Here is a 144179-nt window from a genome sequence, read left to right as displayed (position 1 = left end):
TTGCCTATTACATAGCTAGGGTTACAGTGTGTGTGTGTGTGTGTGTGTGTGGGGGGGGGGTGTCGTAGTCCTCTGATAACTGCAAGAGTTTGACTCCCTACTCACATCTGTATTGCTGTGCGCCTCACCAGATGGCATAAAGTACCATTTTTATGATGGTCTTTGGTCTGACCTAACTGCAAGTAGAACTCGCGATCTTCTGGTTCAGAGATGGACACACTAACCACTAGGCCAACTTGCAGTAGTTTCCGTAATGACATACTTTAATCCTGATCTATAAGTATAATTTTAGTTGGAATATCCAATTTTATCCAGGGAATATCCAGGGAAGCCATGGCCTAGAGAGACCATGGTTAGAGAAGCAGCTATGGGATGAAAAGGTCACTGGTTCAATTCCCTAGACCAACAGGAAAAATGTGTGCCTGGGGGGAGTGAATGAACAGCACTTTTCCCTCTCTCTACATCCATGGCTGAGGTGCCCTTGAACAAGGCACCTAACCCTGGGTGCTGCAGCGCAGTTGCTCGCTGCTCTGGATATGTGTGTTCACGACTCACTTGTGTGTGCGATCACTGCTTCTGGTGGGTTAAACATAGAGAAAGAATTTCACTGTGCTCCAATGTACATGTGACAAGTAAAGGCTTAAAATAATAAAAAAAAAATCCAATATAATCACCTTAAAATTAATCTATTTTCCAAAGTTTGTTTTATAACAATGTAATAGTTTTTTCAGTGTTTAATGCACATATATTTGTACTCAGAGTTTTCAAATCAGTAAAACGTTCCAGTTACTAAGCCAAAGTTTGCTGTGGTCATTGATGCTATTACTAATAAAGTTAATATACACTCACCATCCACTTTATGAGAAACACCCGTACACCTGCAGTTATCTAATCAGCCAATCCTATGGCAGCAGCACAATTAATAGAATCATGAAGAGAGTAGTGGCGAACTGTTATTATTAGAGCTGGGACTTCAGCTCAGCCAAAACTTAGCCAGACACCAAAAAAGCAACAGAGCAAAGGATTTTACAAGGGATTAGCGGCAGGGTCCTAGGTAGCTCTGTTGTGTGTCATTGTCAATGTTGATTTGAAAAGTAACTAAGTAAATTACATAGGGAAATGAATAGTTAAGTGAAAAATACTGTAGCAAGTGTGTGTGGAAGAAGAGTCTGGAGACAGAAATCTTAGTTTCTCAGTCATTAGCCTGTGCTACTTGCTCTCGATAGCACTGGCTTGACTGCTTGATTAGCATTTGCTAACACTACTGATGAACGCTACACCGGCTGGAAGGTGACTTCACTGCTGCATTGACTCACGGTTAAGCTCGTGTTGGCCTTCAAGCAGGCCTAGAGCGATAAAATTTTGGTCCTTCCCACTACAAATCAAAATCTGATGGGTTAATTCATCTGTCACTTCCTACATAAATATACAGTCATGGCCTTCTGTCCCAGCAATGACGTGTCTACTTTAGAGCCGCTTACTCACTAACCAGTGAGTAAGCGGCTCTAAATTCTTCTCAGTCAAGAGACAACAAACAAACAAAAAATCTCATTGGGTAACTATTTTAATGCTTTCAGGACAGTAACCCTTTCATTTCTGAAGCAAATTTGATAGAAAATGAGGGCGAATTAGAAGAGAATAATGATAATGAAATTATGAAAGAAATATAACATTTGAAATGCTGATATGTTTGGGCCTTCTCTGAAGGCCTAGAAGGCCCTGACGGTCCCCCTCTGGAAAATACAGGTCAACAGCTTGAGTTAATGTTCACATCAAAGATCAGAATAGGGGGAAAAGCGTGATTTCTGTAACTTTCACTGTATCAGGGTTGTTGGCGCCAGATGGGTTGGTTCGAGTATTTCAGAAACTGCTGATCTGGGAATTTCACACTCAACTGTCTCTAAAGTTTACACAGAATGGTGTGAAAAATAATAACCATTGAGTGAGTCACAGTTCTGTGGGTGGAAACACCTTGTTGATAAGAGCGGTATCATGAAACATTAACATCTCATAACATCGTAACATTTTCCATTTCAGATAAAAAAAAAAATTACACAATTTCAGGACCAGTACCTAATGTACACTACCGTTCAAAAGTTTGGGGTCACCCAGACAATTTTGTGGTTTCCATGAAAAGTCACACTTTTATTTCCCACCATAAGTTGTAAAATGAATAGAAAATCTAGTCAAAACATTTTTCTGGCCATTTTGAGCATTTAATCGACCCCACAAATGTGATGCTCCAGAAACTCAATCTGCTCAAAGGAAGGTCAGTTTTATAGCTTCTCTAAAGAGCTCAACTGTTTTCAGCTGTGCTAACATGATTGTACAAGGGTTTTCTAATCCTCCATTAGCCTTCTGAGGCAATGAGCAAACACATTGTACCATTAGAACACTGGAGTGAGAGTTGCTGGAAATGGGCCTCTATACACCTATGGAGATATTGCACCAAAAACCAGCAGCTAGAATAGTCATTTACCACATTAGCAATGTATAGAGTGGATTTCTGATTAGTTTAAAGTGATCTTCATTGAAAAGAACAGTGCTTTTCTTTCAAAAATAAGGACATTTCAAAGTGACCCCAAACTTTTGAACGGTAGTGTATGTTCTGAAACTGGTCTGCAAACTTAAGAAACAAATCAGTAGAGCTGGGTGATATCACCATATAATATTGAGATTGTGATAAATAATCTCAAAATGCACTTTTCTAAGATATTACAATAGTTTTCAAACACTTTAATGATTTAAAAATCAAACAATTACAACATGATTCGAAACAGCTAATTTGATGTGAAAGTACATTGTTCTAGATTTTCACATTTTTCTCCTTGTCAGTGTTAATTCATTTTTATGGATATTCGTAAATCATTTAATGAAAAAAAAAATGCAGTGTGACTATGTACCTTAGTATCATGATGCATAGTGTACCATAGTAATTTTTTCCAGCATTGCAATATGGTATTTTAGTCATATCACCAATCAGTGGTGGAAATGATGCTGAAGCTGGCTTCTTCTTGGAAATTTCCAGTACACCTTAAGACACTACTCAAGTGACAACATGTAGCTATTTACTGATTAGCAAAGCAATTCCTCCTTTGCTAAGGTTTTCTGAGAAAAGATTACAGCAGTAGCATTTTTAGATTCTGCTCAGTAAAAGTCTTCCTTCTAAACCCTGTGAAAATGTCTCGAGACAATTATAAGGTCTAATAAACCACAGAACACAGCATTTATAAGAATTCTCATTAGCATTCAGCTGTTATACCTACAGTGGTGCTTGAAAGTTTGTGAATCCTTTAGAATTTTCTATATTTCTGCATAAATGTGACCTAAAATATCATCGGATTTTCACACAAGTCCTAAAAGTAGATAAAGAGAACCCAGTTAAACAAATGAGACAAGAATATTATACTTGGTCATTTATTTATTGAGGAAAATGATCCAATATTACATATCTGTGAGTGGCAAAAGTATGTGAACCTCTAGGGTTAGCAGTTAATTTGAAGGTGAAATTAGAGTCAGGTGTTTCCAATCAATGGGATGACAATCAGGTGTGAGTGGGCACCCTGTTTTACAACCCCGATTCCAAAAAAGTTGGGACAAAGTACAAATTGTAAATAAAAACGGAATGCAATGATGTGGAAGTTTCAAAATTCCATATCAGAATAGAACATAGATGACATATCAAATATTTAAACTGAGAAAATGTATCATTTAAAGAGAAAAATTAGGTGATTTTAAATTTCATGACAACAACACATCTCAAAAAAGTTGGGACAAGGCCATGTTTACCACTGTGAGACATCCCCTTTCCTCTTTACAACAGTCTGTAAACGTCTGGGGACTGAGGAGACAAGTTGCTCAAGTTTAGGGATAGGAATGTTAACCCATTCTTGTCTAATGTAGGATTCGAGTTGCTCAACTGTCTTCGGTCTTTTTAGTCGTATCTTCCGTTTTATGATGCGCCAAATGTTTTCTATGGGTGAAAGATCTGGACTGCAGGCTGGCCAGTTCAGTACCCGGACCCTTCTTCTACGCAGCCATGATGCTGTAATTGATGCAGTATGTGGTTTGGCATTGTCATGTTGGAAAATGCAAGGTCTTCCCTGAAAGAGACATCGTCTGGATGGGAGCATATGTTGCTCTAGAACCTGGATATACCTTTCAGCATTGATGGTGTCTTTCCAGATGTGTAAGCTGCCCATGCCACACGCACTAATGCAACCCCATACCATCAGAGATGCAGGCTTCTGAACTGAGCGCTGAGAACAACTTGGGTCGTCCTTCTCCTCTTTAGTCCGAATGACACGGCGTCCCTGATTTCCATAAAGAACTTCAAATTTTGATTCGTCTGACCACAGAACAGTTTCCCACTTTGCCACAGTCCATTTTAAATGAGCCTTGGCCCAGAGAAGACGTCTGCGCTTCTGGATCATGTTTAGATACGGCTTCTTCTTTGAACTATAGAGTTTTAGCTGGCAACGGCGGATGGCACGGTGAATTGTGTTCACAGATAATGTTCTCTGGAAATATTCCTGAGCCCATTTTGTGATTTCCAATACAGAAGCATGCCTGTATGTGATGCAGTGCCGTCTAAGGGCCCGAAGATCACGGGCACCCAGTATGGTTTTCCGGCCTTGACCCTTACGCACAGAGATTCTTCCAGATTCTCTGAATCTTTTGATGATATTATGCACTGTAGATGATGATATGTTCAAACTCTTTGCAATTTTACACTGTCGAACTCCTTTCTGATATTGCTCCACTATTTGTCGGCGCAGAATTAGGGGGATTGGTGATCCTCTTCCCATCTTTACTTCTGAGAGCCGCTGCCACTCCAAGATGCTCTTTTTATACCCAGTAATGTTAATGACCTATTGCCAATTGACCTAATGAGTTGCAATTTGGTCCTCCAGCTGTTCCTTTTTTGTACCTTTAACTTTTCCAGCCTCTTATTCCCCCTGTCCCAACTTTTTTAAGATGTGTTACTGTCATGAAATTTCAAATGAGCCAATATTTGGCATGAAATTTCAAAATGTCTCACTTTCGACATTTGATATGTTGTCTATGTTCTATTGTGAATACAATATCAGTTTTTGAGATTTGTAAATTATTGCATTCTGTTTTTATTTACAATTTGTACTTTGTCCCAACTTTTTTGGAATCAGGGTTGTATTTAAAGAACAGGGATCTATCAAAGTCTGATCTTCACAACACATGCTTGTGGAAGTGTATCATGGCATGAACAAAGGAGAACCTAGAACCTCAGAAAAAGCGTTGTTGAAGCTCATCAGGCTGGAAAAGGTTACAAAACCATCTCTAAAGAGTTTGGACTCTGCCAATCCACAGTCAGACAGATTGCGTACAAATGGAGGAAATTCAAGACCATTGTTACCCTCCCCAGGAGTGGTCGACTAACAAAAATCACTCCAAGAGCAAGGCATGTAATAGTTGGCGAGGTCACAAAGGACCCCATGGTAACGTCTAAGCAATTGAAGGCCTCTCTCACATTGGCTAATGTTCATGAGTCCACCATCAGGAGAACACTGAACAACAATGGTGTGCATGGCAGGGTTGCAAGGAGAAAGCCACTGCTCTCCAAAAAGAACATTGCTGCTCGTCTGCAGTTTGCTAAAGATCATGTGGACAAGCCAGAAGGTTATTGGAAAAATGTTTTGTGGATGGATGAGACCAAAATAGAACTTTTTGGTTTCAATGAGAAGCGTTATGTTTGGAGAAAGGAAAACACTGCATTCCAGCATAAGAACCTTATCCCATCTGTGAAACATGGTGGTGGTAGTATCATGGTTTGGACCTGTTTTGCTGCATCTGGGCCAGGACGGCTTGCCATCATTGATGGAACAATGAATTCTGAATTATACCAGCCAATTCTAAAGGAAAATGTCAGGACATCTGTCCATGAACTGAATCTCAAGAGAAGGTGGATCATGCGGCAAGACGACGACCCTAAGCACACAAGGCGTTCTACCAAAGAATGGTTAAAGAAGAATAAAGTTAATGTTTTGGAATGGTCAAGTCAAAGTCCTGACCTTAATCCAATTGAGATGTTGTGGAAGGACCTGAAGCGAGCAGTTCATGTGAGGAAACCCACCAACATCCCAGAGTTGACGCTGTTCTGTACGGAGGAATGGGCTAAAATTCCTCCAAGCCGGTGTGCAGGGCTGATCAACAGTTACCAGAAACATTTAGTTGCAGTTATTGCTGCACAAGGGGGTCACACCAGATACTGAAAGCAAAGGTTCATATACTTTTGCCACTCACAGATATGTAATATTGGATCATTTTACTCAATAAATAAATGACCAAGTATAATATTTTTGTCTCATTTATTTAACCGGGTTCTCTTTATCTACTTTTAGGACTTGTGTGAAAATCTGATGATGTTTTAGGTCATATTTATGCAGAAATATAGAAAATTCTAAAGGGTTCACAAACTTTCAAGCACCACTGTACATACAGCAGATATAAAAAGTGTACACACCCCATTAAAATGATAGGTTTTTCTGATGTAAAAAAAATGAGACTGCGAGAAATAATTTAAAAACTTTTCCCACCTTTAATGTGACCTATATTGTAACCTGTACAATTCAGTTGAAAAACAAACAAATCTGTTAGGGGATAAACATAAAAAACGTACAACAAGCTGGTTGCATAAGTGTGCACACTCTTTAATACTTTGTTGAAGCACCTTTTAATTTAATTACAGCATTCAGTCTTTTTGGGTTCACACCTGCCATCAATTAAAATGACTCTGATTAACCCCAAATAAAGTTCAGCTGTCCTATAGGATTTTCCTGACATTTACTCAGTTGCATCCTCCAGCAAAAGCCAGCGTTCACAGAGAGCTTACAAAGCATCAAAGGGATCTCATTGTTGAAAGGTATCAGTCAGGAGAAGGGGACAAAAAAAATTTCCACGGCATTAGATATACCATGGAGCACAGTGAAGACAGTCATCAAGATGTGGAGAAAATATGGGACAACAGTGACATTACTGAGAACTGGATGTCCCTCTAAAAGGGCAATTCCATGTAAATGTCAACCTCACCATGCAAAAATAAAGCAACGTAATACATCAAAACCACTCCCAGAGATATCACCTAGGCCTGTATTTTACAGATGTGAATAAGTTGAACCAGTTTGTAACCAACCTAATATGTCACTGTCAGTCTTTCTTTCTTATAATGTAAAACCCAAGCTAAAATCAACTTTGATCATGTACAATTCTATATTATTGCCACAAGCCACAGAAATGTATGCTAAAATCCACAAAACAGCAAAAAAATAGCCATCCTAAATATTATTTAAGAACTTTGATAGTTTTAGCTGATATTTAGAGAGTTTTTCAAAGGGTTATGGTGGTTAAATTGCTGATTTTCTAAACATATGCCATGTCTATTTCAGACGCGTCACATCCATAATGGAATTTCGTCACATCCATAACGCTGACTTTTCCTTCCGAAACTCTGCATGAAATACAAAATATTTTAAACAAAGATTTTTTAATATTCACCTTGGACCCCTCTATCAAATGGATATCTCCATTTCGACATTAGGTTTACAATTTCACAGAGTTTGATAAAAATGTACAGTCACCCAAGAAAAGTGATACTTTTTCTGTCACATCCATAACGCATCTTTTATTGGCATTTTCTGGCATGCCCTAGATGTACTATGGGAATTGTTCTTGTTCTATCACTTCTCCAGTATGGTACAGCCTTAAAATATGCAACACCTGTTTAAATACTGGGAGACAATAAAACATGCACTGGGTCATTTGTTGCCATTTTGAGTTCAAGTGTCACGTCCATAACGCTGGAATTGCTCAAAATTGATGAAAAGACAAGACGAAAACTGGTCAGGGAGGCTGCCAAGAGGCCTACAGCAACACTGAAGGAGCTGCAGGAATTTCTGCCAAGTACTGGTTGTGTACTACATGTGACAACAATCTCCTATATTCTCCATATGTCTGGACTATGGGGTAGGGTCACAAGATGGAAGCCTTTAATTACAAAGAAAAACATCCAGGCCCGGCTAAATTTTGCAAAAAAAAAAAAAACCAAACCAAACCAAAGAAACAAACAAACAAACAAACAAAACCCATACACACATCAACTCTCCCAAAAGCATGTGGGAAAATGTGTTATGGTCTGATGAAACCAAGGTTGAACCTTTTGGCCACAATTCCAAAAGGTATGTTTGGTGCAGAAACAACACTGCGCATCACCAAAAGAACACTATACCCATGGTGAAGCATGGTGGTGGCAGCATCATGTTTTGGGGTTGTTTTTCTTCAGCTGGATCAGGGGCTTTAGTCAAGGTGGAGGGAATTATGAACAGTTCTAAATACCAGTCAATTTTGGCCCAAAACCTTCAGGTGTCTGCTAGAAAGCTGAAGAGGAAGAGGAATTTCATCTTTCAGCACGACAATGACCCCAAGCATACATCGAAATCAACAAAAGAATGGCTTCACCAGAAGAAAATGAAAGTTTTGGAACGGCCCAGCCACAGCCCAGACCTAAATCCAATTGAAAATCTGTGGGGTGACCTGAAGAGGGCTGTGCACAAGAGACTCCCTCGCAATCTGACAGATTTGGAGCGCTTTTGCAAGGAAGAGTGGGCAAATATTGCCAAGTCGAGATGTGGCAGGCTGATAGACTCCGACCCAAAAACACTGAATGCTGTAATTAAATCAAAAGGTGCTTCAACAAAGTATTAGTTTAAGGGTGTGCACACTTATGCAACCAGCTTATTGTACGTTTGCTTTTTATGTTTTTCCCCCTAACAATTTTGTTTTTCAATTGAATTGTACAGGTTATTGGTCAGCGGCACGGTGGTGTAGTGGTTAGCGCTGTCGCCTCACAGCAAGAAGGTCGAGGTTCGAGCCCCGTGGCCAGTGAGGCCTTTCTGTGCGGAGTTTGCATGTTCTCCCTGTGTCCGCGTGGGTTTCCTCCGGGTGCTCCGGTTTCCCCCACAGTCCAAAGACATGCAGGTTAGGTTAACTGGTGACTCTAAATTGAGCGTAGGTGTGAATGTGAGTGTGAATGGTTGTCTGTGTCTATGTGTCAGCCCTGTGATGACCTGGCGACTTGTCCAGGGTGTACCCCGCCTTTCGCCCGTAGTCAGCTGGGATAGGCTCCAGCTTGCCTGCGACCCTGTAGAAGGATAAAGCGGCTAGAGATAATGAGATGAGATGAGATGAGGTTATTGGTCACGTTAAAGGTGGGAAAAGTTTTGAAATTATCGTGGTCTCATTTTTTTTATACATCAGAAAAACCTATCACTTTAACGGGGTGTGTACACTGTACTTGTATCCACTGTATATCTATACACAGCATTAGTGAATACTGAAGAGAGACGATTGTCCTTACTGTTTATTTCATATGACTGACCAACTCTGACAAGAAGTCATTAAATCAACATCCCACCACTTTTAAAACAATTATAACAAATACTACAGCATGCATAACATGTTGTTCTAATATTTCTTAGAATTCATGCTTTAAATCCTGTGGGTTTTTTTTTTCCATAATTTGTCAGATTTAAGACTGTATAATTATATTATACAGTTATAATTGCCATGTCCAGAGGACAGAATTCAGATCTGTGATAGTATATTACTCATAAAATACTGTTTTTGATTTTCCTAAATAGCATTTAATTTCATTTCAAATAAGTATAAAGTTCATGCACACTACCATTTTGTGCAAGGCATGAAGTGACTGCTTCTACTGTAGGCTACTTATCAGTAAATATCGCCATCTACCGGCGAGTTATGGTATCGCTTGAATAGTTTTTGAAGATGAACCAAATAAAACCCATTTGAAAAAGATTTAAAGAAAAATAAGAAATCTGATTCAGTGACATAAGATATGATGCTTGACACGAGTGATTGATTAAAAATAATAAAAACAAACAAAATAATAAACTTAACATCAACGCAGAGTGACTTTGCACTTACAGTGTCTTGCAAAAGTATTCATCCCCCTTGGTCTTTGTCCTGTTTTGTCACATTATAAGCTGGAATTAAAATGGATTTTTACCATTTGATTTACACAACATCCCTACAACTTTAAAGGTGAAAACTGTTGTTTTATTGTGACACAAACAATAATTAAGATGAAAAACAAAACCCAGGACTCTGGAGTGTGCATAAGTATTCACCCCCTTTTCATATGAAACCCCTAAATAAGAGCTGGTCCAACCAATTCACTTCATAAGTCAAATAATTAGTTGATTAAGATCCACCTGTGTGCAATCAAAGTGTCACATGATCTGTCACATGGTGTCTGGATAAAGCAACCTGTTCTGGAAGGACCCTGACTCTGAAACAGTCAGGATACAAAAACAAACATTTTGGAGAGAATTCTGCAACATATCGGAAGTATGGGTCATGATAAGAAGAATGGGAGGGATTCGAGGGTAATATGAGTTACCAGTATTAAACAATGGAGATAAAGTGGCAATAAATAATTCAGAAAAGGCTGAACTCTTAGTCCAGACATTCAGGAGACTACATAGCTCAGAAAATCTCACCAAGGAGGCTGAGCTAAACAGAAGTAAAGTTTTAGAAGGTTATTCAACATCAGACCACAGGCTGTACTGGTCAGCAGCAACTCCTCCAGCACCATCACATTGAACACGGGGGCCCCCAAGGATGTGTGCTGAGCCCCCTTCTCTTCACTCTGCTGACCCATAACTGCACACCAACATCCAGCTCCAACCTCTTCATTAAGTTTGCGGATGACACGACTGTGGTGGGTCTCATCATCAATGGCGATGAGATAATCTACAGGAGTGAGGTGAGCCACTTGGCTATGCGGTGCAAGGACAACAGTCTCCGCCTGAACGTGGAGAAGATGAAAGAGATTGTTGTGGACTTCAGGAGAGCGCACACCCAGCATGCTCCACTAACTATCGACGGTGCTGCAGTGGAGAGGGTGAGCAGCACCAAGTTTCTGGGTGTGCACATCTCTGAAGACCTGTCCTGGAGCAACAACACCACATCACTGGCCAAAAAAGCCCAACAGCGTCTGTACTTCCTCCGCAAACTGAGGAGAGCAAGAGCCCCGGCCCCCATCATGCACACATTCTACAGAGGCACCATTGAGAACATCCTGACCAGCTGCATCACCGTGTGGTATGGCGCCTGCACCGTGTCCTGCTGCAAGACTCTTCAGCGCATCGTGAGAGCAGCTGAGAGGATCATTGGTGTCTCTCTCCCTTCTCTTATGGATATCTATAACTCCCGCCTCACCCGCAAAGCCATCAGGATTGCAGGTGACCCCACCCACCCATCTCACAGCCTCTTCAGCCTGTTGCCGTCGGGGAGGAGACTGCGGAGTCTCCGGGCCAAAACCAGAAGGCTCAAGGACAGTTTCTTTCACCAGGCGGTCAGGAGGCTCAACTCCCTCCCTGTTCTGCCCCTCCTCCCCCCTCTGCCCCCTGCCACAGATTCTGCCCATACACCCCCTGCCCCCCTTCAGCATCTGATGTCATGTCACCCTCACAGCCCCCCCCCAACACACACACACACACACACACACACACACACACACATACTCTCAACCTTCATTCGCACACTGAACTCAGGAACTCAGGGACTGCACATTTCACTTTACCTCGCTCATTTGCACTATTCTGCACTACCTCACCTTAACAGCTATTAGTTTATTGTTTATACTGCTTATTTCATGTTTACCTGCTATACCTCAAGTGCCCTTGACTGTTATTTTATGTCCTTTTGCTCCAATTTATATGTGTATATATATATATATATATATATATATATATATATATATATATATATATATATATATATATATATATACCTGTGAGTGTTTAGTCTATGTCTATTTCTTATCTAGAGTGTTTATATTGTTTATATTGTTTATTTCAGTTATTCTATTTTTATTGATTGCATTGCGTGTTTGCAGCATGGGTCAGAGAGGACTGAAATTTCATTTGTGCTGTATGTCGAGCATGTATAGCATATTTGACAATAAAGTTGACTTGACTTGACTGGAGGATAAAGCAGGCTAATATTAAGCATAAACAAGTCCTGACTTCAACCATGGCTGTCACTACCATTGAGGACACCGAGGTCATGTCCTCTGTATTTTTTTCAGAAATTTCAAATTGGTCTATGCTGAATTCGAGCAGTGATCAATGTAAAATGCAGCATCCATATCCACATGTCATCTGTATTTCCCCCCAATAAAATTCACGTTCGTCTAATGTCATCTGAAATCTCTCAGCCTCTATCTCTATCATTGCCGTGTCTAACGCAGCGTCACGCGACGTAGCCTATACTAGTGTCGGCCGGGGAAGTTGGGTTTTGGATAAAACAGGCAGGGTGTAGTCTACGCTCTATCACATACAGTTAGGTCCATAAATATTTGGACAGAGACAACATTTTTCTAATTTTGGTTCTGTACATTACCACAATGAATTTTGAACAAAACAATTCAGATGCAGTTGAAGTTCAGACTTCAACTGCCAGGCCTTTACTGCAGCGGTTTTCAGTTGCTGTTTGTTTGTGGGCCTTTCTGTCTGAAGTTTAGTCTTTAACAAGTCAAATGCATGCTCAATTGGGTTGAGATCAGGTGACTGACTTGGCCATTCAAGAATATTCCACTTCTTTGCTTTTATAAACTCCTGGGTTGCTTTGGCTTTATGTTTTGGGTCATTGTCCATCTGTATTATGAAACGCCGACCAATCAGTTTGGCTGCATTTGGCTGGATTTGAGCACACAGTATGTCTCTGAATACCTCAGAATTCATCCGGCTGTTTCTGTCCTGTGTCACATCATCAATAAACACTAGTGACCCAGTGCCACTGGCAGCCATGCATGCCCAAGCCATCACACTGCCTCCGCCGTGTTTTACAGATGATGTGGTATGCTTTGGATCATGAACTGTACCACACCTTCGCCATACTTTTTTCTTTCCATCATTCTGGTAGAGGTTGATCTTGGTTTCATCTGTCCAAAGAATGTTCTTCCAGAACTGTGCTGGCTTTTTTAGATGTTTTTTAGCAAAGTCCAATCTAGCCTTTTTATTCTTGAGGCTTATGAGTGGCTTGCACCGTGCAGTGAACCCTCTGTATTTACTTTCATACAGTCTTCTCTTTATGGTAGATTTAGATATTGATATGCCTACCTCCTGGAGAGTGTTGTTCACTTGGTTGGCTGTTGTGAAGGGGTTTCTCTTCACCATGGAAATTATTCTGCAATCATCCACCACTGTTGTCTTCTGTGGGCGTCCAGGTCTTTTTGCATTGATGAGTTCACCTGTGCTTTCTTTCTCAGGATGTACCAAACTGTAGATTTTGCCACTCCTAATATTGTAGCAATTTCTCGGATGGGTTTTTTCTGTTTTTGCAGCTTAAGGATGGCTTGTTTCACCTGCATGGAGAGCTCCTTTGACCGCATGTTTTCTTCACAGCAAAATATTCCAAATGCAAGCACCACACCTCAAATCAACTCCAGGCCTTTTATCTGCTTAATTGAGAATGACATAACGAAGGAATTGCCCACACCTGCCCATGAAATAGCCTTTGAGTCAATTGTCCAATTACTTTTGGTCCCTTTAAAAACAGTGTGGCACATGTTAAGGAGCTGAAACTCCTAAACCCTTCATCCAATTTTAACGTGGATACCCTCAAATGAAAGCTGAAAGTCTGGACTTTATGTCCATGTCCATTATATAACTATAACCTGAATATGTTTCAGTAAACAGGTAAAAAAACAAACTTTATGTCAGTGTCCAAATATATATGGACCTAACTGTATGTCTACCTAACCTAACGTAGGCTAATAGTCACATCGCATTATAGAGCTTTACCCGAGTGCAAAATGAAAAAGTTGCAACAAACTAAATTAAGGTTTGGACAGCCAACAGAAGAGCAGGGAAAGAGAAGGAGGGAAGGTGAGAAAATATTGTCAATGCAGTGGCAGACCGTTCAGTGGTGTCATGCTAACTTTCCAAGGGGAAACGTTTCATTGTCATTGCCTATTACATTTTAGTTAGCATTTCGAGAAACATTCAAAACTACGTTGTCACAGGCAGCCCTGTGCAGGGCTGACTAAATGGGCTTGTTCGAGTTGGCTGGCTCACTAAGTGGATGGATGGGACGTTTTTGTTGGGCTGTAAGCAAAGCAACATCAGCATCAGTAACTTTTGCCCAATGAAAAAACTCCCACCCAGCTAAGTCGAACAAGCCCGTTTAGTCAGCCCTGCGCAGGGATGCCTGCTCATCTATGAATTTACCCTGAACTAGCATAGCCTGCTACCGTGTTTTCCCGTCTACTGATGGCCTCGTTGTGAGTGAAGTAGACTGCTAATCATATGCCCCTATTCAGGACAGGCTCTTCAAATGCAGATGTAGATAATCTTACCTCATCCATCATATCCATATCACGTCCTATTGAGATATGCTGCATGTCCAAAGCATTCAAAATGCTTCACAAAGAAAATAATAATGATAATGAAAAGTGTCCCCCTCAATACTTTTTTTGCATGTTGTCATTGATCAAGGTAAATCAATAGTATTTTATTTAACTTCTTTTGTCAATCAGTTTGAAAAGTTTGGTTAGCAGTGAGTGGTGGTCAATTGATGTGATAGAGGTTGTTTTCTTAGGCATGGCCCTAACATATAAATTATTGTGAAATTATATGAATGAAATATGCATCAGTTATTAAGACTTGTTGTTTTAAAATTCAACAGAGGAGACAGGAGAGAGAGATAATAATCAGGCAGTTGAAGAGAGAGCGTTAGGAGATGAAGAGAGGGAAATAACAGGTGAAGAAGTCCAAATGAATGTGTGTCAGGATGCAATACAGTCAGAAGGTCCAAGTGCATGCTTCTCAGCCTCTGATCCTGCAAACTATAAAGGTAAAGGTCACTACACAGATGAGGAGAAGAACAACATTCTTCAGGGTAGATGGAGTAGGGACCAGTATATATACCCTCAAAGTCAATTTGGGAAAAGGCTTCTGAGATATAGTGGGGAGTGGGAAAAAAATACCCCTGGCTTCGGTACTCTCCATCTGAGGATGCAGCATATTGTTGTGTGTGCATACTGTTCAATAAACAGAAAGGGACAAATATGACATTTCAAATAGAAGGATTCAGGGACTGGAAGAATGCCATCGGTGAAAAACGGGGAATAATATCAAACCATGGAAACACTCCTGGACACATGACGGCTTCGGCTCTTGCTGAAAATTTCCTGTCTGTGTCAAAAGGACAAATGAAAGACATACATTCAGTGATCAGCAAGACATATTCTGACAAAGTTGAGACAAATCGTAAGATTTTGTTGTCAATACTTGATGTGGTGATCAATCTAGGGCAAGAAATGTTGCATTCCATGGCAACTGGAAAGGTGGCAGCGAAGATGGCAATTTCAACCATTTCGTTCAATGGAAATCTCATTTTGATAATGTACTAAGCCAACACCTGGAGACTGCAGCTGGAAATGCAAAGTACTTGTCACCAGCTATTCAAAATGAGATGATTTCATGCTGTGGTGATGAAATCCGAGATGCTATTGTTCAAAGAATTCAGAAATCAAAGTATTTCACAGTATTGGCTGATGAGACATCTGACATTAGTGGGATGGAGCAGTTGTCAATCTGCATTCATTATGTATCTGATGATTTTCAGATAAACGAGGATTTTCTTGGATTCTGTCCACTTCTTAAGCAGGATTCTGCATCCATCACACAAGCCATCATTGAACAGTTACAGAAATGGGGGCTTCATGTCTCTTTTTCTGTAGGGCCAAGGGTACGATGGTGCCAGCAACATGAGTGGAAGGCTGAATGGAGTTCAGAAGAAGATCAAAGAGCTTCAACCACGAGCCCTTTATACTCATTGTTGTAGCCATGCCTTGAATCTTGTCATGGTCCATGGATGTACAGATGTCCCAATAGTGAGGAACACTATGATCTTAATTGAGAAGGTGGCTGTTTTCTTCTCAGCAGGCACCAAGAAACACAAGCTGCAGGACAACGTTTTGCAAGAACAGGGAAGTGATGGACCCAGAGGAATTCCACTGATGTCTGAAACTAGATGGGGTCCAGGATAAAAACAGTGAGTGCCTTTATATCAAAGCTTGGGCCAACTCACAGTGCACTGCAAGACATTGAAAGTGACTGCACTCATGACTCCGAAAAAGCCAGCAGGTTGCGTAACTCAATTGAATCCTTTGACACAATCATCACATCGGTTGTAACACAAAATGTTCTGGGATATATATGGCCACTGACCATAAAACTGCAGTCACCAAGTGTAGACCTTTTAAGTGCCTACAAAGAAGGAAGACAAGTGGCAGAAGTCATTGAGAGCCTTCGCAGTGAAGAAAGATTCAGCAAAATTTATCAACAAGCAGTGCAGCTGGCAAACACCATTGATGTTATCCCTGTGAAAAAAAGAATAGTTGTGAAACAGAAACACAGGGGCAATGCACCTGCCCAATCAATTGCAGAGCATTACAGGTTGAATTTATTCATTCCCTTCATTGATCATGTAACAAACGAATTGAGAACCCGGTTTGCAGAGTCCACTGACCCTGCCCTGCTTGCAGCCTTCTTAGTGCCTACAGCTTTGCCACAGCTCAGTGGGGAGAGAGAGGACAGTCTATTGTCATGGTATAAAGAGGACTTGCCTTATCCTGACACTGCAGAGCAGGAAATACACAGATGGAAGCATCAGTTCCAGAATTATACTGGGCTTCTCCCTGCTACTGCAAGGGAAACATTGCAGAGTGGATTTTTATCCAAACATTCAGCGCATGCTTTTGCTGTTCTTGACATTACCAGTCACCACTTGCTCATGTGAAAGGTCTTTTTTGGCATTACATCAACTCAAAACCTGGCTTCGTTCTACCATGGGTGATGAAAGGTTATCTGGTCTGGCTGTCATGCATGTCCACCAAAACATCGAAATCAATCCCCAGCAAGTGCTCCAAAGATGGGATGCCTCTGGCCACAGAAGACTAGTGACTTGTTTTGATAAAAGGTGAGACTTAATGTAATCTAAAGATATTAACTATTATGACGTGTTGCATGTACTACGGTTGGTGCTGTATTAATGGGAGGAATGGAGGGAAATGCTAATGTATTAATTGTTTGCCTATTCATTGTGTTATTACAGTTAATGGTGTGAACACTCCATTTCAGAGGATGGATGGATCGCCACCATTCCAGAAGAGTCCAAGCTAGACTGATGCCTTTGCATTACAGCCCAGAGTGAATGTCTCTCTCCACACACATAACTCTCTCTCTCTTTCTCACTCACTCACTCACTCACTCACTCACTCACTCACTCACTCACTCACTCACTCACAGACACACAAATAATACACTCTCACACATCCTCTCTAATACATAGTCTTCACACAGAACTAAGGCTACGTTCACACTGCAGGCTGAAGTGACTCAAATCCGATCTTTTCGCCCATATGTGACCTGTATCCGATCTTTTATTGACAATATGAACGACACAGATCCGATTTTTTCAAATCCGACCCAGGTCGTTTGGATATGTGGTCCTAATTCCGATTCCTATCCGCTCTTTTCATATGCGACTTCAGTCTGAACTGCCAGGTCGCATTCATCCGACTTACATGTCATCAACAAGCCACAAACGTCACTATTCTGCGCTGAAGTAGGCGGCGGGTCTCTCAAAAAAAGTTACAACAACATGGCGCATGACATCAATGCGAGGGACGCTTCGGGCTGTGAAGGTTCTGAATCTTCTCAATGGAAGGACGCAGAGGTTAGGGAGCTGATTTCCATTTGGGGGGATGCAGCTATTCAAGCTAGATTGGATGGGTCATACCGCAACCAGGCGGTTTTACTTCCGTAAACACTGGCCATGCTCACTGCGTGTGACGTCGTCGTATCCTGCAATGCGCATGCGGAACACTTTTAGGTCGCTTTTCGTTCATACTGAGGATCACATACAAGTCGCATATATTTGTTAATGTGAACGACCTCACAAAAAAATCGGATTTCACAAAAAAATCGGAATTGAGCATTAAGCCTTGCAGTGTGAACGTAGAGTAATAGTCCTACATTCTAATGTAATTTAAGATAATGAAATGTAAATAATGCCAATACTTCAGGTAGCTGAGCAATACACTCAGTTCAGTTCAGTTTTGACTTTTATGTCAGACAAAACTCCACAGTTATGATGGCACAGTTTTAGAATTGTTGAAGTAAATGTGTTGTGAGCCAAACTTACATTACAGGCAATGGTGAGAACACTCTGTTTCAGAGAATGCATGCAAATGGATCTCAATTCAAGACAGCCAGATAGACTGATGCCTTTACATTACTGCTCAGAATGTCTCTACACATACAGACACCCACAAATAACACACAAACTCTCTCACACACACACACACACACACACACACACACACACACACACACACTATTATTATAAGGTGTAATACTAAAGCTTACAATTCAGCAGTTCACACCCTTTCTGTCATGTGTATGCTGCAATGTAAATAATGCCAATACTTTAGGTAACTGGTACTTTAGGTATGTATACTCAGTTCAAGAGTTCACTACCTTTCTACTTTTATGTCAGATAAAACACCACAGTTATGGTGCCACAGTTTTAGAATTGTTAAAATAAATGTGTCCACCACCAAATCTATCCTTGGTTTGATATTTATTTATTTATTTATTTATTTAAGTTGTGCCGGTGGTGGTGGGGCTTCGGTGCTGTCAGCCATGTTTGACCTCGGTATTTGAAAAATCCTGGCTACGGCCCTGACTTCAACCCTATTGAAAATATATGGACCGTGCTTATAAGTTGAGTCCATGCCAAGAAAAAAAACAACAAATTTAATTGAACTTTACCAATTCTACCATGGCCTTTCTGCGTGGAGTTTGCATGTTCTTCCCATGTCTGTGTGGGTTTCCTCTGGGTGCTCTGGTTTCCCCCACAGTCCAAAGACATGCAGGTTAGGTTAATTGGTGGCTTTAAATTGACCGTAGGTGTGAGTGTGAATGATTGTTTGTCTCTGTGTGTCAGCCCTGCGATGTCCAGAGTGTACCCCTCCTCTCGCCCATAGTCAGCTGAGATAGGTTCCAGCTTGCCTGCGACCCTGTAGAACAGGATAAGCGGCTACAGATGATGGATGGATGGAATTCTACCATGAAGAGTTGTGAAACATCCAACCAGAGTTCTGCCAGAAGCTTTTTCATGGTAAACAAAAACGTTTGGTCAAGATGAATCTTGCGAAGAGACATTTTACTTAAATATTAGGTGTGCTGTTTGTATATTTTTGACCCTGCATGTATAATTTTGACCCTGTGTTGATTCCAGAAAACCCAAAGAAAATTAAAACTTGTGCACCAAATATTAGAGTTTTTTTTTTTAATTAAAGATGTAAGCTGGCCATTCTGCCACAGAAAAATAACAGTTCAAAGAAATTACTGAAAGCCCAAATATTGCCATGACATTCATTTCACTGTATGTAAACTTCTGACCACAACTGTATGTTATAAAATATTCACAACTATGCCAGATAACACACTGGAAAAAGTATTAAAACTATTTAACAAGATCTGGGATTCTGGTCAACTTCCAACAGCATGGAAACATGCAACAATAGTGCCTGTTCTAAAACCAGGGAAAGACTCCTCTGACCCTTCTAGTTATAGACCACTTGCCTTAACATCACAATTATGCAAAACCATGGAATGGATAATCACGGTAAGATGAAATCACTTTTTCAAAATCAGTGGTTTCTTTTCTCCATATCGGCGTGGATTCCATAAGGGCCGTAATACGATGGACTCAGTATTATGTTTAGAGTCTGATAGTAGAAAAGCACGGACTAAATTAGGGAGGTAATAGTCGCGGTATTTTTTTTTTGATAGAGAAAGCCTATGATGTGCTTTGTAAAAAGGTATTTATGAATTAAATTATTTGGGAATAGGTGGCAGGGCATATAATTGGATTCTGGATTTTTTTATTTGATAGAAAGATATGGGTAAGGGTAGGTGCGGAATATTCCAATGTATATACAGTCGAGAATGGAACTCCACAAGGTAGTGTGTTTAGCCCATTTTTATTAAACATTATGATCAATGATATCTTCTCAACAGTTGAACAAGGTATAGGTAAATCTCTCTATGCAGATGATGGGGCCTTATGGATCAGAGGCCGCAATATACAGTATCATACGTCAAAACAAAAATGCAAGCCGTAATAAATGGGGATTTAGATAATCAGTTTCCAAAACACAAGTAATATGTTTTACAAGAAGGCATAAAATCACACCTATTTATATAAAATTATATGATCATCCTCTTGAGCAAGTCAAGGCAGTAAGATTTTTAGGAGTTTGGTTTGATAAAAAGCTAACATGGAAGATTCACTTGGATAAGGTCAAAAATAAATGTAAAAAGATACTCAATATTCTCCGGTGTTTGGCAGGACAAACTTGGGGAGCAAGCAGACAGTCCTTAAAAAAAAAAACATATACTGGGCACTTATGAGATGTGTTTGATTATGGATGTCTAGCTTATGTCTGCAGCAGAATCAAACATTAAAATATTAGCTGTACTACAAGCTCAGGCTTTGAGAATTTGCATCCCCAGTGTCTTCACTGCAGGTGGAAATGGGGGAAGTGCCATTAAGGATCAGAAGGCTACAACTGATGATGGCATACTGGGTCAATCTTCAGGGGCATTATGACAACCATCCTGCTAAAAGTATTCCAAAAGATTGTTGGGAATGTCATGAATCTAATTTCCAAAGTTTTGGCTGGATACGTGATGCTAAAGCAGAGAGTATTGGTCTACATCAGCTACAGTACTACCCAACAGTCCCAGTATCACCAGTCCTACCATGGTTATTCCCAATACCAGTTGTAGATTTAAATATGGGGTGGCACGGTGGTGTAGTGGTTAGTGCTGTCGCCTCACAGCAAGAAGGTCCGGGTTCGAGCCCCGTGGCTGGCGAGGGCCTTTCTGTGCGGAGTTTGCATGTTCTCCCCGTGTCTGCATGGGTTTCCTCCGGGTGCTCCAGTTTCCCTCACAGTCCAAAGACATGCAGGTTAGGTTAACTGGTGACTCTAAATTAACCGTAGGTGTGAATGAGAGTGTGAATGGTTGTCTGTGTCTATGTGTCAGCCCTGTGATGACCTGGCGACTTGTCCAGGGTGTACCCCGCCTTTCGCCCATAGTCAGCTGGGATAGGCTCCAACTTGCCTGCGACCCTGTAGAAGGATAAAGCGGCTAGAGATAATGAGATGAGATGAGATGAAATAAGAAAGATTCTTTAATTTCCATCAGTGAGAGATATTGTACAAAATTATTTGGATTTTTCCAAATAATATAAATAGGTGTCATTACAAGGTGAATGTGGGATAAATATTGCAACTATGATGATCCAAAAGCTGAAGGCCAAAGTTTGAAGACTGATATAAAGACAAAGCCATGACATATATGATATTTGATATTTATTTTACATTTAGAAAGGGAGATACAAACATTAAAACTGATCCTTTTGATTTTTGACAGTTAACCCTGCAGCCATGTATGACTATTTCAGCTACCTGTGATGATAAAAATAAAATCTGTGAAATGTAACACACTAAATGTCTTCTTTGGTACAGCAGATGTCATAATGCCATGTTGTTCTGTGATTTAAAGGAAGAATGCTTTGCCTTTTTAAATACAGACTCGAAGACCAGTTACTGAATTCTCAGCCATTTAGTTCTTCACTAAGAATTTCCAAAGGATGTAGCAATGGATCTGTGATGAGTAGGCTGATGAAGTGTTAATTGGGGGGAGAGGAGGAACCCACACTGACACCCACACCACCTCTTTCTGTTGAATGTGAAAAGGTCAGGTTAGTGACACATTTAGAAAAAAACAGCAACATGAAACTAGGTTAGCGCTCAGTCAAGATGATGTAAGGAGACGTGTGGTTTTAAAAGAGGGGTTTTGGTATTAGTCACAGGTTGCTTTCCAGGAACATGGAACCCATCAGTGTGCAAAAGCCCTACTTTTTCAATATGAGGGCACTGAAATTATCATGTTATATTGTTCCTAGAATGAATGACAAACCGACTGTATACTGTACATAACGCAAGATTAAAATGTGTCCTTGCTCCAGCTTGAGGTTTATTTTATACACTAGCAATTTCAACACCAGATAGGCTGAGTGAATTAAATTGTCAGTTGACATCCCCCCTATCCCACTCTGTCCGTCCCTCTGAGTTACATGTCAAACCTGAGATCGAGATGCTGACCTCTTCTGCTCCTCGGACCTGCCTGAGCCATCCTGATGCCCTACGTCTGGTTGGAGTCTCATCATGTCGCTCCTATGGAGGACGGCCCCATATGGACAGTCAAAAGTCACACTTGGAAGATGCTCTGGACACTTACAGTAATGCTTTTATGGCTGAGGACTACAGTTAACTTGCTAACTTTCGGACTGCAGTTGTTATGAACAGTTTTGCCTTCAAGTTTCCATCAATGAACAGCTGATAACTTCAACAGAACAGACTTCATATTAAAACTATAATGAATTTCCTGGTTACACGGTTATACTTTAGGACTCCGTAAGACACAATTGTACAACCCCGATTCCAAAAAAGTTGGGACAAAGTACAAATTGTAAATAAAAACAAAATGCAATAATTTACAAATCTCAAAAACTGATATTGTATTCACAATAGAACATAGACAACATATCAAATGTCGAAAGTGAGACATTTTGAAATTTCATGCCAAATATTGGCTCATTTGAAATTTCATGACAGCAATACATCTCAAAAAAGTTGGGACAGGGGCAATAAGAGGCTGGAAAAGTTAAAGGTACAAAAAAGGAACAGCTGGAGGACCAAATTGCAACTCATTAGGTCAATTGGCAATAGGTCATTAACATGACTGGGTATAAAAAGAGCATCTTGGAGTGGCAGCGGCTCTCAGAAGTAAAGATGGGAAGAGGATCACCAATCCCCCTAATTCTGCGCCGACAAATAGTCGAGCAATATCAGAAAGGAGTTCGACAGTGTAAAATTGCAGAGTTTGAACATATCATCATCTACAGTGCATAATATCATCAAAAGATTCAGAGAATCTGGAAGAATCTCTGTGCGTAAGGGTCAAGGCCGGAAAACCATACTTGGTGCCCGTGATCTTCGGGCCCTTAGACGGCACTGCATCACATACAGGCATGTTTCTGTATTGGAAATCACAAAATGGGCTCAGGAATATTTCCAGAGAACATTATCTGTGAACACAATTCACCGTGCCATCCGCCGTTGCCAGCTAAAACTCTATAGTTCAAAGAAGAAGCCATATCTAAACATGATCCAGAAGCGCAGACGTCTTCTCTGGGCCAAGGCTCATTTAAAATGGACTGTGGCAAAGTGGAAAACTGTTCTGTGGTCAGACAAATCAAAATTTGAAGTTCTTTATGGAAATCAGGGACGCCGTGTCATTTGGACTAAAGAGGAGAAGGACGACCCAAGTTGTTATCAGCGCTCAGTTCAGAAGCCTGCATCTCTGATGGTATGGGGTTGCATTAGTGCGTGTGGCATGGGCAGCTTACACATCTGGAAAGACACCATCAATGCTGAAAGGTATATCCAGGTTCTAGAGCAACATATGCTCCCATCCAGACGACGTCTCTTTCAGGGAAGACCTTGCATTTTCCAACATGACAATGCCAAACCACATACTGCATCAATTACAGCATCATGGCTGCGTAGAAGAAGGGTCCGGGTACTGAACTGGCCAGCCTGCAGTCCAGATCTTTCACCCATAGAAAACATTTGGCGCATCATAAAACGGAAGATACGACAAAAAAAGACCTAAGACAGCTGAGCAACTAGAATCCTACAGTAGACAAGAATGAGTTAACATTCCTATCCCTAAACTTGAGCAACTTGTCTCCTCAGTCCCCAGACATTTACAGACTGTTGTAAAGAGAAAAGGGGATGTCTCACAGTGGTAAACATGGCCTTGTCCCAACTTTTTTGAGATGTGTTGTTATCATGAAATTTAAAATCACCTAATTTTTCTCTTTAAATGATACATTTTCTCAGTTTAAACATTTGATATGTCATCTATGTTCTATTCTGATATGGAATTTTGAAACTTCCACATCATTGCATTCCGTTTTTATTTACAATTTGTACTTTGTCCCAACTTTTTTGGAATCGGGGTTGTAAAACAGGGTGCCCACTCACACCTGATTGTCATCCCATTGATTGAAAACACCTGACTCTAATTTCACCTTCAAATTAACTGCTAACCCTAGAGGTTCACATACTTTTGCCACTCACAGATATGTAATATTGGCTCATTTTCCTCAATAAATAAATGACCAAGTATAATATTGTTGTCTCATTTGTTTAACTGGGTTCTCTTTATCTACTTTTAGGACTTGTGTGAAAATCTGATGTTTTAGGTCATATTTATGCAGAAATATAGAAAATTCTAAAGGATTCACAAACTTTCAAGCATCTATGTTCTCTTCTGAATAAAATATGGAATTTTGAAACTTCCACATCATTGCATTCCGTTTTTATTTACAATTTGTACTTTGTCCCAACTTTTTTGGAATCGGGGTTGTAGAAGTGAGTTATTTATAATCATGTTATCTGTTATCACCCAAATGAGGATGGGTTCCCTTTTGAGTCTAGTTCCTCTCGAGGTTTCTTCCTCATATCATCTCAGGGAGTTTTTCCTGCCATCATCACCACAGGCGTGCTCATCAGTGATAAATTAGGGATAAAATTAGCTCATGTTTAAAGTCTTTAATTTTCTGTAAAGCTGCTTTGCGACAATGTGTATTGTTAAAAGCACTATAGAAATAAACTCAACCTGACATTTAAGAATTTCAGAGATTTGAGTTTCATTTCAATCAGTGAACACATTCCCACAATCAATGGTTTTGCACACAAACACATTTTGCCTTAGCGATTTTATTCAGACAAGCTTCCTAGGCAAACCTACACATGTAATTTAACTTAAATTGTTTAAGCTAAATTATTTAAGCTAAATTCTCTTTAAAAAAAATTAAAGCAAGCAAGCAAAAGGGGAGGGGGTTCCAGAAGTATCCAAAATGTCAAGAATAAAAAAAATACACTTATTAATACAGCGTTAAGAGTTTTTCTAAGCATCCTCATTGAAAAGGATGGTTTACGTTTAAAACTTCAAAATGTAATTTTCCAGAAAAGGCATTCAGACAACTTTATAGCATTGTACACAGAATGGTGTTTTGTAAATTCCACTTAATACAAGTTTACATCTGATAAACCAAGCTGGATTTTCTTTGCTTTTTCGTGTCATCCTCAAGCTACAGTGTTAAACCATTAAATAATTAATCAAACCATATTATTGAAGCAATTTGAACAATTTTACTGAATGATGAAGGCTAAGACAAAGGAAACAAAATGTAAACCGTTCTGGAAATGTTGTTCGAAACAGTATTGGAGGTTTAACTGATCAATAACGAATGCCAAATTTATCATGTCTGAAGCTCCACATACAGTGTGGAAAGTAAAGTAGCTGTCTCCAAGCTCATCTAAAATTGACAGGGTTTCAGAAAACACTGAATAAATCCCAGAACGTGTGTCCATCAGTATTGAGAATTCCTTGACACAATACAAAACCAGTAGTTGCTGAGCCACTAGCAATCAGGTCTCTGTGTGTGCTTTATGGTTGCTGCGTCTGGCGTGGACAGATGCTCGAGCTCATATCTCCCGTCCTGATCTGCAGGCCGAACCTGACTGGACTGCTTCTTTTGCTCCAAGATCTGCTGCATCTGGTGTGCAGCGTAGTCCGGCTTGGTGGTGAGGGGGCACTGTGGCACCTCGATACCTAGGATGTCTGGCACCATGTAAGGTCTGAGCCATCCCACCAGTGGGGTTGTGCCTGGGGTATAGTGAGTCTCATGGTGGTAGAACAGGAGTCCATCTACCTGGAGGCGGGAGTCAAAGGCATAGTGAATGTTATGTGCTCATAGTGAATAAGGACCGTGAACATAAGTGCAGTGAATATTACGCAAGAGTTGTGAATAAGCATAGTGACTATTGCACAAGTGTCCTGAAAATTATGCAAATGGAGTGAATTAGCATCGTGAATATTGCACTAGTGTCATGAATAAGCATAGTGAATACTGCACAAGTACAGTGAATAAACAGTGAATATGATGCAAGTGTCATGAATAAGCATAGTGAATACTGCACAAGTATAGTGAATAAGCATAATGAATATTGTGCTAGTGTCATGAATAAGCATAGTGAATACTGCAGATGAGTAGCATGCTATAGATGCACAATGGTGTAACAGGGAAAAAAATAAATTCAGGTTTTGATTTTATGTACTGAAATAACTATTAGGCACAATTTTTACAATATCTATATAAAATTAGTTGTTTTTACCCATTTAAACCTCGAAATCAGAATTTTAATGATTACCCATAATGCATTGTTTATCGCGCTAAAACAAGCAAAACGTCATAAGACAGTGGAAATACTACCTTTACGTGGCGTCTTTCTCGATCGCACGTGGCTAGAAGCGTACCTCCTAGAACATTCCTGGGTGGTCACGGACTGTCACATAGCCTAGTTTGGTTGTGAAACACGCTAGGATGGAATATTTTCGTGAGTTTAGTGGCAAACTTTTGCGCCGCAATTTCTCTATTCTCGAAATTTGTAACCTGAAACCCTACAAGAAATGTTTCATAATGTTTGGGATTTTGAAAAATGCTTCTAGCAAGTTTATTTCGCTGTATTTTTCCGTGAAACTTGGCATAAAATCATCCTTAAGTGATGAGCGTGACATTGTTATTTTGGTATGGGTCACGGAGTTAGTTGGAAGCGGGAGAAATGAAAGTTTCTCAACTACAGCAGCACTTCTCACCATAGATGGCTGGCGTGTTTCACAGCGTTTGGGATTTACTAAATTGACAATCTCTAGATCTACTGAAGCTACGAGGATATAAAGCACCAGGATTCAAATGCCGCTTTTCCACTACCAACGCAGCCGAGTTGGGCTGAGCCGTGCCGTGCTGAGTTGGGCTGAGTCGAGCTGAGCGGGGCTGTTGGAGTTGCATTTCGACTACAACCGCGCTGAACCGTGCTGGCTGGAAGTGGGTGGACACATTGGGTGGAGTTAGCGAAAGTGGGTGGACGTCATGTGATGTCGTTAGGCGGTGCAAACAGTGACATCAGTGACCTTTTAAGCGGTAGTCTCATGACCCGGATAGTAAACAAACATGGAGGACATGGAGTCGTTAGTGTTGCTGGTCTTGGTGCTGTGGCTTGTTGTCACCAACAACGCCAACAGATACTGGCAAGAGCGTATAGATGAGGCGAGGCGCATAAGGCTTCAGAAATTCTCGTAATTCTTCTTCCGGGTTTACAGTGTTTACAGATCCCAGCGCGCTCGCGGGGCGTGTGTGGGCATGTGAGGACACTCCTCCTCACCAATCAGTGCACAGGGGAGTGTCTGCTCACGCCCCCAACCTCACTCAGCTCGGTTTGGCTCGCTTCAGCCCCACTCCAAAACCGTGCGAGTTTTGGGTGCTGAGTAGGGCTGAAGCGAGCTGAGTCGTGCTGCTCTGAGGTAGTCGAAACGCGAGCCGTGTCGGGCTGAAGTGAGCTGAAAAAGGGCCATAATTTACTGGGTGAGAAGTATTATATATATTTTTTGAAAGGTTTATTCGCGCTACAAGTCCATGAAAGTTGGAATTGTTCGTGAAGGGGTTAGTTAGATTTTGGTAGCGTGACGCACACAACAAGCAAAAGAAAAAACAAATTTTCTTCCGAATTTCCTTGCTTTATCAAAATTATTTTTTGATACATTAAAAGACTGTTTATAATATTTAAGTGATTTTTTATTATAGAGAATATTTGATCAAAACTTTCAAAACAGCATTCAAAGTGATTTTTCACGGGTGTAAATGTTACGCGTGACGTCCACAATTACGTTAAATTTTAAGAACTAAAATTCTGTTAAAAATTCTAGATTTGTGCTATCATTCTGGGGTTTTGCTGAATAATACTTTAGGGAGTTCTCTTACAATGCTGAAAATTCAATGAGTTTTGGTGAAATTCTAGAAAAGTTATTTACATTTTAACGCGCCCGATAGCGATTGTGCTCACACAGCGTGCTACTCATATGCACAAGTACAGTGAATAAACAGTGAATATTATGCAAGTGTAGTGAAAATTACGCAAGTGTCATGAATAAGCATAATGAATACTGCCCAAGTATAGTGAATAAGCATAATGAATATTGCGCTAGTGTCATGAATAAGCATAGCGAATACTGCCCAAGTATAGTGAATAAGCATAATGAATATTGCGCTAGTGTCATGAATAAGCATAGCGAATACTGCCCAAGTATAGTGAATAAGCATAATGAATATTGCGCTAGTGTCATGAATAAGCATAGCGAATACTGCACAAGTATAGTGAATAAACAGTGAATATTATGCAAGTGTAGTGAAAAAACAGTGAATATTATGCAAGTGTAGTGAAAAAACATTGTGAATTTTTCATAAGTGTAGTGAAAATTAGGTAAGCGTATCGAGTATTGCGTAAATGTAGTGAATATCATGCAAGCATAGTACACTGTATGGAAGCACTATCTGTTAGGGTGCTTTAGCATATCCAGAGTTTCGTCTGTTTGAGCCCTCATGCATTTCCCCCCAGTGCGGTTTATTTAGCAGGTGTGAACACATTAACCTCACATCCGCTGCGGACCTAACACGATCTGTCTGAGGTGCTCCCAGTCCAGTTCTAATCGAAACCCAGTGTTTGACTGCAGTGAGAAAGTGAGTCGATCCTGAATCAACCCAGCTGCAGGAAGTGAACCAAACATGCCATGCATTTTGGGTTGCACACCATATTTTTTTTTGTAGATGTGAACTACTAAACTGAAAATCACAAGGTACAGCTAAGGTACAGCTGAGCCAGAGCTGGGGACAGAGCTGAAGTGCTCCATGTGCTCTGGACCGACAAACAAAGGGAGAAAATGCTGGAAGCAATACATAAAACATTTTGAACTACTTATTTATATAATTCTCCAATCATGTACTTCGTGAAGAGTCAGTGCTCCCTGTGCTCGAGTGATCATTGGGATTTCTGTGCACTCCTGGGAAAATGTTGCTTACTTTTTCCTGTCGCCATACTTCTGACCAATTAATGAAAAAAGGTCTTACATGTTCAGCCTTTCAGGTTCCTTTTGGGAATTTTTAAGTTATTTTCAGTGTTAACCCAAGCCAAACAAATCAAAAGTATCAGCTTTGCTCTGATTCACTTCACACTCTGCAAACTGACTCATGAAAGTGCTCTTTATTATACTTCTACAATATCAGGCATTTATCAAGCACCTTTTCTGTTCTTATGATGGCTAGAGTTTATACAGTGCTTTATGCACACTAAAATGGATCTCAAAACAGTAGGTCTTATGGCTCATCAGCCACATCAACCGATTGTTTCCATCACTGTTTACGGCACCTTCTCTGTATCGACCTCTGAATATGTGCAATTTCTATTCTTTTTTTTTTTAGTGAAGCCAAGAAGCCTTTGTCACACGTCCACTCAAGCACAGACAAACACACAGTGAAATTTAACCTCTGCATTTAACCCATCTGAAGCAGTGAACACACACACGAGCAATAGACACACATAACCAGAGCAGTTGGCAGCTAGGGCCGAACGATTTTAAGAAAAAAATGAATTGCGATTTTTCTGGAAGATATTGCGATTTCGATTTCAACCACGATTTTTTTTCTTTAAATCGAGTTTCAGTGCAAATTAATTAATACAATGAATTCCATAAAGCTAATGCAAGAATGAAAACTGAGGTCAACAGATTTCAAATGTAGGCCTGTTTATTAACATAGAGTGCCTGAGGAACAAGTTATAATAACTTAAAATAAAAAGAGAGCCATCTTTCTTAAGTAAACTTTTGCTTCTTTTACTTTCCCATCTACAACATATCAGACATAAAAAAGGTTGATCAATGGCTCAGCAGCATCAAAATATTGCACTTTTGTAAAAGAATGTACATAAGCATTATAAATTATAACTAGAGCCAACAATTCCCCTGTGGGAAATACTGTAAGAGTGATGCAGTGCGCGCAGCAGTCGCTATTGCAGGAGCTGCACTGTACTGTGTGAATGTGTGACTTGCCATGATCCTAAAAGCCTGTGTCTCTCTGAGAGGGAGCAGCCCCTCCCTCCTGTGTGTGTGTGTGTGTGTGTGTGTGTGTGTGTGTGTGTGTGTGTGTGTGTGTGAGAGAGCGAGCAGCCCCTCCCCCACCCGCGCGCTGCGAGCAGAGACACAGAGAGGCTGTGACACAGAGTGGTAGCTGACACAGAGTGTTTTTACACCATGCTGGGGCAATACACAGAGCATACATGTGTGAAATTATTGACGAAACAAAACATGGGTCAGTTTAGGAGCACTGAGAAAAAACGCGGCTTTGACGATCCCAAAATCGTGTTGTCTGAGATCGCGATTTTCGGTCGAAAACGATAGATCGTTCAGCCCTATGGAGCACTTGCATGTGACGTCACAGCCAATCCAGATTGTGACAGACGCCATCTTGTCAGTCAAATGCCATATTTCCGCCTTCTACTTCTACTTCTGGTTCTATTTCTGCTTTTACTTCTACCTTTTCTTCTGGAAAACCCTACTATATACAATTCTACTACAACGGCTGCGGCTACAAGCTCTCCCTACCTGTGCACGTTTTTTATGTTTTTTGTGTGTATTTTTGCGTGTTGTTCGTCTGTACCAGACTTCAATATCCACTACAACCGTATGGACTTACTGGACATTGGTTTCCAGCAGAAAATGACGGTTTGTAGCGATTTCCATCGCATGCACAACATTCCGGACGAGATAGCGAGACCAGCGGGGTCTCCGTGGATTGTTATCAGAAGCAAAGCGAAGGAGGCGGCGTCGGGAGCGGAAGCAAAAGCGAGGCTGCAGAGCCGGCCTGTTGACTAAGCTCAGAAAACAGCCACTCAAACCTCCACTGCTAAGCCTCTACCTCTCCAACGCCAGATCCATGGTAAACAAGACGGACGATTTGGAATTACCTTATTCTATAATCGGCTGGTCAGTGCTATACTCAATTCTTAAGTGACTTACCCGTCCAATGAGGATTCTTGTTTACAAGATGCCACATCTGAGTCGCTGACAAATCCTGAATTTCTGTAAAGATAACTGTCCAGAGATTTATAGGCACGCAGTGCTTCACCACTGAACAGCGAGGGAAAGTTGATGAGGTAATTATACACGTCCGGGTATTCCGCTGGCAGTTCAAAATCCGGTCGTGAAAACTCCATCCGGTAAGCCATAAGAGTCACTAATCTGTAGATCGTTTATTTTAGACATATATCTAGTTATCTGTTCATTAGAAAAATGAGCCGTGTAGTCCGTCGGTTGAAATTGATCCATTCTGTACACGAGTGCAGCAGTATTCAGCGGTGTTTTTTACCGACAAGATGGCGGCTGTGTACTTTCCGGTCACGTGACTGCAAGATCTCTATTGGCAGCTATGCTACAGTGCCCAGGGAATAGTTGGGGTTAGGTGCCTTGCTCAAGGGCACTTCAGCCCAACCTCAGGCCATGGCTGCCCCATGTTAATCTAACCTGCATGTCTTTGGACCGTGGGGGGAAACCAGAGCACCCGGAGGAAACCCACGCAGACACGGGGAGAACATACAAACCCCACACAGAAAGGCCCCTGTCGGCTGCTGGGCTCAAACCCAGAACCTTCTTGCTCTGAGGTGACGTTGCCAACCACTACACCACCAGACTTTCCATATAATCCACTCTGGAAACCCCACCAGAGAAACAAGTTGTTTTTCAAAACAGTTCAATTACATGCATGAATAAAACATTCCAATGCTCTTACGCTGAAGCTGTAGTCGTGTGCCAGGGCCTTTTGAATGGACTCTGTTGTGCAGCTGATGCTGTTCAGACTCACAAAACGGAACTGCAAACAAATGTGGGGGAACAAGATAGCCAGTACGTTAGATAATAACCTACTGTTAAACCTTTAGCCTTTCGTACGAATAAGGAACTCACAGGGTTTCGTCTGCAAATCTCTGAAAGTCCTTCCACTTCTTTAACCTTCGACTGCAACCAGTAAAACCGGAACTCCGTCTGTTATTAAAAATTTCAATACAGTTCACTTATACCGTACTTGGTTGCCAAGTATGCGTGTTGTCTAAACAATTCAGTAAAAGAACACCCATTTGCAAACATCAGGATGTAAAAAGCAACGACAGCACTGAAATCATGATTAAACTCAAAGAATAAATGGACTCACTGTACAGTTGTAGACAGGATGCCCCCTCCAGCACATCACATCCAGGATGTAGTACGTCCTATCCACTTCACTGTAAATGCAGTCTAGGATGGTGTAGTCTGTAGGAATTCATAAAACAAACCTAATTCCCAAAAGACAGTTGCAGTTGGCGTTTTTAAAATACGTTAAATAAGTTCAGGCCGGTATTACAAACCTTTCCCGATGGCCGAGTTGTGTCTGTTCCCTCCTGGTAGCAAAGAAGGGAAACGATTCATGCAGTATCCACCTTTAGTATATGATGATGTAGAGCCCTATTATGCAAAATTAATTTAATCAATCAATATGTTAAACAATGAGAATTTCAATAGTATTTCAAGTGATTTGCAGGGCTCCTAAGCTCGGGTTACTGTTTCTGCACGTTCATTAGGGTGCATCAGTTGCCCTCACTTTCATAAAATCTGATGCATTTTTGTTTGGGTGTTCCTTTTCACCAATAAAGACATCCTGTAAAATTTTTTTGACCATATTCAAAAGTCTAATGGTGGCACCATGAGGTTCATTTTTTGCCAAAAAACGCTTATTTTATGTTTTCGCGTAAGGTTTGAATCACAATGTTGGACTCCATTTATTGATTCCTTGTGAGCCAGAGATCATGTTAAGAACCTTTGCAAGGGATTGAGAAGCATTAATGTGATTCATAATACATTTGTATTGTTTAAAAGTAGTTGAACAATGATTCAATGAACAGCTAAAACTCAAACTGGGCTTGATAATGTATTTAGAATATGTACTAAAAATGTGGATCTAAGATATTTGGTATACTCTATAACGGACCTGGGCATTTTCCGGCCCGCATCCGGCCCTTTGGTTCATTCTGACCGGCCCGCGTAAGGTTAATTAGAAATTACAAAATAAACGTATTTTCTAATTTTACCCCATGAATGGACTGAATGTGCACTGCTTTTATTTTGAAGTTGTGTTCAACAAAAACGCAATGCGCGCGACATGAACATGACATGAAATCCCACGAAACCTAATCCAGCGATAACTACTTCCGTAATTTGTCCAGACCAACCACAAACTTGTACATCATCCTTCAAACGGTCCAGCCAATCACATAGTGTGACGTCACCAGCAGGCGCCGGAGCCCGAGCCGATCTGTAGCTCTGATTCCTACACCGAATCGACTGATGATCATCCGTCAGCTGTGCTTCGCATCTCCACCTCAGACATTTAACCTGACTCTGATGCACTCGTTAAAGACCAACAGAGACGAGATTTCTCTCACTGAACAAATAAAAAACACCAAATGAGGTGATTAGACTACAAATGTGGGCATCATTATTATAATATGATGCATCTTGCTTGATATTTGGAGTAGAAAGACAATATTGTGATGTCTTTATTGTGTTTTGGGCTGAATGTGACTGAAAAAAATGGTACAAACGTTCACATTTTGTTAACCATTGTTTTGGGAAATTTGATTGAATAAATGACGTTTTTTGTAAGGCAACCTCGTTTCTTCCATACTCTTACCAGTCTTAGCAGCTTGTAAAAACAATGTTATTTATTGCTTTATATAAAGAAATACAATTAATATTATGCAGAATTTAGTTCAGCCTTTTGGTCCGACCCTCCACAAAATTTTCTGTTTCTCATGTGGCCCCATGGAAAAAATAATTGCCCACCCCTGCTCTATAAGGTGCCATAATGTTTCATGAAAAGTGATTGAAATTGTGTCATAAAATAGCAGCTTTTTCCATAACTTTGAGCTCCTGGTGCCACCATTAAACTTTTGAATTTTGTCAAAATATTTCACCCAGTGGGCAGCACGGTGGTGTAGTGGTTAGCGCTGTCGCCTCACAGCAAGAAGGTCTGGGTTCGAGCCCTGTGGCCGGCGAGGGCCTTTCTGTGCGGAGTTTGCATGTTCTCCCCGTGTCCGCGTGGGTTTCCTCCGGGTGCTCCGGTTTCCCCCACAGTCCAAAGACATGCAGGTTAGGTTAACTGGTGACTCTAAATTGAGCGTAGGTGTGAATGTGAGTGTGAATGGTTGTCTGTGTCTATGTGTCAGCCCTGTGATGACCTGGTGACTTGTCCAGGGTGTACCCCGCCTTTCGCCCGTAGTCAGCTGGGATAGGCTCCAGCTTGCCTGCGACCCTGGAGAACAGGATAAAGCGGCTAGAGATAATGAGATGAGATTGCACCCAGTGTGTTTTCTTACCAAAAGGAACATAAAAACAAAAATGCATCATGATTGGAGGAACTTTTCATTTTTAGGGGGCAACTGATGCACCCTAATGTTCATGTGGGTTTCCTTTGGACTCTTTGGTTTCCTCACACCATCTGCAGGAGTAGTGAAGATAAATTGGCCTTAGGTGTGAATGAGTGCATGAATGTGTGTGGGAATAATGCCCAGTGATTGGCTGCTGTCCCATTTTCAGGCCAGAGAGTGGCTCCGGATCTAAAAGTCATTAATTACCAACATAAAACACTACTAATGTGCCTTCTTGTAGTATTCAAAGCCTTCTTAAAGTCATACACATTTACTTCCAACATAAATCAGCCATCATCGTCTTCTCCCTTGTCCAGCACTGTTGCCAGGTCCATGCGTCATATTAATTGGAGCATAGTTTTACGCCAGATGCCCTTCCTGCCACAACCCACCCAATTCCAGGCTTAGGAAATATTCACACCTAGGCCACCTGCATGTCTTTGGACTGTGGGGGAAACCGGAGCACCCGGGGGAAACCCACTCAGACACAGGGAACACTGTTCTAGTCAAGTCCCCTCATCACCCAGTTTATTCCCCCCCACCGACACACACCTCATTCAAGCCATAACTTTAAACTCATGTTTGAATCTATCACATTATAACGCAATACCAAATTATCATGTTACAACATGAAATATTTCACGTAAGAACATGAAAATATATTGTTAAACTTTTTACATTATTCCGCGACACTGATTTTTAACTTTTTTCTGGTGTGACAGCAATACGCTTCTGTAATCGTAACAATGCCATGGCAAATGCATACTGTAATCAAAGTTAAAGGCAGTCCAACAAAATATTAGTGTGTGACTTGTATTTATTTATTTTTTTGGGCAGGGCAATGGTAACTAAAACAGGGCATTTTTAAAACACATTAAAAACCGTGTAAATGTTAATACGGTGAAGTTTACGCTGAGAAGGTAACATGTTAAACAAAAAGGGCTGGGGAGAGAATAACTCTTTATAAATGCTACAACTAAAGCGATACCTGGAACTAACTTCTTTTGTAGATGCTCAACATTAAAAGCAACCATAATTGGACAAGTGTGCCGTTACTAGAAAATCCCACCAACCCGTCTTTGATTGCGTTATTATAACAGCTCGTGTTTTATTTCTCATACTACCATCTAATTAAAATGAGTTATCTACTTCAAAACGTATTCATATCCTTCTCAATGTTTTAAAAAAAAAAATTAAAGAGGTGTATTAACATTCAGCGACAGCCCTCGAACCAATTTCATGAGGCCCTTATAACACAAATTCATGTCCGAGTTCAATTTCCTGTTCGACACGGCATTTAAATTCTGCTTGCATGGAGAAATTAAAAATCAATATTTCCTCATGAATAAAAGAGCAAGTGGAATGGTGGCCATTATGAATATTACATCACATCACGAGGCTTCTTTGCCTTTATGAAAAACAAAAAGACGACTTCTTTTTCCCTGAGGTTTGAGGCAGTTAGTGAGGAAAATGAAAAAGCCAATCATGACATTTTTATACATCAGTAATTAAAAAAAAACAGATACAATATGTTCATATAGGAGAGTGATTAGTCCAAACCTTGGATGCAACGATGAGCGAGCGCTTCCCCACAGGACAGACCACCAGCAGCCAATCGGTGCCAAGATCCACAGGGACGTCCACCAGCCACTCTGACAACATCAGCTGTACAGAGAGTTTAAAGTTTAAAACACAGCCCTGAACTAATGCTCCACAGGACCAGTCTGTGGTGCGGGTCTGCAATATTTCAACATTTTAATTATCAGCCGGTATGATATGAGCTGTAGGAGTATTTATTTAAAAAAAAAAAAAAAAAGGCCAAGATGAGGCATTATGAGTTAGCAGAGAGTATTTCTATCACATTCAGAAACAGGGAGGCAAATGTGAGAACCGAGATAATTTCTTCCACTATTAATGTCTTACCATACACTAAGCTTAAATGCTATAATTATATTATTGTCCCTACATGATATTACGTTGCTGTGATATCCAGTGTTGTTTATCGCAGATTATACAGTGTCCAAAAGTCCAGAACCAATTACTGAAGTTCAGCAAATATATCCATTCAAACACACTACCGTTCAAAAGTTTGGGGTCACCCAGACAATTTTGTGTTTTCCATGAAAAGTCACACTTTTATTTCCCACCATAAGTTGTAAAATGAATAGAAAATATAGTCAAGACCTTTTTCTGGCCATTTTGAGCATTTAATCGACCCCACAAATGTGATGCTCCAGAAACTCAATCTGCTCAAAGGAAGGTCAGTTTTATAGCTTCTCTAAAGAGCTCAACTGTTTTCAGCGGTGCTAACATGATTGTACAAGGGTTTTCTAATCATCCATTAGCCTTCTGAGGCAATGAGCAAACACATTGTACCATTAGAACACTGGAGTGAGAGTTGCTGGAAATGGGCCTCTATACACCTATGGAGATATTGCACCAAAAACCACACATTTGCAGCTAGAATCGCCATTTACCACATTAGCAATGTATAGAGTGCATTTCTGATTAGTTTAAAGTGATCTTCATTGAAAAGAACAGTGCTTTTCTTTCAAAAATAAGGACATTTCAAAGTGACCCCAAACTTTTGAACGGTAGTGTACGTTGAGAAAAACCCAAAATGAGAAAAACAAGCATGCTCCGAGAGCACAATATCCCCCGCTGGCAACTAGGCCATAACTCTGGTAAAATGCTACAGAACTGAACGAAACTGCAATCTGCGTATCACCAACATATAACAAAGAATCCTGTCAAGTTTCGTGAAATCCCTCCAAAAATTGTGAGGGGAGTTGATTTCCCTTCCTGGGATGGACGGACATCGCCAGGACATGATCCCCCTTCGGGCCTTTAGGCCAGCGGGGGGATAAAAATTGTGAGGGGAGTTGATTTCAGAAAGCAAGCACACCTTGATGAAACTGCCAAAGTACAAGTTTGTTAATAATCAAGGGCATAACTCTGGGAAAATTTGCCCAAATTAAATGAAATTTCAATATGCGTATAACTGTCATATAACAAAGCCTTTTGCCAAGTTTGGTGAAATTCCTCCACAAATTGCGAGAAGAGTTGAATTCAGAAGAACCTACACCCTCATGAAATTGCCAAAGTTATTTAAATCAAGGGTCAAAACTCTGGTAAAATTTTCACAAATGAAATGAAATCGCAATATGCGTATTACTGTCTTATAACAAGGCCTTTCGCCAAGCTTCGAGAAATTCGTCCAAAACTTGTGAGAGGAGTTGATGTCAGAAGGAAAAAACACACTCATGAAATTGTAAAAAAGCACAAGGTTGTTAATCAAGGGCTGTAAACTCTGGTAAAATGCAACTGAATTGAACAAAACAATAACCATACTACCGACATATAATAATGCCTTTGGCCAAGTTTCGTGAAATTCCTTCAAAAATCGTGAGAGGAGTTGATTTCAGAAGGTGAGCACCCTTCCTGAGACGGACGGACGGACGGACATCGCCACGACATAATCCCCCTTCGGGTCTTTCAGCCAGCGGGGGATAAAAATGATAAAGTAGCTGAGAAAGTGCATAGAGTGGTTTGGGTAAATCTGCGTAGATTTTTTGAACTCTCCAATATCAACAAACATGTCCTGAAAGCCCTGCCCCCTTTTCCCATCTCCTGTGTTCTCACTTTCTGTCACGGTAAACAGAGAATGTTTATTAACATGCAATAAAAACCTATCAGTGCATATTCAACTTAGCCAACATTAGACAAGTCTATTTATTTAACATCAGTTTGATTTTTTTTTAAATTAAAGATTTTTTTAAAAAATTAAGATTTTGACTAAAAAGGTTAAGCAGATCTACAATAAAGTGTCAGATCTAAATCTAACACTTTACAAACCGTGTAAATGCTGATAATTAGGAAGTGAGTCAATTTTGTTAAATTTTTTTTTTCCCACCGAACAGAGAAAATGTTGACCATGTGAACATTAGACAACCAATTTCAAAAAAAAAAAAAAAAAATTACGTCAAAATGTTCAGTTATGTTTTAATTTTTTATTTTCACTATTTACGGAGCATTCCAGTAGAATCACTTAAACACTCACCATCCAGCTGAGTTTTCCCTGAATGAATGCCTGTTAATATTATTCCTCCCTCTCCTCCTATCCTTAAACATGAAATGGCAGAAATGCTCCTTTTCCTGTCTTTTTAGGCTATCGCTTCTGGACGATTAAATCGTTTATTGTGATATTGATGATTTTTCAGTTTTAAAATATCACACAAGCATACCGTATGCTATTTGACCTAACAGATAGTCTACATGTTCATGCCGTTATAACCTGGTTGGCGTAGTGCTTTGGCAGCTTTTTGCGTTGCTCAACCTCCATCCCTTCTTCTTCTTCCGTCTCATCCTGCTGCTGGCTTTTCTGTTTCTCCTTCTCTTCATCACTGTCGGTCCCTGTCCAGTCCCCCTCTGCCAAACGGCGGGCATGATTCACATAGTTCAGTCTTTTTCTACCAAAAAAAAAAATAAATAAAATAATAAATTCTTTAGGAACAGCATTTCCTCACAAGCTGAAACTGCATTATGCAAATACGTTAAAACTCAACCAAGAATGCGTTCGTTTCAGACATAATGAACAGCACATAGTAAATTTAAAGAGTATATCTTTTCGAAATGTATAAACAGCTGTGTTTGTGCTATGAACTAAAAATCATGAGGGAAAGTTATAGGAAAAGAATTAACAGCATAATCAGCTAATATTCTATCCACATTCACGGGATATGAGCAATTATGCACTCTGATTGGCTACTCGACTACTAAATTATCAGCTCATAGACCGTGAGTAGGGAAAAACAAAATGGCGGAGCGTGTTGCTGAACTAACTGAGGACCCCAAAAAAAGAAAAGTATTTTATGGTGAAAGTGTATCTTTTATTTTTCAAGAATTACTATTAAAGTATTTTTCACAAATTACTGATAATACCGATACAGATGTTTTGTATAGTGTTTATCAAATTTGCAAAAAATAAAAATGCTCCATTTCTCAAAATCCAGTGAACATGAATATAACGAAACAAACAAACCTCGTTGTACATGGCTTATAACCACCTTGAAGTGCTCACGTACGACTTGATTTCGTGGAACAACTTATTTCATTTATTTTTATCCAGTATAGTTATATTCAATGTTGAGGAATGCCTTTACCATGTTATACCAGCTATAAGCAGCCGTTCACTCACCAGCCTCTTTTTTCCTGTCTCTTCAATAAGATAAAACACAGCGCGTCAGGTTGTAAGAAACGTAAAGTGCAAACCTCTCTGTCCTGAAGACTTTCCCGTTGTAAAATGTCAATACTGGAGACCTCTTCCATAAATGTTTCATAAGCTTACACACCTCCTTGCAGAAAACTTCACCACATCAATGATACATTTTCATTTGGTAAATAGCACGTGGTGCATCTGTCAGAAACATCCCTGGGAATTAGCTGCTAGTCTACAGAAACAGAATGAGGGCACTGAAAAATAAGCCTGTGATTTGCTTTGCAGTGACTCTACTGTCAGAGCTGCTGTTATAGAAAACACCTTCCGAACAATTAGAACTCATCTCATTATCTCTAGCCGCTTTATCCTTCTACAGGGTCGCAGGCAAGCTGGAGCCTATCCCAGCTGACTACGGGCGAAAGGCGGGGTACACCCCGGACAAGTCGCCAGGTCATCACAGGGCTGACACAGACAACCATTCACACTCACATTCACACCTACGCTCAATTTAGAGTCACCAGTTAGCCTAACCTGCATGTCTTTGGACTGTGGGGGAAACTGGAGCACCCGGAGGAAACCCACACGGACACGGGGAGAACATGCAAACTCCACACAGAAAGGCCCTCGCCGGCCACGGGGCTCGAACCCAGACCTTCTTGCTGTGAGGCGACAGCGCTAACCACTACACCACCGTGCCGCCCACACAATTAGAACTATTATGTTCATATCTAGGTACACACACACACACTAAAAAGAAGCAACACTGGGCCTCTTTGTTTAATCTTTAATCTTTGTTGCATGTAAATGTTTGTGCAAGTCAAAGAAAACTAAAAATTGTTCCACCAGTGTCAAAAAAAGTTTCACGAACACTGATTTTCTTCGTACTTGCATGTGTATGTTGATCACCTGTAAAATGCACAGCTTGTTCCTGACACAGCTCATTTGCATTTAGTGACACCCACAAAATTCCATAAAAGGACAGAGCTGGGAGCACAAAATGATCACAGTAACGTGGACCTACTTCGATGCTAATAATAATAATCCATCAGATGAAGCTTTTGTTTACAGTTTATGCCATTTATTTTGTTATAATCGAGTGATTAGTTTGTCAATTTATGGGTTTGTGTGGAGTCTTTTTAAAAAAAAAAAATCTTTAATGGAAACAAAAATAAATCTGGTTTTCACAAAATATTCTCAATGATGCTTTTAGTGCTAGTGAACTAGCATGAGGATGCATTTTCAACAATAGGGGTGTTCACACGGCACATATTTGCATCGATGCTGCACCGATGTATTTTGTTGCGATATATCTTACACCGGTGTAAATTTTGTGGAGCGTTTACACGTCACAAACCTGCTTACTAGAGAGAAGCGTGTTAGCACCGGTGCAGCCCCACTTGCGTTCACACGGCAGTTTTTGCGACCGTGCTATACGACAGTAATAATGCGGAAATGAAATATGCGCATGCGTGAAAATGTACTTCCTTTTCCTGGTCGTCATGGCATCACCAAGCGCCGGGAAAACAACGTGGATAAAGACACCAGTGTTGCCAGAAACTGCTGATGTTTTCCAGCCCAAAATAATATGTTCAAATGCGCCAAAATGCACTTAAAACCACCCAATCTGGCAACACTGGAACACATGCAGTTCTGTTGTTGATATTCGCCATTTTGGAAGCGGAAAATACCAGGATGCAAATTATGCAATGCCCGTATGTAATCAACTCTCCTCACGCGTAGCGAGTCTACCCCTGTAGCGTTCAGACGTCCCATTTTATAATCTGTGCTGCCCCGCAAACTAGCATTTACTCCGGAGTAAATTTCTTAAACCACCTCCCGAGCAGGATTAGATTTGTACCGGTTTAAGCAGCTTTCAGGGGCTACACCGGTATAACTTTGTACCGTGTAAGCGCTCTACCGGGGCAGCCCCGTTGCTACACTGGAGTAAAAGTTGCCGTGTGAACACCCCTAGAGACTCCAAAGCTCTTCAATAAGTTGCTCTGAATACAGGTGTCTGCTAAATGCTGTAAACGTCTCATCTCATTATCTCTAGCTGCTTTATCCTGTTCTACAGGGTCGCAGGCAAGCTGGAGCCTATCCCAGCTGACTACGGGTGAAAGGCGGGGTACACCCTGGACAAGTCGCCAGGTCATCACAGGGCTGACACAGACAACCATTCACACTCACACTCACACCTACGGTCAATTTAGAGTCACCAGTTAACCTAACCTGCATGTCTTTGGACTGTGGGGGAAACCGGAGCACCCGGAGGAAACCCACGCGGACACGGGGAGAACATGCAAACTCCACACAGAAAGGCCCTCGCCGGCCACGGGGCTCGAACCCGGACCTTCTTGCTGTGAGGCGACAGCGCTAACCACTACACCACCGTGCTGCCCTGCTGTAAACGTAACCGAAGCAATTTAATCTTGACAGTGCATTTCAGATATAAAAAGTACAGTACAATCCCAAATCAGAAAAAGCTGGGATGGTACGTTGAAACTGAAAATGATTTGTAAATAATCTTTGACCTGTATCGCACTCAAAACAATACAACAGCACATTATTTGATGTTTTAACTTAGGAGTTTAACTGTTTTTTTCAAAATAAACACATTTTAATTTTGATTCTTGTAACGTTTCAAAAATCGTTGGGATGGTGAAGCATTTATCACTTTGTAATGTTGCCATTCCTTCTCACAACATTTCAAAGATGTTTAGGGACTGAAGACACCAAGGGAAGAAGATTTTCAGGTGTTATTTTGTCCCATTTTTCCTACAAACCAACCATAAGGTGTGCAACAGTACAGGGTCATCGTATTTTAGTGTTTCAAAATTCTCCACACATTCTCTATTGGGGACAGAGGGGACAGGCACTCTCTTCTTCCATAGTCATGCCTTTGTAATGTGTGTAGAATGTGGTTTTGCATTGCCTTGTTGAACTCTCCCTGGAAAAGCGGTCGCCCTTAAAGGCCAATTTATGCGGACAACGCAGTCCTCGCAGATGGTGTCGCAGATGGCGTCTGCGAAGCCCCCCCCCCCCCCCCTTCGCAGACACTCTGCGCACCTCCCAAAAATTGTTACCACCGCAGACAGCCTCGCAGACAGCGTCGCAGACAAGAGGGCTCTGATTGGTCCACTCTACATCCGCTGTACACGCACTTCCGCTTCCCTACTTTCCCGGTTTGTTTTGTTTTCACGACCGCCATTTTTAAAAACACGAGCAAAGATGGAGCAGCACGAAGAGCGGTTGATCGAGGAAGTGAGGAAGTACGTACATCTATATGACTCCAGTTCTAGTTATTATAAGTAACTGGAGGATAAACACTCCACTAACCACACCCACCAACTACTCCTAGCGATTTCGCGACTTCGCGCCCCCTTGCGTTGTGGCGGTGAATAACATCGCGCACGCCTATTACTCCCCGCTCAACGATAAATTACAACTGTTTGCGAAAAGCTATCTGCGAAAGCCTTGTCGCAAGAGCATGCAGAGGCCTTAAGGCTGCATATGTTGCTCCAAAATCTCAGTGTACTTTTCTGCATTAATGCTCCATCACAGAAGTACAAAGTTACCTTTACCAAGGGCACTGACACAACCCATACCATGACAGACCCTGACTTTTGGACTTGTTGCTGGTAACAGTCTGGATGGTGCTTCTTGTCTTTGGTCTGGAGCACATGGCATCCATTTATTAGTTTTTTTTTGGGGGGGCTGGACTACTGATTTGTCGGACCATAAAACACGTTTCCACTATGTGATGGTCCATCCCAGATGCCTTGGAGTCCAGAGAAATAAATGATGCTTCGTGACAGTTAACATAAGGCTTCCTTTCTGCACAGTAAAGTTTTAACTGGCATTTGTGGATGTAACTCTACTGCCATGCTTGACAAAGCATTTGCCAAATTAATCCCAAGCCCATGTGGTTATATCAGCTATAGATGAATGTCGGTTCTTGACGCAGTGCTATCTGAGGGATCAGAGATCACGGGTGTTCAGCTTAGGCTTCAGCCCTTGCCCTTTACACACTTAAATTCCTCGAGTTGTTTAATGATATTATGCACCGTAAAGTGAAATATCCAAATCCCTTCCTATCTGTCTTGAAGGAAAACTGTTAACATTTCAATAATTTTCCTCTTGCATTTGTGAATAAACTGGAGAGCCTCAGTCCATCTTTGCTCCTCAAACACTAGGCCTTTCCTGGATACTGATTTTGTTCCAAATCATGATTACAGATCACCTGTTTTAAAATCACATTAATTGTTTTACCTCATTATGAGCCATAATTGGCTCAATCCCAACTTTTTTAAAAAAATTTTGCAAATCTAAGAAGGGATGTATATTAACAAATGAAACGAAGGTGACCAGGCACCCATCTTCGACCGCTTATCCAGATCTGGGTCGCGGGGATAGCAGCCTAAGCAGAGCAGCCCAGACTTCCCTCTCTCCAGCCACCTCCACCAGCTCTTCCGGGGGAAAACCGAGGCATTCCCAGGCCAGCCGAGAGATGTAATCTCTCCAGTGTGTCCTGGGTCTGCCCCGGGGTCTCCTCCCCATGGGGCATGCCCAGAAAACCTCCCTTGGGAGGCATCCAGGGGGCATCCTAACAAGGTGCCCAAACCACCTCAACTGACTCCTTTTGATGTGGAGGAGCAGTGGTTCTACTCTGAGTCTCTCCCAAATGACCAAGCTTCTCACCTTGTCTCTCTAAGGGACAGCCCAGCCACCCTGCGGAGAAAATTCATTTCTACTGCTTGTATCTGCGATCTCATTCTTTCGGTCACAACCCATAGCTCGTGACCATAGGTGAGAGTGGGAACGTAGACAGACTTTTGGCTCATCTCTCCATTTACCACAACAGACCAGTTTAGCATCCGCATCACTGCTGACGCTGCCCCAATCCGTCTGTCCAACTCCTGCTCCCCCTTACCCTCACTTGTGAACAAGACCCTGAGATACTTAAACGACTCCACTTTAGGTAGCAACTCCCCCATGACCAGGAGTAGGCACTCCACCCATTTCCAGCTGAGCGCCATGGCCACGGACTTGGAGGTGCTGATCCTCATCTCAGCCACTTCGCACTTGGCTGCAAACTGTCCCAGCGCATGCTGTAAGTCACAGATTGATGAAGCCAACAGGACCACATCATCCGCAAAAAGCAGAGACATGATTCTGCTGCCACCAAACTGGACACCCTCTGCCCCTTGGCTGTGCCTAGAAGTTCTGTCCAAAAAAAGTTATGAACAGAACAGGTGACAAAGGGCAGCCCTGGCAGAGTCCAACATGTGCCAGGAACGAGTCCAACTTACTGCTGGCAACACGAACCAAACTCCTGCTCCGGTCATATAGGGTCCGAATGGCCCGCAGTAATGGGCCCTTAACCCCATACTCCCAAAGCACCCCCCACAGGGCACCCCAAGTGACACAGTTGTAAGCCTTCTCCAGGTCCACAAAACATGTGTAGACTGGTTGGGCAAACTCCCATGCACCCTCCAGTACCCTTGCAAGGGTAAAGAGCTGGTCAAGTGTTCCATGACCAGGACGAAAACCACATTTACCCCTTTTCCACCAAATCAGTTCCAAGGCTGGTTAGGGGCCAGTGCTGGTGCTGGTTCACAACTCGTTCAACTTGCGAACCAGCTGAGAACCAGTTTGCTTTTCCATAGCTCTGGGTGCTAAGGGGAGCCACGTCATTACGTCACTGTATATGTCAGTTACGTCGCTGTGTTTGTATAAACCTTGGCGCGAACATCGAAGCAACAACACTGAGAAGAAGCAGCAGCAACAACAATGGATGACTGCTGCTTTACTGCATCCATGATATCTCATCGCTTATTTAAAAATGGTGCCCTCTCACGGTCTTGCCATTGTTGTTGGTCTTAACAACTCCGCCCCCCCGCTGACATAAGCAGTTCTTTCCTCTAGCCCATCAAAGAGCTGGTGCTACCCTGGAACCGTTTTTTTTCTGGCCCAGAGCCAGTTCTTTGTCAGTGGAAACAGAAAACCCGGTTCCAAACTAAGCACTGGCCCTGAACCAGCCCTGGAACTGATTTGGTGGAAAAGGAAGGGGTAAATTGTTCCTCCTGAATCCGAGGTTCGACTATTGACTGAACTCTCCTCTCCAGCACCCCAGCATAGGCTTTCCCAGGGAGACTGAGAAGTGTGATCCCCTATAGTTGGAATACACTCTCCGGTCCCCTTTTTTAGAAAGGGGGACCACCACCCCAGTCTGCCAATCCAAAGGCACTGTCCCCAACCTCCAGGCAATGTTGAAGAGGTGTGTCAGCCAAGACAGCCCAACAACATCCAGTGCCTTCAGGAACTCAGGATGAAGCTCATCCACCCCCGGAACCCGGCCACTGAGGAGCTTTTTAAAATCACCTCAGCAACCTCAGCCCCTGTGATGGGCGAGTCCTCCCAAGCACCCTCTGCAGCCTCCTTGGAAAACATGAAGGTGGGATTGAGGAGATCCTCAAGGTATTCCTTCCACCATCAGATTATGTCCCCAGTTGAGGTCAACGGCACTCCATCCTCGCTGTAAACAGTATGGACAGAGCACTGTTTTCCCTTCCTGAGCCGCCGGACGGTTTGCCACAATCTCGTCAAGGCCGACCAAAAGTCACTTTCCATGGCCTCACTGAACTCCTCCCACACCCAAGTTTTTGCTTCAGTGACCGCCAGAGCCGCATTCCACTTGGCCTGTCGGTATCTGTCAGCTGCCTCTGGAGACCCACTGGCTAACCAAGTCCAATAGGACTCCTTCAGCTTGACGGCTCCCCTTACCGCAGGTGTTCCACCACCGGGTTTGGGGATTACCGCCATGACAGGCACGGACAACCTTGCAGCCGCAGCTCTGCACGGCCGCCTCAGCAATGGAGATGCAGAATATGGCCCACTTGGACTCAATGTCCCCATCCTCCCCCAGCTCTGCCGGATGTGGCAGTTGAAGAGCCGACAGACGGGAGCCTCTGCCAGACGTTCCCAGCATACCCTCACTACTTATTTGGGCCTGCCAGGTCTGTCTGGCCTCCTCCCCCACCATCTGATCCAGCTCGCCACCAGGTAGTGATCAGTTGACAGCTCTGCTCCTCTCTTCACCCAAGTGTCCAAGACATACGGTCGTAGATCAGATGAAACGACTACAAAAAAGTCAATCATCGATCTACAGCCTAGGGTGTCCTCATGCCACATGCACTTATGGACACCCTTATGCTTGAACATGATGTTCGTTATGGCCAAACCATGCATGGCACAGAAGTCCAACAATTGAACACCACTCAGGTTCAGATTGGGCAGGTCGTTCCTCCCAATCACACCCCTCCAGGTCTCACAGTCATAGCCCACATGAGCATTGAAGTCCCCCAGTAAAACAATGGAGTCCCCTCATGGTGCACTGTCTCACACCCCACTCAAGGACTCCAAGAAGGTCAGGTACTCTGAACTACCATTTGGCGCATAAGCGTAAATGACAGTCAGAGACTGTTCCCCGACCCGAAGGCACAGGGAAACAACCCTCTCATTCACTGGGGAGAACTCCGATGTTCATGCACCAAACTGGGGGGCTACCAATAGGCTCACCCCTGGCAACTCCAACATAGAAGAGAGTCCAACCCCTCTCCAGTAAATTGGTTCCAGAGCCCAAACTATGCATTGAGGTGAGCCCAACTATATCTAGTCAGTACCACTCAACCTCAGGCTCCTTTCCCACCAGAAAAGTGACATTCCATGTCCCAAAAGCCAGTTTTGCCAGCCGGGAATCAGTACGCCAGGGCCTCCACTTTTGGCTGCCACCCAATCCACAGTGCACTGGACTCTTACGGCACCTCCTGTGGGTGGTGGGTCCACAGGAGAGTGGGCCCATGTTGTTCATTCAGGCTGGGCCCAGCCAGGCCCCATGGACATAGGCCCGGTCACCAGGTGTTCGCCAACGAGCACCTCCCCCAGGCCTGGCTCCAAGGTGGGGCCCCGGTATCCCTGGTCCGGGCAAGGGTACTCGGATACCTGTTTTTCCTTTCATAAGGGTCCTTTTGAACTGCTCTTTGTCTGACCTCTTGTCTCAGACCGGTTTGCCTTGGGAGACCCTACCAGGGGCAATTACCCTGACAACATAGCTCCTAGAATCCCTGAGGCACTCAAACCCCTCCACCATGTTAAGGTGGCAATTCAAGGAGGGATTAATCACCTGTTTCAAATCACATCATTAATTGTTTTACCTCATTATGAGCCATAATTGGCTCAATCCCAACTTAAAAAAATAAAATAAAAAATAAAATAAATAAAAAAAAAGTGTTGCAAATCTAGGCAGGGATGTATATTAACAAATGAAATGAAGTTGACCAGACAAAACATGAAATATCTCTGGTTCATACTGTCTGCAATGAAATACAAGTCAAAGTAAATTTAGAAATCATTGCTTTTTTTTTTAATTTACAATTTTCATACCATTCCAATTTTTTTCTGATTTGGAGTTGTAGATTATATGATCTGAAGTTGATCTAGTCAGGGTTTACAGTCTTTTTAAGCATAAAATACATGTACTCAGGAGCACAAGTAGGTTGCAAATTTTTCGGAAAAATTATGGGACTTTCATGAACACTTGAATAAACACCATTAAAAGCTTTAACAGTCACCATACTTACTGCTTCTGCTCTTGCAGGAATTTCCTCCTGCGCTCATTCTGCTCCAGAGCATTGTATTTGCTCTTGTACTGAGCCAGGCGAGGATGCGGGGCTGAAGTGCTGTTTGCTTCTTTGGTTACACAGAAGCTGGAAGACAGGGCCTCAGTCAAGGCATCCATGACAGACCTACAAATAAAGCAGTACAAAACATCTGTATGGGCTGAGAACACAATCATACAGGCCCATGTCAACAGAAGGGTGGCACTCGGAGTAATGTCAGGGGCTGGCTTTCTTATTTGCAAAGGCCCTAGTGTTGATTCAAGTTTTCATTCCAGACAAATCCACATCTATCTACTATTAACTTTAAGAGCAAACTGATTTGTTAAAACACCTACACTCTATGGCCAAAGGTTTGTGGATACCTGACCATGACACCAAAATCTGGCCTCATGTTAGATGAGGAGGTCCAAAGGCAGTCAGCATTCCAGTTCATCCCAAAGATGTTCAGTGAGGTTAAGGCCAATTTATGCTGACAACGCAGTCCTCGCAGACGGTGTCGCAGATAGCGTCTGCGTAGCCCCCCCACCTTCGCAGACGCTCTGCGCGCACCTCCCAAAAATTGTGACCACCGCAGAAGCCTCGCAGACAGCGTCGCAGACAAGAGGGCTCCGATTGGTCCACTCTACATCCGCTGTACACGCACTTCCGCTTCCCTACTTTCCCGGTTTGTTTTGTTTTCACGACCGCCATTTTTAAAAACACGAGCGAAGATGGAGCAGCATGAAGAGCGGTTGATCGAGGAAGTACGTACATCTATACGACTCCAGTTCTAGTCATTATAAGTAACCGGAGGATAAACACTCCACTAACCACACCCACCAACTACTCCTAGCGATTTCGCGATTTCGCGCCCCCTTGCGTTGTAGCGGTGAATAACATCGCGCACGCCTATTACTCCCCGCTCAACAATAAATTACAACTGTCTGCGAAAAGCTATCTGCGAAAGCCTTGTCGCAAGAGCATGCAGAGGCCTTGAAGGTCAGTGCTCTGTGCAGAACATGCATTCTTTCACTCCAAACTTAACACACCATATTTTCATGAAGCTTGCTTTGAATACAGCTGCACTGTCATGCTGGAACAAGATTGGGCCTCTTAGTTCCAGTGAAAGGAAACATACACACACACACACATAGTGTGTGTACTGAAGCTAATAGGAAGTTAAGAGGCCTTGGAAAGATAAGAAGGTTTGTTATCAATATTGCCATGACATTCTTATCCAAGATGACATTCATGTCACTGTATGTCAACTACTGACCATAACTCTGTGTGTGTGTGTGTGTGTGTGTGTGTGTGTAATGAATGTCATCTTGGATATGAATGTCATGGCGATATTTGGGCTTTCAGTAATTTCTTTGAACTGTTCTTTTTCTGTGGCAGAATGATTGTACAGCATACATCTTTAATTAAAAAAACCAACAAAACACAAACAAACCCCCCCACTACAATTTGCTACACAAGTTTTAATTTTCTTTGGGTTTTCTGAAATCAACACAGGGTCAAAATTATACACACGGTCAAAAATTTACATATGCTCACTTAGATTATTAATTCAGAGGTGCTGAAACTTCCAAAATGTCTCTTACCTTGCCAAGGCCTCTTAACTTCCTGTTAGTGATCATGAGTGACCACAGCTGGTAGCTTCTCTGTGCCTTCATAAAAAGGATTTGTTTACAGCACTCGTTGGATTGACCAACACACAGTAAAATGGGGAAAGTCCAAGGAGCTCAGTGCAGATCTGAGAAAGAGGATTGCAGATATACACAACTCCAGAATGTCTCTTGGAGCAGTATTGTTTTCATTATCGATGACAAAATTATTTCGTTAACGCACCTTTTTCTCATGACTAAAACGAGACAGTGACGAGCTAAACATAACTCTTTGATCACGAAAATGTGACGAGACGTATCTGTCGTTTTCATTGACGAGACGAAAAGGTTAGTGGGTTGGCTATAGGACTATCAAAACGCATGGCGTTTCCTCCAACGGCACGTGCAACCTGTCTGCCAAATGCTGAAAATATCAGCAATGCACCTGCATCCTGTCCTTGTTTGGCCATGCCCACCACCAGGCATGTCCAGGCACAGTGCACACTGGGGCAGCCACACAGTTCATGGACCATGGCAGCGGCAACGCCAGCACAAGGGCTTGGTGGGCGGAAAAGACGCGATGATTTATGGACATACTTTACACATAATCCAGCAGAAAATAAAACGGAATGCCTTGTAGTGGGAGACAGAGGTACACGCTGTGGCTATAAACTACATGGCAAGAATACGACCAACCTCAAGAAGCATCTAAAGGCTCACCATGCTGCTATTTCTGCGATGGTAAGTTAATGTTACAAGAAGTCCTGTTAACAGATCACGTATACGTTTGCTAGCTTTGGTTAATGGGTCATTCCATGTCAATTCACACACCCTCCCCAGTGACACCTCTTCAGTTTGCCTGATATTTATTTTATTAGTGCCTTATGATGTCAAAAGAAAGAATCCAAAATTTTAGCTTCCTAGCTGGAACGGTTTTTGAATTTTGGCCCTTCAAAGTTTGGGTGCCACGCCCACTTTTGGGGTCCGGGAATTGTACACTTAATTTGCAAGCATTTTTGGAGGCCCATATCTTTTGTTCTAAGGGGAATATAGACCTGTAAATTGCTACATCTATGTATTCTGGCCCTGTCTGATTCTGCACCTAAAAATAGCACAGGTTTACTAACTTTATAGATATTAACCCCTTAAAAGTGGATTTTTTAATGACAATTTTTTTGACATTTTGGGGGTCCATATCTTGGAAAGTTTTGATGTTGATGGGGCTTCAACTGATTTATCATCATATTTGGGAACTGTACTGTGTACTTGGAGAGTTTCAGGGCACTCAGAGCTTTGGTGGGGGTACAGGAGGGCCCCAAATATGGCTTTGGGACAAAATTACCGTTTGGTACGTCCTACTTCAGGCCATTAGTTGGCCATGTGGGCACATGATGACTGGAATGAGCCTTTAACCCTATCAGACACCTTTCCCCTTTTTACTAATTGATGTGCTAATTTTCCCCACATGAGTGGCTAGGGGCCCCTTCCCCTTTTCTTTAAAAAAAACCCAAAACCCTGATGAGTCTAGGTTTAACTTCCAGATCGGATGTCAGAACAAATGTAGTAAAGCAAAATGTGACAGATATTTGACCAAAGTTTAATATAAAATAGGAGAATTACATTGATCTTGCTCCTGAATTTACCCGTGATATGCACTTTAATGGCGAACACCTCCCATCCACTGCAGGAGACAGTAGCAGCACTGGGCAGCTCTTTCAGTGACCGGCTCCTCCATCTGCGGTGTGTTAAGGAGAGATACAGCAGCTCCTTCCTCCCTACTGCTTTGAGACTGTACAACCGGCACCTCACCAAGCACAGCACCAGACACTCCTCACAATAATCAACAATACTGTCCGGATCACTTCTACATCCATAGAAACCCCTCTGAACGTATAGACCCCCTTTCACTGACGTCACCCGAAACCGGAAGTAAATAGACCCTGCGCCATTTTGGAAGACCAACAAACTCGTGATTAGGGGGAAATAACAGCAGCGGTATGTGAACCCACGAGAATAAAGTGGAGTGGCAAACGACTTAAACAAACAAATCTGAGCTGTTTTATTTATGATTTAGTGGCCCAACAGTAGACTTGAAAGAAACCTGTGTGAGACTTGGCAAAAAACTGTGGATATAATGGATAAGTCTGTGCATGATCTGCGGACACTTTGAGGTAAGCAAAGGCAAGAAATTCAGATTTAAAACATGCTAAATTGGCCCCAAGTTGATAACTGTATGAGGAGCAAGCCTCCCAGACTTCTACAATTTAATAATAATAATAATAATAATAATAATAATAATTTAGGATGGTTTGGGGCTTGCTCGCTGCTGCCAGGTTGGTTGTTGAGTAGCCTGACTGTTTTTTTTTTTTCTTGCGTGTGGTATCATTGTTGACGTGAGGTTGTTTTTTGAACATGCCAATGCGGACACGATTTCCCCTGATGAGTTATGACTTCAGACGCGATGCGTGTGTGGAGTCCGCGTGATATGTGCGTAAGATAGGCTTCTCATGTGTTTGGAGATCCGCGCTCCGAGACAAGCGCAAGCGCCCCCCAAGGGAAAAAAAGGGACCCCCCGAAAATACCGGCATAGTTCGAACACTGAGTGTAGGCACTGGGTGTAAACAACAAATAGTTTACAATGTCTGGGTAGCAAACAGATGGCAGAATTGGTGTCAGGTCCTCCTTATGTTTCCATTCTCCCTTGCCGTGAGTCTTATCATATGGGTCAAACCCATCAATCACAGCCAGTTTCTGCACATACCGTGCCCTTTCTGCAGCTGGTAATGTACTCACATAACCAGAATTATCATCCATCGTGTCACTTTACTCTCGCTCGTACTTTGTTTTATATTGTGAGTGCATGTACTTGGTCTTGCAATATGGCGCCTAACAAAATCTCGCGGCGCGGTGACGTCATGTGAAAGGGGTCTATACTGTGTGCACTGACTATCAGTACTTTACAGCAAACTGCTGGCTACACACTGATAAAATGGCTCGTGCAATATCCTGACTTCAGTGTTTCCCACAGACCAGGTAGTAATTTGTGGTGCTCCACTGTGCCGATGAGGGAATCGTGCGCGGTGGTGTCGTGGCGGTCGGTGGAGTCGGTCATTGGGGTGTATGCAAAGTGTTTACAGCGGGCGGTGTTCAAACACAGTATTTTTCTTCAGCGTCACCTGCTGGGACTATTTTAAAGCTACAAGAAGCATTTGAGATTATTCAGTTCAATCTAAATTCCTTTAAGTTCTTTAAGAGAAGACAGCTAAAACAATTTTTTACCAGAACCCTGCCTGGTTTCATTCCTCGACCCAACTTTACATTACAGGGCAGGCCATTAGTTTGCTGGGCTTGATGTTGGTGGAAAACCTGTCTTTTAAATTTATGAAAATTACTCACCAAAATTGAAGTTAAAGTTTAGTTTTTACTAGAGATGCACCGATTGCAATTTTTTGGGCCATTTCCGATTTTCCATGGAGTGTGACCTGTCGATTCCGATTTTGGCCGATTCTGATTTCATTTTTTCAAACCACTTCACAGCACACACAAAGACTTTTCTTTTTATCTTTTCTTTAATAGAACATTCTGCCAGATTTTCAGTAATAAATTTTCAACACCTCAGAGGTTGAAAACAAACAAAAAGACATTGTTCTTTGTAAAATCTTTCTTCATGTTTGGTATTAACATATTAATTCCTGAAATAGGAAATTCACACAAACATTTTTTCTTTTCCCATCCAATATCTGGCACAAAAACAACTTCCCCCTCATATATTATTTGCCTACTGCTATGGAACACACTTTCATAAGCCTGTTTAGATCTGAAAACTTATGCCTTATAGAACAACCCGTTTCTTCATTCAGTATCAAAATACAAAAATAATTTCCAGTCATACCATAGCCATTCTATCATCTTTGTCAAATGTGTATTTGTAGAGTAATTTCCAATGGAGTCAAGTGCAACCAAGATTGTAAAACAAAGACATTTTTTTTTCTTTCTCTCTGTACAAATCTAACTAGATGTTTGGTAATAGGCTAACGTATTAATTCCTGTAATGGGAAATTCACACAACCACAAACATTTTCTTCTTTTCACATCCAATATCTGGCACACACACACAAAAAAAAAAATCACTATATTTGGATATATAATATATCCAAATATAGTGAATTTTTTTTGTTGTTGTTGTTGTTAACGGCACGCGCGCCGGAGCCAGTTAGGTGTGTAGGACTGACACTGTTCTGCGCAAGCGCAACACAATCGCACTAGAAAGCATGTTCAAGCTGCCAGTGTAGCTGCAGTCTTTTTAGTTGCGAATTACGAGTATTTCCACTTTCATCTCTATGTGATACACAAGTTTTGATCGGCAGAAAATCGGCATATTTTAATTTTGACCGGCCGGTCGCCGGTCATGGCCGATCACGTGAAAAATCGGCCGATTCCGATCGGCAGCCGGTCAATCGGTGCATCTCTGGTTTTTACCTTAGTTTTTTGCCTTTTTGGTGGCAATCAATCATTCTTTAGTTGACATTCAAGGAATAAATTGCAAAAAACAAGCTGGAGGTTTTTATTTTAAAATATTGAACTCAACACTTACCTCAACCAATACTAAAATGAAATAAATAGTATAATGTAACAAAATAATAATAAAATATAATTAGATGTAAGAAACCACTTAAGGTAACACCAAGGCAACTAACAATAATGAAAAAGCATTACCCTAATTGGTGCAAAGCCTGCATGCCCTATCAGAACATTTAATTCTGTATGGCTTCCTGAAAAAAAACCTCAAGTGCCCTATCATAAGGGAAGTCATTGCTGAAGCGGGATAATGCGATAAGGCCGGTTCCTCGTGTCAAGCTGCTATTGTCTGCATCAGAATTGGTTTATAGCCTGACTCAGGGATGTCCATTTCCTGTAAGCCAAGAAGGCTATGATAAAGCTCATCACGAGCACGACGTAGGCTACCTTTTAAAATAAGGGGTTGGAAGGCGAATTGGGAAGGCTGCGTTATTTTTAATTAGCCTAACAGGCCTACTTGCAGTCCGGGTATATGCGCAACGGCAGGCCTGTGTACACGCCTCCCCGTCTCGCTCTGTGTGCGCGCACACATGAACGAGAAGAAAGAGCACTATGAATGAACGGAACGATACGCAACAGAAATTTTTTTTCAAAATCGCAAGTCTGATTGTGTAGCAATAGGAATCCATTGTGTGGCGCTGCGCAACACAATGGTCTATGTATGGGAAACCCTAGACTTACTTGTGCAATACTGGTAATAATACCTGTGCAATACTTACACGTGCAATACCACCTTTGCAGAGGTGGAAAGTAACGAAGTACATTTACTTGAGTACCGTACTTAAGTACACCGAGTATCTGTACTTTGAGGTTTTTTTTTTTGGAAACTTATGAATTTAACTTTACTACATTTGAAAGGCAAATATACGTTTCACTCCACTACATTTCTATCAAGGTCCTCGTTACTATGAAGCAGCTTTGAACATGGATATTTTTTCTTTTTTTTTTCTAAAACGTGATTGTTTTTTTTCACAGGTGACACTTGGACAGTCCATCAATAATCACTAGGGTCACGTCACGTCCATAGACTGTATAAAATCAAGTTCAGTGATTTCTCAGTAGCGTTATTTAACACAATCAGTTGATGGCAGAATGGAAGGAGGCGGTTCTTCTGGGGAATGCACGCACCCATGGCCCATCAACCCAGGTTTCAGTTTTCTGAAAGGATTAAAGATTCGTTTTGTTTTAAATGCTTTCTTTGTTCGCCTAAAATGAACCACTGTTCATTTTAAAAGCACAGAAAACATTAAAGCACAATTGTCTGTGCTTTTAGAGCTAGCAGTAATGTTACAATAGCAACACAGTCTGGTTAGTCTGACTTTCTACGGATTTGCCCGCCAAGCTGCCATCGCCTTGTCCACGGCTAACGTTTACACATAGCTAGTTAACTTGGACACTGTTAGTTAGCATGTAAAAACAGTTACGCTAATATGAATAATGTTAACTTATCTGAAGTCCTTTCAGGAATATGTTTTAGCATAATCTTGCCAAATAAACAGAATGTAGAAATCTCTCTTTTCTAGTAACATTAGCTACCCAATATGACTGAGTTTGAAAAGGAGTTTGCTAGCATGTCAGGTGGAGTTTCACTGACTAGCTAGCTTAAAGTGCATATCACGGGTAAATTCAGGAGCAAGATCAATGTAATTCTCCTATTTTATATTAAACTTTGGTCAAATATCTGTCACATTTTGTGCAATTTTTTATCTTGCGTAATACCAGAAAAATTCAGTTTGAAATCAAGCCATTTGAGGCGAATTGGTCCGCCTCTGAAAAAACTTGGCATTTGGGTTTCCTGGGAAACACTGATTTTCGTGATGTCACGTGCGGGACGCCTCCCTCTGAATCCTACGCCAGCGCTGGTTTGTTTGAGAAAACGACCTGGTGGTTTTCTGCAAATTTCTTTAACGTTATCGCGTAATTATTAAAATGGTTAACAGATGTATCATAGGAGGGTGTAGCAACACCAATCTTGATGGGATTAGTACTCATGGTTTTCCAAAAGACTGGACAAAGAGAGAAATGGGAGCGCTTCGTGTGAGGCACCCAGAAAAATTGGCTACATGCTACAGACTGCAGCATTATTTGCGGTGCTCACTTCACAAGGCCCGACGACTTTGAGAATTATTTGCAGTGGGAAATGGGCTTCGTGAGGCAACTTGATCTGAAAAAAGACGCAGTTCCATCTGTTAGAATGCCCAAAGCAACACCGTCTCCATCTGTGTCAGCGTCACCAAAGGAGGCAGCCGTGTTCGTCTCCCCTGACAGAAGGTGAAGTGCCGCATCCACTGAGGCCCTCGAAGCCAAGGACCAAGCAGAGCCGAGAAAAAGACCAAGAAAATTGGCAATTCACAAGTTGACTGTTGCCAGGGTAAGAAATAATTCTGATATCTCGTTATATTCTTCATCCAAAGGTGAAGTAACATTGCACTCAGGCGACAATTCCATATTTCAATGCAAAATCGCTAGCTGCTAAACTTGGTCTACACAGGCTGTGCACTGAAACCATGCAGGGTCTCGCAGCCCGCTGGTGCTTCCGCAGGTGATGTCACAATTCTGGCTCCAGACTCCCTTGGGATTTTTCCAGACGCATTTTGTTATTTTATTTTTTTCTGCTGTAGACAGATGCCCTTGTGCAAAATTACCCTTCTGGATGAGTGTGTAAAGGGACATTCTTTCATATAAAACCAAAAAAACAAACAAAAAAAACCCCAACCCGAAATTCATTTTGTGAATTCACATTTCTGTCTTTGGTCACGGCATTAGGTTTTGTAAGTGTTGTGGCAATAATACAACAATGCTTTGACAGAAAATGTACTTTTAATACTTAAGTATTTTTAAAAGCAAGTACTTCAGTACTTTAACTTAAGAAAAAATTTGACTGGACAACTTTCACTTGTATTGGAGTAACATTTGACCAGTGGGATCTGTACTTTGACTTAAGTAATGAAGTTGGGTACTTCGTCCACCTCTGCACCTTTTGTAATACACTTATGTTAACTATATTTCTGCAAACCTGTTAATTTATGCAAATTTGTTAATTTATCATCTCTAAATTTGTAGTTCATTTCATATGGGTCCATCTCAGAAACTGGTCTCTCATTTGGGACATTATGGTCAAAAAATAAATTTTATAATTTTACTATTTTTTTTGCATTTACCCAACACTCAATGTTTCTTTTGTCATGTTTAGTAAGAATAAAGATAGTATCTTTATTCTTATTTTTTTCTTTATTTTTGTAATTAAATATTTATGGTATATATTTGTAATTATATATTTATATAGATATTCATCAAGTGTATATACGGTATATATTTTTTATAGGTGTATTAATGTAGTTTGGATTTCGGGGCAGTTAAAAAGGGGTGGGAAATTAAAAAAGTATTGTACTTCTTCCCACTCCTTTTTCAAACAATGTGCGATGTTTTGTAATGTCTTAGCTCTTTGTTATTTTATTTTATTTTTTCAATTTCTCATTTTCTCTCATTTGTATGTACAAATAGTTAAATTTTTTTATACATGTTCGAAATAAAAATAAATAAATCTTGCTTTATCTGGCCTCCACTGTGGAAATTTTTGATTACAATTCAAATGCTTTTGTAAAATTTATTTTCATATAAAATAACTACATCATGCACTGTAAAATATAATAAGTTGACTTTACTTAAAAAATATGCAAAGTCGTTGCCTCAAAAAAAGTCATTTATGTTGATTTAGATAAATTAGATTGGGTTAACTTATTTTTTGTGAGTTTGCAGTACTCAAATTAACTTAGATTAGTTTGATTACATTAACTTATTTATTTTGAGTTTGCAGTACTCACATAAACTTATATTAATTTGATTACATTAACTTATTTATTGTGAGTTTGCAGTACTCATCTTATATAATTTTGATTACATTAACTTATTTATTTTAAGTTTACAGTACAAGTTAATGTAATCAAAATTATATAAGATGAGTACTGCAAACTCACAATAAATAAGTTAATGTAATCAAATTAATATAAGTTTGTGAGTACTGCAAACTCAAAATAAATAAGTTAATGTAATCAAACTAATCTAAGTTAATTTGAGTACTGCAAACTCACAAAAAATAAGTTAACCCAATCTAATTTATCTAAATCAACATAAATGACTTTTTTTGAGGCAACGACTTTGCATATTTTTTTTAAGTAAAGTCAACTTATTATATTTTACAGTGTGAAGAATTAAAGGCCCTCCTTCACAGATGAGTGAAAATATTGAATAAAATTTCCTCTTTTTGATTGCTTGGGTTAAAAATGCCAAGTTATGATGACTGAATTGATTATTCACTTAAATATGAATAATATGATACAGTTTGGGTATTTGATATGGCGAAATAGGACACAATGGAAAAATCAAGAACACACTGGAAAGATGAGAATAATGGCGGTGGTAAAAGAACAGTGACTGTACCGGCTGAAGGTCGCGCGGGTCTCTGCTGCGGCGCGCGAGCAACAGGACATCACTACCGCACCGGATGGAGCGCGAGGCGGGGGCGGGGCAAAATGACTGGCCGTAGATTCTATCAAAAGTTCGATCTAAATTGACCATGGTTGCAAAATATTGGCCAAAAATGCGCAAACACTACGAAATATGAAAGTAAGATGAAAAAGAAACATTCTATTGCCTTATACTGCAAGACTAAAACAAAATAAAACTGTCAAAACTCACCTTTTCAGTGATAACGTCCGAATAGATCACCCGCGTAACAGAGAGACCGCAAATGGAAGCACGATCAACTTCTAACTGTTGTTGTGGAAAATTCCATTCTACACATTCAGATTGTTAATGTGTGTCCTTCCCCGCACACAAATAACACGCTACGGTAAAAAATAGACCACAACTCATTTTATAGCTCAGAAATTCATACAAGACCAGCTACCATCGGAACATATTCTGTAAGAAACATATTCTATACCTAACTTTCAGCTTTCTTTTTAAAAAACTAAATCGCAGATTTATAACTAAATGTTTATATGGCATAGTGATTTTAAGTTCCTACTTTTGGTGAGGTAGTGACCTTGACCCTGAGGCTTTCTGTTTAGATCAAAACACACGATCGTATTGGTTTTGCGGAAAATGGAGTTACAACGGTGAGCAAATATTTCGCACGATGTTTTATTACGGTTAGATTAGATTCACTTTATTGATCCCACATCGGGGGAATTCACGTGTTACAGTAGCAAGAAAATGTCATACAGATAAATAAAACTGAAATAAAAATTAGCCAAATGAAAGATTAAATACAGAGAGCTATTTGCATTATCTACAGTGAAAAAGTATAGAAATATTGCCTTATTGAGAGGCTCAGAAAAAAAAAATTGCACATTACAGGTAGACTGTGTATATAAGTATGTAAAAAATAATTTGAGACCTATATTATTGCACATAATTGCATCGATGAGGTAGTAGTGGTGAAGTAGTGCAAATAAAATGACAAACAGGTTATTGCTGCTACATTACAAGTTGTGGGTGTTATACAGTCTGACAGCAGCAGGTATGAATGACCTGCGGTATCTCTCCTTCTTACACCATGGGTGTAGCAGTCTGCTACTAAAAGAGCTGCTTAAAGCCCCCACAGCCTCATGTAGGGGGTGAGAGGGGTTATCCATGATTGAGGTCAGTTTGGCTAACATCCTCCTCTCACCCACCACCTCAATGGAGTCCAGAGGACAGTCCAAGACTGAGCCAGCCCTTCTGACCAGTTTATTAAGGTGGTGTTTACATTAGACCGTATCAGCGGATCATCAGATTAACGTTTTTAAAACGATTCGTGTGCACACAGCAACGCCAATACACGGATACGCTAATCACATGACTAATTAGACGGCACGTCACATGATCCCAGTGCATATCGGGCATGCGCAAGTCACTCACCACTTGCAAGTGGAAGGATGGCAAGCGAACACCTTCTCCAGCAGATAAACACACCTGGCTGTGATGTTCATGTTCTCACTGAGTTTAAGCGCCTGAAGGAGGTAAATAAGTTGAAATGTGTAAATAAACCTCAGTGCGGCTCAGCGCTTCCTCCTGCGCTCCAAATCACTCCGCCCTGAACAGCGAGTGCCCTCTGGAGGGTGCGCACTCCGGCCCTGCGCAGCTCACAGAGCGCGCGAGTGAAGCGCACGAGCAGTGATTCGGGACTGAGCCGCTGTGTGTGTGATCCCAACGCCAGCGAATCAGGAAGGTGGATGTCACAGTGACGTTGTCCAATGACGACGTCAGCTAGAGCTCAGCACAGCGTTTCCTCGTTCCTCAATGTTTACACAGCACCGGATCAGATACGAACTGGGTTGAATACGTGGGCCCTGGAGGATTCAAGTTGTTCCACCTGTGGAGTCGTTTCCCGGCGTTTTAACGTGCACGGACAGTGCATCCGTGACGAAAATGAGACGGATATGGTCTAATGTAAACACCACCTTAGTTTCTTCCTGTCCCTCTCTGAACTTCCACAGTGTAGAAAATCGCTGATGCTACCACAGAGTCATAAAAAGTCCTAAGCAGTGTCCTGCACACACCAAAAGACCTCAGTCTTCTCAGCAGCTGGAGACGACTTTGGCCCTTCTTGTACAGGACATCTGTGTTGTTTGTCCAGTCCAGTTTGTTGTTGAGGTGAACACCCAGGTATTTGTACTCCTCCACGATCTCAATGTCCAAACGTCCAGAATAATCAATGGTTATGATTATTCTGTGAGTGCACCAATCCTTAGGTGTATAAAGTTACAACTTAAAATACAATTAGTGATGACTGTAGACTTTTCAGTGGACTACAACTAGGCCCGTAACGGTACATGTATTCATACCGGACTGTTGGAAAACAGACCTTCGGTACGGTACAGTGCTGTACAGTCAGTTTATGTGTGTTTTTATATGCTGCCACTACATCTGGCTCTTTAATGGCCCTTTTCCACTACCCTTTTTCAGCTCACTTCAGCCCGACACGGCTCGCGTTTCGACTACCAAAAACCGGCACGACTCAGCTCGTTTCAGCCCTGCTTAGCCCCTAAAACTCGCACGGTTTTGGAGTGGGGCTGAAGCGAGCCAAACCGTGCCGAGTGAGGCTGGGGGCGTGAGCAGACACTCCCCTGTGCACTGATTGGTGAGGAGGAGTGTCCTCACACGCTCACACACGCCCCGTGAGCGCGCTGGGATCTGTAAACACCGCAAACCCGGAAGAAGAAGAATTACGAATTACGAGAATTTCTGAAGCCTTATGCGCCTCGCCTCATCTATACGCTCTTGCCAGTATCTGTTGGCGTTGTCGGCGACAACAAGCCACAGCACCAAGACCAGCAACACTAACGACTCCATGTCCTCCATGTTTATTGTTTACTATCCGGGTCGTGAGACTACCGCTTAAAAGATCACTGATGTCACTGTTTGCGCTGCTTAACGACATCACCTGACGTCCACCCACTTTCGCTAACTCCACCCAATGTGTCCACCCACTTCCAGCCAGCACGGTTCAGCGCGGTTGTAGTCGAAATGCAACTCCAACAGCCCCGCTCAGCTCGACTCAGCACGGCACGGCTCAGCCCGACTCAGCCGCGTTTGTAGTGGAAAAGCGGCATAATATTCATGAGGATACCTGTACGTGATTGGAGTAGTAAAGGGAAGACTCTTTAATATTTATAAAGAAACTCGTTCGTGATTCGTGCTCTTGTGACCATGTGGAGGTGTTGTATCAGAGAATGGTGTATCTGATTTGACATTATGGCTACTGCTAGCGACCAACCGGAGCTAGAAGATCCTCCCCTGTCGTTAAAATCTCCCGTTTGGGAACACTTCGGTTTCCCAGTGAAATACTGCAACGGAGAAAGACAAGTGGACAAAACGAAGACGGTATGTCGACACTGTTTTACTGGGGTTGGCTATTTTTCGGACAACACGTCAAACATGCTAACTCACCTGAAACGGCACCACCCAAGTGTTAAGATTACCGCGACAAGGAAGGAAAAAAAAAAAAAAAGGTAGTGCAAACGCAGCTGACTTCTGCATTCAAGCACCCTCTCCCTGGCAATTCAGATTGGGCTAAAGCCATAACAGCATCCATTGGCGTCTTTATAGCATCGGATCTAAGACCGTATTCAGTTGTTGAGAATGCTGGATTTAAACACATGCTAAAGGTGACTGAACCACGCTATCAAGTCTCCAGTCGTCCACATTTCAGCCAGAAAGTCATTCCAGACCTTTATGAACAAACCAAAGCTACTGTCATCGAAGACTTATCAAAAGCATGTGCGATAGCACTCACAACTGATGGATGGACATCCAGAGCTAACGAGAGCTATATAACAGTGACTGCCCATCACATCACCCCTAAGTGGAAGATCGCTAGCCACGTCCTGCAAACAAGGGCTATGTACGAACAACACACCAGCACAAACCTAGCAGAGGGACTGAAAGAGACCGCGTTGGAGTGGAAATTGGAGAGGCCAGGAACAACAATTGCCGTAACAACAGACAACGCCCGGAATATAGTAAATGCCGTGATTGAAGCTGGAATGGGCCCCCAAATTGGGTGTTTTGCACACACCATTAATCTCGCCTCTCAGAAAGCAACAGGTCTCAACCAAATAGCCAGACTGCTAGGTAAAGTGAGACGCGTTGTGTCTCTTTCACCGTAGCCCAACAGCTGCACACATACTAGAGCGCAAACAAGAGATGCGTAGTCTGGCGAAACACTGTCTTATTCAGGACATGACCACCCGATGCAATTCAGGTTATGACATGCTTGAAAGATACCTGGAGCAACAGGCAGCAGTCTACGCGGCACTGACAGAACAGGCTCTGAAGAAAAAGGAACTCAGCACCTTGTCTGACCAAGAGGTGAAAATGGCTGAGGAAGTAATTGTCATCCTGAAGCCATTAAAGACTCTCACAACACTCATAAGCACCGAAGCTACACCTTCAGCATCCATGATCCTGCCCCTCAAAGCCACAGTTCTCCACTCTATGGAGCCAAATGATGGGGACAGCACCACAGTCACTACGTTTACATGCACATAGAGAGAATCGAATTTCTGCCGTTGCTCGACTGAAATCGAAGTTCAAAATGCCATGTATACACCTTAATTCGGCTGAAATTGAACCAAACTTGATTTCTCGGAATCGAGCTACACGACCTAGATTATGCGATTTCTGCCGAGCTACTTACTCAGCGGTCTCAAAAGTAGCCGGTCACCGGCGGCAAATCGCCGGCTATGGCTTGTTATGCCGCCGGCTATTGTCAGTCGAGTCACAAAATTTAATATTAAATATTTCTGACAGCAAAAAAAAGTTGTGAACGTAAATTACATCCACTATGTCATGTATGTCCGTTGCCGCGTCAACTGTGTTTACATCCTCGACATGAGTGCAGCCATTACTGCCGCCTGTGTTGCCAGATTGCGCGTTTTCCTGCCCAATTTGGGCGGTTTTAAGTGCATTTTGGCGGGTTTTGAACATATTTTGGGCTGTAAAACGTCAGCAGTATCCGGCAACATATTTTTTTACTTAATACAAGAAATTAATGGATGCCAACGTTTTTGCCAAAATGGTATTTTATTTTCCACTGTTTAGGCAGCTTCAGCATCATACTGTGAGATTCTGTTCAAATTGTTTTTTTCTTCTATGAAGCCTGAGCCATTTATTTTATTAGTTTATAATTATTTAATTTAGTCTTCGGGAGAGACTACCTGCACACAGTACTAGTATTAGTTTTTTTTTTTCTTCCATGAAAGCTGAGGCATTTATATTATATTTTAAGGTAACTTCATGTTGTGCTGTGAGGTTCTCTGCACTTTAACTTTTGAACCAACAGGAGCATTTGGATAAGTAAAGCCTATTTTTCTGCATTTTTGTAGTCCTGGTAATCTTTTATATTGGTAAAGTTGTTTATAGGACCATTTCTCAGTGTCTTTGTTTTTTTTAATCAATAGTTTTTCAGTAATAACTTAATATTTAACATATCACTCAATTTTAAACAACCCCCGCGCCTCCCCCATGGCTTGCCCCCATAGTCGCCAAAATTTCTGTGGGAAACACTGGCGTGCGTAACAACGCTAATCAAGCTTAAGCTAGACGACCCGCCTCAAATACCCGTCCCGGGTACGTTATCCCAATTTTAGATGACCTGTTCCAAACCATCCCGCCCCATGAAAAATTCGTACTTGCATATCTCTCTCATATATATCCCTGCACGCTTTGCGTGCATTATGTCTGCCGCTGGCAGACATTTTACCATTTTGCACCCGGCTGTAAATTATTTGTACCCTGCTATTCTCCCAAACTTTGAAGCCCCTGCCTAGTGCATGTAAACCCTATTGAGCTACGTATTCGAGCTACTTACTTCAGCACTGCCCCTTCCGGAAGTGACGAGTGACGAGACCACAAGCGGGAAACACAACAGCCTCGGTCGGCATGACAACGAATCATGACAACGGCATGAATCTTTTCTTTTTGTGGCATTGTCTCGTCTCGTCTTCTTCCGCTTATCCAGGACCGGGTCGCGGAGGCAGCAGTCTAAGCATGGAAGCCCAAACTTCCCCTTCCCCAGACACCTCGGCCAGCTCCTCGGGAAGAACACCGAGGTGTTCCCAGGCCAGCCGAGAGACATAGTCCCTCCAGCGTGTCCTGGGTCTTCCCCAGGGCCTCCTCCCGGGGGGACATGCCTGGAACACCTCCCCAGGGAGGCGTCCAGGAGGCATCCGAAAAAGATGCCCGAGCCACCTCAGCTGGTTCCTCTCGATGTGGAGGAGCAGCGGCTCTACTCCGAGCTCCTCCCGAGTGACTGTGCTTCTCACCCTAAGGGAGCGCCCAGCCACCCTGCGAAGGAAACTCATTTCAGCCGCTTGTATCCGCGATCTTGTTCTTTCTGTCATTACCCAAAGCTCATGACCATAGGTGAGAGTCGGAACGTAGATCGACCGGTAAATTGAGAGCTTCGCCTTTTGGCTCAGCTCCTTCTTCACCACGACGGACCGGTAAAGCGACCGCATCACTGCGGAGGCTGCACCGATCCGCCTGTCGATCTCACGCTCCATCCTTCCCTCACTCGTGAACAAGATCCCGAGATACTTAAACTCCTCCACTTGAGGCAGGACTTCTCCACCAACCTGGAGAGGGCAAGCCACCCTTTTCCGGTCGAGAACCATGGCCTCGGACTTGGAGGTGCTGATTCTCACCCCAGCCGCTTCACACTCGACTGCAAACCGCCCCAGTGCATGCTGAAGGTCCTGGTTTGAAGAAGCCAACAGGACAACATCATCCGCAAAAAGCAGAGATGAAATCCTGTGGTTCCCAAACAGGATTCCTTCCGGCCCCTGGCTGCGCCTAGAAATTCTGTCCATAAAAATTATGAACAGAACCGGTGACAAAGGGCAGCCCTGACGGAGTCCAACATGCACTGGGAACAGGTCTGACTTACTGCCGGCAATGCGAACCAGACTCCTGCTCCGTTCGTACAGGGATCGGACAGCCCTTAGCAAAGACCCCCGAACCCCATACTCCCGAAGCACCCCCCACAGAATACCACGGGGGACACGGTCGAATGCCTTCTCCAGATCCACAAAGCACATGTGGACTGGTTGGGCAAACTCCCATGAACCCTCGAGCACCCTATGAAGGGTATAGAGCTGGTCCAGTGTTCCGCGACCAGGACGAAAACCGCATTGTTCCTCCTGGATCCGAGGTTCGACTATTGGTTGAATTCTCCTCTCCAGTACCCTGGAGTAAACTTTCCCTGGGAGGCTGAGAAGTGTGATTCCCCTATAATTGGAGCACACTCTCCGGTCCCCTTTCTTAAAAAGAGGGACCACCACCCCAGTCTGCCACTCCAGAGGCACTGTCCCCGACCGCCACGCGATGTTGCAGAGGCGTGTCAACCAAGACAGCCCCACAACATCCAGAGACTTGAGATACTCAGGGCGGATCTCATCCACCCCCGGTGCCTTGCCACCGAGGAGCTTGCAAACCACCTCAGTGACTTCGGCTTGGGTAATGGACGAGTCCACCTCTGAGTCATCAGCCTCAGTCTCCTCAGTGGAAGACATGACAGTGGGATTGAGGAGATCCTCAAAGTATTCCTTCCACCGCCCGACAATGTCCCCAGTCGAGGTCAACAGCTCCCCACCCGCACTGTAAACAGTGTTGGCAGAGTACTGCTTCCCCCTCCTGAGGCGCCGGACGGTTTGCCAGAATTTCTTCGAGGCCGACCGATAGTCCTTCTCCATGGCCTCCCCGAACTCCTCCCAGTTCCGAGTTTTTGCCTCCGCAACTGCCCGAGCTGCAGCACGCCTGGCCTGCCGATACCCGTCGGCTGCCTCAGGAGTCCCGGAGGTCAACATGGCCCGATAGGACTCCTTCTTCAGCTTGACGGCATCCCTTACTTCCGGTGTCCACCACCGGGTTCGGGGATTGCCGCCACGACAGGCACCGGAGACCTTGCGGCCACAGCTCCGAACAGCTGCATCCACAATTGGCAGTGGCATTGTTTGCACTGTTAAAATTTAGCTCACTTACTGTATCACCAAATACATCTGTCCAGCTGTTGCATAGCTGTGAATTGTGTACATGAACAAGTCACTGTATTTATTTTTTATATATATATATATATATATATATATATATATATATATATATATATATATATACACACACACACACAACATCTGAAGAATGTCAATAAAAACAAAACAATTGAACTTTGTGTGTTTATTAAGACATAAGTTAAATTGTAAGCAGCAAAAAATGGACTTTAGAAAAATATACAATTGTGCAAAATAAGTTGTCTTACAAAACAGTGGTCTGCGCAGGACAGTTTGTAGCCATACAGTCTGTTAGAGCAAGCCTAACAGCTTGAGCATGGAACTGGTGAACACGGAACTGCCAGTGTTGCCAGATTGGGCGGTTTTAAGTGCATTTTGGCAGATTTGAACATGTTTTGGCTGGAAAACGTCAGCAGTATCTGGCAACACTGCTGATAACTTTGTTTATACTCTTGAATAGCTCTTCTTCATGACGACAACCAGAAGTGTACCAACACGATGGGGCGTGTAGCGCCACTTGTGGCTCGGGTGCACAATATACCTCACACAATAGCTCGATTTCCTTGTGTGCATGTAGGATTGGATTTCTCTGGCACCCCTGCTGGGACCCTTAGCTCGATTACCGACAGTAGCTCGATTTGGATGTGCATGTAAACGCACTGACTGACCCAAGTCAAGGCTGCCATCAGGGAAAACCTGGAGGACAGGTACTCCTCTTGTCAAGACTTCCTCCACAAATGCACAGCACTTGACCCGAGGTTTAAACCTCTTCCTCATGTGGATGATGCCTGCCATGACAGGATCTACAACAGCCTCATCACCGAGATTGTGGCCATGGAAGAAGAGGTATTGTAATAATAATAATAATGTGCATAAAATACCTTTCACAATTTTTTTAAACAAATACTTGCTAAGTTTATTTGTATTAAAAATATTTGTACTTTTATTTATTTTACAGCATGAGGAGGCCAAAGGGACAGCAGCAGCCGCTTCATCCGCACACACAGGACACCCAGAGGCATCTGAGTCACCTCCTCCAGTCAAGAGGTCAGCGATGGCCGAACTGTTTGATGAGCTCTTCCAGACTCAGGTAAGAGACAAGGATACTTTGCAGCTGGTCAAAGAAGAGGTTGCTGCATACAAGGCAGTGAGCAGTATCTCAGTAGACTCAGACCCACTTCTGTGGTGGAAGACCAATGAGCCCATATATCCCCTCATTGCCAAGCTGGCAAAGCGCTACCTTGCCATTCCTGCTACCTCGGTCCTTAGCGAGAGGGTATTTTCAACCGCTGGGGACATTGTAACTGCCAGCAGATCTGCCCTCACAGCGGACAATGTGGACAAACTTATTTTCCTCGCAAAAAATATGAAGATGGAGTAAAATTGCTTACTGGAATACTGGAACTGAGTGCTGCACTTTACATGTTGAAAACTTTTGTTTACTGTTTAAAAGGAATTCATTACTTTTAATTTCAAACATTGGTGGTTAATCATTTGAGAATATTTCATTTAATTTACTGGTACCAAGCAGCACTTTGAATTTATTTACTGTTTCTTTTTGTATATTGACAATTTTGTGGTCTAATAAACAACGTGCTGAGGAAGAAAATGGTTTTGCATTTTGTTCCCATACTGTACCGAAAATTAACCGAACCGTGACCTCAAAACCGAGGTACGTACCGAACCGTGATTTCTGTATACCGTTACACCCCTAACTACAACCTTTTTAAGGGAATGCGATGTAGTCAACCATTTATCATGTCCCAGATCAAGCCGCCATTTTCCCACAAATTTGTAGAATTTTTGCCAAATTCTGAATAGAGTATTCACATCAAAGATTTAGTTTTATCTGTATTGTTTCTTTCATCATTTTATTTCAAATTAAAACCAACATCACCATTCAAAACTGTATAGTTTATTGACTGGGTATATTTAGTGGGTTCCCCCCACAGTACCCATGTCACGGTCTGATCGTGCGCTGGTATAAATTTACCATGCGCAGACCGATTTTTTTTTCCCCCCGGTCAACTTCCGAGAAGTCTAAATTTACCATTTCTTGCTGCGATTTTGTACCGAGCATTTCAACACATTTATGGACTAACAGAACGCGAATTGTGACTACAATTGTGAGATTTGATTATCAGTAGACAAGAATTGTTTGGATTGAATTTTATTAGTATATGTGTAAATGAAGTTAATAAAGTTGTTCAAAACACTTTACATTCTGACTTCGTTCTTTCATATATACTTAAACAAATCAATATTCATGAAGATAAAGTTCATCATTCCTGGCTGCTGCCTGGTCCTGATCAGCCTACTTAGTGCATAAACTGGAACTAAAACACGGGTCATTCATTCATTCATTAAGATAAAGTGAAAATAATTTATTTGTGGATCAAGTATGAACGTAAATCCCATATCATATTGGGCTGGTAAATTCTGACTAGGCCCAATGACAGGAGTCTAATTATACCAGGTTGATAAATTTGAGAGAATAACTAAATTATTATGATCATGAGGAGTCTTACTTAAACAAATCAATATTCATCAAGATAAAGTGTAAATAATTCAAGTATGAACATAAATCTCATATTAGGCTGGCAAATTTAGACTAGGCCCAATTATACTAAGTTGGTAAATTTATACTGTGGTAAATTCAGACCGTGGCTGCTACAGTTTAAATTTACCTGGTAAATTCAGACCGTGACACCCAGTTAAGTTCACTCCACTCCTAATGGCTTCCTATTGGACATAGTGCACTACCTAGAGTGTACAAACCCATATTTTAGACCAGTGCTCTCTTTATTAGGGGTTGTTTTACAAAGTTTGTGTCACAGGGGTTCAAAATTCAAATAGATTCAAACTGGTTCTTGGACCAGTTTTTAAGTGAAGGACAAGTTAAAGAACAGATTTCAGTAATTTTTTGACATATGAGCAGTGACGGGAATAACGGCGTTAGAAATAACGGCGTTAGAAATAACGGCGTTAGAAATAACGGCGTTACTTTTTTTAGTAACGAGTAATCTAACTAATTACTTTTTACATCGTTATAACGCCGTTCCCGTTACTTACAATAAAATACTATGCGTTACTTTATTAAAGCTGTTCTCATCTGGCACGCTGCTCATTCAGCCTTTCTTTCCTCTGCTTTCGTGTGGGGCGGGGAGACGCGAGACAACGGCACAGTAAGCCAATCAGAGTAGATTTGGACAACAGACGTAGGTAGGCCACGCCTACTGCACTACTGCGCGCTCTTTCAATCAGAAGAGCCAGCGATGGCGAGCGGTCAGCCCAGCACTGCGCTTTCACACTGGAAATACAGCCAGGACTTTTCATTACTTGAAATAAAAGGCAAGAGTGTTTACGTGCAATGCACATTATGTCGAGGAACAAAGCGTTTGTCCTCGTCAGTGGCCAGTAATTAGTAACAATTTTAATAACTACAAAAATATATTACATTTGATAGATGTCTTCTCACATTGTCCCACAAAAATATTAATATAGTGTAGATAACGTTACTAATTGGTTCTGTTAAGTGTCCATTTCAGTCATTAAACACATTTAACATTCACTTTTATTATGATTACACTAATTGAATTTGATTTTTTTTTGAGGGGGAACAAAATCTCATCTCATTATCTCTAGCCGCTTTATCCTTCTACAGGGGCTCCAGCTTGCCTGCGACCCTGTAGAAGGATAAAGCGGCTAGAGATAATGAGATGAGATGAGGGGGAACAAAATGTAACGGAATAATTACTTTCCCTGGTAATTAGTTACTTTTATGACAAAGTAACTCCGTTACTAACTCAGTTACTTTTTGGGAAAAGTAACTAGTAACTATAACTAATTACTTTTTGAAAGTAACGTGCCCAACACTGCATATGAGTGATTCCACGCTTATGGGTACTGAAATGGGGACATGAACTTATTTTTAAAAATTCACCTAAAACCATTTCTTTTTTTACCATCAGGTCACAAAACATGTAATCTTTAATGAATGATATGTTAAAAGATAACTTTAATTTTCTGAGATGTAATAAAAACATTTATATGCCAAAGTCAGAACGTAACAGAAGTGTTGTGGACATATATATTCTCAATTTTAACAATGTAGAATTACTTTTTGAAACATAGGAAGGTGATGTTTTAGCAAATATAATTAATAAACATGTGTAGTAGAATAAACATACACATTCTTTCAATAAGATTAACATGGTATAGAGCTAGATTGTAATTAATTTGTAACAGACGCGAGATGGACAATCGTAACAGAAGTAATGGAACAGACATCATTTTGGAACTCATAGGCTTGACTGTGGCATATAAATATGTTTTTATTACATCTCAGAAAATTAAAGTTATCTTTTAACATATCATTCATTAAAGATTACATGTTTTGTGACCTGATGGTAAAAAAAGAAATGGTTTTAGGTGAATTTTTAAAAATAAGTTCATGTCCCCATTTCAGTACCCATAAGCGTGGAATCACTCATGTGTATGGTAGTTTTGTGTAATCTGCTGTAAGATGGGAGAAACAAATGAAGTGATTCTCAGAGAGGACATTTTTTTTTGGACAATTCAGAATCCACTGCTTCCATAGTGCTTTTAAATAGAAGGCTGTAAGCTTTGTGTTAGTTGTCTCTAATGTTTATGTCCCAATATCTTGACCACATTTTAGGATGAAAATAATCACTTTAGATATTTTATATTGAAAAATTAGCTGTCTCGGAGAGGACATTTTTTTGACACAATTCCATACTAATTTGATCAAAATAGTCTGAAAACTTACTGGCATTCAGCATTAAAACTTAACTATGTTTCCAATGATATGGAACCAAATATGTGTTTTATGGTATAAAGAATGATGTAAGTGCATCCCTTTTGGAGCTACCTGGGGTCAAAAAGCACTTTTTCTAAATGACACGAGTAATTTTGCTAAAAATATGACATATATTGCCAAACATTCACCAAAAATAACGTTATCACCAAAGTTTCTTTTTTGCATGGTAAATAGAGCGATCACAGGGCTACAATAAACAACCAAGTTTATTTAGTCAAGCCTTTTGATATAAGTATTAAATGTGATTTTTAGCTTAAAACTTAACCAGCACTTTAGCTAACGTTACCCTGCACTGCAAAAAATGATCTCTTGTTGAGAGAAAATCTCTTTAATATGGGTGAATTTATCTATTATTTCTTATTAGAAGTTTACTAGAACTCAAATATCAGATTATTTAGCTTACTTTGAGATGTTTTTACTAATTTCAAGCCTTAAATTTTCTTATTCTATCGGCAGATAATTTTGCTTCTTTCTAGAATTGAGTGTTTAAAATGAGCAAAATTATCTGCCGATAGAATAAGAGAATTTAAGGCTTGAAATTAGTAAAAATGTCTCAAAGTAAGCTAAATAATCTGATATTTGAGTTCTAGCAAACTTCTAATAAGAAATAATAGATAAATTCACTCATATTAAAGATATTTTCTCTCAACAAGAGATCATTTTTTGCAGTGTGTCAGTTAAAAATGATCATATACAGTAGAGAACACAACTTGCCAGAAAGCTAACAGGCCTAGCCACGTACCGAGGTTAACATGTGGACATGCTAACTATCATATTTCCGGGATAACGGGATTCAAACCTGTTACCTCAGATGCAGTACCGCTGCTGTTGCTTCTGCTTCTGCTCCAGGTCCGGACTCCTGACTCGCAATCTCCTTCTCTTATGTTCGCGCACTACACACTGAAGTGAAAACCCAGCTTCTACGCTACACATGCGCACTACGCTCTCTCTCTCTCTCTCTCTTCTGATTGATATGGCGGTTGACAGCTGTTTCGGTGTATTAGCGCCACCGCTGGACTGGAGTGTGGAACAGGAGTTGCTTCTTATCTAGAAATTAAATACATTTTAATAATCCTGTGTTTTTCAAAAAAGTAAACAAGATAAAATTTTCCCATTACTTCTTTGTAAGATATTTCTGACATTAAAGGGTGTATTATTGGCCTCGACTTGAGCAATAAAATTCTGTCTCTCTTGATAGTATTTTTGGCAATGAATAAGTCAAGTCAACTTTATTGTCAAATATGCTATACATGCTCGACATACAGCACAGATGAAATTTCAGTCCTCTCTGACCCACGGTGCAAACAGGCAATGCAATCAATAAAAATAGAATAATTGAAAAAACAAAACAATATAAACAGTATAAACACTCTAGATAGGAACTAGACATAGACTAAACACTCAGACAATATAAACAGTATAAACACTAGATAAGAACTAGATATAGACTAAACACTCAGACAAACAATATAAACAGTATAAATAAACAGTATAAACACTAGATAGGAACTAGACATAGACTAAACACTCAGACAATATAAACAGTATAAATAAACAGTATAAACACTAGATAAGAACTAGACAAACACTCAGACAAACACTAGATAAGAACAAGACAGACTAAACACTCAGACAATATAAACAGTACAAATAAACACTAGATAGGAACTAGACATAGACTAAACACTCAGACAAATAATATAAACAGTATAAATAAACAGTATAAACACTAGGTAAAAACAAGACATAAACACTCAGACAATATAAACAGTATAAACACTAGATAAGAACTAGACATAGACTAAACACTCAGACAAACAATATAAACAGTATAAACACTCTAGATAGGAACTAGACATAGACTAAACACTCAAACAATATAAACAGTATAAATAAACAGTATAAACACTAGATAGGAACTAGACAGACTAAACACTCAGACAAACAATATAAACAGTATAAACACTAGATAAAAACAAGACAAACACAGACAATATAAACAGTGTAAACACTAGATAAGAACTACACACAGACTAAACACTCAAACAGACAATATAAACAGTATAAACACTCTAGATATGAACTAGACATAGACTAAACACTCATACACACACACAAATTGGTTCAAATAACCAAACAGTCAAGAACATGCTCTACAGTCTCTGGGCTTTGTGATGCACAATACTCGCAGTTACCATCAGCATGCCTACTACTATTAGAGTACTATTAAGATGGGAGTGCCCAATTCTCAGCCTGGCCAATACCACTCCCTCCTGTCTTGCATTAAGTGAACCAATAGCTCTATGTATTTCAGGCTGAATGTTAAAAAGATGCCTCTGAGAAGACCCATTCTCCCAAAGGTGCTGCCATCTCCCATGTACTCTGGCCTTAATGATGCTTTTGACTTCAGCCTTACTATACTGTATATTAGTATCTATATTGTCCCTACTTGCCGCTCTTTTGGCATATTTGTCAGCCAACTCGTTCCCTTCCACCCCTACAGGAGCTGGAACCCATAAAAAGGAAAGTTTAAAACCTGCCTTCATTAACACACTTGTCAACTGTAAAATGTCAAGAAGAATGTCATTCCTGGATGTGGAATGTGAGTTCTGAATACTCACAAGAGCAGAGCTAGAGTCAGATGCTATGACCACTTGCCTGTGCCTATCCCCATTACCCTCTATCCAGAGCAGGGCAAACCATATGGCTACCAGCTCTGCTGTATACACAGCCAGGTCATCAGTTATTCTCTTTTTAATGGCCAACCCCAGCTCGGGTACCACATACGCCACTCCCACCCTTTTATCAGGACCCTTTGAGGCATCTGTATACACACAGAGTGCAGAATTATTAGGCAAGTTGTATTTTTGAGGATTAGTTTTATTATTGAACAACAACTATGGGGCGGCACGGTGGTGTAGTGGTTAGCGCTGTCGCCTCACAGCAAGAAGGTCCTGGGTTCGAGCCCCGTGGCCGGCGAGGGCCTTTCAGTGCGGAGTTTGCATGTTCTCCCCGTGTCCGCGTGGGTTTCCTCCGGGTGCTCCGGTTTCCCCCACAGTCCAAAGACATGCAGGTTAGGTTAACTGGTGACTCTAAATTGACCGTAGGTGTGAATGTGAGTGTGAATGGTTGTCTGTGTCTATGTGTCAGCCCTGTGATGACCTGGCGACTTGTCCAGGGTGTACCCCGCCTTTCGCCCATAGTCAGCTGGGATAGGCTCCAGCTTGCCTGCGACCCTGTAGAAGGATAAAGCGGCTAGAGATAATGAGATGAGATGAGATATCTGACATTCAAACACAAAACAAAAACAAATCAGTGACCAATATAGCCACCCTTCTTCATGAGGACGCTCAAAAGCCTTCCATCCATAGATTCTGTCAATTTCTTTATCTGTTCACGACCAATATTGTGTGCAGCAGCAACCACGGCCTCCCAGACGCTGTTCAGAGAGGTGTACTGTTTTCCCTCTTTGTAGACCTCACGTTTTATAATGGACCACAGGTTCTCTATGGGGTTTAGGTCAGGTGAACAAGGGGGCCATGTCATTATTTTTTTCACCTTTCAGACCTTTACTGGCTAGCCACACAGTGGAGTATTTGGACGCATGAGATGGAGCGTTATCCTGCATGAAAATCATGTTCTTCTTGAAAGATGCTGACTTTTTCCTATACCACTGCTTGAAGAAGGTTTCTTCCAGGAACTGGCAGTAGGTCTGGGAGTTGAGATTGAGTCCATCCTCAACTGGAAAAGGTCCAACAAGCTCGTCTTTGATGATACCAGCCCATAGCAGTACCCCACCTCCACCTTGCTGGCGTCTGAGTCGGAGTGGAGCTCTGTGCCCATTACTGATCCAGCCACAGGCCCATCCATCTGGCCCATCAAGAGTCACGCTCATCTCATCAGACCACAGCACCTTAGAAAAATCAGTCTTAAGATATTTCTTGGCCCAGTCTTGACGTTTTATCTTGTGTGCCTTACTCAGTGGTGGTCGTTTTTCAGCCTTCCTTACCTTGGCCATGTCCCTCAGTATTGCACACCTTGTACTCTTTGACACTCCAGGAATGTTGCAACTCTGGAATATGGCAGAACTGGATGCTAATGGCTGCTTGTTAGCTTCACGCTTGATTTTCCGCAGATCATGTGCAGTTATTTTGCGCCTTTTTTTTTTCCACACGTTTCTTTCGACCCTGTTGACTATTTGCAATGAAACGCTTGATTGTTCGGTGATCACATTTCAACATCTTCGCAATTTCAAGAGTGCTGCAACCGTCTGCAAGACATCTCACAATTTTAGACTTTTCAAAGTCTGTCAGATCTCTCTTCCGACCCATTTTGCCAGAGGAAAAGAGATTGCCTAATAATTATGCACACCTGATATAGGGTGTTGATGTCATTAGACCACACCCCCTCTCATTACACAAATGCACAGCACCTGATATACTTAATTGGTAGTAGGCTTTCAAGCCTAAACAGCTTGGAGTGGGACAACATGCATTAAAAGGATGTTGTGGTCAAAATACTCACTTGCCTAATAATTCTGCACTCAGTGTATGAACATACTCTTGCTGTAATGTTCATGACTGTACCCATCAACTCTCCACTTGTCCACCTCACACTCCTGCCTTTCTTCAAGCAGCCCCAGGTCTACTTTAGCTTCCTCAAAGGTCCAAGGGGGAACTGTAGAATATGATACTGTAGGGCAGATATTAAAGCCACTTAATCCCATATTCATAACCCAATCCCTGACTGTCCACCCAAAGCTTTTCCCTCCCTCATACTGGAACTTGGCAATATCTCAGGACTGGCTGAGTAATGTGGCCATCATTGTGACCCCTGAGGTTAGCCCAGTACACCAGGGCAAGCTGCTGTCTTCTTAAATATAAGGGCATTTCCCCAACCTCAATTTGAATGGCTGCCACTGGTGATGTTTTAACTGCTCCACAGCAGATTCTCAAAGCTTGGTTGTGTATCACATCTAGTTTGTGCGACTTGGAAGCCAACCCATAGGCTATACACCCATAGTCTAATACTGACCTCATGAGGCCAGTATAGATTGATCTCAGTGCTGCACTGGATGCACCCCATTCAACCCCACACAGGCACCTCATTACATTTAGAATTTTTTTTACACCTATCCACCATTTTCTGGATGTGGAACGCCCACGTCAACTTCCTATCAAACCATATCCCAAAGTACTTAAAAAACCCTACTCTTTCCAGCTCTCTGCCTGCCAGGTAAATTTTAAGCTCAGGACTAATAACTTTTGTTTTCTCCACTGAGATCCTAAATCCCCACTGAACCGCCCATTGCTGAACTTCATTAACTGCACACTGCATTTTATTTACAATGAAACCCAAATTCCTCCCCTTCTTCCACATGGCTCCATCATCAGCAAACAAGGCTACACCATCAGGCTCCTATACATTCTTAAATATTTGATCTATCATTATATCAAACAGTAATGGACTAACAATACTTCCCTGAGGAGTGCCATTTTCTGCTACATAGCTGGACATTACGTCCCCATTTATTTTAACCCTTAGCTGTCTGTCAGTCAGGAAAGCCTCCACCCACTGGAGTATTCTACCCCCAACCCCTAATTGCTGCAGCTTGATTAACAAACCTTTTGTCCAAAGCATGTCATAAGCCTTTTCAATATCAAAAGATATTGCTACTACTGATTCTTTATTTACTTGGGCTCTCCTTATGAAGTCTTCTAGACACACTACTGGATCCATGGTACCTCTACCTCTCCTAAAGCCACTCTGGTAGCTTTGGAGAAGTCCCTTAGTCTCTAGCCAGTAGGTCAGCCTATCATTTACCATCTTTTCCATGGTTTTTCCCACCTGGGAAGTCAAAGCTATTGGCCGGTAACTACTTGGGTTATGAGGATCTTTACCAGGTTTCCTGATTGGTACAATCAAAGACTCTTTCCATTCCCTAGGAATCACCCCCTCTACCCATATTTTATTGAATAGCAGCAATAGCTTGTCTTTTCCCCTATCACTGAGCCTACTCAACATTTCATAACAGATAGAGTCCTTCCCTGGAGCAGACTTCCTTATTTTCCTCAGGACATTGTTTAACTCTAATCTTGTAAACAGGGCACTCAAACTGCTTTCTTCCTGACCAACACTCACATTCTCAGTGTATTTTAAGATTGTTTCTTCCCTTCCTTTCCTTTCCACCAGACTTAAGTTATCAGAGCTATGCACTCTAGCTAATGTTTTAGCTATAACCTCTGCCTTATCTTTGCTAGTAGCTGCAACATTCTCTCCATCAATAATCAAGGGGTAGTCATAGCTTCTGTTAATACCATTCATTTTCTTAATTGTACCCCACACTCTCTCTATGGGGGTAGTATGCCCCAAGGAGTCACAAAACCTCCTCCAATACTCCTTTTTTGCCTTCTTCACAGCCCTCCTCACTAGATCCTGCGCTCTCTTATACTCAAAGACTGAAAGTTATGAGATTTCTTTAATATCCTGAATAACCGGCGGCACGGTGGTGTAGTGGTTAGCGCTGTCGCCTCACAGCAAGAAGGTCCGGGTTCGAGCCCTGTGGCCGGCGAGGGCCTTTCTGTGCGGAGTTTGCATGTTGTCCGCGTGGGTTTCCTCTGGGTGCTCCGGTTTCCCCCACAGTCCAAAGACATGCAGGTTAGGTTAACTGGTGACTCTAAATTGACCGTAGGTGTGAATGTGCGACCCTGTAGAACAGGATAAAGCGGCTAGAGATAATGAGATGCTATGCTGTGAGTGCATTAGGTTTTTCAGGTGGATGAAGTATTTCTGAAGTTTCAGAAGTGAGTAAGCTGTTTATTTAACTTTAGCTTCCCCTACAGCCCTATCACATGTAAAAATCTCATCTCATTATCTCTAGCCGCTTTATCCTTCTACAGGGTCGCAGGCAAGCTGGAGCCTATCCCAGCTGACTACGGGCGAAAGGCGGGGTACACCCTGGACAAGTCGCCAGGTCATCACAGGGCTGACACATAGACACAGACAACCATTCACACTCACATTCACACCTACGCTCAATTTAGAGTCACCAGTTAACCTAACCTGCATGTCTTTGGACTGTGGGGGAAACCGGAGCACCCGGGGAGGAAACCCACGCGGACACGGGGAGAACATGCAAACTCCGCACAGAAAGGCCCTCGCCGGCCCCGGGGCTCGAACCCAGGACCTTCTTGCTGTGAGGCGACAGCGCTAACCACTACACCACCGTGCCGCCATGTAAAAATATTTTCAGTAAAAATTGGAAATAAATTGTATGGTTATTTGTCCTAAGGCCGCAGTTCTCCATAAGTATTCAGCGTTCGGCTTCTCACAGCAGAGGAATTTCAGCATGCGTATTTTTTTAAAACATAAAATGATTATTCATCATTAATATCATAAATACATACTTCCGTTTGTTTTTTTTATATAACAAACCAAACCATTTGAATATCGATTGAAATTTGAGGAAGTTACGGTCATCTGAAAAGTACATATCGCTACCAACACACTGTAATGGGTAAGCCAGCTGTCTGAGGTAAGATGGCCGCCATGTGCGGACGTTCGACTTCGTTGACGGGCAACGGGGACGAGGCATCTAGTCTTCTCTGTAAATCTACGCTTCATACCCCGTGTCTGTGGTAAGATGGCCGCCCGGTGAGGAATCTATGGTTTACGTCATACTTGTGCCGCCATCTTTTTTGTTGGTCAACCAAACGACTTCACGGAGTTTATTTATTTGCGTCCTGAATAGCTGTCGGAAAACAGAAAACTAAACAAATAAATGAAAAAAAAAATCGATGAAAGATGTTGCATTGTGTCAATGAGTATTATTATTGTTTTTTTTGGTGTCATATTTAAATCTCAATCTTACAGGATTATCCACTTGACGGCGACAGAGAGTTAAAAAAATATATATATCCCAGGTCTGATCTCATTACGAGGAGCTCAATAAAAAAGACAAAATGGGGAGAAAAAAAAACTTTCCTAGATTCATTGTCCGTGTGTCACGTCATGGAAATATTCGGGATGACATTTTTACCAAATATGAGACGTAGACCGGTTTTAAGACCGTGTATTTAACTCTGACCTCAGCTTTACTTCCTATTGTGTTGAAGATGGAGTGAGGAGTGCATGCACTCGGACTAGACGCGTCCATCATCATCATCATCACCGTCTTTTCTTCTACACTTGGGATATCTTTGTTTGTTTGATGACAATATTTGAATAGTTCTTTTTCTTTCTCCTGCTCACCATGACCACACTTGGCACTCTGCAGGACAACAACACCGCACTTCTACACAGAGAGCTGGACTTTGTGAGTTAGCCGGTGTTTACGGTTACCTTCTGGACCAAAACAAAGACTCTGGCTTTGTAAAATACCTCGAAGATTTCTTTTCCCAGCCTCGTTCAGAATAACAAATTGACAAACGTCTTAGACCGTGATTACTATTCTGTTCTGTATATCTGTTGCTGACTGATCAGGCTTGAATCACTGTACTGAATGCTTTTTGTTTTTGTTTCCCTAATTCATATACTATTTGATCATAAATAGTTTCCAGAGCAACCAGTGTTTGTTTGAGGTTTGGCTTTGATCCTTGTGGTCTCGATACCCATAGTGAGCTTGCTATCTTTTGTTTGACATCTTTTCAGCCTCTCAGCATGGAGTGAAGTGGAGCTCAGTAACCTGCAGTTGATCAGAAAAAACTTTGTCAATGTGTGCTTGTGTGTTTTTGTATTAAGTGCTGGCTAACTGCATAGGAGATGAGTTGAATCGTCAACGTATAGGCCAAAAAAGGGATTTTGTTCCAGTTTTTTCCTTTGGTTTCCACTTTCTGGCACTACAAACAATGTCACTGAAAGCTATAGCACTTTATACCTTCCAAAGCGAGAACAAAGAGGAGATTAGCATCCAGGAGAATGAGGAGCTGCTTATTTTCGACGAGAACTCTATAGACGGCTGGTTACAGGGTGAAAACAGCCGTGGGGAGAGGGGCCTCTTTCCCGCCTCGTACGTGGAGATCATTCGGCCACGTTCCAACTCGAACCTGACTGACTACTCTCTGAGCCCTTCAGGCTCCCCTGGCAAAGAGCCCTTCTTCACACCCAGTACAAACGCTACTTATTATGACGATGACGATGACGACTGGGACGACTGGGATGACAACTCGACGGTGGTTGAGGACGAAGACCCTCGTCGAGCAGCGGGTGCCAATGGGCACTCGCAGCAGAGCTCGTACCCTAATCCTAACGTGCAATACCGTTCCAGGCCCCACGTGGAGCGCCAGGACAGCATCTCCAGTTCAAGGAAAGGCAGCATGGTGGGCCGCAACCTCAATCGCTTTTCCAGTTTTGTGCGCTCGGGCGTCGAGGCGTTTGTGCTCGGCGACGTGCCTATGATGGCAAAGATAGCCGAGTCCTACAACATTGAAATGGGCCAGCGTGGTCCTCAGTGGAAGGAGAGTCCTCAGCCTTTCACCTGCTCCATTGAGGATCCCACCAAGCAGACCAAGTTCAAGGGCATTAAGAGTTACATTTCCTACAGGGTCACCCCCAGCCACACTGGCAGGCCTGTTTATCGGCGCTATAAGCACTTTGACTGGCTGTACAATCGCCTGTTGAACAAATTTACTGTCATTTCCATCCCCCACCTACCAGAGAAGCAAGCCACCGGGCGCTTTGAAGAAGACTTCATCGAAAAGAGAAAGCGGCGGCTCATCCTATGGATGGATCACATGACCAGTCACCCGGTTCTGTCTCAGTATGAGGGCTTTGAACACTTCCTCATGTGTGTTGATGACAAGCAATGGAAACTGGGAAAGCGTCGTGCTGAGAAGGACGAGATGGTGGGAGCTCACTTTATGCTCACTCTCCACATTCCGAAAGAGCATCAGGACCTGCAAGATGTTGAGGAGCGCATCGATACCTTCAAGGCCTTCGCTAAGAAAATGGACGACAGCGTCATGCAGCTGACGCACGTCGCGTCTGAACTCGTCCGCAAGCATGTCGGTGGCTTTCGGAAGGAGTTTCAACGCCTGGGTAATGCGTTCCAGTCCATCAGCCAGGCGTTCATGCTGGACCCTCCGTACAGCTGCGATGCCCTGAACAACGCCATCTCGCACACTGGTCGGACATATGAGAACATCGGGGAGATGTTTGCAGAGCAGCCCAAATACGATCTATTCCATATGCTGGATAAACTATCGCTGTACCAGGGTTTGTTGTCCAACTTTCCAGATATCATTCACTTACAGAAAGGTAATGTGAAACTTCTTTTCATGTGAGCAGCACTAATGGTTTATGCTGTCATTTGTAATGTAAAAAAGTAAATAATTTAGCAAAACTAAAATCATTCACAGATGCAATCAAGCTAAATCTAACATGGGCCGAGTTTTCTGAAATCCTTTGCCTTAACGCGGCTTTAAATTTAGGCTCCTCTGCATTGTTGTAGAGGACTGTGGAGTTTAGTCAGAGATCCAGAACTATCCCAAAAGATATTCCATGGTTTTCCAAACACACAGAGCAGCTGTATATCGAATCTATGGGCTGTTTCACAGTCAGGGTACCAAAATGGATTATAGGGAATGGATCAAGTATTACTGAAGTACAATAAGTACTTGTGAAGTGAGGATTAGCTCTGCATGAAAAACTAATACCATCCCACCTGCAAGTTAGCCAATTTTTTTGAATACATGCACATGCTAGTCTGACATTAAATAACCCCATTTTTGATCCTTTTTTTTAGGTTTCAACCGTATTTTGTCTCGTTTGAAGAGGTTACCAATCCTAATATTAAGCTATCTTGCAGCCCCTGAATAGGGCAGCACAGTGGTGTAGCAGTTAGCACTGTCACCTCACAACAAGAAGGTTCTGGGTTCGAACCCAGTGGCCGACGGGGGCCTTTCTGTATGGCGTTTGCATATTCTCCCCGTGTCTGCGTGGGTTTCCTCCGGGTGCTCCGGTTTCCCCCACAGTCCAAAGACATACAGGTTAGGTTAATTGGTGGCTCTAAATTGTAGGTGTGAATGGTTGTTTGTCTCCATGTATCAGCCCTGCGATGACCTGGTGACTTGTCCAGGGTGTACCCTGCCTCTTGCCCAGAGTCAGCTGGGATAGGCTCCAGCTTACCCGCGACCCTGCACAGGATAAGCGGTTACAGACAATGGATGGCTGGATGGATGGACAGCCCCTGCATAGTTTAGTTGGAACCGCATTTCATACTTGAATTATTGCCAGCAAAGTTGACCACAAATGGGTACCGATAGGATAACAAGGGTATATTTAATAAGGTAACTTGTCTGTCAAAAATGTCCTCTCTGGTAATGTGGTCCTTATTAAAGTAAAAAGAAAAAAAAAGCAGTTCTTGGACAAGTAGCTTTAAGATTCTGAAAGTCCAGGTCCATATACTGTAAGTACTGGCACAAGGTTATACACTTAGCTTCTTAAAATGAGCTACAATGGTTACCAGCAAAAACAAACAAACATGATGTTTGTCTGTCAAAAATTGTCCTCTCGGGGGAGGAAGAATTATGCTCTCACCATTAGCCAGGCAACAACACAGAATACTGTTTGTATTCTAGCTACAAATTCTTGCCACCAGCAGCATTCAGCAGAAAATAAATTTCCATCAAGGGCCTCATTTAGTTCACAAACTGTGCCAAAAAACTGAACTTGATTTTTTTGATGTTAGTGAGACAAACTTGTGTACTCCTGACTGTGAAACACCCCCTATTTAGTTGTACAGTGGTGCTTGAAAGTTTGTGAACCCTTTAGAATTTTCTATATTTCTGCATAAATATAATCCAAAACATCATCAGGTTTTCACACAAGTCCTAAAAGTAGATAAAGAGAACCCAGTTTAAGCAAATGAGACAAAAATATTATACTTGGTCATTCATTTATTGAGGAAAATGATCCAATATTACATATCTGTGAGTGGCAAAAGTATGTGAACCTTTGCTTTCAGTATCTGGTGTGATCCCCTTGTGCAGCAATAACTGCAACTAAACGTTTCCGGTAACTGTTGATCAGTCCTGCACACCGGCTTGGAGGAATTTTAGCACATTCCTCTGTACAGAACAGCTTCAACTCTGGGATGTTGGTGGGTTTCCTCACATGAACTGCTCGCTTCAGGGCCTTCCACAACATTTCCATTGGATTAAGGTCAGGACTTTGACTTGGTTGGCCATTCCAAAACATTAACATTATTCTCTTTTAACCATTCTTTGGTAGAACGACTTGTGTGCTTAGGGTCATTGTCTTGCTGCATGACCCACCTTCTCTTGAGATTCAGTTCATGGACAGATGTCCTGACATTTTCCTTTAGAATTCGCTGGTATAATTCAGAATTCATTGTTCCATCAATGATGGCAAGCTGTCCTGGTCCAGATGCAGCAAAACAGGCCCAAACCATGATACTTCCACCACCATGTTTCACAGATGGGATAAGGTTCTTATGCTGGAATGCAATGTTTTCCTTTCTCCAAACATAACGCTTCTCATTTAAACCAAAAAGTTCTATTTTGGTCTCATCCATCCACAAAACATTTTTCCAATAGCCTTCTGGCTTGTCCACGTGATCTTTAGCAAACTGCAGATGAGCAGCAATGTTCTGTTTGGAGAGCAGTTGCTTTCTCCTTGGAACCCTGCCTTGCACACCATTGTTGTTCAGTGTTCTCCTGATGGTGGACTCATGAACATTAACATTAGCCAATGTGAGAGAGGCCTTCAGTTGCTTAGAAGTTACCCTGGGGTCCTTTGTGACCTTGCCGACTATTACACGCCTTGCTCTTGGAGTGATCTTTGTTGGTCGACCACTCCTGAGGAGGGGAACAATGGTCTTGAATTTCCTCCATTTGTATACAATCTGTCTGGCTGTGGATTGGTGGAGTCCAAACTCTTTAGAGATGGTTTTGTAACCTTTTCCAGCTTGATGAGCATCAACAACGCTTTTTCTGAGGTCCTCAGAAATCTCCTTTGATCGTGCCATGATACACTTCCACAAACATGTTGTGAAGATCAGACTTTGATAGATCCCTGTTCTTTAAATAAAACAGGGTGCCCACTCACACCTGATTGTCATCCCATTGATTGAAAACACCTGACTCTAATTTCACCTTCAAATTAACTGCTAATCCTAGAGGTTCATATACTTTTGCCACTCACGGATATGTAATATTGGATCATTTTCCTCAATAAATAAATGACCAAGTATAATATTTTTGTCTCATTTGTTTAACTGGGTTCTCTTTATCTACTTTTAGGACTTGTGTGAAAATCTGATGATGTTTTAAGTCATATTTATGCAGAAATATAGAAAACTCTAAAGGGTTCACAAACTTTCAAGCACCACTGTACCTTGTATGGTTGGTTTGTTTCCTTGGCTGTTTGAGTATTGGTACGTCAGCAGAACATTACACTAGGTATTGCTGTCGCTTGTTCAGTTGGCACTAGAACTTTCTTGTCTACAAGTGCAGCACTTCTTGTACCTGACTTTTGCACTCGTTGTACATCGCTCTGCATAAGAGCATCTGCTAAATGCCTTGTAACATAATGTAATGAATTGGGGTCAAATCTCTTTTATTGACGTCTGCATTAAAAAGCAAAAATAAAATTGTTTTTGAGAGCTTCAGCTACGCTTTGAGAAGTTGAAACAGTTTGCCATCAGGTACTTTTGTCATTCTAAATCAGCAACTTTAAAGCTGTACTGCCTTTCAGATTTTTCAAGTTTAGGTCATAAAAAGAATTTTCCCTAACACCTAGTTATGTTTGTTTAGTGCAGGGCTTTTCAAAGTGTGGGGCGCGCCCCCCCCCCGGGGGGCGCCAGAGTTCTTCAGGGGGGGGCGCAACGTGAGATACAAAATGGATCGATTTTTAGTACCTAAAGCTACAGGGAGTGAGGAGACGGCCAAGCAAAAAAACAGAGCCTCCAGGATGTTGCGATTTGCAACTTCAGCGCAAATTCAACCAATCCCCGCGAATTCAGGGCGGTGTTGCAATTATATCCAATCACCGCAACTTTCCCGCAAATTTGACCAATCGTTGGCGTCGTCTTGAGGTGACATCGACAAACTACCTTCCGCCTTACTTCCGGATGTCTATGTTTAAGAGAAGCAGCATGCGCGCAGTGTTGCCAGATTGGCGGTTTCAAGTGCATTTTGGCGGGTTTTGAATATATTTTGGACTGGAAAACGTCAGCAGTATCTGGCAACATTGCATGATGTGTGAGTCAGTGTTTATATAGGCTTAAATTCTGTTACTGAAAGTGTGTTATGTTTACAGTGAAGGACTGTGTGCACTTTATTTTTTTTTTACTTAATGCAAGAAATTAATGGATGCCAACATTTTTGCCAAAATGGTATTTTATTTTCCATTGTTTAGGCAGCTTCAGCATCATACTGTGAGATTCTGTTCAAATTTTTTTTTTTTCTTCTATGAAGCCTGAGCCATTTATTTTATTAGTTTATAATTATTGTTTAATTTAGTCTTCAGGAGAGACTGCCTGCACACAGTACTAGTATTAATAGTTTTTTTTCTGACATGAAAGCTGAGGCATTTATATTATATTTTAAGGTAACTTCATGTTGTGCTGTGAGGTTCTATGCACTTTAACTTTTGAACCAACAGGTGCATTTGGATAAGTAAAGCCTATTTTTCTGCATTTTTGTAGTCCTGGTAATCTTTTATATTGGTAAAGTTGTTTTTATAGGACCATTTCTCGGTGTCTTTGTTTTTTTAATCAATAGTTTTTCAGTAATAACTTAATATTTAACATATCACTCAATTTTAAATCACAAAAAGAGAAAATCGCAACAATTTCTCGCAACTTTCACTTCCTCCCGCAATGTAATCGCAACAAAAACCTAAAAAACACCACAACTTTCATCGCAATTTTTTTGGAAAACCCCCCGCAACATCAGACATTTTAGCCCACAACAATCACAAAAAAGGCCCGCAAAATCCTGGGGGACTGGAAAAAGCAGGAAGTATGACCACGATTATTTAAAGTTTGGATTTTCATGGACTGGATCTGAAGATGTTCCACTGCCACAGTGTGTTGTCTGCCAAGAGGTGCTAGCTAACGATGCTATGAGATGTTTAAAATGTGTAAAACAAGATGTTTTAAAAAGCACAGATGTTTAAAATGTGAAAAAGAAAAAAAAATGTGTGGGGGGGCGCTGTTGTTTATTTGCTCTCAGAGGGGGGGCTGACTCTCCCACACTTTGAAAACCCCTGTGCTAGGGAATCCCTTCAAATTAAATAACTTCCCAGCCACAGAATGGCCTGGGGTGTTTTTTTTTTTTTCTTAATAAAGATATTACAGATGTAAACCAAATTTCAGAGGGAATTAAATTTAATCAGTTTTATGAAATTGAAAGGTCGTCTACTTATAATTCAAATCACAGCCTTGAACTTTTTTATTTTTAGTCAGTGAGGGAAGATCTTCAGCTACACTTATCTCGCCCACATACCTAACAGCTGTTAACCCCTCCCCCCCCACCTTCTCCAATATACTGTTAAAAAAAATGCACTGCGTTTGCCAGATTTTCAGCAAGTTTGTGCTTGCACAGCAAAGTTTTAACTAGCAGCAGTCATGCACACCAGTTGCTGACGGACTGTTGTAGAGACTCGCAGTGGTTAGAAATATGTGGGATTTTTATTTTTTAAATATGAATTAGGTATCGATAAGTAAACTCACTTAAAACACACACGTGCATTTCGTCATTGACTGCTCCGTGATTATGGGGTGCTGAAATTTTATTTCTAAACTTAACTAAATTATCAATATTCTATTTAAATTATATCCATAATCCATAATTGTAGACCTGATTTCATTTCCTGTTTGACATCTATGTGCAAGAGCATGTGTTGTACAGTAGGCCACTTTTATAGCCCTTTGCCCCATTTTCATTTGTGCTTCAAGGAGTGCTAAATTGTTCTCAGGAGCGTAGTGGGAGGGGGGAAAAAAAAAAGATGGCAATGCTGCCGAAGGAAATTCTTCTTCAATTCTACAAAGCCTGGAATTCTGAGCATTGCCAGTGTGAGAAGTAGTGAATACCTGGAGTCACATCTGGCAGGCTGGAGTAACCTTATCATCCTTCTGTAACTGATTTGATTAAAAAAATCATAACACATCATACTTCTTTCTCCTAAGTTGTTTGCTATCAGGTTATCAGGTGCTTTTCACTCATTACTGTCTCAAGTGGATGGCTTGCTTTTTGGATGTAGATGAATTGCCGGAATCCCAGAGCAGGGCCCTGAGGGTGTGGTGCGGGTCACATATGGGACTGATTTAAAAAAAAAAAAAGGCAGGGCAAGAATGAGATGGACTCTGAAATATAAAACAAACCTCCAAGATGTAGTTTACTACACACAACTGCTTTTATAACATTGGCTCAAGATTCTACAATTATTTCTTTCTGCTTGGTTGATCTTGATTGGATGGTCTCCAAACTCCACTGATCAACTAGTCACATACCCCTTTTCCACCAAATCAGTTCCAGGGCTGGTTCGGGGCTGGTGCTGGTTCACAACTCGTTCAACTTGCGAGCCAGCTGAGAACCAGTTTGCTTTTCAATAGCTCGCGGTGCTAAGGGAAGCCATGTCATTACGTCGCTGTATACGTCAGTTACGTCACTACGTTTGCATAAACCTTGGCGCGAATATCGACGCAAAAACAACACGGAAGAAGCAGCAGCAACAACAATAATATTAATGGCTGACTTCGCGTTTGTACAGCTGCTGCTTCTTGTCGCTTAAAAATGGCGATCTTTCGCGGTCTTGTTATTGTTGTTGGTCTTAAAAACTCCGCCCCCCCGCTGACGTAAGCGGTTCTTTCCTCCTGGCCCAGCAGAGAGTTGGTGCTAGCCTGGAACCGGTTTTTCTGGCCCCAGAGCCAGTTCTTTGTCAGTGGAAACAGAAAACCCGGTTCCAAACTAAGCAATGGCCCCGAACCAGCCCTGGAACTGCTTTGGTGGAAAAGGGGCAACAGTGATTCATTTCAGTACCGAGCACAAAACCTTGTTCCACCGTTGCCATCAAATAGCAAACCTTAGATTTTTCTGTTGCTTAGAAACCAACACTGTTAAACCCTTATGTACTGGTGTGTTAAACAGCTCGGAAATGCACCTGCTGGTGTTTAGTTTCTGTCCAAGGTGGCGTGAGAGACAATAACCCTGAACCCTTGCATATCTGATGTCATACCATACTGGAATTAGGAAACCTGAGCGTCCGTTTAACTCGCATGCAGACACTGGGACAATGTCGGGAGCAATCAGAGAAGGCTAATAGTGGAGGAAAGATGATGACTGGACATGGGGAAATAGAAATATGCTTCTTTTTAAGTGCAGGCCTACTCGGGTGAAACCAAACATAGAACTCTTGACCTTAGGTTTTGGATCTGCTCATACGTTGGGATTGATTGGAATCATGGTTTTGTCCAGTCCCTTAATGGTTACAGCACTGGGATGGAGTTTAACAGCTCTGTTATACAGCTTGATGGGGGTGTGATCAATTTACCAGTTTTATTTCTGACAATAACATTGGCTCTTAAAAATGTGCTATAAATTCTGTGAATGTTTTATATCTTAAGTACAGAATCCACAACAAAATGTAAAGGAAGATATGTTTAAGATTTAAAAAATGCGATTTTAGCATGTTTAGTGTGGTTGGGTTGAGCCATTGGGTTAAGGGTCTTGCCCAAGGGCCCAGCAGTGGCAGCTTGGCAGTGTTGGGGGGGGCCCGATCAGTAACCCAGAGTTTTCCATATCAGAATATATCTGTTCATCTCTGGAACCTACCTCACCCCATGAATATGCTGCCCAATGTAATGTTTTGGTTTCCTAGACTAAAAGTCATAGCTAAGGTAATGGAATAATGTACATCAAGCTACTTTGCTAATTAAATGCATTAATCTAGAAACAAGTTTATGACCCTTATCCTCTTCTTACAAGGTTTCTAACGTAGCACATCGTATTGCGCTCCCCTACTTGACAAAGTCAGCAAGTCATCATCCAGTGATTTGGCAAAGAGATTTGTTCAGTCTTCAAGTAAACGTTTTAATTTGCTCTGCTTTGTTAGCATTTGTATAATATCACCAGTGTGCTCGCGCATGCTAATTAAAGATATAGTGGTTGATAGATCAAGGTCAAGGTTTTTTTTTTATCGTCGTTTCAACCATATACTGTTGGTCTAGTACACAGTTAAAACGAAACGTTTCTCCAGGACCAATGTGCTACATTAAACATCATAGGACTACAAATCTACATATAACATAAAGTGCAAGAGTGCAGTAGGTACAAACATTGCAGACATGAACAACATAAAGTGAAAACAACAAGGACGGTGCAAAAACAACTAGCACAGACAGACAGTACATTGCCAACCAGTACTGGTTACTGTTAATGTGCAGAAAGTTGAGTGTGTGTATTGAGAGACAGTCAAGCCGGAAAGTCTGTACACCCCTTCACCTTCTCCACATTTTATTACGTTACAGACTTATTCTACAATAGATTGAGTTCCTTTTTTTTTTTTACAAAATTCTACGCAAAATAGCCCATAATGACAAAGTGAAAGCAGGTTTTTAGACATTTGTGCTAACTTATTAAAAATCAAAATGTAAAATATATGTACACAAGTGCGCACACCCTTTGATATGACACCCAAAAGTGAGCTGAAGTGCATTTTTCCGCTAATACTGCTTGAGATGTTTCTACAACTTAATTGGAGTCCACTTGTAGTAATTTCACTTGACTGGACATGACTGGGGATTGCCAACACCTGCCTATATAAGGTCCCACAGTTGACAGTGCATGTCAGAGCAAACTCCAAGCCATGGGGTCAAAGGAATTATCTACAGACCTCAGAAACAGGATTGTGGCAAGGCATAGATCTGGAGAAGGGTACAGAAAAATTGCTGCAGCTTTACAGGTCCCAAAGAGCAGAGTGGCCACCATAATTCGTAAATGGAGGAAGTTTGGAACCACCAGGAATCTTCCTAGACTCAGCCAAACTGAGTGATCGGGGAAGACGGCCCTTGGCTAGGGAGGTGAGCAGGAACCCGAGGGTCACTCTGACAGAGCTCCAGCGTATCCTTGTGGAGATGGGGAAAATCTTTCAGAAGATCAACCATCCAGGCAGCGCTCCACAAATCAGGCCTTTATGGTAGAGTACCCAGACGGAAGCCACTCCTTGGTAAAAGGCACATGATGGCCCACCTTGGAGTTTGCCAAAAGGCACTTGGAGGACTCTCAAACCATGAGAAACCAGATTCTCTGGTCTGATGAAACCAAAATTGAACTTTTTGGCCTGAATACCAAGCGTCATATCTGGAGGAAACCAGGCACCGCTCATCGCCTGACTGCCATCCCTACAGTGAAGCATGGTGGTGGCAGCATCATGATGTGGGGATGTCTTTCAGCAACGGGAACAGGGCGACTAGTCTTGATAGAGGGGAAAGTTGAATGCAGCTAAACACACCGAGATCCTTGAAGAAAACCTGCTCCAGAGCGCTCTGGACCTCAGACTGGGCAAAGGATGACCTTCCAACATGACAATGACCCGAAGCACACAGCCAACAGAACAAAGGAGTGGCTTCAGAGAAAGTCTGTGTATGTCCTTGAGTGGCCCAGCCAGAGCCTAGACCTGAATCCAATTGAACATCTGTGTAAGGACCTGAAAATGGCTGTGTACCGATGCTCCCCATCCAACCTGATGGAGCTTGCAAGGATATGCTAAAAGGAATGGGCAAAAATGTCCAGAAACAAGTGTGCCATGCTCGTAGCTTCTTTCCCAAGATGTCTTGAAGCTGTAATTGCTGCCAGAGGTGCGTCAACCAAGTATTAAGCTAAGGGTGTGTACAGATATGTAACCCTTAAATAACCTATTTTTGTCAGTAAAATAAAATTGCATATTTTCTAAAAACCAGGCATTTTCTAAAAACCTGCTTTCACTTTGTCGTTATGGGCTTTCACTTTGTCAAATTGTGTAGAATTTTGTGACAAACTCAATCTATTGTAGAATAAGTCTGTAATGTGATAAAACATGGAGAAGGTGAAAGGGGTGTGCAGACTTTCTGGCTTGACTGTAGTATATGCTAAAAGAAATAAATTGATGTAAACATTGTGTATGTGCTGAGCATTGTAAACATTGTAAAAAAAAAAAAAAGTGGTAGTGCATTATTGTTCACTGTGTAAAGACTGCAGCGGGAGTGGTGTAATCAACAGTCCAAGTGTTATCAGTCCAGTCCCTCGGAGTTGAGGAGTCTGAGAGCATGTGGAAAGAAACTGTTCCAGAACCTGGCTATGAAGGCCCGAATACTTCGGTACCTTTTTCCAGATGGCAGGAGGGTGAAGAGATTATGTGAGGGGTGTATGGGGTCGGCCCCAATGCTGGTAGCTTTCTGGATTCAGCATGTGGTGTAAATGTCCTTGATGGAGGGAAGAGAGACTCTACTGACCTTCTTAGCTGTCCTCACTATCCACTGTCTGGTCTTGCGATCTGAGACGGTGCAATTCCCAAATCAAACTGTGATGCAGCTGCTCAGAATGCTCTCGATAGTCCCTTGTAGAATATTGTGAGGATGGGAGATGGATTTCCTCAGCCTTTGTAGGAAGTAGAGACGCTGCTGGGCTTTCTCAGCTATGGAGCTGGTGTTGAGGGACCAGGTGAGGTTCTCTGCCAGATGAACACCAAGGAATTTGATGCTCTTGATGTTCTCCACGAGTGAGCCGTCGATGTACAGCGAAGTGGTCACTCTGTGGTCTTCTGAACTCAACAACCATCTCTTTTGTTTTATCCATGTTCAGAGACAGACTGTTGATTTCTGCACCAGTCTGATAGCTGTTGTACCACCTCCTAGATTTTGATTTGTCTGTACTGAAGGAGGTTGAATTGATTTAAAGTACGAGTGATCTAGAAATACAAGTCCTCTGCTGCTTAGGAGACTCTGCCTCACAGATCCAGGTGCGATAATCAATGTTTCTCAATTTGTTAAAGCACAAACATGAGTATATATTCACATTCAAGAGTGTGGTGTAGCAATATGATTTGGAAATGTAATACCAGGAAGCAGAATTGGTGGAGTTTGAGTTGGTGATGGTAAATTACTGAACAGGATCGCCTTATGGAAAACAGTAAGCATGTATGAGCAAAGATAAGTTTCAAGGGTGTAACTGAGACTAGCCAAAACAAGTTGTAAACATGCCAAACAAACATCTCTATCAATAGTCAATATAGTAGTAATAATAGTGTATTACGTACTGAAAAAATAAAAATGTTAGGAAGCCTGCTTTCGTTCATGGTAATTTGCAAGTTGTAATGATGTCATATCCAACTTCGGGATGTCTCATCTCATTATCTGTAGCCGCTTTATCCTGTCCTACAGGGTCGCAGGCAAGCTGGAGCCTATCCCAGCTGACTACGGGTGAAAGGCGGGGTACACCCTGGACAAGTCGCCAGGTCATCACAGGGCTGACACATAGACACAGACAACCATTCACATTCACACCTACGGTCAATTTAGAGTCACCAGTTAACCTAACCTGCATGTCTTTGGACTGTGGGGGAAACCAGAGTACCTGGAGGAAACCCACGCGGACACAGGGAGAACATGCAAACTCCACACAGAAAGGCCCTCGCCGGCCCTGGGGCTCGAACCCGGACCTTCTTGCTGTGAGGCCACAGCGCTAACCACTACACCACCGTGCCGCCCACTTCGGGATGTGTGATGTGAAAAAACAACAACAACATGGACGACTCTATGAAAACGTGCCCCTCTGAGCATGTGAAGCTCCTTAAAAGCTACTTTAACTGTGCTTTTACAGTTGCAGACCTAACTTGCTATTGGTTCTTGTAACATAGCAATAACAGTGGATAACAGCAAGTAACTTAGCAACAAATTAGCCGGCTAACGTTAGTTATGAGTGATAATTCTAATGTTCAACATCTTCTCAAAACAATAATTAATATAGTCAGTGTTATTAGTTTAACCATGTATATTTGTCTGTATATTACTGCAAATTGGCCTAGTGGTTAGTGTTTCCACCTCTCAACTGGGAGATCGTGAGTTCTACTCGCTGTCGGGTCATACCAAAGTCCATCGTAAAAATGGTGCCTGCTGCAGTACAGATGCGAGTGGGGAGTCAAACTCTCACGGTTACCAGAGGACTAGCCCCCTACTGTAACCCTAGTTATGTAATAGGCGAGAGGTCGAGGTAGGGCTGCACAATTAATCGAATTTAATCGAAAATCGCAATTTTGGCTGCCACGATTAAATTAAATGAAAATCGCTATTTATTTCCATTTAAAATGCGAGCTCTGCTGTATATCTGATCAAGCACTTTTTGACCAATACTCCGCCAAACCATTAGGGGCGAACCGACGCATGTAAGGTTTCATTACTCCGCCTAAATAAGCAAGCAAGCCAAGTGCAGTGTTGCCAGATTGGGCGGTTTTAAGTGCATTTTGGCGGGTTTTGAACATATTTTGGGCTGGAAAATGTCAGCAGCATCTGGCAACACTGGCCAAGTGCGCAGAGCTTCAGTGCAGCGGTATCTTCAAGGGGTGATAGCGTGAGAGTAGGTAACAGATTGAGGTGAGAGAGAAAAGCTATGTCGGAACAACAGACTATTTAGCACTGGAGGCAATGTTGTGACCTGCCTTCGCTCATGTTTAAAGCCAGAGCATGTTGATAGGCTGCTCTTTCTAGCTAAAAACTTGTAGGCCTCAGTATAATGCTATGTAATTGTTGCAGTTGAGTTTTCAGTTCTTTCATCCTTTGGTAATTTCTTGGATAAATTTCATTTATTTGTCATTTGGAAATCAGAATTTCTCTTTTAAATTTCATTCTGCACTGAAAGCTGTTCATATTGTTTGTTTGAATATAGTGAAATAAAATTTAAGTGATTTCCCTAACATCAAGAATAATCGTGATTTAATAATCGCGATTACAATTTTGATCAAGATAATCGTGATTATCATTTTTTCCATAATCGTGCAGCCCTAGGTCGAGGGCTATTAGGGTTGGGCGGTATCCAAATTTTGATACCTTTAAACTGTCTCTGTGTTTTCCCGGGGTATACGGTATTACCGAGAAAAAAAAAATTTTGTTTCGGCCTACTGTGTAACGTGCGCCTATGCCTCAAATGTACTATTTAAAAGCAGCATAGCGAATTGTGTGCATTGTGGTATGGATTAAGCAGCAAAGCGAATTTTGTGCATTGATGAATGGATTAAGAGAGATTTCAAAGCATCACGCAACTCTTCCTTCATCTTGAAAATAGCATTCAACTGTCGTTTACACATGTCTGCGTTGAAACGCCATTTGCAGCACTATTTCACCTGCTCCATCAAAAAAAAGTACACGATGAGCAGGATCATACCCTTTCAAGCATGGGAAATAAAAAAAAGAAAAAGAATCAACCAACACCCCGTTTAGACTGCACGATAAACCATATTCTTCAGCGCAAATGAGGCGAACCTAATTCAAATGCGTGATAGCTGCACAAGGCAAAATCATATGGGCCCACGTCATGCCATGGCGGGGAAATTAATAATCAAATGGCCTTACCTTGCTTAAAACGTTGTCTTGATCACATAACTCCTTACAATTATTCCACTTAAATCCATACGGTTTAACACACCCAACAAAGATAGCAAGCGCATTGCTAATTCCCACCAGAAACCTAACAGTTTACGCTACGATGTTTTCTTCCGTTTCTTCAGTAGATGACATTTCAAACGTTTATTACCCACATCCCAAATGTCATACGTTATATTATTTTACCTTGTTGTTACTCATGTAACCTACTCAAAACACAACTCATTGGAGAGATCTCGTGGAAGTGGAGTACCCCAGGCTATGGTGTGCCTTAGGGGACATATTAGATTTTTCGTTTGGTTTGAAACCAAAATACTGCCACACTGCCGATGTTGTATTTTTTTTTTTTTTGCCACTAACTCGTTATCTTGACTTGCCATCTTTCAACCGCGGTCTCAGTCTCTCTTTTTTTTTTTAGATAGGACAGTATAGAGAGACAGGAAATGAGCGGGGGAGAGAGAGACGGGATCGGGAAATAAACTTGGGTCGGAATCGAACCCCCGGATTTATGGTACGGTGCCTTAGCCATCTGAGCCATGACACCCCCGCTCTCAGTCTCTTGCGAAGCTTTCTGTCAGACTCCAAATGTCACACAGGGTTGCCATGGTAACGACATAAACAACCCTGCACGCGATGAGAACTTCTTTAGGAAATTGATAGAATTAGTGAAAATACGATCACACAGTTATTCGGGATGATCTTCAATTTATTATTTTATATTATGACCTCATGTACTCCATATTTATTTAGATATTATATATTTTTTAAAAATGACGGTAATGAGACCGATACCGTTGGTACTTTTGGATACCTCGGGATACCTTCTTACCGTAATACTGCCCAACCCTAAGGGCTATAGAAAGAGAGATCGGCGCTGCCCAATGCGCCTCAAAGAGCTAAGTAGTACTGGGACAGGAGACTGCCTGGGAAGATCAGATCCTGCCATGGGAGGAACTTTTTGATATTAACTGCGCTTAAGCTAGTACTGCAATAAACTCCTTTAAAAGTAGAGAAGAACTTTACATTGCTCACAGTGTGGGCGGCCATTTTGATCTGACGTCACTCCATAAACTTGAACCCTGTGTCCGAAATCACTCCCTACTCACTATATAGTCCACTATATCGTGAGTTTACCATTTTGTAGTGCTGTTTGAATGTATAGTGAGAATTACTACACCCTATATAGTACACTCAAAGTATCCCAAAATGCATCATGAAAAGTAGTGTATAACTGATGGTCACTAACCAAGCAATATATACCATCATGCATTGTGGTCGCGCTGAAAGAAATCAAATCAAAAGCCTCAAATTTGATTTAATAAAAGGCAGCAGTAAAGAAGAAATTATTCAGCCTTGATTTAAAAGAACTGACCGATGCAGCAGACCCAGTACTTTTGCATTAATAATATGGGAAATACACTCAGTATAATATGTATTTATCACAAAAATACATGCATGTATTTATTATTGTGAAAACCTGCCACCTGACTGATCTGGCATGTTGTTGTAATTGTGCAACAGTAATGACGTAAATAACGGCACGGTGGAGTAGTGTCCAAAAGTGTTTTTTCATTTTATCAATGAGCTCACTATTGAGGTATTTCACCCACGCGACCAAGTCATGTGATGCTGCCATTTTGGACGGCACGGCTCGAATCAGTTTGAATGCGAGGAAGGCAACAAACGAAAAACATAAAAGAAAAAGGAGCGAGATGCAGAAAACACCTTCACTATACAGCGACGTAGGGCATTTACAGGGTGAGCAGAGGGAGAGGTATTTGCAAAAATTGAGGTTAGCAGGCTTAGAGAACGACGTTTACCTGCTTCCACCAGGATTGTTCACTGACAGCTAAGGTTTGTTCACATTTTCATTTACTTTCGGTCCTCAGGATAAACAAAATGTTATTAAATGTCATTGAAATAACTTCTTAGTCTGTTGAGACATGGCCCGTTATAAGTTTTTCCTTTACTGTATTTACTAGTTTACTGAGCGCGCTCCGGGGCTGGCTGGCTGGCGCTAGCTAGCTAGCGCGCTCCGGGGCTGGCTGGCTGGCGCTAGCTGGCTGGCTGGCGCTAGCTAGCTAGCGCGCTCCGGGGCTGGCTGGCTGGCGCTAGCTAGCTAGCGCGCTCTGGGGCTGGCTGGCTGGCTGGCTGGCTGGCTGGCTGGCGCTAGCTAGCTAGCTAGCGCGCTCCGGGGCTGGCTGGCGCTAGCTAGCGCGCTCCGGGGCTGGCTGGCTCGGTAAACTAGTAAATACAGTAAAGGAAAAACTTGAGACTGAAAGGTTTTAACAGTCATCCAAATGACTGAACGTAAACGTTGCTACAGTAACATACTAGGTACTATGATGTTGACATTAGCTAGCTTGCCGTTCAAAATGGCGGACACCGGGGCGTCACGTGACCCTGTGACGTCAGGTGAAAAACCTCATTATAGTTCTCTATATATAGTAATTCCCTATATAGTGAGTAGGGAGTAATGAATGAGTGAGCGAGTGATTTCGGACACAGGGGAAGTGTTTTCGGTGGGTTCTACTGGTTGTAGGCGGGGAATTACAAATCACACCTTCCCCTGGAACACAGTAGTTGTTTGTATTTGAATTAGCCTCTTGTCAGTCATTTTATAGACACGCCCCCCAGTGCACATCTTCATAAATCATTATGAAGAAAAGTTGTATGTTTCTTGGCTTTCGAGCAGTTGTGATGTCATGACAGTCATTGCAAATGGAAACTCTAGTTAGCATGCTAACTTGTGTTAAACCGACAAAAGTTTTGTGAGTGGAGTAGCTCTTTAATACATGGGTGGAAATGGGGGCGGGCTCAGTGAGTGAAAAAATCATTCAAATCTTATTCCGCTTCATCCATTTAACCGTTAGAGATGTTCCCTAAAGGTCATAGGCAACGGTCGGAGGTGAAACGTAGAATATCAACTTTATTGTCTAGAAGAACGACCCAAAAAGCGAATTCAATCTTCCTGGTGTCTAATTTGCACCCTAAAATTGAATAAAATGGTTAAAATATACTGTTTTGCCCAATTTCTGAAGGTTTGTTTACATCTCACTTATGCGCACTTTCACCACCAGGGGACCGTCGTCGTGACGTCATTCAAGCCAAACAGACTGGGAGTGGTTCTGTGTTTCCTTGGGAACCGAGCACACGTGTACGGACTCTGGTCGTGAGAGGTTGTGTAAAATGTCTGATAGCGATTTTGAAGTAGGAACTCTCCAAATTGAATATCGAGAGGTGAAACCATACATGTATGAACCCATGGCCGTTGTGAAGCAATCTGTGAACGTGGCTCACTGGTTTGACGGTGCGGCCTCGGAATCAGACAGCGACTCGGCCGACTCTGATCGCGGTGACCCCGGACCGCAACAAGACTCGCGCCCAAACGATTTATTCTGGTAATTCTGATAAATTCTTACTTTCGTCGTAATACTAAATGATAACCTTTTTGGAGAATAATTAAACCGCCTCCCTAGTGGATATAGGTAACGGTTACTGGACAGTGCGCCGGTAGGCCACATTAGCCTGCCATCCACGGCATTATACTATTTGTAGCCTACTCTAAGCGAGGAAATATCCCTTTGTCTCATTTCCACAATGATTGTACAGGATCCCTCAGGATTCTTGACTTGCCAATTGCAAGCAAAAGTAAAAATGTTTACCTCCAATCTTCTCCTTTTGCTTGAGCGTTGCTGCTCCGTTTCTTCTTTGACTGCTTGATTTTGTTTCACGTGCACAATCCACTCTCTCCGCCTCATCTCCTCTTCCAGAAAAAGCCAACTCTCTGGCTTCACGCGCACAATCCACACTCTCCGCCTCGTCTCCTCTTTCGGAAAAAGCCAACCCGCTCGCTCCGCCTCTTGTCCTCTCTCAGAAAAAGGTAAAAGCTTCTTCCTGAACCGGTCCCGTTGTTAGAGTTCACTGCACAACAATAAGGCATGGGGTTTTTCTTTGGAAATTCCCGAACGCAAGTCTGCACTCAAGCCGAACGGCAATGCAAGTGAACGGAAGTGGACTCAACTCAAGCGGTTTGTTTGTCTTGAATGACGTCACGCGCCGAGCGGTCACGAAAATCGCCGAACAGAAATTCGCCGCGATCCGCGCTAACTTATTTTAATCACTACTTATTAACAATACTTCTTGGGACCAGAAGAAGATTACAGAGGTTTTTTTTAACATATAAAGTTTCAAATGTGGATAAATTGAAAACCGTTGCCTATGATCTTTAAAACCTGACTAGTAAAATCAATTCTACGGTCATCTGTTTCACGCTTCACGGTCAAAACACAACTCCTGTAATAGTTATTGAGGTGTTCTGAACATCATTAACCTGATGTACTCTGCTCACTATCATATATATTTCTGCTTTAATGTTTTGAGTGTGCTAATATGATTCACCTTGGCTTTCCAACGTTGAGGAAGTGAACTGTGGCTTTGATGTGGACCCCCCCCCCCCCCCCCCCACACACACACACACTGCTGAGTTTTGGAGTTCCTCATACAGGAAAAAGGAAAAGAAAGGTAGAGTACCCGTTGAAAGGATAGCACAGAGAGACCCGCAAAATCACTTTCCATCTGTGAAATTCCGCTGGGGAAAGGAGTGAGACGGTAATGAAAAGTGAGACGTGCCCATGCTTTTTCTTGCCTGACAGACATGATGAAAAGCAGTGTTATGAGGCCTGCAGTGTGACCTGTGTATGTATGTATGTGCTTCCACTTCTTATGCGTGCCTTTCGTCACAACATACAGGAATGACGGAGATCTCCATGAGAACAATCGCGATGATGCACACTTACCGTAACTGTGCTTCACTTCCTGCTCTTACATAATTATATACTGGTTTGGACACAGGATTTGAGAACACCTTTCTTTTTCTCTCTCCAGTTCCACCATAAAGAAGGAAAAGTAGTGAAGGTCCTTTATTTTTCCTCACTCTATTTAACCTGTAAGAGAGATCCTGTATTTTTTTATGGTAAATTCCTGGTAGATGGTTAACCTCAAGGCTTAATTTAACACTGTTAAAAAAAAAAAAAAAACATGCAATTTTAACATCAGAACACCGCATTCTAACCCAGTTTTTATATTTAGCCTTGCATTTTATTTCTTTACGGGCTCTCTGTACGCTTGTAACAAATCTACGTTCGACTCTGAACGTCCTCAGTTGACAGGAAGGGCTTCAGTGCAAACTCTCTCGATATGAGCGTCTTAAATGATAATGAAGATAAACAGCTTGTAACGCAGCTCTGTTGGTGTGCTGGAGGTCTTGGACTCTGTCCCATGCTTCCCAAACCCTTAGTGTGCATGTCAGTATTTGCTCACAGATAAATGTGCTTGAAGACTTCGCCTGTTTTTTCCAGCCCTCATGAAAGAGCCTGACATTCCTCGCAATGTTTCCTCTACAGAGCACAGCAGGTCTGGTAGACGCATTAAAACACTGAGGACAGTTCCATGTTGCTCACATATTCCCTGATGTGTTGAAATAAAGCACGTCTATCTCTATTCTGTGCTTTATTGCTTATTTCTTGATTATTTATAATCAAGAAAGATCACCTTGAAAGGGATTTGGCTTCTAGGCCAGTTTGTATTGTCTATCATGATGCCAAGCTAAAAGGAATGAACATAACCCCTCTCTCTCTCTCTCTCTCTCTCACACACACACAAAATAAAGTGTTAGTGGCTGTGTATTTTAAAGAACAGGCATCTGTGTGTTCCACACCTTCTTTCCTTGGCGCTAATTAGGAACAACTGACCACATACCGTCCCAGGCATGTTTGTCCACCAGGCTTAAGCACAGTAGGACATTTACGTCAGAGCGGCGTGCAGGTTATTTACAGCGTCACTCTGCTGTTTTATGCGAAAACCTACGTGTTCATCAAATATCATTCAAGAAAGGCTTCATTTTACATGAACAACGCATGTGGTTTTACCAGTCTGTTTGTTTGGAGCAGTTATCGGGGCTGTAAAATGTCATATGCAATCCCGTATTGTGTGTTGTTTTTTTTTTTTTTTTTTCTAAACTGTACTTTCCTGTGAAGATTTAAAAAAAAAGACCGACGTGCACTCGGCCAACTGCAGTCTGTCAGAGATCCAATAAGTTCTCTGCTCGAGCAAATAGGAAACAGGCACCCCTTTGAAAAAAAAACAAATAAACTAGGATGCATGTTGATGACAGACTTCATAGCATTTCCTCTGTCTGTTCACTGGAACATGTTACAGCCATAGCTTTCCTAACAATCTCTTCTTCTGGTGTTAATTATGAGCACACATTGAAAAGTGTAGAGTGTGCTGGAATTTATTTATTTATTTATTTATTTTTAATGTTTTGAAATAAGTGAAGAATTAATACTTTGGAGTAATCATCTTTTATCTGGGGTGGCACGGTGGTGTAGTGGTTAGCGCTGTCGCCTCACAGCAAGAAGGTCCGGGTTCGAGCCCCGTGGCCGGCGAGGGCCTTTCTGTGTGGAGTTTGCATGTTGTCCGCGTGGGTTTCCTCCGGGTGCTCCGGTTTCCCCCACAGTCCAAAGACATGCTAGCCTGGGAAATCCCATGCTGCTTTGCACAGTCGTTCCGATCTGAAAAGACAGCATGGAAACTATGGTCTAAAGGCTCGCCTGAGTTAGGGAGCCAATCAGAGAGTGGGGAGGGGTGGAAAGACGGTGATGCGTACTACTTGACAAACGGAAGCTTGTAGTTTATTTGGGACTGTTTACGGATCACGTTTAACATGGCGGCGAGCGATACGAACCAAACTTTCGATCAAGCTTTAGACACTGTTCTGAATAGTTTAGAGTGAAAGTTTGTTTTAAAAAAAGAACAGCGTTTGGCGTTGCAGTCTTTCTTCGCTTCTTCGTCGCTCTAACTACGTCACCGGGTACTACTGCCATGATTGGCCATGGGCTACGTATACGCCAAATGATAGACATTCGCAACATCCAATAAACGGCCGTTGACAATCGTAAACCACACCTCCCCTACGAGAAATTCAATAGGCGGATTCCAGACCATATTTCACTTGTGATGTGGTCTGGTGTTAACCAGACTAAAGACATGCAGGTTAGGTTAACTGGTGACTCTAAATTGACCGTAGGTGTGAATGTGAGTGTGAATGGTTGTCTGTGTCTATTGGCCCTTTTCCACTACCCTTTTTCAGCTCGCTTCAGCTCACTTCAGCCCGACACGGCTCGCGTTTCGACTACCAAAAACCAGCACGACTCGGCTCGCTTCAGCCCTGCTTAGCCCCTAAAACTCGCACGGTTTTGGAGTGGGGCTGAAGCGAGCCAAACCGTGCCGAGTGAGGCTGGGGGCGTGAGCAGACACTCCCCTGTGCACTGATTGGTGAGGAGGAGTGTCCTCACACGCCCACACACGCCCCGCGAGCACGCTGGGATCTGTAAACACCGTAAACCCGGAAGAAGAAGAATTACGAATTACGAGAATTTCTGAAGCCTTATGCGCCTCGCCTCATCTATACGCTCTTGCCAGTATCTGTTGGCGTTGTCGGCGACAACAAGCCACAGAACCAAGACCAGCAACACTAACGACTCCATGTCCTCCATGTTTATTGTTTACTATCCGGGTTGTGAGACTACCACTTAAAAGATCACTGATGTCACTGTTTGCGCCGCTTAACGACATCACGTGACGTCCACCCACTTTCGCTAACTCCACCCAATGTGTCCACCCACTTCCAGCCAGCACGGTTCAGCGCGGTTGTAGTCGAAATGCAACTCCAACAGCCCCACTCAGCTCGACTCAGCACGGCACGGCTCAGCCGCGTTTGTAGTGGAAAAGCGGCAAAAGTGTCAGCCCTGTGATGACCTGGCGACTTGTCCAGGGTGTACCCCACCTTTCGCCTGTAGTCAGCTGGGATAGGCTCCAGCTTGCCTGCGACCCTGTAGAACAGGATAAAGCGGCTAGAGATAATGAGCGATGATCTTTTATGTGCTAAATGCGATAATTGTGAAAATGTAAATGCAACAGGCTTTTATAGAGAAGGCCACAGTTCACTGCCTGATTTTAATTTGCATGTATTTTGTGGTATTTCACTCTTATTATGTTGCAGAACCACAATATCTGTGATCTGGTACAGTTAAAGGTTGGTTTATACTTTTGAAGTGTGGTTTTGCATGTGCGTGCAGAAGCAGTGGTAATGCAAGCGGCATGATTTGCATCCTCACCTGCATACTTTATATATCTCAAAGTGCCATTACAGACCAAAAAAAAAAAGGGTTTGTCTGCTTTCCAAGTTGTACTGTAAACTATTTTGCAGTTTCATGCCCAGCTTTGTTAAACCATTGTGCTGTCGTCGTGATTGTCATGAACTGCGTCTCGTATAGTAAACGCTAAAAGGAAATCCAGAAGACTGGTACACAAAACAGATCTTTTGGTATGTTTGATGGCTACATGATTTTTTTTTATTTTAATTCAGACACCAAGTATTAGACCCCTTGTGCATGATGTCATGCATCACATGATAATTTCTCCTGGGGGACAACCAGACATCGTCTCTCCTGTAAGTAGGCATAGCAGGTGACAATTAAAATTCAGTCTGTATCAGGCTTGTAGTACTTGTCCAGGACTCGGACTTGAGTCCGATTTGTGCCCTAATTTTAAGGACTCGTGACTCACCTTGAACTTGAGTACTGATGACTTGGACTCAGACTCGTGCATTAACAGCAATCGGACTCGTAAATTGGAGACAAGAACTCGATTTTTTTTTTCTTTATTTTTTGTAACATGCCATAATAATTTGGCATAAGGTATTTATATCTACACTACCGTTCAAAAGTTTGGGGTCACTTTGAAATGTCCTTATTTTTGAAAGAAAAGCACTGTTCTTTTCAATGAAGATCGCTTTAAACTAATCAGAAATCCACTCTATACATTGCTAATGTGGTAAATGACTATTCTAGCTGCAAATGTGTGGTTTTTGGTGCAATATCTCCATAGGTGTATAGAGGCCCATTTCCAGCAACTCTCACTCCAGTGTTCTAATGGTACAATGTGTTTGCTCATTGCCTCAGAAGGCTAATGGAGGATTAGAAAACCCTTGTACAATCATGTTAGCACAGCTGAAAACAGTTGAGCTCTTTAGAGAAGCTATAAAACTGACCTTCCTTTGAGCAGATTGAGTTTCTGGAGCATCACATTTGTGGGGTCGATTAAATGCTCAAAATGGCCAGAAAAATGTCTTGATTATATTTTCTATTCATTTTACAACTTATGGCGGTAAATAAAAGTGTGACTTTTCATGGAAAAACACAAAATTGTCTGGGTGACCCCAAACTTTTGAATGGTAGTGTACATCAATTTTTGTACTAATTTTGTGCAAGAGTGTCACACCTGCATGCCTTGGCACTTGCATCAGAGATTCTTGAGTGCGCGCCGGACAGCACGGTGGCCATAAACAACTCGCGCCTGCACAGGATTAATTCCCAATCAGCGCGTCTATATAAAAACTGTGAAAACACGCTTTGCGAAGTATTGAGTTGTGTTGCTGACACATTACTGAGCCTTATTTCCTTGTTTGGTTTCCTGATCCCTGATTTCCTGTTTTTCATCTTTTGATTCTGCCGAGTCTACGACAGCCTGTTTGTGCCTCGCTCGACCTATTGCCTGTTTCACCGTTTTATGATTTTGCCTGCCGTTCTGGATTGTTTTTACGTGTCTTCACTTGTATTAATAAACACACCTTCTGCACTTACATCCGTCTCCCAACCATCTCTGACAGAATACTTCACACTCCCTGACAAAGAGAATGCACACTCACCTGTTCATACATCATGTTCAGGAACAAACTAATGTTAATGGGGCTGAAATGGCCACCGTCAAATGGTTCTTGGATGCGACTCGGATCAATAGTGGACTGGACTCTGATTTACTCAATTTTTTTTTTTTTGACTTGACTCGGACGTGAACAGTGGGGACTCAAGACTGGACTCGGACTCGAGGTTTAGTGACTTGACTACAACACTGGTCCATATTGCTTGAAACTGTTCTCATTGAATTCAGAATTGAATGCAGAACAGCATACTTTTTACAGAGTTAAACTATGTTTATCTGTTCTTGAGATATTACAAATCAAAGATTGAAAAAATGGCTTAATTTTTAGAAAGGTGCTGTAATATTATGTATTAGGATCACGTGGTCCAAAAAGGGCCTCATTAGCGAATGAGATCAAATGTTTTTTTTTCTTAACTTTTTTTTTCTATTTTTCAAGATATTAACATGGAAATTGGCAGGCACATAGATGGTTGTATACTGAATACATATTTTGAAAAATTAGTAAAAACAAATAATGCAAATTAGTGTTTAATTAGTATTAATTATGGTAATTAGGTACACGTTAAATCAGTACATTAAAAAAGTAATAAAAGATTATTTCTCATATCCTCTTTTTGCTCTGTAGGGCTTTGTATTTCTCAAAAAGGGCCTACTAGTGTTTATATGAAAGAATATAAATGATTTTCAATTAATATTCACAGCGTTCAAGGCTAGCCTCAAAAAAACTGTGAGATCCACATCCAGTAAACAATTCCAATTAATTGAATTGAAATTGACGCTCGCGTTTTTGACTTCCGGTTTTGTGAGATCTCATTCCGATCACTAAACTCTCAATATTTTTCATCAAAACAACTATAGTTATATTCTAAAATAGGTATTTATTTACATTAATCAGTTTGATTTGAAAAAAATAAGTCTGTAAAGCTATGAAAACTCACTTCAAACTCTCCTGTGAATCATAACATCAAAACTAGCTGGCGGAAAATTTTGCTGAATACTTCATTAAAAACGGGCAGCACGGTGGTGTAGTGGTTAGCGCTGTCGCCTCACAGCAAGAAGGTCCGGGTTCGAGCCCCGTGGCCGGCGAGGGCCTTTCTGTGCGGAGTTTGCATGTTCTCCCCGTGTCCGCGTGGGTTTCCTCCGGGTGCTCCGGTTTCCCCCACAGTCCAAAGACATGCAGGTTAGGTTAACTGGTGACTCTAAATTGAGCGTAGGTGTGAATGTGAGTGTGAATGGTTGTCTGTGTCTATGTGTCAGCCCTGTGATGACCTGGCGACTTGTCCAGGGTGTACCCCGCCTTTCGCCTGTAGTCAGCTGGGATAGGCTCCAGCTTGCCTGCGACCCTGTAGAACAGGATAAAGTGGCTACAGATAATGAGATGAGATGAGACTCCATCAAAAACAGTGAGAACTAGAGAACATCCCTATACAAGTTATCTGATTTGATATTCACGAGTAATCCAGTCGGAAACCAGTCAGAAGAGAGAGAGAGCCTGGCCACTTTCCTGTGATTCAAAAAGCACTGGCAGTGTCACGTGAGCAGAGTTTTTACTCTGTTGTACCAAATAAAACCTGCCATTACTCCCAAAGTACTGAACAGATCTTAACGAGATGAATTTCTTTGGAAAGTGGAAATTATAAACTTTTTAATGATAGAAAATATTCAAGAGTTAAGCAATGACAGATTTGGAAACTTAGATGAGCGTCACATGCACAATTTTCATAGCACTGCCAGCGAGCATCTGAGATATGCCTACTGTAAGCGAGGCTTAATCTGTCTTAAATATGGTACGTTTTTTTTTTGGTGCTGTTTTTGGTTGTTCAAATGGAGCAAAAGATGAAAGGTTTTACTGTCTCCCTGGAACTTTGTCTTGAACATCTGATTGTGGCTTCGGAACTTGACTTGGGCATTTATTTAGAAAGGAAATATCTCTGATCTGGGAGTAGGAGATTTTTTTTTTTTTTTAACATCACTAGGAAGAACCCAGTACGCCTTTTTACCTGTAACTGTCAATGAATCCCTTTGTTTCACTCCAGCTTCAAGCTCACAGCAACGATGCTATGTGAGAACAAATCTCTACAAGGCCTGCCATACAGTCCTAGTGTGCGGCCACGATCTTGCCTTTATTTAAAAAAAAATTTTTTTAAACCGACAATCCACGTAGTTAAAGATTTTTCGGACATTCTTTGCGAGTGGTTAATCCAGGGATGAGAATTTTCCGCCGATCGGCGGATTTCCGACTTTTTCAGACCAAAATGATCGTTTTTGAGATCGATATAAATCCGTTGAGAAATTTTCGGGGATGTATGGTTAACGATCTGTGGTCACCTTATAACGTCTTGATTCTTGGTGGGCTCCGGGTTAACACACTCGAGTCTTTCGACATGTCGTAATTAACATTCACTTTTGCGACAATGTTCGACTTTCGGGAAATCCCATCGCGTGCAGTGTATAAACACAAGTGCGCATGCTCTCCACGCGTGGCTTGCAATTGCCGTTCACCGACCGTACACACTGTATTCAGGCGGGATATTTTAGCATATCGACAATGGCAAAAATCCTAGATAAGGAAGAAGAGGATCGAACAAGGGAGATTGATAAAGGTGCAGGAATAAAGAACTGTTTTCACTGGGTTTGGTTAGAAAGAACACTGAATGTCAAGATCGACAAGCAGACTGTCACAACGAAGCTCGGTGATCACATACGGAAAATAGACGTCCCAGGAAAAGTACTTTGCTCATTGTGTTCTGACATAAAAAACTACGCTAGTAGAGGGGCAAGGACTATCGAACTTCACATGTACACCAAAAAACACAAATGTAGGTCGAAAATTATTTTGCCTGTTCAATTATTCATTATATTTATAATGTATATTGCACAAATTGTGTGTGTGTGTGTGTGTGTGTATAAAATTTCAAATGCATGTCATATATAAGTGTGTATCTTTTATAAATGGGGTTAGCTTATCTAATGTAGCATGTTGGGGAGAATCATAGTATCATATCTATATTTCTGATAAAATTTTAGGTATGATACCGTGTATAACTCTCCTACTTATTGCTTATTTCATAAGGGGACTGGGGGATTGCTGGCATGTGCCGCGCAGGAGCGTCTGCCCAAATTTTTTAGGCCGAGATGAACTTATAGTTTTTGATTTTAAAAAAATTTCCAATATGTAATGCCCATTGTACATGCCTGTTCTTTCATTCAAAATCGCCATCTTGATCTTCAAATTGATCATATGGTATCTGTATTACATTACACAACATCCTGTCCAGATAAATCCTAGTTAGTACACACGACAGTTGAAAGGGAAATGATGAGTGATGTTGAATGTTGCCTGCTTAATATGCAAGACCTCCTGCTACCATAACATCAGAAAGCTTAAGAGAATTATATGATAGAACTTTTTTCTGGTTTGCACTTCATTTTAAAGGATTAGAGTATTCAAAGACATGAATAGCAAAAATGCAGAAATATAATACTGTAGAGCTCTTGTTTATATTAAAAGGTGCATTGATTTTTTTGAAATCATCAAATGTGAATTGATTAAAAACAAGTCTCTTGTACCGTATTAATCATTTTCACCTGGTAGTCCACCAAGAAGGGGAATTTATTTCCAAATAAATTGCAACTTTTTGCTGATAAAATTAATGGTTTTGGGGTAAAAAAAAAAAAAAAAAAAAGCCAAAAATCATTAGCTCCCGCCCCCTGGGCCCCCACTGGGGCTCTGCTCCTGGGCCCTGCTGGGTGCCTGCGGCCCCCAAACCCCCGGCTTTTTTCAGACTTTTAAAATATTTTTCATTCTCATCCCTGTTAATCTGGAATAGAATATAGAATGTATTCAGTCACATGACCATGTGAGTTTACTTCCGGTGAATGAAGTGGTGGTCAGGCAAACCAACTTGGCTACCATTATGCAAAGAGCTAGTAAAACCTCTGACTACTTTTGCAGTTTAGAAGCCATTGCATGGTCAAGATACCTTCAGAAAGTTGCTCTTTGTGATGAGATAGATCCTTACATGCTAGTAAAGAAGGATTTTTCCTACAATTTGGAAAATTATCCATCTATTAAGTTCCCTGACATCTCAAACTACCTGGCGCTGCAGATATCGTTCTACACGGACAAACGGATGAAAACCTGGGAGAGCATGGAGGCAAACAACTTTTTATATGTGGCTGGGTTAAATATCTGGGCATCAGGACACTACAAGCAAGGTTCCCGCGCGTCATTAAAAGTCATTAATTCCAATTTTCTCTTTTTAAGGTCATTTAAAGTCATTAAAATCCACAATTTCATATTAAAAGTCATTAATTACGTAGTTGGCCAAATCTTTAAAATAGGAGCGGCTATCACAGAGCGGAATTTCTCAATATCTCAATATGCGCAGAAGATGATGCGTAATCGTCCTATTTCACCTCGTGTTTGATAAATGGCGCTATTATAGTTAATCATTCACCCGTATCACAGTAAACACGCGATAACAATGCCACCGGCACGGAAGTGCGTATTCAACGAAGGTTGGGTGGAAGACGAACCATTCAAAGCGTGGGTCACGCCGGTAAATGCAGATAAATACGCTTTCTACTGCCGTGTGTGTAAAAAAACACGTTCGTTGGGAAACATGGGAAAAATGCGTTGAAAGAGGTTTCTCTGTTAACAAAGAGGTACTGCAGGATAACCAACATCAGGACACAGTAGTGGCACAGCGCATAGTGTATGATGCTATTCAGGATTATGGGGGGCCACTTCAGGTACCGATCACAAAGGATATGTTGAAGTCAGCCTCAGCTGCCAGAATGAGATACAGGAATTACCTTGAAGAAAATCAAAGAAAAAAAATTGAATGAAGAAAAGAAAAAGAAAAGACATGGAAGATGAATTAGATACGTTAAGAAAAAAATGCAAAACACTGGAGTCCGTCATTGACACTCTTGAAACAAATGCAGATCATCTTTCTGAAGAGGCGGAAAATGCCAAATCCAAAGAGAAAATGGCAGAGAAAGTTGCTCAGGCCAACGCACTTAGATCGAAAAGAAAGTCTAAAAAGGAGGAACTTATCGAAACCAAAAAAGAGTTGGACGAAAAGACAAAATCCTTCAGGGATTTGAACAGTTCTTGAAAAAAAAAGAATTCTAAAAAAATCAATAAAGGTTTTTTTCACATTGTACAACATGTCTTGTGCTTTGCTTTATTTACTGTTAAATTCATCATGTACTGGTCCATTGGAATATAACTTAGCATAGCATTCATATAGAATTGTCATTAAAAAGTCATTAAAATGAGTGTAAAAATGTCATTAAATGTCATTAATTTTCAAATGATTCTTAGTGTAGGAACCTTGTACAAGAGAAATTCTGTATCGTTTATATCTGGGTAAGAAGGCATTTTTGGGCTTTTTGTACGCGTCTTTGCGGTGGTTGCTAGGATGCTACAAGTGCGAGATGTTGTTATTGGGTGTAAACAGACCACAGCCTCTCAATCCTCCCTGCTCTTCTCTTCCAGCTAACAATACGTAATTAATTTAAATTAATTAGTTAAAACAGAGAAAATGCAGTGAGAAGGTACATTCCAGCATCTGTGTAAGTAACACTAGGCCACAAATCTACATCGTTACTCCACTCATTTTGAGGAATTTTGTATGGATCATAACCACTAATAAACTCTAATTTCTGCGTATATCTATCTTTTGCTTCTTTCTGACTTAGATTATCCAAGTAATCCGGTAGTAGAGCTTTTTTTAGCTGTGGTTTTGTTCGAACTACAGATGTCTGACATCTTCAATATTGCTTGTCTTCAGTAGGTAAACGAAGTTCGCTGGTCCCCCAGGACAAGGGTTGCAACAGTTGCTAACGTAAGTGTGATGTCCGTGCAAGGGGTCTGTAATAGGAAAATGAGTTCGTATTGAATAATCAGGGCTCTACGTTAACTTTGAGACATGGTTGCCCATTCGGGCAACCATTTGTAGAAATCTGGTTGCCCGAACTCAGAACATGGTTGCCCAAATATTACATATTATTTTTTTATTTATTATTCAGCCTTCTCAGACGCTGTCTGTATCAACAAGCATTGACATTAGCGCCCCGTGCGAATAATGCGGTAATTAGTCATGTAGTGAAGGACATACCAATATTCAGTCCCCCCAGGATTTCGCAGGCCTTTTTTGTGATTGTTGCGGGCTAAAATGTCTGTTGCGGGGGGTTTTCCAAAAAATTGCGATGAAAGTTGCGGTGTTTTTTAGGTTTTTGTTGCGATTACATTGTGGGAGGAAGTGAAAGTTGCGAGAAATTGTTGCGATTTTCTCTTTTTGTGATTAAAATTGAGTGATATGTTAAATATTAAGTTATTACTGAAAAACTATTGATTAAAAAAACAGACACTGAGAAATTGTCCTATAAACAACTTTACCAATATAAAAGATTACCAGGACTACAAAAATGCAGAAAAATAGGCTTTACTTATCCAAATGCTCCTGTTGGTTCAAAAGTTAAAGTGCAGAGAACCTCACAGCACAACATGAAGTTACCTTAAAATATAATATAAATGCCTCAGCTTTCATGTAAGAAAAAAAAAACTATTAATACTAGTACTGTGTGCAGGCAGTCTCTCCTGAAGACTAAATTAAACAATAATTATAAACTAATAAAATAAATGGCTCAGGCTTCATAGAAGAAAAAAAAAACAATTTGAACAGAATCTCACAGTATGATGCTGAAGCTGCCTAAACAATGGAAAATTATCATTTTGGCAAAAATGTTGGCATCCATTAATTTATTGTATTAAGTAAAAAAATAATGTAAAGTGCACACAGTCCTTCACTGTAAACATAACACACTTTCAGTAACAGAATTTAAGCCTTCATAAACACTGACTCGAACATGCAGTGTTGCCAGATACTGCTGACGTTTTCCAGCCCAAAATATGTTCAAAACCCGCCAAAATGCACTTAAAACCGCCCAACCTGGCAACACTGTGCACATGCTGCTTCTCTTGAACATATACACGGAAGTAAGGCGGAAGGTAGTTTGTCAACGTCACCTCAAGACGATGCCAACGATTGGTCAAATTTGCGGGAAAGTTGCGGTGATTGGATATAATTGCAACACCGCCCTGAATTCGTGGGGATTGGTTGAATTTGTGTTGAAGTTGCAAATCGCAACATCGCGAAATCCTGGAGGGTCTGAATAGAACGCTGAATATACACTACGCGATAATTATTAGCAATGGGAAACTGCATTGCGAGCCTGCGATGTGCAAATGTGAATTCCACTAGTTGTTGAACATCCTGTAATGATAACATGGACGCGGTCTTTCCGAGTCAAACAATCGCAAATCGTGATGGAATTTCATCATAATATGAATGAATAAACATCGTTTTTCACGTAAGTTGACATATTCATGGATTAAAGTTTTCCGTCATGTGACGGATTTCCGTCAACTGAACTCTCCCAAGCCCAAATGTGAGGTCGGTGCTGATCCGAGGAGAATTAAAATGACGGGTGGTTGGGTAGAGATTGGGTTATAACACTGATGTGTTGCAACACCGTCAACGATCATCAGGGTTTATTTAACTTTTTTGTTTTTGAGCCATGCTTTGTGTCGTTCATTTCCTATGTTTGATCATGTTTAAACGTTCGCTGTCTACGGTGCGGCATTAAAATAACATGCGCTGTCAAAATTGGCAAAATACATTCCCATGTGCTTGGCGTGCTTGTGTCTGACCATTTCTGTTTTGTATTAAATTAAATCTTGCCAAAATGACTTAGTTCAAACTTGGGCATATAGAAATAGAGCATGTTAAAAAAAAAAAACCGAAAAAATAAACCCCGGAAAGCCCGCTCCTCTGCTTCAGCCAGACTTGAAGACCCGACGGTGCAATGCTTGCAGACTGTCAGAAGTAATTGGACCTAAATTTATAGCTAACAAATCAGCAGACACCCCAACAATTGTTATTTTCGTTAGGTCAATGTGTAAGGTATGTTAGAACCGTGCCTTATAGCCTACATTATATCACAATTTAAAGGACGTTTGAGGAGTTGGAGGCTGCGAGCACAATGATGTTCCGACATGCGCTAAACTTTATTCTCTGAAAATCATACACCAGCGTTCAATGCCCACCAAACAAGAAATTCTTCATTTTTGTTATTTCACATCATCTTCTGGTGGCACAACGGCAGCAATTAGATATTGTTATCTTTAGGCCGAATCCCATTTCACCCCTTGGACCAACCCCTTGGCCCTTCCCCTCCATTTTGCGCGTTCACGTGAAGGGGTAGGGGTATCCCAATCCCAGTTAACGCGGAGGGGTAGGGGAAGGGGTAGGGCTTCTGTACCCCTCCAAACGGAGATTTTCCTGGAGCTGACTCCGAACGAAGGGGTTTGAGTGATTTCCCACAATGCCATGCGGATTTCAGCGAGATTTCATGCGGATTTCAGAAAGATGGTGGTTCCCGCGGCGAAAGATTGTCATAAATGTATTTTCTCCATTATTTACGTGTTTTAAGTTGTTATCCAGAGGAAACACGCCGCTTGATTCGCTTTCGAGCTGAGAATGAGCAGCGATTTCTGAAATCCAAGCTGCTGCTAAAAAGCTTTGGGAGTGAGTATTGTTTTCGGTTGCTTGACTGCGTACGTTTTGTTCTGTTATTCTCGCTTTTATTGTTTACATGAGTGTTCTGACACCTCATTCTGTCGGATGTGGTGCACGAAGCGCCAAAGATATCCCATTCAGTGGTGTTAGTTAACAAATCACACCCTGCCAGCAGAGATCTCTGGCTCTGACTGTAGCGGCTGGTCGCAGCCAATGACGCATTTGGTCGCGTTTTGCTAATGTAAACGCTGACGGAGGTACGCGATGACGTATGCGATCGTTGAAGGGCTATCCCAATACGTAAGGGTTGAATTTCAAGCCCTATCCCTTGTAGCTCAGTTTCAAGGGGAAGGGGGAGGGGTAGGGGTAGAAATTAGAATTGGGATTGGGCCAAAATGTCTAGAAGACTACGGTTAAATAATAATCATAGCCTACTAAGTTAAATTACGTCAAAACATCTGTTTCTGGCCTATGAAATGATGGAGGAAAATGAGAACGAACGCAAAGTCGATAGCAGCCAACTTCACGCGATCTTTTAGGTAACTTAACACTCGTGTTGGCCACAATATTTCTCTTAATAAAATCTTGAATTGTTTTTGAAGTCGTATTCAATACAAAGTAAGGTCAAACCCCAGTTTTAATTTAAGCAAAGATCCAAACTTTTTTCTATATTGACGTCGAGCATAGAGGAGCATGTCATTCTGCTTTCGGTTTCGGCAGCATGGATGCGCTTTACATGAAAGAAGGCACTGATGTGTCTGCCATCGATAAAGGTGTAAAAAAACAAGTGGAGGTGGGCTTGGCTGTACGAAATAGGTGAAAACGGAAAGCCATTTAGTTCATGGTGCAAAAAACTAAACATTCCAGGCGCTTGCATTTGTGTGGTTTGCCACAAAAAAAAAATATACGGAAGCAATGGAAAGAGAGTGCAATAAATTGAATATATTAATCCATTAATTAATTGATAATAAAGTTATCAGTTCTAAGTTAACCATTCTCAGAATTTCATCGAAATCCACCCATAAACCCTCCCGTAAATTTTCAGTCATATAATTTGTTTTTGCTTTAATCCATGCATATTTGGGTAGTTGTCCGATCGGGCAAGCATTTGTGAGTCTGGTTGTCCGAATCTATTGAATGGTTGTCCCGGGCAATCGGGCTACTGTTAATGTCGAGCCCTGATAATGGTCTGGAACAGTACACAAGTACGTGATTTGAGACACAGTGCTAGTTTGTTTAGTCAGTTGCTATACTTGCTGTGTTAAGTATAAATCAGCCTTTACAGGAAGATGAATTGTTCAGCTCGGCCTACAGCAGTAATCTCAGCAGTATTGAGCGGGTGTTCAACCTCAGTCGTGCTGTTAGAGAACAGTAAGAGAGGTTTTCTTCATCTGCTTGAGATGACAAAGATCACTATATCTGTAGATTGCTTAACTATAGCTTAGCTTGTTCTCTTGGAACCAGCCAGACCTGAACTCAGGAAGTGTCGTGACTGGAACTCCGAAACTTTGCATTGCCGAATGTATGATGTAATTGGTGTTAAAGGTGTTTTCGGATTTACTTGCTGCATTCTTGTAGAAACGGTTCCAAACTATGATATTTGTGGCTGGATTGTGCCAAATGAGTTATAAATGACTTGAATGATTGATTAAGTTTGCTATGTGGGCTTGGTTCAGATCAGAGCTCACATTGCACCATTAGCCAACTCGATTGTAGAATAATAGGGCACAGCTGTGAGATAACATTGTAAGTTGTCCTATCGGACAACAGAGAGCTGGTGGGTGTGGGGTGTGTGTGTGTGTGTGAGAGACCAGTTCTCTGCTGTGCTTGGCACTGTTGCTTCATTTATGCTGCCATTTATTTAACCTCAAATAACAGCCATTAAGTATACGACAGTAAATTTAGACTTAAGCTGTTTCTTTAATGTCACAAAAGGGATTGGGAAATACCATGCCAGTAATGAAGCATCACAGTCTTCCATCAACTGTTTTGAGAAGACGTTCTACAGTGTCTTGCAAAAGTATTCATCCCCCTTGGTTTTTGTCCTGTTTTGTTGCACTACAAGCTGGAATTAAAATGAATTTTTGGGAAGTTGGCACCATTTGATTTGTACAACATGCCTACGACTTTAAAGGTGCGAATTTTTTTTTTAAATTGTGACACAAACGATAATTAAGATGAAAAAGCAGAAATCTGGAGTGTACATAGGTATTCACCCCAAAGTCAATACTTTGTAGAGCCACCTTTTGCTGCAATTACAGCTGCAAGTCTCTTGGGGTATGTCTCTATTAGCTTGGCACATCTAGCCACTGGGATTGTTGCCCATTCCTCAAGGCAAAACTGCTCCAACTCCAAGTTAGATGGGTTGCATTGGTGTACAGCAGTGGCGGCTGGTAGTCTTTCAAACAGGGGAGGCTGGTCGGTTACGATATTTCCAGATTTTAAAAGAAAAAAACACATTAGTTTTGCCCATACTCTTGCCTCTGATCTGGCTGATTGTTGGCAGGGTCACAAACTGTGAAATAACAGGTTCTTTTGGCCCATTAGCCTACTGTCCAATATACATGATGGTGGTGTTGGGGGGGGTATATTTTAACATTTTATATTTTAAAATTGTGGCATGTTGTTTAAAAATTGACCTTGGCTGTGTTTTTGTTTAAAAATGTTTTCCAAATTGTAGCTGTGTTTAATTCATATCCAGAAAAACATATATATTCCAATATAATATACTCAGCATAAACATTTTAAATAGATTCTATATTTTTGGTCCATCCATGACATATTACTAAAGTAGCCTATTTACTGTTGTTGATGTGGGTCACTTGCTGCTAGCCAATTCACTTTCTCGTACCAGGAGAGCTGAAAGGAACGAGTATTATTCCCTACCTTTTTCACCAAGTCAATTTGAGGCGTTGGTCTACCCTCCTCTTTAATTTTTTCCTTGAAAGGAAGACTGGCAAATGGCTTCACCAAAATTAAATCAGCAATGCTTGTCATCCGTGCGCAGCTTTCTTGCTAGCTGACTAGCCCCCTCAAGTTCAAGTTCAGTCACTCAAATAAACGAAATTTCTGGAACTAAGATAGCAAACTTGACAACACTATATTTATACTTTATTTACACTGAAAATATATACAAACTAAAAAAGCTGGTAGAAACCATATGTAATGAATGAAATCGAAATGTAAGCCGATCTCTTACAATACACCACAGCACTTGCAAATCCGCATGGGACTGAACTGATGTTGCCAGATACTGCTGACGTTATCCAGCCCAAAATATATTCAAAACCCGCCAAAATGCACTTAAAACCGCCCAATCTGGCAACACTGTACCGCTGCCTGTCTATAGTTGAAACGAGCTGTCAATCAAAGAAAATATCCGGCCGCTTTCACCAATCACCAATCTCCTCGCGGAAACTGCCATGTCCCTCCCATGTGAGGCTCGGAGTCCGTGGGGCGGGTGTTTTCGCAGTATTTGTCCAATAACCGTCTTGCATTTTGAGATTGAAAAGCGCATAGCTCCCAAATGCCGTTGAAGTCCACTGAGGCTGGGAGTCCATGAGACTCCGTGGGGCAGGTGTTTTCGCAGTATTTGTCCAATAATCGTCTTGCATTTTGAGATTTGACAAGCACATAGCTCCCAATCCACTGAGGCTGGGCTGCATCGCGCTGTCACGAGGGGGAAAAACTCACGCACACATTAGGCAAACTGGGGAAAGTTATAAGGGAATGATTTCGCACTGTAGTTGGGTTGAGCACATATATTTCTATGATTCTGGATCTGAAATAGCAATGTTATAAGGTCGGCTATAACATAAGCCTAGCGCAATTCATCCTACACGATGTTCGTCATTTTTAGAGGAGGCTGAGCCTCCCTCGTTGTCTTAGAGCAATCGCCCGTGGTGTACAGCAATCTTCAAGTTATGCCACAGATTCTCAATTGGATTGAGGTCTAGGCTTTGATTAGGCCATTCTAAGACATTTTAAATGTTTCCCTTTAAGCCATTGCAGTGTAGCTTTAGCAGCATGTTTAGGGTCATTGTCCTGCTGGAATGTGAATCTTCGTCCCAGTCTCAAACCTCTGGTCGACTCAAACAGGTTTTCCTCCAGAATTGCCCTGTATTTAGTACCATCCGTCTTTCCTTCAGTCCTGACCAGCTTTCCTGTCCCTGCAGATGAAAAACCTCCCCACAGCATGATGCTGCCACCACCATGCTTCATGGTGAAAAATGGTTTTCTCAGGGTGATGGGAAGTGTTGGGATTGCGCCACACATGGTGTTTCCCATGATGGCCAAAAAGTTCAATTTTAGTCTCCTCTGACCAGAGAATCATCTTCCATGTGTTTGGGGAGTCTGCCACATGCTGTTGGGCAAACTCCAAACGTGTTTTCTTCTTATTTTTTTTCTTTAAGCAATTACTTTTTTCTGGCCACTCTTCCATAAAGCCCCACTCTGTGGAGTTTACGACTTAAAGTGGTCCTATGGACAGATCCTCCCATCTCCACTGTGGATCTTTGCAGCTCCTTCAGTGTTCTCTTTGGTGTCTTTGTTGCATCTCTGATTAATGCCCTCCTTGCCCGGTCTGTGAGTTTTGGTGGGCGGCCTTCTCTTGTCAGGTTTGTAGTGGTGACGTTTTTTTCCATTTTGCTATAATGGATTTAATGGTGCTCTGTGGGATATTCAAAGTTTGGGATATTTTTTATAACCTAACCCTGATCTATACTTCTCCACAACTTTGTCTCTGACCTGTTTGAAGTGCTCCTTGGTTTTCATGTTGCTTGCTTAGTAGTGTTGCAGAGTCAGGGTCCTTCCAGAACAGGTTGCTTTATACAGACATCATGTGACAGATCATGTGACACTTTGCACTGGTGGATCTTAATCAACTAATTATGCGACTTATGAAGTGAATTGTTTGGACCAGCTCTTATTTAGGGGTTTCAAACGAAAGGGGGATGAATACCTATGCATACACCAGAGTTCTGTTTTTTTCATCTTAATTATTGTGTCACAATAAAAAAACAATTTTCACCTTTCATGTTGTGAAAATCAAATGGTACTAACCCTCCAAAATTCCATTTTAATTCCAGCTTGTAATGCGACAAAACAGGACAAACACGAAGGGGATGAATACTTTTGCAAGGCACTGTAGATGTACAAGAACGTCAGCTCTCAGACTGGTACACATCCAGCAGTGTATTTCAGTGGATCGAACAGAGTACCTGAACAAATAATGTATTACAGAATATCACTGTAAGAACTTCCAGAAGTTCGGCGACTCTAAACATGAACCAGCTCAGTGTATCCAATGACCTGCGTTTAGGTAAACAATTTGGCTGAGGACATCTCATCAGACCAGAGATTATTCATAGTACTCGACACAGTAGGTCAGGAAGGATCATTTTAGGGGTGTTCACACGGCACATATTTGCATTGAGATCTACCCGTGCGCAAGTAGAGAAACCGGCAGAACAATCTGTGTCAATGTTCAAATTCTTTGTTCCTGATTTACCTGTTCCATTATCTACTGTTGATGTTGATGCGCAGAGAACTGATCCCACTCTGGTGAAGTATTTTGCAATGGCTGATGATGATCAAGCCGGTGGTCATAGTTATTTTGTCCAGAAGGGGCTGTTACTTCATCGGTGGTCACCTCCTGCACTGGCTGATGTGGCAGACCAGGTAGTGCAGGTGGTGGTTCCAGAGAAGTATCGTGAATTGGTGTTGAAAACGGCTCATGGGGAAACATCTAGTCATTTTGGTGTTAAAAAGACTTATGGTCATGTGTTGCAGCATTTTTACTGGCCGCGTATTAAGCGTCTCATCTCATCTCATTATCTGTAGCCGCTTTATCCTTCTACAGGGGCGCAGGCAAGCTGGAGCCTATCCCAGCTGACTACGGGCGAAAGGTGGGGTACACCCTGGACAAGTCGCCAGGTCATCACAGGGCTGACACATAGACACAGACAACCATTCACACTCACATTCACACCTACGGTCAATTTAGAGTCACCAGTTAACCTAACCTGCATGTCTTTGGACTGTGGGGGAAACCGGAGCACCCGGAGGAAACCCACGCGGACACGGGGAGAACATGCAAACTCCGCACAGAAAGGCCCTCGCCGGCCCCGGGGCTCGAACCCAGGACCTTCTTGCTGTGAGGCGACAGCGCTAACCACTACACCACCGTGCCGCCCCTGTATTAAGCGTGATGTTGCAAAATTTGTCAAGTCATGTCATGTATGTCAAGTTGCTGGGAAGCCCAACGTAAGTATAAAACCTGCTCCTTTGCAGCCGATACCCTCTGTCGATACACCCTTTGAGCATTTGATTATTGATTGTGTGGGACCCCTGCCAAAGTCAAAGTCTGGTATGGAGTATATGGTGACAATAATGTGCCAGGCTACTCGCTATCCTGCAGCATATGCAGTGAGGTCGATTACTACCAAGACAGTAGTGAAGTCTTTGTCTGATTTTATGTCCACATTTGGCATACCTAAAGTGGTTCAAAGCGATCGTGGGTCCAACTTCACATCAAAATCTTTTGCTTTGGTTTTGAAACAGCTCGGCATTAAGCACAATCTCAGCTCTGCATATCACGCGCAGAGTCAGGGGGCCTTAGAGCGGTTCCATTCTACTTTGAAGTCCTTGCTGCGTGTGTATTGTATAGAGCTGAAGAAGGACTGGGTAGAGGGTTTGCCATGGTTACTGCTGGCAGCACATTCGGTGGTACAAGAAAGTTTAGGGTTTAGTCCTAATGAGCTTGTCTTTGGCCATAAGGTGCGTACTCCTCTCTCTGTTTTAGGTGGTGAGTTGGATTGTGCAGGTTCTGACCCACCGGAGAGTGTGGCCCAGTATGTTCAGGGTTTCCACCGTAAGCTGTTCCTGGCAGGAAAGAGGGCGAGTGAAAATTTGAGTAGTGCTCAAAAGAAAATGAAGGATCATTACGATCGCAATGCAGTAGTCAGGGTTTTTCACCAGGTGATCAGGTCCTTGCATTACTCCCCATCCCAGGTTCTCCATTTGCTGCCAAGTATTTGGGGCCATATACAGTTTTGCGTCAGGTATCTGATGTTAACTTTGTGGTGTCAACTCCAGAAAGGAGGCGTAAAACACAGTCGTGTCATATTAACCTGCTCCGGCCTTATTTCCCTTCATCTTCACAGGTGCAGAGTGAGGACGAAAAGGTGAGACCGGTTGCACTTGCTGTGGGGCCGGACGCACATGTTCCTCAGGAGGGGGCTGAGGATGGTGTGTGTGGTCCGGATGATGCAGTATTGCAGGCTCGCCTAAGTAACAGTGAGATGTTGGCTAATTTGGATTCCATTCTTGGTCATTTAAATGGTGAACAGCGGGAACAACTAAAAAGTTTGATTGTTGAGTTTTCTTCATTGTTTTCAGATATGCCAACGTGTACCAACTTAATTGAGCATGATATAGATGTGGGGGATGCAAAACCGATTCGACAGAGGTTTTATCGTGTACCACCTGATAAAAGGAAAAGTTTGGATTCATGTGTACAGTATCTCCTTGACAATGGCTTAGCCATACCATCTTTTTCCAGCTGGGCTTCTCCTTGTCTGTTGGTTAGGAAATCTGATTCTTCTTTCAGGTTTTGCACAGACTATAGGAAGGTTAATGCTGTGACAAAGGTAGACTCTTTTCCTTTACCTCGAATCGAAGATTGTGTGGATCAGGTGGGTAGTGCTCGTTTTGTTAGTAAGTTTGACTTACTAAAGGGGTACTACCAGGTGCCGTTAAGTCCGAGAGCTCAAGAAATTTCATCTTTTGTTACACCATCTGGGCTTTACTCGTATACGAGGATGAGTTTCGGACTACGTAATGCCCCTTCGACTTTTCAACGCCTTATGAATAGGGTGGTTGGAGGGGTGTGTGGTTTATTTAGATGATGCCGTGTGTTACTCTGATACCTGGTCTACACATCTGGAACACATCCGTGCTTTGTTTGAACGATTGTTGGCGGCAAATCTGACTGTAAATTTGGCAAAGTGCGGATTTGCACAAGCCATTGTAGTGTATTTAGGTAAGATTGTAGGACGGAGTGGTGCGGCCTGTGAGGGCTAAGGTGCTGGCTGTTGATGCGTACTACAAAGAAGGAACTCATGCGATTCCTTGGTATGGCGGGTTATTACAGGAACTTTTGTTCCAATTTTTCAACTGTTGTTGCCCCTCTGACCAATTTGCTGAGGAGCTCAGTAAAGTACATGTGGTCGTCTGACTGTCAGGAAGCATTTAACAATGTGAAATTGTTGTTGACCTCTGCTCCTGTTTTGGCTGCGCCTAGACTGGAACAACCATTTTTGTTGCAGGTTGATGCCAGCCATGTTGGTGCAGGTGCGGTGCTACTGCAGAAGGACGACAAAGGTGTTGACCGCCCAGTTTGTTTTTTCTCTAGGAAGTTCAATAAACATCAATTGAACTATTCTACGATAGAGAAGGAGGCTTTAGCTTTAATATGGTCTCTCCAGGCGGCACGGTGGTGTAGTGGTTAGCGCTGTCGCCTCACAGCAAGAAGGTCCTGGGTTCGAGCCCCGGGGCCGGCGAGGGCCTTTCTGTGCGGAGTTTGCATGTTCTCCCCGTGTCCGCGTGGGTTTCCTCCAGGTGCTCCGGTTTCCCCCACAGTCCAAAGACATGCAGGTTAGGTTAACTGGTGACTCTAAATTGAGCGTAGGTGTGAATGTGAGTGTGAATGGTTGTCTGTGTGTCAGCCCTGTGATGACCTGGTGACTTGTCCAGGGTGTACCCCGCCTTTCACCCGTAGTCAGCTGGGATAGGCTCCAGCTTGCCTGCGACCCTGTAGAAGGATAAAGCGGCTAGAGATAATGAGATGAGATGAGATGGTCTCTCCAACATTTTGATGTTTATGTGGGGGGAGGGGTACATCCTGTGGAAGTGTTTACGGACCATAACCCCCTCACATTCATTCATTCACTCCAGAACTCTAATTCGCGCTTGATGCGCTGGACGTGTTTTTTGCAGCCGTACAGACTCCTCATTCGACACATCCGTGGCCATGAAAATGTCCTGGCTGATGCCCTTTCTCGTGTCCCGGAAGGATGAGTGACTGTTTGTCTGTCCTGTTTGTCTGTCTGTTTGTCTCTCTCATGTCTTGCTCTGTTTCAGTGTTCCCGTGTGTCCGGAAACATGGAATGGTGGGATGGTTTAACAGCATGAGTGAGACTATGTGGACGGATTCAATTTGGTTTGGTGTGGCTGTGTAGCCTGTACGGGTGTTCACTTAGGCCTATGAGTGTGTGCACGTGTTTGTTATTTTTGGGTGTATTTTGTATTATTGCTGTGTAGGATTTGTGATGTTCTTACACAGTAACCCATGTTATGGGTTTCTGTCTTTTGGGGGGGAGTGATGTGACGCCCTGGCTCAACTGTGCCGTCCGGCGTTACGCCACTGCCTCCCACACTCTATGCTCCCACAGTAATACTAACTGCAGGCTGTGTTTTGATTTTGCTGTGTTCTTTGCATAGCCTGCAGGTGGAGTTGGAGCCTGCAGTCTGGGGGTAATCAGGAGGCGGAGTCCAGGGTATTTAGCTGGGGTTCTGTCACCTGGGAGGGGGCTCTCTCATTTCCAGCCCTGGCCTGACGGCGAGAGGCTGGTAGCTCTCTCATTTCCAGCCCTGGCCTGACGGCGAGAGGCTGGTAGCTCTCTCATTTCCAGCCCTGGCCTGACGGCCAGGGCTGGAAATGAGAGAGCCCCCTCCCAGATGAAAGAACCCCAGCTAAATACCCTGGACTCCGCCTCCTGGTTACGCCCAGACTGCAGGCTCCAACTCCACCTGCAGGCTATGCAAAGAACACAGCAAAATCAAAACACAGCCTGCAGTTAGTATTACTGTGGGAGCATAGAGTGTGGGAGGCAGTGGCGTAACTCCGGACAGCACGGTTGAGCCAGGGCGTCACACAGAATATCACTGTAAGAACTTCCAGAAGTTCGGCGACTCTAAACATGAACCAGCTCAGTTTATCCAATGACCTGCGTTTAGGTAAACAATTTGGCTGAGGACATCTCATCAGACCAGAGATTATTCATAGTACTCGACACATTAGGTCAGGAAGGATCATTTTAGGGGTGTTCACACGGCACATATTTGCATTGATGCTGCACCGATGTATTTTGTTGCGATATATCTTACACCGGTGTAAATTTTGTGGAGCGTTCACACGTCACAAACCTGCTTACTAGAGAGAAGCGTGTTAGCACCGGTGCAGCCCCACTTGCGCTCACACGGCAGTTTTTGCGACTGTGCTATACGATAGTAGTAATGCGGAAATGAAATATGCGCATGCGTGAAAATGTATTTCCTTTTCCTGGTTGTCATGGCATCACCAAGCGCCGGGAAAACAACGTGGATGAAGACACGCAGTTCTGTTGTTGTTGTTGATATTCGCCATTTTGGAAGCGCAAAATACCAGGATGCAAATTATGCAATGCCCGTATGCAATCAACTCTCCTCACGCGTAGCGAGTCTACCCCTGTAGCGTTCAGACGTCCCATTTTATATCGGTGCTGCCCCGCAAACTAGCATTTACTCCGAAGTAAATTTCTTAAACCACCTCCCGAGCAGGGTTAGATTTGCACTGGTTTAAGCAGCTTTCAGGGGCTACACCGGTATAACTTTGTACCGTGTGAACGCTCTACCAGGGCAGCCCCAGTGCTACACCGGAGTAAAAGTTGCCGTGTGAACACCCCTTTTCTTAAACTTTTATACAACCCCAATTCCAAAAAAAGTGTTTCTCGAGAACGAGTAAAACATCTTGTTTTACACTGAACTTCTCAAATCACTTACGAAGAAAAGCTTTTCACGTTTCTAACTATTGTGGCAGTAAGTGTACATCATCCATCCAGGGCAGAGTGTCTGAGGCTGAGACAGGGTGGACTCTTCCTCTAACAGGTCCCAAATGACCAAGCTTTTATAACTCTCGTATCATTCTGTCACTCTCTCATACATGTACAATAGGATGGCCACGAGATGTGGTGCGTGTTCAGCAGGCTGTTCAAAAAGATCTCTCCTTGATTTCTAGGCTGCCCTGAGGGAAGATGCTCTCTATTCCGGTCATGTGTTCGCTATCTCTCACTATCTGTCACACATTGCCTAATGCAACAAGTGGTTTGAAGTGTCTGGTTAGACAAGCTGCTGCTGTGTGTGTGTAGGGGGGGGACATGCTGTTTCCTTCTGGCTCTTCTCATGATGTATGACATCGTTGTGAACCTTTCCTCTCTGGTGAAGACAGGAACACATCAGTGTCCCTTCTTATTTATTTATTTGTTTGTTTGCTTGTTTCTCGCACACGTACTAATCCTGTAACACACTGAAGTTACAGGGATTGTATAAAGAAGCATACAATCTAGCTGAGTTGTTGATGGTTAATGGTTTATTCTCAGTGGCAGTCCTGAGATTTGAACCCATAACCTTCCAGTCCCTAGCACAGAATCTTAATGTGCATATTCTGGACCAAGTTCGTGGGTTTTTTTTTTTTATATGAAAGTATGTCCCTGTAACACTTCTGTATGCGGGGGTGGAGCACAGAGGACGGCAGGACAGAGATCAGGTTCAAAATAGGCTTTATTGCCACACTTTTCAGTGAACAATTTCAACACCAAACAACACACACAACTGGCGTCTAGTTCAGGGATGAGCTCCTCCGCTCTCGCTCTCCCTCCTTAAGTAGGGCGCGGTCACTGGGAAGACACACAAACAGGTTAATTGCTCTCAGGTGTAGTGATTCTGCCACTTACCTTCCCTGACTCCGCCCTCCTGTCACAGACCGGCGCTTGACCACGCCCCCGCTGCCACAGTCCCTTTACACACTCATCCAGAAGGGTAATTTTGCACAAGGCCATCTGTCTACAGCAGAAAAAAATAAAATAATAAAAAGCGTCTGGAAAAATCCCAAGGGTGTCTGGAGCCAGATTCGTGACGTTATCTGCGGAAGCGCCAGCAGGCTGCGCGAGCTTTGCACAGTTTCAGTGCACAGCCTGTGTAGACCAAGCGCTCCCGTTTCTCTCTCATTGTCCGGTCTTTTGGGAAACGACGAGTACTAATCCCATCAAGATTGTTGTTGCTACACCCTCCTACGATACATCTGTTAATCTAATCTCATCTCATTATCTGTAGCCGCTTTATCCTGTTCTACAGGGTCGCAGGCAAGCTGGAGCCTATCCCAGCTGACTACGGGCGAAAGGCGGGGTACACCCTGGACAAGTCGCCAGGTCATCACAGGGCTGACACATAGACACAGACAACCATTCACATTCACACCTACGGTCAATTTAGAGTCACCAGTTAACCTTACCTGCATGTCTTTGGACTGTGGGGGAAACCGGAGCACCCGGAGGAAACCCACGCAGACACGGGGAGAACATGCAAACTCCACACAGAAAGGCCCTCGCCGACCACGGGGCTCGAACCCGGACCTTCTTGCTGTGAGGCGACAGTGCTAACCACTACACCACCGTGCCGCCCCATCTGTTGATCATTTTAATAATTATGCGATAACATTGAAGAAATTTGCAGAAAACCACCAGGTCGTTTTTTCAGAGGCGGACCAATTCGCCTCAAATGGCTTGATTTCAACTGAATTTTTCTGGTATTGCGCACGGTAAAAAAAAAAATTGCAGAGAATGCAGAATGTTACAGATATTTGACCAAAGTTTAATATAAAATAGGAGAATTACATTGATCTTGCTCCTGAATTTACCCGTGATATGCCCTTTAACCTCTTAATCTCTGACTTATTATGGGTGGCATGGTGGCGCAGTGGTTAGCACTGTCGCCTCACCGCAAGAAGGTTCTGGATTTGAACCCAGTGGCCGGTGGGGGCCTTTCTGTGTGGAGTTTGCATTTCTGTGTGGGTTTCCTCTGGGTGCTCTGGTTTTCCCCACAGTCCAAAGACCTGCAGTTAGGTTCACTGGCTACTCTAAATTGTCCATAGGTGTGAATATGTATTACTAGTTTCCCAAGCCCGGAAATGGCATGAAGGCAGGAGGGGCATCCGGTGTAAAACTATGCTCCAATTAACACGACATGTCTGTGAGCAATAGGGTCCACATGGCAGCGACCCCATACACATGTGGGAGTGTTGAGCTGGCTGTTATGGGCCAAAAATCTTATTGCAATGTTGTTTTTCTGTAATGTTGATAGTCCAGTATTTATCACAGTATAGATTTCTTTGATAAGTTTGAGTCATTTACAGCTTCTGTTGCCAGGTTTTCATGTTTTTGTTTCCAAATATCTTTTTAAGAAAACTGATTTCAAACATATCACAAACTTGGTAAAGGGTTTGACCTCGTCACTGTTGCTTCACATCAATCCACATATTAAATATTCCTCTCTGTACTTACAGAACCTTTTCCGCTTTGGAGCGTTTGTCTGATTTGTGCTTGGATCTTCGTCCTGTTTTGATTTGATTTCCTGACATGTCTGCCCATTTTAAGTGATTTTAAGACGTTCTAAAGATGATGCTTTTAGCCATGAAGAATGATTTAGGTTGCTAAACACTGTAATTTACAGTTAACTCTCGCATACGAAGAACTATTATCTTGAGATATGAACCATGAATAATTCAACCTCTGTAGCTTTTTATTTATGAGGTTACAGGAAAATGCTGTGAGATGGGATGAGAATCAGCACCTCCAAGTCCGAGGCCATGGTTCTCGACCGGAAAAGGGTGGCTTGCCCTCTCCAGGTTGGTGGAGAAGTCCTGCCTCAAGTGGAGGAGTTTAAGTATCTCGGGCTCTTGTTCACGAGTGAGGGAAGGATAGAGCGTGAGATTGACAGGCGGATCGGTGCAGCCTCCGCAGTGATGCGGCCACTTTACCGGTCCGTCGTGGTGAAGAAGGAGCTGAGCCAAAAGGCGAAGCTCTCAATTTACTGGTCGATCTACGGTCCGACTCTCACCTATGGTCATGAGCTTTGGGTAATGACAGAAAGAACAAGATCGCGGATACAAGCGGCTGAAATGAGTTTCCTTCGCAGGGTGGCTGGGCGCTCCCTTAGAGATAGGGTGAGAAGCACAGTCACTCGGGAGGAGCTCGGAGTAGAGCCGCTGCTCCTCCACATCGAGAGGAATCAGCTGAGGTGGCTCGGGCATCTTTTTCGGATGCTTCCTGGACGCCTCCCTGGGGAGGTGTTCCAGGCATGTCCCCCTGGGAGGAGGCCCCGGGGAAGACCCAGGACACGCTGGAGGGACTATGTCTCTCGGCTGGCCTGGGAACGCCTCGGTGTTCTTCCCGAGGAGCTGGCCGAGGTGTCTGGGGAAAGGGAAGTTTGGGCTTCCATGCTTAGACTGCTGCCTCCGCGACCCGGTCCCGGATAAGTAGAAGAAGACGAGACGAGGAAAATGCTACAGTATTAATAGTTTTAACTAATTTTGTTTTCTACTTTATATGTCCTTGACATGCGATTTCCATCACAGTCTCACAAACCCCTGGTTGGGAAACCGTGGTCTAAATAGTACAAATTGAATAAGCCATATTTTCAGTATTCAAATATTTCAGTAATATTTAATAAAACTTTTATCATAACATAGTGCGCATACACGTAGTATACACCAAACAATATCCAACTACAACTGAATGCTGTTTTACACTCTGAAGTGGTGGACAAATCCGAAATGAATTAAGGAGCTCATTGAGCATGGAGAAGCTCAAATGGTTTTGTTGCATCGAAACCTAACTGACTCGGCTTAAAAAGTGGTCGCGAGCTAGTGAGTTAGTTCGTTAAGTGATTAAAAAAAAAAAAAACACAACAACAACTAAAGCTAAACTAATCTGAATACAAACTTATCCCAGGTGTCCAAGCTGGTGGAACAAATTAGTAGTGCTCCCAGACACTAGGCTTTCTTTATCAAACAGGATATGAATCTAATTTGAATGTTGTGAAACTCGGTCATTCCTTATTGCTGCATTCCATTGACCTTGATATTCGGAGCTAGAAATGATAACACCCAAGTTGACCACGTTCCAGTACAAGTCCAAAAATAGGTACCCTGTTGGGTACATGTGGCTACTGCTTATAAATAAAATTGTTTTCTGATACCATGTCCATACAGTAAATATAGCATATATATACATGTTATCAGTTATACTCGCCTCATCTCGTGCAAGCATCACGAAGCTGTGAGCAGTATCAGGGCTTGTAGTATTTTGTTCAAAATACAGTGCTGTGAACTTTATCTATTTTCAAAATAGTAAGAAAGCACTTGTTCATGAATTGTCTTAGAAGCATTATTTAGTACTAATGAGCACATTTTGTTTCACTAGTGTAAAGACTCAAAATTTAAAAATTAATGCGAATAGCAGAAGTTTGACCAATTATACTTTTCACATTTGTCCAAGGGGCGGCACGGTGGTGTAGTGGTTAGCGCTGTCGCCTCACAGCAAGAAGGTCTGGGTTCGAGCCCCGTGGCCGGCGAGGGCCTTTCTGTGAGGAGTTTGCATGTTCTCCCCGTGTCCGCGTGGGTTTCCTCCGGGTGCTCCGGTTTCCCCCACAGTCCAAAGACATGCAGGTTAGGTTAACTGGTGACTCTAAATTGAGCGTAGGTGTGAATGTGAGTGTGAATGGTTGTCTGTGTCTATGTGTCAGCCCTGTGATGACCTGGCGACTTGTCCAGGGTGTACCCCGCCTTTCGCCCGTAGTCAGCTGGGATAGACTCCAGCTTGCCTGCGACCCTGTAGAACAGGATAAAGTGGCTAGAGATAATGAGATGAGATGAGTAAAAAAAAAAAAACCCCAACCACCACATTATTATGGAATAACAGTATATTTAAGAAAGATAAATTTCAACAAACGATAACGGCATTCATCTATGTATGATGAGAGTATTTTTCCAAAAGCAAAGAATGTTCTGTACCCAACTTGTTCTTGTGTACCTTTTGATAACGCGAGATCAACTGTTCATATCACGATTCGCCATTCTGGTGATTTGTAATGCTTATGCGTATGTTTAGTGCACTATTGTTACACTCATTTTTACATTCTTACAACGTGAGGACAGTGGCTACTGCTTCGCTTTGCCTCTGTGAGGCGTAGCCACAAAAACCATGTAACCATTATATTAACAATACCGGTTAATAACAAACATTTTATTTTTTTCGCGGTCCGGTTTCCATCAAATCCTGCGCTCTGATTGGCTGGCGAGCGGGTCCGTATCCTACGATACGGACCCCAGTTATGGACCTCTGGCGACTCGCTCGTTCACAACAACAATCATCATAGTAGCATTTTTTTTTTTTTGTCAACCTTTTATCTTTTTATTTATTTATTAATTATTTATAAGATTATCAAAAATCTTATACATTTTTGCCAGCATTTCTCAGGAAAATAGCATTAATTTTACAGCATGGATAGCGATAATGACAGTGTTCACAGCGAAGCGAGTTTTACTACCCTGAGGAAGAAGAAATAAAATAAAACACGTCAGGATAAAGCGGCTCAAGATAATGAGATGAGATGAGGAGAAAGCTAAAAACCTCTAACTGTTGCTAACGCCGAGCAAAAACATGGCTGAATCCTGAATGACTCAGTTTTGTATAAATAGGGGACTACATAGGTGACAAAATGTAGTTTTTTTTTTTTTTTCCTGCCATGGAAGTGCACTTGTATACCGAGGAGGAAGCAATTTGCATTACAGCCGTGAATGAGGATTCAAAATGGCGGCTCGGCTCGGTTTTCCCTTTCAGGCGCTCTCGTTTTCTGTTAGAATTTGGTAAAGAAAAAAAAATATTATTTACCAGCTTAAGCTCGGTCCGTATGGTGAAATACTGTGACCTCGGCCTTGAATACTGACCTCGGCCCAGCGGGCCTCGCTCAGTACTTTCAAGACCTCGGTCACGGTATTTCACCATACGGACCTCCCAGCTGGTAAATAACATGTATGTATTACAAACTATTTTATGCATATAAATCCTGTAGCAGCATGTTTGCAGATAGAGGTTGGTCAGTACTTTGTGTATGACTGATTGCTTGATTTCATGAGACACGAATAAGAGAACTGCTAATAAATTTACTTTTACTATTACTACAGCATTCACTTACTGTTGATGCATGAAGCAGCCATTTTGGATTTTGAGGTCAGGGTTGTCGAGGTTCTTCTGATTTTCCAAGTTGGAAATCGGACTTCAGGGGGGCGTTGCAGCTGAAATTTCAGAGTTCAAATGGAATGTACCATTATTAATGACTGAAAGAGAGCAGTCTGAAACATATTTATAAACTAAAACAGCCATTCAATTAGGAGAAAAAAATGGTGCTGTGTAAAAGGCGGAGTTAATATGTACCTGTGGTAGATGACTCGCTGTAGTGGTTGAGCTGCGTTACTGGAAGTTGTAGCACAGGCCGACCTTAAGGCAGCTGGGCCATAGAAGGTTCACGCTGCATGCTGCACGCTACACGTTCACGTGAAGAACTGGACCCTGGGCCATTAAACTTCAACTTTTCTTGGTAGTCGTCCATTTTATCTCCCTAGACTCGTTCTGATTGGCTGGCGCGGCGGTGACCTTGGGGTCGTGCATGCATTGACTGGAATTTCCATCTTCACGCCTAGAAAAAAGTGTGCATGTTCATTTCTCGCTTCACGCGTGAAGTGTGCAGCGTGCAGCGTGCAACGTGAACGCCGTTCTATGGCCCAGAGCAAGTCATGCTACGTTTGTCCACTTTTCTTTACACGCGTGTAGCGTGCAGCGTGAACCTTCTATGGCCCAGCTGCCTAAAAGGTGCGCTTTCATCATCGTCGTTAAGTGTAAATCAGCTGTGCCATGAACGCGTCTGGTAGTTTATAGGTGATTTCATGTTTATCAGTATATGAATATTGGTGGAAATCTTTAGTTCAGTTTGGCCCATGAAAACTTTGCAAAATGAGAGCCATTGTCCCATGTCAGCACTGACACATTTTGCTTTTGGGGCTTAACTGCACTTGGGCAGACATAAGTTATGTGAAGCTCCATCTGATAGAAGTGGAATTTTCTTTTCTTTGACGCAACAGATCACCAACCATCATCATTCACTCAGTCTTCCTGTAGGCTGCCACCATAGTTGTTTTAACCATGATTCCTTTGAGTGGATGCGCTTCTATGTGCAGCCTGAATGGATGTCTTATGTTGATTTTAGGCTGCATTTGTTGGCTGTTTCATATGGAATCAGTTTTGTGCCAAAATGTTCATACAGTACTTTTGAAATATCAAACAAAAATGACAAATCAAAATACAAAAAAAAAGTCTATTTTTTTAGACTGGCAAACAAATTATTCATGTAATCGTGCAAAATATCAGTCTAATCAAATCAAGTTTATTTGTATAGCGCTTTTAACAATAAACATTGTCGCAAAGCAGCTTTCCAGAATTTGAACAACTTAAAACATGAGCTAATTTTATCCCTAATCTATCCCCAATGAGCAAGCCTGTGGTGACGGTGGCAAGGAAAAACTCCCTCAGACGACATGAGGAAGAAACCTCGAGAGGAACCAGACTCAAAAGGGAACCCACCCTCATTTGGGCAACAACAGACAGCATGACTATAATATTAACAGTTTTAACAGGTATAACCCTCAACTGTCCTCATGGGGCCGTCCTTCACAGGAGCGGTGCGATTAAAACTCCGACCAGACACAGGGCACCAGGATGGATCAAGCAGGTCCGAGGGGCAGAAGAGGCCAGCATCTCAATCCCAGGACCAACATGTAACTCAGAGGGACAGATTGGGGGGGGAAGAGAGAGAGAAAGAAAACACGTTGTTACGTATGCCCTAAAAATGACAAGTATTAAATCTGTGTGGTAGGCTCGCAGAGACGAGAGTCTTTACATCAGGCATAACACACAACAATGGCATGTTAATATGGTAAAATATATCATGACCTGCAGCCCTGTGATGACCTGGCGACTTGTCCAGGGTGTACCCCGCCTTTCGCCCGTAGTCAGCTGGGATAGGCTCCAGCTTGCCTGCGACCCTGTAGAAGGATAAAGCGGCTAGAGATAATGAGATGAGATGAGATCATGACCTGCTCTGGCTGGATGCTTGATTGGGTGATGGGAGCACACTCCTCAGCAATGATGAGATGCAGATGGGACCCTTAGGGCTGGCCAAGACAATTCAGTTACATTTCACCGGGTCTGGGACATGCGACAGAATGTCTGATGGCCGATTCCCTGCAGGCTACGATAGCCAGTCGAGGTCTCCACCCTCTCCACCAAAAGATTTCCTGTTGACTCCATGTAACTCAGAGGGACAGATTTGGGGTGGGGGGGAGGGAAAGAAAACACAGGTGGAAAGAAAACACAGGTGTCTGTTACTCTTCAGAAACCTTTTATTTTTGTTCCGCGTCTTTCTCAGTTTTGTTTGGCGTAATTTATTTGGGTTGCGATTCCAGCTTTCTCGTTTGCGCTCCCTGACTTTTTGCTTGCAATTTTGGCACAAACTTCACGTGTGGGTGGGCTGTCCAGGAATGCACTCCCATTGGCTAACTTGTGTTTGACTGACAGCTACGCTCAGCCATTCCCCGGAGGCTGTTGCGGCCATTTCCTACTCGGATTCTGGCGGACTGTTTGACGAGTGACCGATCCATTGACGGTAAACAAGGATCGAGTGGACTTCAGTGGCGACTATGATATTACACTCGTCACTCGTCAAACAGTCCGCCAAAATCCGAGTAGGAAATGGCCGCAACAGCCTCCGGGGAATGGCTGAGTGTAGCTGTCAGTCAAACACAAGTTAGCCAATGGGAATGCATTCCTGGACAGCCCACCCACACGTGAAGTTTGTGCCAAAACTGCAAGCAAAAAGTCAGGGAGCACAAACGAGAAAGCTGGAATCGCAACCAAAATAAATTGCGTCAAACAAAACTGAGAAAGACGCGGAACAAAAAGAAAAGGTTTCTGAAGAGTAATAGACTGATATTTTGCACGATTACACGAATAATTTGTTTGCCAGTCTAAAAAAAATTGACTTTTTTTTTTTTTTGTATTTTGATTTGTCGTTTTTGTTTGATATTTCAAAAGTATTGTATGAACATTTTGGCACAAAATTGATTCCATAGTTTCAGTGTAAGGTAGACCATAAATTTCAACAGACCTGTAGCAGATTTGTATATCCTACTCATCATTGTTATTGAGGAAATCTTTACCATAAAACAAATGAAGACTGTTTATCGCCCAGCATTTTGATGTGTATATGGTCAAAAGAATGTAGACATATAACCATTACACCCATATTTTGTTCTTGCCCAAGTTGTTGCCACAAACTTGGAAGCCCCTTTATTATTATTATTATTATTATTATTATTATTATGGGGCGGCATGGTGGTGTAGTGGTTAGCGCTGTCGCCTCACAGCAAGAAGGTCCGGGTTCGAGCCCCGTGGCTGGCGAGGGCCTTTCTGTGTGGAGTTTGCATGTTCTCCCCGTGTCCGCGTGGGTTTCCTCCGGGTGCTCCGGTTTCCCCCACAGTCCAAAGACATGCAGGTTAGGTTAACTGGTGACTCTAAATTGACTGTGAGTATGAATGGTTGTCTGTGTCTATGTGTCAGCCCTGTGACAACCTGGCGACTTGTCCAGGGTGTACCCCGCCTTTCGCCCGTAGTCAGCTGGGATAGGCTCCAGCTTGCCTGCGACCCTGTAGAACAGGATAAAGCGGCTAGAAATAATGAGATTATTATTATTATTATTATTATTATTATTATTATTAAAGAATGTCTTTGTATGCTGTAGCATTAAACTTTCCCATTTCACTGGAACCGAGTGCAGCCCAGGCCTCCTTGCCCAACATCAGTGCCTGACCTCACTAAGGGTGTACTCCCATTAGGCGATCCATACCACACCAGAGCACGTTTGACCCTCAAAGTCTAGTTTGTTTGACTAATGTGATCGCTGTGTAGTTCACTTGGCCCACTTGGAAGAGGAGCACTCCGGTGCAGTTCAGCTGGGCTTGTGCACAGTGTGATCTCTAACTGCATGGAACACGAATGATATAATGTGCACTTTTTAGTTCATCTGAGAATATTTTGGTTAATAATGGGTCTGGTTCTCGTCTTATTGATGAACATGAATTGTAGTCAGCAAGTAAAGCTGCATTGTGATGATGTAAGTGCATTTGGGACTGGAACATAAAGCACAGTGTGAGTGCAGGTCAACAGGGGAGAGGTTAAGGCCTGGTCCCACAATACCAATAACTATAACTACAACTATAGCAATAACTATAAATAAATCGGTCCCCTGTAGTTTATGTGGTTGGTGGTCACACCAGACCAATAATGATACCTATAGCCCAGGCCAGGGTTTATCGGTATCGGTGAGATTGCTTCCAGAGCGATTATTTTTTTTTTTTTTTCCCAAGGCCTGGACCTGATTCGATAAAACATCTGACCAATCAGGTAATTGTTTACATGTGACGTTGTCTGATCACGTACCGTTTTCCCCGGGCGTCTTTGTACATCCTTGTTGCATCATGAAGTCACGGAATGTGGATTCACAAAAAAATATAATACAAAGCACAGATCTTTTATTCATGGTTATGTGATTTTCTGTGAAATATCAGTAGTAGATTAATGAAGTAAACATCTAAATGCAGGTAAGATATTTTAATTATGAACTTCGGCAGTCCAAACATTTAATTGTTTTTGACTTCTTAATTTTTTTTTTTTTTATCTGTGATGCATCATCCAAATTAAATCCTTAGCCGAGCTGTAATATACTAAAACGTCTGTGACCAATCCGTAAATTATTAGCATCCGCGATGCATCTGTATTAAAATCCGTAACCACGCCGTATTTTGTGTCCTTTTTTTATTATACTTACATAGTCTGTGACCTGTGTGTATTTTGTCAACCACCGGAGTGTGTGTATGGGTTGTTTTGAAGTCTAAGCTGTACAGTATATCCCGGAATAATGTGCTACTACTCGGGGGGGAAAAAACTTCCATGACTATTCCTAAGTTGCATGCATTTATTTAGCTGAGTGATGGGACCAAGCGATATTATAGTCAGGGTTATAGTTGTGGTATGACTGCTCCAGACTGGACCTTAATTCAGGCATACAGTAGGTATAGTTATCGGTGTTGTGGGCCCCGGGCCCTTAGGCATATGTATTGTAAAGAAATGCTGTAGACCAAAAATGGCTTAAAAATAATGAAATGTTTCAACATAAAAAAAACCAAATACTATAAACAGCAGTAAGCCATAATAAATGAAACAAAGTCAATATCTTGTGTGAGATGACCTTTTGCTTTAAAAAAAAAAAAAGTAGTCTCGTTTTATAAGGAAATGAGCTGTAGGTTTCCTGAGCATCTTACAGAAGCAGCCACAGTTCTTCTGGACACTTTGACTGTCACACTCGCTTCTTCATTTTGCAGCAAAAAAACCAGTAGCCTTCATTATGTTTTCTTTTTTAATCTGAAAAGTGCTCTTTTATGTAATATGCTGCTCAGATACAAACTTTTATTTTCTGTAACGTTAAATCTTGTGCTGGAAAACGAACGTTTGGAATCTAAGATGTTTTTGTATGTCGAAGTCTCATCTCATCTCTAGCCGCTTTATCCTGTTCTACAGGGTCGCAGGCAAGCTGGAGCCTATCCCAGCTGACTACGGGTGAAAGGCGGGGTACACCCTGGACAAGTCGCCAGGTCATCACAGGGCTGACACATAGACACAGACAACCATTCACACTCACATTCACACCTACGCTCAATTTAGAGTCACCAGTTAACCTAACCTGCATGTCTTTGGACTGTGGGGGAAACCGGAGCACCCGGAGGAAACCCACGCGGACACGGGGAGAACATGCAAACTCCGCACAGAAAGGCCCTCGCCGGCCACGGGGCTCGAACCCGGACCTTGCTGTGAGGCGACAGCGCTAACCACTACACCACCGTGCCGCCTATGTCAAAGTCATAAAATAGAAATCTATAACAAAGTTTGTATGAAAAAAATAGGATGCCTAAGACTTGCACAGTACTGTGTGTATGCATATGTCGTGCTTGGGAAGTGATTTCCACTGTGGGATTGATCTACCATATTCTCTGTGAGGGCTTTTTGTTCGTTCATTGCTAAGACCGCGTCTGTGGAAGATTATACATATTTGCATCCTCTGCTGGGAAACATTTACATGTTGGTGCTGTTGAGCTTGATATGAGTTTGATTAAAGCTGAGCACTTGTATGACTCGCCTCAAGGCTTTCCCCAAATACGATTTAAACTTCAATGGGCAACTTAATTTTATAAAGTAGTTAACTGGTAGATTAAGGCTAGACGGCCTTTCAGTTTCATAAAATTGGTGAAATTTAGTTCCCTCTGAAATGTGGTCATTGTGATGTATGTTTATTTCTGTAATCTCTCAAAAAAAGAAAAAAATGGGCCATTCTGTGGCTGGGAAGTTATTTAATTTGAGGGGATTCCTGAGCAAATATGTACAAAATGGCTTGCTTCACACAGTCAAGCAGACAGAGGAAGTCCATGTGCGCACACGCAGGTTTACCACCACCTTCTTCTTTTGGGTTTTATGTCAGCTGGCATCCACAGTGTTGCATTACTGCCATCTACAGGTTTACCTTGACGGTGCACTGACAGTTCCATCATTCTGTCGCTAAACGAACAGCTGATCACACCGAGGTGCTCGCTGACCGCCGATATTTGTTAGTTTGGTCCTGCGTTTCCTTTCCTTCACAACATAACGTCTTTTCTTCTCGCTTTCTGTTACTGTAGTCGGTCCTTCACATTTCATCCGCACACTATCGTCTTCCATTTTTTTTTCTCTCCTGTTTCAAATTTGTATCCCACAATGCCTTGTGTGAACAGGGAAAGCCCACCACATGATGCATCACGTAGTATCTTGAATTGGGTCATGGTAAAGCAGGAAAAAATGGCTGAGAATTTAGGGCCATGTGGCCCTAAATTCATTAATTGTTCTATTTAAAAAAAAAAACTAATAAAATTGGAAGTCTGTAGCTTTCAGTCCACTAAACAAAAATAATTGGGTGTCGGGGGGGAAAATTCTTTTAATGACCTACACTTGGGAAAAATCTAAAAGGCAGTCTACCTTTAATCTAAGTTCCTAAACAATGATTCTGTATAAATTGTCTAAATCATTCTATTGGGGGAAAAATGTCACGAAATAACCAACTTGTCAAACTACTTTAATGGTTGAACAGCAGAAATAAACACTACATTTGTTTGTTTTTCATTTTCTACTTCCATCAGCTCAAAACCATGTAGATTACGTTGATATTTGATTTGTCTCCAATACTTGATCAGTAAAATAGTCTCACTATTTATTTAGAAGATGCTTCCTTTAAAAGGAATGATTTTTTGACAAAATGTGGGTAAACTTAAAAAAAAAAAAGTCACTATAGACCCTTTTCAGTCACGTGACCTTCGTAAATGCGACCGCCATTCTGGACCTGTAGTGGACTTCGGCTCGAATCAGTTTGAATGCGAGGAAGGCGACAAACGAAAAACATAAAAGAAAAAGGAGCGAGATGCAGAAAACACCTTCACTATCCAGCGACGTAGGGCATTTACAGGGCGAGCAGAGGGAGAGGTATTTGCAAAAATTGAGGTTAGCAGGCTTAGAGAACGACGTTTACCTGCTTCCACCAGGATTGTTCACTGACGTACAGAAGTACACGAAGCCCTCGTCTTTACCTGACTTCGGCCCACATGATCTGTATACCTATGTCGTTAAAAGCCCATCGCCATACACGTACACGCCAACGTCCGAGGTTCCGGAGCGCGCTGCTTAATTTGAGGGGGAGCAAGCCGGAGTGCGCTGCTTAATTTGAGGGGGAGCAAGCCGGAGCGCGCTCCGGAACCTCGGACGTTGGCTCCGGCAGCTATTTACACTGGATCCGGTGTAAATAGCTGCCGGATCATAATTACAGTAAACTAGTAAATACAGTAAAGGAAAAACTTGAGACTGAAAGGTTTTAACAGTCATCCAAATGACTGAACGTAAACATTGCTACAGTAACATACTAGCTACTATGTTGTTGACATTAGCTAGTCAACAATAGCTACTACAGAAGAACAAAGAGGTTACAATGGGTTATTTTAGCCTATTTGGTTACACACTCGCTGCCACAGAATGTTAACAGCAATGTAATGCCTTTTCTGGCTAATTTTATTCGTCTTACCTCCAACAAAGTGGTCACTACACAAGCGCTGGTATGCCGAGGGCTGCCAATCTGTTAATGGCCACTATCCATCTTCTCCGTCGGGATCCGATAAAATGATAACCCTTGCCTTGTTTGTTGATGGTTACTACATCCAGGTGCACAACAATATAGTGGCATGATGGAAGTCTTGCTGAAAATAAAAACTTTCTTTGCTGCCGTTCCTCAGTGTTGGCTGTGGTAAACTACTGGTAGTACATGTCCAAAATGGCGGCCGCGTTTGTCGTGACTTCACGTGAAAAGGGTCCATAGCAAACACTTTCTGTGATGAGAGCTGTGATTAAGTCCCTGCCCCTATTAATTCAAACACTGTAGCAGCCAATCACAGTCGAGGTGGTTGGGCCACTTTTCGCAAACTGCAGCACTTCGCCTCATCCAAAGTGCCATAAATGGATAATTACATGGCTAGAGGTTTAATTACATGCCAATGAACTGTGACAAAATTGAGGGCATGAGGGCACGTTAGTGGCCACAGACACAAAACCAACAGGAAAATGAATAAACAAACATAATGAAGCTTTGAAGCTAATGGTGTGTTTATTCAGATATGGGCTCTATTCTTCCTGCAATGCGATTAACGATTAACGCTGCAGCTCTTAAAGGCCACAGCATATGATTTTTGCATTAGGTTCTCAGGCTATGATGATGTACTGTAATTATGCAGTTATTTATATTAAGACTAGAGCCTCTAGAAGAGTGTGCGCGAGAGAGAACAGGAAGTGAAGTATAACATGCTCACAGACATAGTTTAAAGTAAATAACAAGGGCATGTTAAGTAAACTTGTTCCGACTCCTAGGAATAAAAGTATCTGGAGGATACTTGTCTTTTAATATGATAAACGGAGTTGCTCGGTGTCTCTGCATCACCTCAGAGACCTTAATGTTCTCCTCATTTTTCTCCTTCAAGGAAAATGGTGAAAGTATTCCACTGCCAGTGCTGTAATACAATTACCAAGATGACCCCACTTTTAAAATGTATTAGCACGTAACGTACATGATAAGATTAGCTAGTTATCTTGTTTCATATAAAATCATACTACTCTCTTTCAAAACTCTCCATAACCTTGCTCCTTCTTACATGTGTGATCTCCTGACCTTTTATACTCCATCCCGCTGTCTCAGGTGGGGTTTACATTAGACCGTATCAGCGGATCATCAGATTAACGTTTTTAAAACGATTAGTGTGCACACAGCAATACTAATACACGATTCGCGTGCACACAGCAACACCAATACACGGATACGCTCGGCTCCGCAGGCATCCTGCGCTCCAAATCACTCCGCCCTGAACAGCGAGTGCCCTCTGGAGGGTGCGCACTCCGGCCCTGCGCAGCTCACAGAGCGCGCGAGTGAAGTGCACAAGCAGTGATTCGGGACTGAGGCGCTGTGCGCAAGTCACTTACCACTTGCAAGTGGAAGGATGGCAAGCCTAAAGACCATCATAACTACACAATGGGCAGTATTTGCATCAGTATTTGCAGTATTTTCATACTTTTATACTCTTTAATGAAAGGTGATACAAGGTGGAAGTCCGCGCCGTTTTTCAGCAGTCGTGTCACATGACCAACGCCAGCGAATCAGGAAGGTGGATGTCACAGTGACGTTGTCCAATGAGACGCCAGCTAGAGCTCAGCACAGCGTATCCGCGTATTCTCAATGTTTACACAGCACCGGAGCTGACACGATCTGGATTGAATACGTGGACCCTGGCGGATTCCCGTTTCCCGGCGTTTTAATGTAAACGGACAGTGCATCCGCGAAGAAAACGAGACAGATACGGTCTAATGTAAACTTGGCCACAGATCCTCTAGCCATAATCTCCTTGCTGTTCCTCGCACTAGATTCTCTACCCTGAGTGGCAGGTCCTTCAGTGCCATGGCCCCCAAGCTCTGGAATTCCCTTCCTCAACCCTTCCGTAACTGCTCTTCTCTTCCTTTCTTTAAATCTCATATCAAAACCTTTGTTTCATGAACATTTCTCCACCAGTGCATAAACTCCCCACTCTTTAGCAAACTTTTTTTTTGGGTGCTTTCTCTGACCTATGTAAAGCGACCTTGAGTTTGAGAAAGGCGCTATATAAATGCAACTCATTATTTGTTCTCTCCTACCCAATAAATATGGAAGAACAGGGTTGATTTGCGATGACGTAACATTACATAATGACTTGGAGAGTTTTAGAGTGCACAAGCTGTGCCCAAAGAAACAGCGTGTGCTGTTTTAGTTAATCCTGCATTAGTGAGAAGAGGAGTTTTGCCTTTTGCCATATGTGAAGAGTGTCAATATTTTCTAGTTCTCATGTTTACCTTCCTTGACTCTGCGACTCTCTTCCATCCACTTCAGGTGCGTTTGCAAAGGTAAAGGAGTCCCAGCGCATGAGCGACGAAGGGAAGATGGATCAGGACGAGGCAGACGGTATTCGGAAGCGCTGCAGGACAGTGGGCTTCGCCCTGCAGGCCGAGATGAACCATTTCCACCAGCGCAGGGAGGTGGACTTTAAAGACATGATGCAGGCCTACTTACGTCAGCAGATCACCTTCTACCAACATGTGGTTCAGCAGCTCGAGAGGACCCTGCACATGTACGACAGCCTGTAGAGGAATGCAGGACCTTTTGTAAGCCCATGTCAAGAGCTCATCCTTCTTCTGCACAAGAGCTGCTCACTCTGTTTAGCTCCTGGTGTTCAAAGACACCCACAGCTGAGAAATGACCAATAAATTCTTAGACTTACAGAAATGGTGATGGAGATCGTCAGACCTATAGAATATATGCACACGAGGACCAAACACTAGCTCATGCACTTAAAATGTCACTTTCTTGGCTGTCCTTCATGGCCAAACCATAAGATTCCAGGGACTTGCACAAGTTGCCTTGATAAACACATCCGTATAATTTTATCTTATTTTGTTTCACACATTCCATTTAATTTAATTATACTTGCTGAGTAGTCATATATAAAATGTGTGTGCATGTATATTTAACAATTATTCCATGAAATCGAGTCGTACATGAGCTTGGCTATAAGTCATGTACGACGAGATTGAATAGAATAACTGTTTTATTATATTCACGTTCACTGGATTTTGAGAAACGGAGCATTTTTATTTTTTGCAAATTTGAGGAATTAAAATCTTTATACAAAACGTCCGACAAAATCATTTCCGCTGAGGCGGACTTCTTAAAAACCTATCAATGGCTGCACGAATTGCCCTTTTTTTTTTTTTAAGAAAGTGCTGTCGTGCCGAGGTATAGAATAGCTTTAGACATTTATTTAAATCTTCCTTGGACATTTCAGTGATGTAATTTTCGAACTTCTTTTGAGCTTTTGAACCAGTCTAATAAAATTCAACAAATTTTAATGCTTAAAGATGAATGTAAACAAACCGGCGAAATTACAGTAGCAATTTGTGAAAAATGCTATAATAATAATTCTTCAAAAATTCAAAAACGATGTGTTCTTACCATCAAATACTTTAATTCCATGTTTTGTTGCTTTTTTTTGGGGGGGGGGTTGTTTTTGTCCTCGGTTCAGCAAAACGCTCCGCCATTTTGTTTTTCTCTACTCATGGTATATGAGCTGATAGCCTAGTAGTAGAGTAGCCAATTAGAGTGTGTGATTGCTCATATCCAGTGAATGTGGATTGTGTGTGTGTAATATATAAAACATATATATAAACTCTTGATGCCCCCAAACTCGGGCTGCATAGATTTTCATGAGAAAAGTCTGCTAGCAGACTCAGCAGGTGTCAGAACAAACTGTGCGAGAGTTCAGTCATATTGAACAAAACTAAAATCTGCTCAGCTGATGATCTAGAGCTCACAGAATTCTACTGTTGGAGGAGGGTGAAGTATTCAGTCTTTGAACGTGCTTTCTGAAGCACGAACTTGCAATAGCCAACTTGAAAAAAATTATGGCTAGCATGGAAAGAAGAAACAGCTTTCCAAATGGTTTCCTTCTTATGAAAATCACCTAAAATAGATCTCGCACATGTTGAATTTGAGATTAGGTGGCCTGAAAAGATTTCAAAATCTAATACTTGGAGACGGACAGGTTATCCCGATAATATTTCAACAGCAATCTCCAGTCTGCATAAATGGTTGCAATTTTGCTTTTATGTTTGCTTTTATCAGACAGCAAAGTGAAATGTGTTGCCTTGTCTGTGACTCGCTACTACAGGTGATGTTTAAAATGGTAAATGCTACAAATCTCTGAATGTTTTTCCATGAATGAATTAAGAAAAGTTGCCCCTTACACTGCGGGACTGATGAACGTACACTGTATTAATCAAGGAGTTTGGAGTTGTTGTGTTCATCCTGGTTGTGGAGAATAATAAGGTGACTCCTTATATAGGAAGTGTTTGAACGGACTGCCACTTTGTAGTTTTTTTTTTTTTTTTGTTAAACTGGTTCAACTTTTGAGTTATTCTTTTTAATTTTGTGCTTAGATATTAATAAAAGAAAGTTAGTGCGCTCAGGGGTGGTGTACTTCTGAGTAACGGATTGTGTAAGACAGACTTTAAATAAAAGCAATGTTAATTTGTGATTAATTTTTGGTGCAGATGCATCATAAATTCATACAGATGTTACAGGTTCAAGTTAGGGGATGAGGTTCCCTGAAATGTACTAATTTTATGTTTAGTTTTTAACTGTAGCTTAATTTGTGAATTTTTAGCACAATTCACAGTTTCAGGTCATTTACAGTATGCCTTGTGCTTGGACTGCGTTTAAACCAAGATCTCTAACTTTTTATTTATTAGCCAGATCTCTCAACTCAGTTACCGCAAATTATCCATTATTGGCAAAATCGAAGCTTCTACTGCTAAATATACAAGACCTGTATTTACCAAGTTATAAATTCTTTGACGGTGTTTTTGCATCTCTTGCTCTATGGGTGCTTTATGCATAGACAGACCTGGTCTCGTACTACATTATCATAATTTGCATAATAGATTCTAAGGTTA

General features: G+C 42.2%; 2 protein-coding genes across 3 annotated transcripts; one reads left to right on the top strand and one right to left on the bottom strand.

The window, feature by feature from the left end:
- Positions 1–24984: 24984 nt before the first annotated feature.
- On the bottom strand, positions 24985–73016 carry snupn (snurportin 1). Its single transcript, XM_060914379.1, has 9 exons — positions 72879–73016; positions 48476–48640; positions 38913–39087; positions 36179–36283; positions 32561–32657; positions 32368–32465; positions 32124–32201; positions 31951–32031; positions 24985–25989 (listed from the first exon to the last, which is right to left on the bottom strand). Exons 2-9 carry the CDS (start codon positions 48631–48633, stop codon positions 25699–25701), a joined length of 1083 nt encoding a protein of 360 aa, XP_060770362.1. The 5' UTR covers positions 48634–48640; positions 72879–73016; the 3' UTR covers positions 24985–25698.
- Positions 73017–80005: 6989 nt separating this feature from the next.
- Positions 80006–143765, top strand: snx33 (sorting nexin 33). Of its 2 annotated transcripts, XM_060914378.1 has the most exons (3): positions 80006–80386; positions 80722–82326; positions 141562–143765. In XM_060914378.1, exons 2-3 carry the CDS (start codon positions 80919–80921, stop codon positions 141813–141815), a joined length of 1662 nt encoding a protein of 553 aa, XP_060770361.1. In that variant the 5' UTR covers positions 80006–80386; positions 80722–80918; the 3' UTR covers positions 141816–143765. The 2 variants fall into 2 exon arrangements, with proteins under 2 accessions (XP_060770361.1, XP_060770360.1); XM_060914377.1 differs by having other exon boundaries at positions 80006–82326.
- Positions 143766–144179: the final 414 nt, after the last annotated feature.

The sequence above is a fragment of the Neoarius graeffei genome, chromosome 2 (assembly GCF_027579695.1).
Source record: "Neoarius graeffei isolate fNeoGra1 chromosome 2, fNeoGra1.pri, whole genome shotgun sequence".
Classification (NCBI taxonomy): Eukaryota; Metazoa; Chordata; class Actinopteri; order Siluriformes; family Ariidae; genus Neoarius; species Neoarius graeffei.
The sequence above is the reverse complement of the archived record's forward strand: the minus strand, read 5'-3'. Positions and strand labels throughout refer to the sequence as shown.

Coding starts and splice junctions, on each gene's coding strand:
- snupn (XM_060914379.1), bottom strand. CDS start 48,633: ATGGATGCCTTGACTGAGGCCCTGTCTTCCAGCTTCTGTGTAACCAAA. Junction 39,088..48,475: donor TTCCTGCAAGAGCAGAAGCA/GTAAGTATGGTG, acceptor TTTTTTTGGTAG/AAAAAGACTGAACTATGTGA. Junction 32,658..36,178: donor CGCTCATCGTTGCATCCAAG/GTTTGGACTAAT, acceptor TTTGCATAATAG/GGCTCTACATCATCATATAC.
- snx33 (XM_060914378.1), top strand. CDS start 80,919: ATGTCACTGAAAGCTATAGCACTTTATACCTTCCAAAGCGAGAACAAA. Junction 82,327..141,561: donor TATCATTCACTTACAGAAAG/GTAATGTGAAAC, acceptor CATCCACTTCAG/GTGCGTTTGCAAAGGTAAAG.